The sequence below is a fragment of the Hyperolius riggenbachi genome, chromosome 3 (genome assembly GCF_040937935.1).
Source record: "Hyperolius riggenbachi isolate aHypRig1 chromosome 3, aHypRig1.pri, whole genome shotgun sequence".
NCBI classification, from domain to species: domain Eukaryota; kingdom Metazoa; phylum Chordata; class Amphibia; order Anura; family Hyperoliidae; genus Hyperolius; species Hyperolius riggenbachi.
This window is the reverse complement of record NC_090648.1, coordinates 89,164,989-89,286,884: the sequence shown is the minus strand read 5'-3', so window position 1 is coordinate 89,286,884 and position 121,896 is coordinate 89,164,989. Positions and strand designations below refer to the sequence as shown.

The following is a 121,896-nucleotide window of genomic DNA, read 5'->3' as shown; positions in this document are numbered from 1 at the left end:
GGTTACCAGTAAAATGGAGAATCAATTTCTGCCTGCGGACTTTCAAGGCTCTAAACCACATGGAACCCAAATACATAGCGGATCTATTGGAACTTTATGCCCTTCCACGCACCCTCCGCTCTGCCAACAAGATGAAGCTGATTATTCCCAGGATACACTTAACATTTGGTGCTCGGGCCTTTTCCTATGCAGCCCCTACTCTATGGAACTCACTTCCACAATCAGTACGAGAGGCTCCCTCTCTGGACAGCTTTAAAAAAAAGGCTAAAAACTCACCTCTTTTCCCCAGCCTTTGAGACTGCATAATGCAGGGTCACAGCGCTTTGAGTCCCCAGGGAGAAAAGCGCTATATAAATATTATTGTTATTGTGGTTATTATTTGTGCAATACTTGATGTAGAAGGTTGGAGGAACCTTCAGTAACATTAACAGCTTTTTAAGGTATACAACCACCATTTTTTTTCAATTTTACAGGAATAACTGTGTTAAATGAAAAAAGACAATATTTTACTGAAATGTTTATTTTTTATTCATAAATAGGTTTTAAAAAAAATGTACATCCAGACCAATAGGTCAGCCAGATGCTGATCGGTCCATAAAAACATAAGTCATAAGAATGCACCAACATTAAAATGTATGGATATTAAGCACTGTGTGGTTTCAGCATGGCTTCTGCATAGTGCCCAAGCTACTTCCAGTTATCTCGTATTTATAGTGATGTCATGACTAGGAGACCTCATGAAGGAGCATGTGATTTGTTTAATCAGCTGATAGAGCATTGCAAAGTTCTGATTTGCTGTGATCACATCCTGCTTTAGCACATGATCAAGATTAGCAAATCAGAGACTTGGCATATCTATCACCTGACCAAACTGATCACATGCTTCTGCACAAGTTCTCCTAGACAAGACCATTACTATGGACTTCTGTGCATACAATGGATGCTATTTGGTCTATTTTACTGCAGCTGCCTCATCAGATTCTTTGGTATTCAGATGCTGATCACCTATGTGACCACTTTATGTCGCTGGGAAGTTATGCTGGGAATACACAGATTTTTAGCAGATTTACAGTCCGATCGATTTTCCGATCGTTTTTCCAATCGCTTTCCATAAGAAATCGTTTAGAAAAACAATCAAAACTCAGATCAGACCTATGGGAAATTATCGAATAATCTGCCAAAAAAAAAAATCTCATGTGTATTCCCAGCATTAATACACTTTCAATTAATGCTAGGTACACACTATGCAATTTCAACCCATCGATCTGATGGGAAGCTAATTTATGACATGTCTGATCTGCTCCCGATTGATTACAAGATCGATTTTGTGCAGAAGTGATCTAAAAAAAAAATCTGGTTATCGATCGAGGACATTTTGGAAATTTCAACACCCCGCTCTGACAGGAAATTGCATAGTGTGTACTTAGCAGTAGGATAGCCAATCTCTGACCAATATTACCACCTCCATGTAGTATGAGGGATTTCCTACACAATCTGCTCATAGTATTCAATATCTGTCGACTCTCATACTACATGGAGACAGTACAATTGGTCAGTGATTTGTCAATCCCAATTTAAAATGTGTACCTTTCTTTATGCAATTTTGATCACCATTTAACAAAAGTATCTCAGTAGCCACATTAACATACACACAACTTTTAATGAAACCTCCGCAAAATCTAAACGATAGGAACTAAAGCATTTACAAAGTGGGTCTGCACACAAATGCAATTTTGATTGGCCAACTAGCACTCCCTTGTAGTATGAGATCTCACCTACACAATCTGTTCATACAAGTCATGGAAATGGTAAAATTGGCCAATCGTATTTGGAAGTGTGTATGCATACATAGGGTCAGAGCTCATCACATGTTGCTGTATGAGCCACCCGCCTACCTCCAGGACATTTTCTGCACTGTTGGAGGGACCATGTAACAGACAAGACGTGAAAATTATCTTCAGTGGGGACACAGACCATCTAGAAGGCTGATTCTTCAAGATTGGTTGCTCTAAGCAACTGACCCAATCAAAATCTAGGTTTTCTTTAAAAGCTTAAATCTGATTGGCTGCTCCAGGAAACCGCTCTCTTTTCTTCCTCCAGTTCTCAGAGACTAATTCATCAAGGCAGGTGCACATTCTTCCTTCATGACAAAGGTTTACTGCAATCTGAGCTACAGAGGGAGAATCTTTACAGTCAGGACCCAGGCAGCAATAAATCTTAAGTTGCCTACACATCCAATTTTGATTGCCCAGTTTTACCACTTCCATGTAGCATGAGGGCCAACAGATTTTGAATACTTTGAACAGATTGTGTAGGTACATTCTCACGCTACATGGAAATGGTACAATTGGCCAATCAAGATCGGATGCATGTACCGGGTGTTAACCACTTCACCACTGAGGGGTTTTACCCCCTGACCACCAGAGCAATTTTCACCTTTCAGCGCTCCTTCCATTCATTCGTCTATAACTTTATCATTACTTATCGCAATGAAATGAACTATATCTTGTTTTTTCCGCCACCAATTAGGCTTTCTTTAGGTGGGACATTATGCCAAGAATTATTTTTTTCTAAATGTGTTTTAATGGGAAAATAGGAAAAATGTGGGGAAAAAAAAATTATTTTTCAGTTTTCGGCCATTATAGTTTTTAAATAATGCATGCTACTGTAATTAAAACCCATGAAATTTATGTGCCCTTTTGTCCCGGTTATAAAACCGTTTAAATTATGTCCCTATCACAATGTTTGGCGCCAATATTTCATTTGGAAATAAAGGTGCATTTTTTTCAGTTTTGCGTCCATCCCTAATTACAAGCCCATAGTTTATAAAGTAACAGTGTTATACCCTCTTGACTTAAATATTTAAAAAGTTCAGTCCCTAAGGTAACTAATTATGTATTTTTTTTAATTGTAAATTTTTGAATTTTTTTTTTAATTACAAAAAAAAAAAAAATGGGGAGTGTGGGAGGTAATGAGTTAATTTTGTGTGTAAAAGTCATTTATTTGTATGTGAAAAATGTGTAGGGTGTAGTTTACTATTTGGCCACAAGATGGCCACAGTAACTTTTTGCTTTATTGCGACCTCCAAGCCTCCTTCCGGAAGCTTGGAGGAAGAATAAGGAGGCTGGACACGTGAGTTTCTTCTCACAATGATCGCGCTGCCCATAGGAGAGCAGCGGGTCATTGTGGGGCTTAGATCAACGAACGGGAATGGATTTTCCCGTTCATTGATCTCCGGGCGAGCGGGCGGCGGCGGTTTTACTAGCGGCGGGCGGCGTGTTTACGAGCGGGAGCGCGGACAGCGTCGGGAACGCGGAAAGTACGTGTTTCTCCGTCCCTGGTTTTTAAAGGATGGAAAAAGGGGCGGAGAAATACGTACGCGCGGGGGTAAAGTGGTTAAGCCTTGGTACACACTTACAATTATGATTGGCTAATCACTGACCAATTTTACCACCTCCACATAGTATGAAGGTCAATGGGTATTGAATACTATGGGCAGATTGTGTAAATAAATCCTCATACTACACGGAGATGGTAAAATTGGTCAGTGATTGGCCAATCATAATTGTGTGTACCAGGTTTTAGTCGCTCACCCTTCACTACTCCATTTTTAAACTGAATAGAAGGGTTGGGAAGCTTTAGACAGTATACCATAAAAATACATTTTCAGATGCTGCCTTTTGAGAATATTCCTAAAAGGTTAATAGCACCCGGGATTGATACAAGATCACTTAGGGCAATGGTGGAAATAAAGCTGAAGAACATCGCTTCGAGCTTCCCCACTGGACACTGAACGTGTCCAATGTATCTGAAGAACCAATAGGGAGACTAGAGAGGTGGAGCCAAGCCTGACTGGAAAGCAACTAGAAAATCTACATATTGGGCAGTCTACATTTCAGGGGCTATAAGGGAACTCATTTTTTTTCTAAGGATACATTTAGATTAAGCATTTATTATACACTCTGTATTTGCACCCCCTGTGGCCAGATCATTCTCTGCAGTAAGGCTTGCAAGTCACTCGACTGCAGTCTGAACAGAGAGCCAGATGGGCATTACCTCCACAAGAGGTCCAAAGTTGACGAGATCATGGAACGGAGTTGTTGGGGAGCTCAATGAAGTTTCCTCTCAAACCAATATGGGGAATAAAAAAGGTTCAGTAAATGGACTATTCATGTTAAAGTGTACCTGAGACTATTAAAGGTAAAAAAAAAAAAAAAAAATCTGTCCCTCGCCATCTTCCCATGACTCCCACAACGCCTAGATCCTCCACAAGGCGGGCCGGTAATTTCCCAAATCCGCACAGGGTCAGTCTGCCCAAGTGCTCCACCATCACGCTCCTGCAGCGGGGAGTGATCCGAGCCTGCGTAGTACCGGTAGTACCGCGCTGAACTCTCCCAGCGATGGGAGCATGGTGAGGTGCAGTATGCCTCCAGTTAGGAAATTACTGGGCTGGGAGGATCCAGGTGGCGAGGGACAGATCAGCCTGAAGGGGGCTGAAGGAAACCCCAGGAAGGTAGAATATCTTTTTTTCTTTTTACTGGTCTCATTTCCTGAAGCTTAGTGATTTAGTGAACTCCACCGAGGCAACCGAAAACAACTGCTTCTGAGAGCTAGCGTGTGTACAGTAGCCCCTGACTGCCCTTGGCAAGCAATCTTGACAAATGGACTTGGGCGAAAGCATAGTTCTTACCTCACTCTGATGATCCATTAGCCCTACGTCATCTGTAATCTTCTAGCTCAGGCTTCTCATACAGTTGACATGACTCATAACAACCAAAAAAAGCCTCACTGAGATGGAAGAACTAAAAGTAATTATGAACTAAAAAATAAAATAATATTAAAACCTGAGCTTATTTATTAGAAGGAAGAGTTCACAATATTTGCAAGGCGTGACTCTTTCAGAGATCCGCTGCAAATATTAAAGGCAAAAATATTAAAAAGGCAAACATGTGACTCCAGACTCCACTTACAAAGCATTCTTGAGTTCCTTTTCTACAAGGCGGTGGTCACCTTTAAAAAGCAACTTGTAGCCATTTTGCCGATCGTAGCCAGCACCGCGATTAACAGGTGCTAGTGGAAAAACACAACACCACAATTCACAATTTGTTTATTCCTATCGCTGGCCGGATTTTCAGTGCGATTGTGCTCATACCTGACGGTTTGTGGCGCAATTGCGGCAAAATCGTGGCAGTGGAAATAGAAGGTAACTCAATGGCAACGCATTGCGATTGTGTTACCTAGCGGGATCGGGCCCTCCGAGCTATTTATATCTCCACATTCTGAACAGCAAAGGCACAGTAGATGCTTGAAGTGGATCGGAGCTCAGAACTTCCTCTCCGCTCTAAGAGATTAGGCACAGTATGAAAACACTCAGGGGAAAAAAAAATGTCTGTTACAATGCACAGAAATCCCACAAAATACCCTGAAAATCTACTGGCTGAACTTTCAGGGAGCAAAGGAAGGGTTAAAGCATCTGTCTTCATGTACAGCCAGCACTGGCAGCCCAGAGGTGCTGTGAATTATGCCTACTGATTACACACTTATTACACTTAACTGTAGCTTAATAAATAATGCCCAATGCAGCGGATTTCTACAGCATTTCTATGCGGAATTAACACTTTTCAGTCTGTTCTTTGCAAGAGCTCAGGTCCACGTTAATACAAACCGTTGGGCAAAATAGGTTTCCCACTTTGCAACAAGCAAAGCCGGCAGTGGAACGAGCAGACCAGAGAGAAACGGGAAGGCACAGGAATCCAGAGCATTCCCTCCTGTTTTTACTTTTTTGTTTTACTAGGTTGCAGTTGTCTATTAAAGCAGCTACTGTTTCTGGTGTGTTCGGAGGGTACCGTACATTAAGATTGTGTAAATCATGGAGTTCAGTTTTTAAAATAGGGCAACTTTACTTCACACATTAAGGCTGTTAACATAAGGCAGCTTGTGTTTTACATCTAAGGAGGCTTTGCTACAGAGGTACAATTTTAAAGGAAGGCTTTGTTGAGGTATGACTATGCAGTAAAGCTAGAAGGAGATAAAGACTTCCTCTAAGGTGCTCTTTATCAGCAACAGCCTCTTCCTGGAACCTTGTTTTTCCAAAGATTATTTTTTCCCACAAGTCTCTTTACTAGCATCTAAAATTTGATCCCCTGTTCCTAACTAAGTTACAGTACTATAATATCCACAATGTGTCAAAGAAAAATCAGGGCTCTTCACTGAGCCTCTCCCTCACATCGAGAGGCAAAGTCTCCAGAAGTAAATTCTCCACCACAAACCCTGACTTCTTCAAAGCAACACATGAGCCAAGTTCAGCTGGCAAAACATCAATCTTGTTCCCCTTTATATCCAGCTTCACTAGATTAACAAGAGATCCAATTTTGGGGGACAGGCTGACGAGTTTATTGTTTGCCAACTTCAGAATTCTAAGCCTTTGGCAGAAGAAAAGCTCATTGGGGAGATCCTCTAAAAAGTTCTTTGACAAAGACAAGTATTGCAGCATCTGCAAAACTCCTACTTCAGGGGGCAACTCTCTGATCTCATTGCAAGAAAGATCAAGATGGCGGAGTTTGGTGCAGAGGAAGAGAGGTGGTGGCAGAATAAGGATCTTGTTGTTATTCAAGCATAGCTCTTCCAGGCCCTTCAATTTACGGATGTGGTCCGGGATATAGGCAATTTGATTGTGCCAGAGACGAAGAACAGTTAATTTACGACAGTGCTGCAAACTTATAATTTCCTCTATGGTGTGAAGGCAGTTATCCCTCAAGTCCAACATCTGTAAATTCGTGAGGCTAAAGACTGCATGAGGAATCCGCTCTAACTCGCAGCGAATAAGCTCAAGTTCTTTCAACAGAGAAAGCCTTTTTAAGGCATTAAGCGTGAGAAGCTTTGTCCCATCATTGTGGATACTAAGTTTCTGCAAATGACTAGCTACATCCGTGACTGACTGGGGCACTTTAGAAAGATTGCTCTTCAGTGAAAGGACCTTAAGACTTTTCAGCTCCCGCAAGCTTTCCACAGTAGCAGTTTTTGAGAGGTCTTGAGACAAGCAGCCTATCAAGTGGAGTTCCTCAAGGGCTCGAAGGCCAAAAACCCAAAGAGGAATCTCCCTAATGTCGTCAAACTTTATCTGAAGGACCCTAAGGTGATCTCTGAGGTAAGTCATAGAGTTGTAATGTACTTTGGCTGGACAATTGAACAAAGACAATTCTTCCAACCTGATTAATTTGGATACCAGTGGAGGGATGAGAGCGTCAGTTAGCATTTCCAGTTTAAGAGATTCAGTCTCGGTCACCTCAAATACAGTATCTGGCAGGCCTGGAAGCTTAAAGAGGTGCAGTTCTAGGCGGCCTTCTGGTGTCTGCTGAAGCTTCTGTCTAAGTTTATCAGCTGGCCACTCATGGTTAAGGTTGAGCTGTCTCAGTCGACTTTCACTGACCTCAGAAAGAAAGACAGCAAACCTCCTAGAGTAGAGAGAATCATACTGATCGACCAGATGGAGCATGAATGCAAAATCATTCTTAACGTCGGGAATATCACCAATCCCAGATTCCTCCCGCACAGTACGAAATGAGTATTCTTTCAGAGAGCGCCGGAAAAGCCAATATAGTGTATAAATGCAGGTCAAACCATAGACCCCCAAGAAGCACAAGTATGATATAGACAGTTTAGAGAATAGATGAGCTTTGGTATGGTTGCAGCAAAAGCTGTTGTATCCAGTCATGTCTTCAGTGTGCACACTACAAGGGACAATGAAGTTTATTTTTCCTACCAGTGCGGCATTATAGATTGTAATGAGGACAAATTGACAAAATTTTAGCATTGTCTGGCGCATATACATGGAATAGAGGAGATCTCCTTCTTCCACATGGTGCCGGAACTTCTTTACTTTCTCAAAAAGTGCTTTGGCTTGTTCTCCTTCCTTTTTGTCCAAAACCCCAGCAGAAGGAGTTTCTGCCACCAGCTTATCTGGGACTGGAAGGTCAGCTGTTACAGGGCTGGTCTCATCAAAGCTGGGTTTTACAACCTCCATATCTTTAGCCTTTCCTGGGCCATTATCTCCAGTCACCTCAAAAAGAGCTCGGGTGGTCCAAGGAGAGTCAAAACACTTGCCCAATATGGCAATGAAGTGCTCTATTTTGGAGCTTGTGCCTGGAAACTTGAACCAGAAGTTTCCACAGATAATAAACATGAGGGTATGAATGACCACGAGATATGGGAAGTATTTTGCGTACCAGTGCAAGGCTGTCTCATAGCACATTTGGTTAATAAAGCTGTATTGTTGAAGGTCCAGGTTATTGCGTAGGCCAGTCATCTCACGAGGTGGACCTGAGGTAGTGGCAGGTGGAGAAGTGGCACTCTCATTCCCAGCACGATCCGTAGCATTTGTGGCTTCTGATCCTTTTGTGGCTTCTGATCCTTGTGTGAATTCTTGACAATATATTTGGGATACGACATCAGCCGACGTATGGTTCGGAAGACAAATGATCTTGTCCTGAGTTATCTGTTAAAAACACAACACAAAAGGTTTCAGGAAGAAAAATAATGGAGAGCACAATATTTTATCTATGTAATTGCAAATTCGATGTCAAAACATATGAAATTCAGACCAAAGGCAGGCATGGATTACAATGAACAAATTCACTCTAGCAAAAAAAAGGGAACATTTTCATTGGTCCACCATAAACCAATGAGAATCCTCCCTGTTGCTGAGGATTCGCTTTGGCCTTTTTTCAATCCAATGGAGAACCCCATGCTTCTGCCTAGCACCGATCTGTGTCCTGGGACAGAGCGTGTCCCAATGACTGTAAAAGGCAGTGATTGTCCATGTAGACAAATCCTGGAAGATCAGTGTGAAAGACTATCGCTGCAACAAGAGATCCCTCCATTCAAAGTACTCAGGTGTGGCTAGTTACGCACTTCCAGGTCCTCATTTTAGCATTTCCGCCATCTGATCTGCAGTCAGTTGTGCTGCTGCTGAATTAAACATGTCATTCGTTCATCGTTAAAGAGAACCAGAGCTGAAAAACAAATAGAGTTATACATACCTGAGGCTTCCTCCAGCTCCATAAGCCTGGATCGCTCCCACGCCGCCGTCCTCCACTGCCTCTGTCCGCCGGTACCGGGTCCCGTAATATCTGCCAGTCGACGCAAGCGCAGTGTGCTCCCTCTGTACTACGCAGCCGCATAAATCCGGAGGGAGCCCCTGCGCATGCCTACAACTGGTCGCGTCCGGCGGAAGTGGCGGGACCCGGTACCGGCGGATAGAGGCAGCGGAGGACGACGGAGGCTTTCGGAGCTAGAGGAAGCCCCAGGTATGTATGACATCTTTTACCATTTTTAAGCTAACCCTCGTCTCTGGTTCCCTTTAACAGTCAGGAATCACTTATTTTATAACGACACCAGCTAAGCGCGTAAATGGAGGTTTAGTATTAAAGGCTGAATGAAGATCTGTTGATCCCATGATGTACCAGCTGAAGACCTGAAGGTCTTGCCACTATCTGCCAGATTCACAGGTACCACTTACAATCAGTGGTGACAATGGGCAAACGGCCTCCAATGGGCTCCCAGTCATGCCCTAAATTGAACAGTAGGTCTTTAACCACCCTGGCGTTCTATTTCCCCAGGATTTCTGTGCAAGAAGTGGTTCAATTAATTTCCAATAATTTTCAACCTTTTTTTTTTTTTTTTTTGCAATCTTTTTTTTAAATATTGAATTCAATACAGGTTATTGTATTGAATTCAACTAAAAAAAAAAAAAAAAAAAAAAAAAAAAAAAGTGTTTACTGCGAGATGTTGATGACGCTGTGTGACCCTGGTGTCATCAACGCTGATCGTCGGGACATGTCATCGCTGAGGGAGAAGCAAAATCCGCACAGGGACATGGAAGAAGGCACTGGGGAAGCTATCAGAGGTACGCGACGAGGGATCAGCACGCCAATGGTGACTATAATACCCAGATGTGTAGCCAGGTGTATAGGGAGCCACATGTAGCCAGATGTCAGGGTAGCCAGGTGTGTAGCCAGGTATAGGGTGCCAGGTGAAGTGTAGCCAGTTATGGGGTGCCCGGTGTAGTGTAGCCAGTAATGGGGTGCCAAGCTACCCCCCCCCAACACCTTCCCCCAGGCTGTGTGCGGCCGGTGGGGACCCCCAGGGGGTGGGGGGGGGAGTGTCCCTGTTTTCAGGCTGTTGGTGGGGACCCCCCTTCTGGGCAGGGAGGGGGGCCCCGTTCTTTGCGGGCTGTGGGGTGTCCCCGTTCTATGCTGGCTGGTAGTGGCCGGTGGGGACCTGCCTTCTGGGCAGGGGGGTGTCCCCGTCCTTTTCTGGCTGTGGGTGGCCGATGGGGACCCCCTTCTGGGCGGGGGGGGGGGGGGGTGTCCCCGTCCTTTGCGGGCTGTGGGTGGCCGGTGGGGATGTCACAGGCCGGGACTTCGGCGTTAGAGAAAGAAGGGATTCTGCTGGCGCCGCTGGAGACAGCCTGGGTGAGTAGAACAGGACTCACACCAAGGGAAGGGGTTCAGGGGGAAGCTTGCATGGGGGATGGGAGAGGGAAAGGCCACCCACAGCCCGCAAAGGATGGGGACACCCCCCCCCCCCTGCCCAGAAGGGGGGTCCCCACCGGCCACCCACAGCCTGCAAAGGATGGGGACATCCCCCCCCCCGCCCAGAAGGGGGGTCCCCGCCGGCCACTACCAGCCAGCATAGAACGGGGACACTCCCCCCCCCCCCCCCCCCCCCTGCTGCACAGAGGGGATCCCCGCCGGCCACTACCAGCCCGCATAGGGAATCCCCCTGCACAGAGCGGACACCCGTCCGCACACAAAGGGAGAATCCTTGCACGCAGCACATTCTCTGCCCCGCCAGCTGCACAGGGATTCCTCAGGGTGGCTGGATGCTTGTTCTGTATGCTGGGGGTAGCACAGATCGCTATCCACAACGTACAGCCAGGCATCCAGCCATCCTGGGGAATCCCTCTAATGAGGGAAAATTGCAGCGGGCGGTGCAGAGAAACAGGAAATCTCCCTGGCGGGATTGACTAGCTCAGCTCGTCCAAAACACTTTCAGCAAGTTTTTGCTGGACGAGCTGAGCTCGTCCAGAACGCTAGGGAGGTTAAGGAGTCTCGCACCATACAAGAAAATAGCTTAGGCTGGAAATCCCAGCCTGATGCGGCAGCAGTTTTGCACAAGAAAAAAATGAAAACCAAACAGAAATAGGATATTCTATCTTCAGAACTAATGGTGTATCTTGTTCTCATTTACTCAGGAGGAGGGTGACCCTCTTCATCATCATCATCCAGCTGTCCATAAAGAAAGCTGTGCTGATAATCTATAGTTTCCAAATGCAAGCTGGCTGATGAGCACCATATCTCCAGAGATACATGGCGCATAGGAATGATCATGGAGATGCAAACACTGTATATAAAATCGTTATAAAACTCTAATATAGTAAACATTTCAGTATAGTGAACTACCTCTCCAGGTCCTGGCCAATCTCCATTATAAGTCTATGGGAGCAATGCCTGTTATAGTGAATTTTGATAATAAATCTTCTGTTATAGTAAACCTTTTTTTGGCCTCGTCGTGACACTGCCTCTGGATATAGTAAACAGTGGGCGGGGCATTATGTCAGTGTGAAACCCATGGCCTGCTGCTCCCTTCAGGCTGGTTGTAGGCGAGTGGATACTATACCAGTGATTTGTCCAGCCTGGCTATGCATACTTAACCTTGTAGTCCACCAAATGTGCAAGTGCTGGTACTGTACCTCTACTGGGAGGACAGAGTTGCTCCTTTGCAGCAGAGAATGTACCAGGGCATGCTGGGCCATTTCTAGGACAAGTTCTGATATAGTAAACCACTTCTCCCGGTCCTTTGGAGTTTACTATAACGAGATTATACTGTATTTCAGAGTTTATACAGGATTATGTATATTTTTATGCAAATATATGCAGCTTGAAAATGGACCAATCAAGTCCAACCCGGGTTTAAAATGACTGGTCCATTTTCAAGCTGCATAGATTTGCAAACAAATTTACATAATTCTGCAAGAACTTGGAAATATTTGCATTTCATTGATCATCCCTAATAGTGAGAGGTAAGTACTGCAGTAATCACGTACATACTGTAACTCTGTACAGAAGAGATTGTAGGTCTGTGCAGCACGTAACAGACAATGGCCTCAATTTACTAAGATCATGCTGGAGATAATAAGGCAACACACAGTAAGAGAGTTATCTTATCTCTTCATTCCTTAAGTTACCTCCTCTGTAGTTAAGTTACCTCCTCTGTAGTTATTTTCACACGGAGTTAATTAACAGCCTGTCTAACTCTGGAGTTATTTTAAGGATTGGAGAGTTAACGTAAAGACAGAAGAGTTAACTTTAGGTTTGCCTGAGGTAAAAGGTTTCCTGAATACGACATGCCTCATCACCATGGTGACAACTCTAGAAACGTTATTAACCCCCCTGGCGGTATGACTCCCGAGGCTGCGGGAGGGTTTTTTTCCCCTTTTTTTTAAGCATGTAGCTACATGCTTCTCCCCTCCCTGCAGCATCCCCACGTAGCGTCCGATCGCCGCCGGCGCTGCTTGCCCATAAGGAAATCCCGTTCTGAACGGGATTTCCTCGAGGGCTTCCCCCGTCTCCATGGCAATGATCGGAGTGACGTCATCGACGTCGTGACGTCACAGGGAATCCCGATCCACCCCAGGATGCGCAAGGGGTATGCGGGGGGGGGCCTGTATCGGGGAGGGTAGCGGCGCATCGGCGGCGATGATCAGACCAAACACGCAGCTAGCAAAGTGCTAGCTGCGTGTTTGAAAAAAAAAATTATGTAAATCGGCCCAGCAGGGCCTGAGCGGCACCCTCCGGCGGCTTACCCAGTGTCACACACGGGGTTACCGCCAAGGAGGTTAAAGACAGGAGATAAGCTTAGTGAATTGAGGCCATTTTCTATAATGGGCTTCTTTTATAAGCACACCTGAAGTGAGAGGATATGGAGGCTGACATGTGTTTCCTTTTAAAGAGGAGCTGTTAGGTATAAGGTCTCAGAGAAAATAAACACATATATCAGTAGCTAAAGATTGGCTGTACTTACATATGCATTTCACTGTCCACGTTTGTACTTCACAGAATTTGTATATAGTATATGCAGAGATAGATGCTCCTGACAGCTATGGCAGGTTCCATGTTTGTCTGTCTCCTATGAAGCCAAATGTGTCGTCATGTCCTGCCTGCTTCCTGATCACAGAAAAGCTCGTACTGAATAACACTAGTGTGCAGTGAATATTAATTAGCCATGTGGCTAGGAACAATAGCGGACTTCTGCAGTGTACTCTGCCCGAGATTTATTAGTGCTGTGAGCTAGACTGAGTTGCAAGCTGCTGAAACTTGATCCTGTAACTTCTCCTTAGCAGCCGAGGGGAGGGCCCCAGAATGCTTTGCAGTATGGTATGCGGCTTGCGTCCTCTTGGGTCTAACAGCTTTGCTGATAAGCACACATCAAATGTAAGAGAGATTTTTATCTTCACTATTGCCTTTTTGGCTTCCGTCTAAACTGTTTAACACAGGAGAATAGAGGTTTAAATTAGCTTCTGCAGCCTGACAGTCTTTAAACGATGCATATTGCCAGGCGCTTCTTTTGATCCTCTGCCTCTAAAAGCCGGGTACACACGCCAAACACAAAAGTCACAGAAAACACACGACCGACGATGCGGTAATTACCACCGGCGTTATCAGTTTGGTGCGGTTCTTGGTGGTCTTTTCTTGTGTTTGCCGTTTGTTTTCCACCGTTCTGCACACTCTGTGCTATTAGCAAGACTTGATTATTTAATTTATGATGATTGACCCTTGTGGTCTTACCCCACGTGTTTGTTGATTTTTTAGTATGTTACAAAGTAATTCAGACAACATTGTACACAAGTGGCCAACTGCACAATATTTTCCCAACAGTCGGATCTGGCAAAATGCCTGATATCTGTCACTAGTCATGACGTTTGGCTACATTTTTGCACACAAATCTCAGGCACTTCAAAATGTGTCATTATTCAGACATCACAAACAACTTCAGCTGAGCGTGTGTATGAGGCTTAAAGGGGAACTGAAGTAAGAGGTATACGGAGGCTGCCATATTTATTTCCTTTTAATCAATACCAGTTGCCTGGCAGCCCTGCTGGTCTATTTCTCTGCAGTAGTATCTGAATAACACCAGAAACAAGCATGCAGCTAGTCTTGTCAGATCTGACTTTAAAGTCTGAAACACCTGATCTGCTGCATGCTTGTTCAGGGGCTATGGCTAATAGTATTAGAGGAAGAGGGTCAGCAGGGCTGCCAGGCAACTGGTATTGCTTAAAAGGAAATAAACATGGCAGCCTCCATATACCTCTCTCTTCAGCTCCCCTTTAAGGACTGGATCACTCTAGTCTAGGCTCTAAGACGGCCAGTGGAAGCAGCTGTGTAAACAGATCCTATGTTCAGCATAGGATCCAGTAACACTCGGCGCTTAAAAATGGAGCAGAATGCATATTCACGACCGGCAGGATTTTTCTTGAGACCACAGACGCTGCAAAGGCCCACCTAAGTGATGTAAGCCTGTGGGAACACACAGTGACCATTCTCATAGGCTGTTTACCCCATCCGTTCATGCTCTACTCACCTGTGTCTTCGTCATCTCGGGTCCTTCACTGCTACCACCAAGCACTGGTATAAAGATCTGAGCCCGGCAGAAGCATCAGGCTCTCAATGGACTGCAAAAGAACAATGGGAATCCTCCCTGGCACAAGGGAGGATCCTCACTGGTTCACAGAGTGGTGGTGCAGGGAGAATTATCATTGGTCTTTTGCAAGCCAATGGGAGCCAGATGCTTTCGCCAGAGCACCAATCCATATACCAGCCTTATTCCCATGCCATACATGGCAGAGGACTGGATTAATGGCAAGAGTGGACTCAAATGACGGCAGCAACAGACAAGAGGGAAACCAGTGAGTAGTGTGAATAGATGGACACAGACGGGGCACAGCATATCCGCTCCAGGTACACTGTCAAGTCACCGCTGTGCACAAGGCGTAGTCTGAACACAGCCTCATACTTCTAGCCATAGACCCCGAACAAGCATGCAGATCAGATGTTTCACTGAAGTCAGAATTACACACCTGAAACAAGCATGGGGCTTATCCAGCCAGACACTACTGAAGCCAGGAAGATCAGCAGCACTGTCAGCAGGTATTGTTCAAAAGGAAACAAATCTGGCAGCCTCCATAAGCATCTCACTCCTTGGCCCATAGGCAATTCACTTTTTCACCTGAGTTTTCTCCTAGGTGAAATTTTCTACCTTGTCAATAAAATGCCTTTTAAACCACATACAAACAATTTTTATAGTACTTTTTCAACTACTTTTTGGATTTTTTCCATTGCAAAATCCTAAAAAGTTGTTATAAATCAAAGATGAAAAGTTATCTCCTAGGAGAAAACTCAGGTGAAAAAGTGAATTGCATATGGCCCCTTGTGTCCTATAGGCAGTTCTATATGTAAAAGGGGCATAAAATAGTGTACAATAAAATGTAAGCATGATATCTGCTTATTTTGATCTTAAAAAGAACCAGAGGGGCAAAAAAACATATCTGGGGCTTCCTCAAGCCCCCTGCAGGCTGATCAGTTCCGTAACATCCTGCTCCACTTGGATCCTCCGCTAGACGGTCCGGTAACTTCGGGGTGTATTACGCATGTGCGACCCCGCCGTGCCCCCCTTCGTGCTCCCAGGCGCAGAAGTGCAATAGAGGGACACATGCGGCTCACCTGCACTGACTTGCGAAGTTACCAGGCTGCCTAGCGGATGATCCAGGTGGCAGAGGAGGACAGCGAGGGACTGATCAGCCTGCAGGTGGCTGGAGGAGGACGGCGAGGGACTGATCAGCCTGCAGGTGGTGGAGGAGGACAGCGAGGGACTGATCAGCCGCAAGGTGGCTGGAGGAGGACAGCGAGGGACTGATCAGCCTGCAGGTGGCTGAGGAGGACAGTGAGGGACTGATCAGCCTGCAGGTGGCTGGAGGAGGACAGCGAGGGACTGATCAGCCTGCAGGTGGCTGGAGGAGGACAGCGAGGGACTGATCAGCGTGCAGGTGGCTGGAGGAGGACAGCGAGGGACTGATCAGCGTGCAGGTGGCTGGAGGAGGACGGCGAGGGACTGATCAGCCTGCAGGTGGTGGAGGAGGACAGCGATGGACTGATCAGCCTGCAGGTGGCTGGAGGAGGACAGCGAGGGACTGATCAGCGTGCAGGTGGCTGGAGGAGGACGGCGAGGGACTGATCAGCCTGCAGGTGGTGGAGGAGGACAGCGATGGACTGATCAGCCTGCAGGTGGCTGGAGGAGGACAGCGAGGGACTGATCAGCGTGCAGGTGGCTGGAGGAGGACAGCGAGGGACTGATCAGCCTGCAGGTGGTGGAGGAGGACAGCAAGGGACTGATCAGCCTGCAGGTGGCGGAGGAGGACAGCAAGGGACTGATCAGCCTGCAGGTGGTGGAGGAGGACAGCGATGGACTGATCAGCCTGCAGGTGGCAGAGGAGGACAGCGATGGACTGATCAGCCTGCAGGTGGCTGGAGGAGGACAGCGAGGGACTGATCAGCCTGCAGGTGGCGGAGGAGGACAGAGATGGACTGATCAGCCTGCAGGTGGCGGAGGAGGACAGCGAGGGACTGATCAGCCTGCAGGTGGCGGAGGAGGACAGCAAGGGACTGATCAGCCTGCAGGTGGCTGGAGGAGGACAGCGAGGGACTGATCAGCCTGCAAGTGGTGGAGGAGGACAGCGATGGACTGATCAGCCTGCAGGTGGTGGAGGAGGACAGCGATGGACTGATCAGCCTGCAGGTGGCAGAGGAGGACAGCGAGGGACTGATCAGCCTGCAGGTGGCTGGAGGAAATCCCAGGTATGTATAAAAAAACAACAACTTTGTCTCGGGTACCTTTTAAGGAAATTAAATCACATTGAGTCTTTAACAGTACATATTTTTGGGATGTTAAATCTAAAATCTTTCTCTACAACCAGAAAAAGTTAAGAGGCTGTGTTGTCAACAGCAACTCTTCCTACATATTCCTCTGCGCAGAGCTAAACATCTCTCATAGAGGACCACACATGGAAATGGATGCTGACCGCTCTGACAGACGTGGGGACCACCTACCTGCAGCGTGCAGCCAAACACACCAATCATGAGCATGGCAACGGTGATGTACTCCGCCAGGACATCCCACCAGGGCTTGAGCACCTTGAAGGCCGGAGTCTGCTCGGTGAACTGCTTGAACTCAGCCACAGGAATCATGGTGGCACACTAATCTGAAGAGGAAAGCAGATTAAATTAAGTTCTGATGAGAGTCCATGCCAAACAGCCACCTTTACCGCCTACTCGCAACCATATTCAGACAGTACATGAGACACTGGTAGTCCTGTGTCTGATAGTCACAGACCGTTAGGGCTCTTTTCCACTATAAAATGCGATCGCGATTCCGATCGCAATCGCGTTTCAATTTCCACCATGCGGTTGCAATTGAGGTACTATACTCATAGTCCAGCTCAATCGCATACAAAACGCGGCAGGACGACGATTGCGCTTTGACCAAAATCGCATCGCAATCGGATCACACTAATGGAAATTGCTGCTGCAGTTTCCATTAGTTTAATGTACCTTGCGATTTGCGATCAGAAGCAAATCGCAAATCGCAGGCTAGTGGAAAAAGGCCCTTAGCCAGTTATCACTAGAGCAAGCTGCACATCTTATCTGTGGTGTACAGGATCCCCCCTCCCCTCACAGGCTCTGGTAAGCGAGAGGTTAACAGGAAGCCTCTGCAGGTCTGGCGGCTCGGTAACTGGTGCTGATCTGCAGGGTTAACACTGAGCTGTATAAGGTTTCCACATTTATATTGATTGCAACTTGATACGTATGAGAAACGGTTTGAAAAGTGAGGGATGACCTAGCTGAAGTATGTGGCTACTGCAGTCATGCATCATGGATAATCAGCACACTTATTGTTTATAGACACGTCTGACAGGCTTCTTACATCTCTGTGCCGGGAACTCCAATAGTTGTAAACCGGATCCCTGAACAGCCACACAGCCCAGTACAGGCAAAGCTACATAATGAGCTGCTGCTACATGGAATGGAATGTGAGAGCAGGGAAGCCGGCACTGAGAACACTGCTGCCATTCTCACCTGAGCCCTTCCAGCCACAGATACAGGCGCAAGAGCAATACTGCTCTCAGGGACAGATCTGGGTCATCCAAATGCAATACAACAAACAATCCCAGCCAGGTCGGCATCTGCAAGGAGTTTATAAGTTCTCCCCATGTCTGCATGGGTTTCCTCCAGGCATTCTGGTTTCCTCTCACGTCCCAAAAACAAACAGAAAAGTTTACTGGCTTCCCTAAAATTGGCCCTAGACTACAATGGAGATAGGACTATGGTAGGGATTAGATTGTGAGCTCCTCCGAGGGACAGTACTAAATAATAATAATAATAAACTCTGATGGGTATGTGCTGGAATAGCAAGGACCAGTTTCCACTGCAGCCGAAACGCAGCAGTTTCCTGCATGCGTATTCTGCATCGCAGCCCATGGAAATCCATAAGCTGCATCCGAATAGCGTGGGGGTAACAAAAAGATGCCGCCTGCTGCAGTTCTCCACACAACACATCCAACCCCCCATATTCACATCAGCAAGGATGCCATGTCAGTACCGGCAATAGACGTGGAATGCCAGTGGAAGCCCAGAGAGTTTGTACTTCTGAGATTTGTGTCTGTTCCTCCAGCACGCAAATTCAGTTATTTTGCAGACTTTTGAAATAAAGCTTGATCCTAATTGGCATGATGGGGACATGAGAAGAAAAACAAAACGAAAAGAAAACAAAAAAACCCACAACTTTAAACCTTTAAAGTGTACCAGAGCGGAGAGGAATTAAAAGTTTTCTACATACCTGGGGCTTCCTCCAGCCCCATGCGAACGGATCCCTCCCACGCCGCAGTCTTCAGTCTTCTCCCTCTTCGGTACCAGGTCCCATAACTTCAGCCAGTCGCGTCCAGTCTGCGCAAAAGAAGTGCACCCTCTACATAGCTCTCCAGCTGCCGGATAGCTATGTAGAGGGCGCACTTCTGCGCAGACTGGCTGAAGTGACGGGACCCGGAACTGGATCTGCAGGCTGCGGAGGACGGCAGTGCGGGAGCGATGCGTGCGCATGGGGCTGGAGGAAGCCCCAGGGATGGATATAAAAAAAACAAAAACAAAACAAAACTATTTCTTTGTATTGGTTTATTTTTTCTCCAATTTGCTACAGTTCTCCATAGCTCACAAGATGCATGACGTCACAAATGGAAACGCAGCCTAACATGTGTATTCACCTTCAGAATTGGCTGCATAGACATACAAGTCTGTCATGCAGAGACTATTTGCATATTTAGCGATGATGCATCATGGGAGATATTTCTTGCTCAGTTAAAGGACAACTGAAGTGAGAGGTATATGGAGGCTGCCATATTAATTTCCTATTAAGCAATACCAGTTACCTGGCTGCCCTGCCGATTCTCTGCCTCTAATACTTTTAGCCATAGACCCTGAAGAAGCATGCAGCAGATCAGGTGTTTGTGACATTACTGGATATGACAAGATTAGCTGCATTCTTATTTCTGGTGTGAATCAGACACTAATGCAGCCAAATAAATCAGCGGGGCAGACAGGCAACCAGTATGGTTTAAAAGGAAATAAATATGGCAGCCTCCTCATTCTTCTCACTTCAATTGTCATTTAATACAGAAGGCATTTGCAATAATTCAACTTAAAGGTGGCAAATTCGTACTTCGTTTAGGGGGGGGGGGGGGGGACAGGTTTTTGTGCCTGTGAGCCCCTTATATACTTTCCTAGTGGTTCGCGGTCACCATGAGCATTCTGGGTACTTTGTAAATTACAAGTCTAGCAATTTCACCATACGCATTTTTTACCTGGAGGAGTTCAGCTTTAAAATGACACTATGAGCCAATCTACTAAAGTACTGGAATATTTACGGTAAACTGTGTGCCATCAGGTGGCAAGACCATGAAACTCTCCTGGGCTCTATCAGATCATAGCTAGGACTGCAAATATTAGTGAAGCAGCATTCATGTTCCTGTACACACATCAATACAAAAACTGACCTACTACAACAACATGCCAGCTAATGATGGTTCATATCAGGCGTTTCTCCTCTCTTGTGGGAGGAGTAGAGTAGGTCGGAATGCCTCTCCAAGTCTCTACTGCCATTTGGGCAATTGGATTCACAAAGTACAATTTTAGCACCATCATACAATACTTCAATCTATCACATGAACCCCTGGTTTCTAGTTACACCCACAGGTAGGACTAGACACCTCACTGCTTTTTTTGTGTGTGGAAAACTAGTGTTTTGAAGAGGAACTATAAAGAAGAAGAGGTTGTGTTTGCCTATTGTAAAAATTAAAAAAATAAAATAAATTATATAATATCTTTCCGCACCCTGATTTGCATTCTGAAAGTTATCACAGGTGGCAGATCCCTGAAGCTACATACATACAGACGACCAATTTTCAATGAACGATCATTCTAAACGAGCAATCAAAGAGATAATGATCAAGTTACGAACTTGGAACGACCAGCCTGAATATACGCGCACACACACACACACACACACACACACACACACACACACACACACACACTATATATACACACACACACACACACACACACACACACACACTATATATACACACACACACACACACACACACACACACACACACACACACACACACACACACACACACACACGACTGGAAGTTGTAAAATGAACGATATTTTTAAGGGAAGGGAGGTAATGTACATCGGAAATGATGTATTGTATACCGACATGCGGATACAGATCAGAAGTCCGCAGCTGTTCTATATACACGCTAGAGTTCTTGTGTTAAACGATCGTTCTATATCATTCAATAATCTGTCCCACACTTAATTCGTTGATCACTGGTCGTTACAAAAAAAGACGGATCACGAACGATTAACGAGGTAGGTCGTTTGCACTCGTTGTTTCAAATCATTCGTTACATTTATATAAACGATCGGTCGTTCGTAGCAAAATCGATAGTTCTCGTTCATTTACAAGCGATTTTTATCTGATGTGTGTATGAACCTTTAGTCATGTCAGGTGAGAATTCCAAAGCCATTGAAAATACCTGGTATCCCAGAAAGCTCTGGGAGGAAAATTCCACACAGCTGATCAGCCTAGGCTAGAGCATCACTGGGAAGGTGGAGCTACATGCCAATATACAGCAAAATATAGATAAAGAAAATGTTTCTAACGCTGAAACCAGGAAAATTACCGTAAATGTGGGTATCCTGAATAATTAACTGCAGGGGTGCCCATTGGCTAGGTTGCAAAGGCCTTCATGGTAGATCCCGACTACACTACATTTTCCATTCTGTATATACAATTGTGCTCCTAAAATTGTACATGGGTAGATCATTTTGACTTGCTAATTTTTAAAGTAGCTCACAAGCTGAAAAAGTGTGGGCACCTCTGATTTACTGCATTCTACTATGTGTCACTACAGTGCCTCTTTAAGAGCTCCCAGCAATCACTTTGGCTAAGTACATTATGAGAATTATCACAGAACAAGATAAGAATGTAGTTTCCTTGTAATATAGTATACTGGTAGGACTGACTTATCAGGAGTCCAGTTCTCTAACAAGGAATCACCACACAGAAGTAGTCTGAAGGCAGTGAGTGCTTTTACATTCCCTGTAGAAGACTATTTACTTACTGTGAATTCCAGTCACACAATGCCCTTCCCTGTATGTGCAGATTACTACAGTGCAGTGTCAATGTCAGCACACAATGAGAAGAGCAAATAAAGTCATGTACAACTCCCAGTATAGCTTCTGACACTGCCCAGCTTTCTGCAACATATTGGGGGGGGGGGGGGGGGGGGGGGGCAGATGTACAGTACATCAGGATCAAATGTTATGCAATATAGAGCTCTGCAGAGTAAGTCGGCACTAAAAACACGCCAGAGCTCTGCAGAAAGCCAGTACAGTATACTCGGGTAAATGCTGATATAGTATACATTCGGTTATGGTAAACAATAGTCCAAGTCCCAGCAAAGCTGCATTATAGTAAACTCTTAGGCTGCATTTCCACTTGTGCGGTGCGAATCGCCGCGGTAAAAATTTGCTTGCGGATGCGAATTTCGCATTCGGGTCCATACGAATTTTCATGCGAATTCGCATGGATGACGATGTATGCAAATTTAACCATGGCAGTGCTGGTGTGATTTTCCATTGTTTCTATGTGAATTCGCATGAAAATTCGCATACCCAAACCGCATGCGAATTTCCTATTAAATACATTGTATGCGATTCGCATAGTGGTATGCGGTATGCAAATTCTGATGGCTCTGCCATGCGAATTTTTTCTGCACAGAAAAACGCAAAGGAATCCTGACAAGTGGAAACAGTCCCATTCACTAGTATTGCTATGCGAATTTGCATGCGAAAAACGCATGTGAAATCGCAATAGTGGGAATGGGCCCTTACTACAACAGAAGCTCTGTTATATCAATCTGTTTTTTTGGCCCCTAAAAGTAGCCATACACTGGTCGATTGCCATCAGATTCGACCAACAGATAGATCCCTCTCTGCTAGAATCTGATCAGAGAGGGATCGTATGGCTGCCTTTACTGCAAACAGATTGTGAATCGATTTCAGCCTGAAACCGGTTCACTATCTGCTGAGCTGCCGCCTGCCCGCCCCCCCCCCCCCCCCCCCCCCGCATACATTACCTGCAGCTGGCTCCCGGCATCTTCTCCGCATCACCTCCCGGCTCCAGGCTGGCATCTTCTCCGCATCATGACATGCGTGTATCACTTCCTGTGTCACTCCAGTGACAGCGGAAGTTCAAATAGAGCGCCCTCTATTTGTACTTCCGCTGTCGCTGCAGTGACACAGGAAGTTATACACGGATGTCGTGATGCGGAAGGTGATGCGGAGAAGATGCCAGCCGGGAGGTGATTCGGAGAAGATGCCGGGAGACAGCTTCAGGTAATGTGTACCTGCGTCGATCGTACGTCGCTAGCGACGCGCTCCCTACCCGCGGGCGATCGACTTATTTCCCGCACAGAGCGGTCACATCGTTCACGCTAAATTTCGATCTATTTCGTCCCGAAATAGATCGAAATTTAGCGTGAACGATGTGACAGCAGATTCGATCCCAGTGATCGAATCTGCTGTCGATCGGCGGGTAATCGGCCTAGTGTATGGCCAGCTTAAGTGTTCAGTATTCAGCTATAGTGGAAAGTGGGAAGGCACATCCATCATACGTCAGAGACCCATGAGCCATGGTCGGGCTGAAAAATTGTAGCCTGCTAGCTATCTGCACACTATTCTAGGCCTGCGTGGATTACCTCAAAAGCACCAGCCTGTGAGACTAAAAATACATACACAAGTCGGATTTTCGCAAACGACCCATCGCTTGGGCGTCAAATCGGGCGTGTGTACGGTCTGTCGTTCAGCTGATAAGACTGGACTTGAGCGATCCGCCAATGCGAAACCCCGACGTGTGTACGAGCCTCTACACTTCCTGTGAAAGCTGCTGCCTGATTACTGAGGGAATTGCTTATCATCTGTGACTGGTTTGTACATGGCTGCAACACTACAGTATACCCAGGCTGCACAGAAATGTGGACAGAGGAGCACACTATCAGTACTGTACCTGCATTTACTGGTGAGACCTGCACTGTAATGCTTCCTGTGCAAGCTGTTACATGATTATTGCATGCAAATCCCTGTATAGTTGGAACACTGCACTTTGATCTAGCTTAGACACTGTCTGTGCTCGCTTGCTGAAGCATTAAGAAAAAACAACTCTTAATTATTGACTGAATTGAGATACAGTACTTTAGTATACTTTAGGTACGTATTAAGTATTTCCGATATAGTAAACCACTTTTCCCAGTCCCTTGCAGTTTACTATAAAGGGATTCTACTGCACCACCATAAGTGGCCTACCATCATTCTGGCAGCTGGTACTGAGAACTGCAACCAGCCTACACATTCAGCTTCTGCAGTAATCACACAGAACAAGTGCAGGCCTGGCAGAAGACTGAAGCTCACAGGAAAGGCCTTGTACAGGATGAACACTACATACATCCCTGGGGTGTACTCAAGATCCTCATATACCTTCTTCCTAGGCTCCACTTTACACAAGAAGCATCAATAACAATTAGTGCTCATTATGGCCTCTAGCTGGTCCACACAAGGGGAGGACTTGGAAACTGAAGTCAGGCAGTCAGTATGTGCCCCAGTCACAGCCAGCCATTGCGCTTTCTGTACACACAAGGACCTTGTTAGAAATACATTTTATTTCAATTGTGTTGTGTGATGTAGCGCTCACAAACAACCAGCAGGGGGACATGCCAGGAACAGAGGCAGACAGCATCTAATGTGGAGTAGCTGGGAGGCCACTTAGGTTCACATAAATATAGTGTAAAGATACCCATATACTTGTCAATTTCTCCAGGGCTGAGGAGTCTGTACAAAAATCTGACTCCGTTTATGAAACCCACCAACTCAGAGTACCCAAAAATTGTTTTAACTCCTCAGCCCTGGATTTCTCCAGTCAATATGCAGCAGATTTGTTCGAATACGCTAGAAATCGATGCAACAGGTGGCCTGATTGATAGACCTATTGAGTTCCGTTTAAAATCGATTTAATAGCTCATTCAGCACAGACGGAAGATTTAGGTCGCTCGATGGCCCATAGCATCATACTGATCGAACAGTGCAATGCTGCAGTTAAACAGATTTAATTCTGCCATTCATTTTATCCAACAACAAAGCCTATAAAAAAAAAAAAAAAAAAAAAAAAAAAAAAAAAAACACAAGTTTGTTGGATGACATGACTTCGCCATCTCCAAATACAGCACTTTGGATCCACTATACAGTTTTTCCCTTTTCGATTAGTCGACCAACACGTTAAAGGACAACTGAAGTGAGAGCGATATAGAGGCTACCATATTTACTTCCTTTAAACAATACCAGTTGCCTGGCTGTTCTGCTGATCTATTTGGCTGCAGTAATGTCTGAATCACACCAGAAACAAGCATGCAGCTAATCCTGTCAGATCTGACAACGTCAGAATCACCTGATCTGCTGCATGCTTGTTCAGGGTCTATGGCTAAAGGGATTAGAGGCAGAGGATCAGCAGGATAGCCAGGCAACTGGTATTGCTCAACAACCCTGGCATTACAATTCTTGCAGCCATGGGTGGGTTTTTTTTTTTTAAAGGTTATTTTTTAGTGTAGCTAGCACTAGGCTAGCTACACTCTGCCCCCAAGTCACCCGGCACTGTGCAATCCACCGCGGCGGTAATGGACAGGCTGAGCTCGTCATTACTACCAAGGTGGTTAAAAGAAAAAAAAAATGTGTCTGCCTCTATATACTTCTCAGTACAGTTGTCCTTTAACCACTTCACCACTGAGGGGTTTTACCCCTTGAGCACCAGAGCAATTTTCACCTTTCAGCGCTCCTTCCATTCGTCTATAACTTTATCATTACTTATCACAATTAAATGAACTATATCTTGTTTTTTCCGCCACCAATTAGGCTTTCTTTAGGTGGGACATTATGCCAAGAATTATTTTATTCTAAATATGTTTTAATGGGAAAATAGGAAAATGTGGGAAAAAATTCATTATTTCAGTTTTCGGCCATTATAGTTTTTAAATAATGCATGCTACTGTAATTAAAACCCATGAAATGTATTTGCCCATTTGTCCCGGTTATAAAACCGTTTAAATTATGTCCCTATCACAATGTTTGGCGCCAATATTTTATTTGGAAATAACGGTGCATTTTTTTCAGTTTTGCGTCCATCCCTAATTACAAGCCCATAGTTTATAAAGTAACAGTGCTGTACCCTCCTGACATAAATATTTAAAAAGTTCAGTCCCTAAGGTAACTATTTATGTATTTTTTTTAATTGTAAAATGTTTGAATTTGTTTTTTAACTAAAAAAAAAAAAAAAAAAAAAAAAAAAAGGGGAGTGTGGGAGTAATGAGTTAATTTTTTTTTCCCCACAATGATCGCGCTGCTTAGCGGAGAAGCAGCGGATCATTGCGGGGCTTAGATCTACGAACGGGAATGGATTTTCCCGTTCATTGATCTCCGGGCGAGCGGCCGGTGGCGCAGAAAGTACGGATTTCTCCGTCCCTGGGGGTGAAAGGATGGAAAAAGGGACGGAGAAATTCGTACGGGCGGGGGTAAAGTGGTTAAAGGAATAGTCAGGCACACACAAAAAAAAAAAAAAAAAATTAAAATTAAAAAAAAAAAAAATGTATCACTTACCTGGGGCTTCTACCGGCCCAATGCAGCCATCCTGTGCCCTCGTAGTCACTCACTGCTGCTCCAGTCCCACTATGCCAGCTATTTTCGCATTTACGCATTGCACCACTAACGCGTAAAAATGTATGCGTTAATGTTCCTGCACCAGCGGGAATGCGTAAAAATGTACGAAATGCGGCCCGGAAACTAGCTGGCGGCAGGGGACTGGAGCAGCAGTGAGTGACTACGAGGGCACAGGATGGTTGCATGGGGCTGGTAGAAGCCCCAGGTAAGTGAAACTTTTTTTTTTTGCCTGACGATTCCTTTAAAGATACGGTCAGTGGGGCAAAATGACTATAATGGTGGCCATACATGGTACAATTTTTTCATACAAGCTTACCATTTCTATGTAGTATAAGGGTAAATTAAGTGAATATACTGAAAGGATAATTTAGGCAGTTCCCTTATATTACACAGAAGTGGTAAGATTGTATGAAAAAAATTGTACCATGTATGGCCACCATAAAGATAACATTGTGTGCCCCTCTGAGAGACAGTTAAAGTACCACTCCAGCAAAAAAGTAAGCAGTTAAAAGTGGACAGAACTGACAGGTTTTAGACTAGTCCCATCTCCACATGGGGGATTCTTCGTGTTTTCTTTGTTTTCAAAAGCATTTCCTGAAGAGCAGCCAGTTTAACTGCCAAAACAATAAGATACCAGTCAGTCTCCCTTATCACTGGCACACTATTTTGGCACTTAGAAACTGATGTGCAGAAAATGCTTTTGAAATAACACAACCTGAGAATCCCCCATGGGGAGATGGACTAGTCCAAAACCTGTCGGGTCTGTCAGATTTTAATTGCTTACTTTTTTTGCTGGCGTGGTCCTTTATGTGACAAGACAATATACTCTGTACATCGCTGTGGAAGATGTTGGCACTATATAAATACTAAATCATAATCTAAATTCAGGCACATTTTAACTATACGCCATCAAAACTTTAGGCCTGACCTCCGTTTGAGCAGTACTGCGCAAAAGGGTAATTGTCCGGCCTATAGAATGGATTCCCTCTGCTGGGAACAGGAAAAAGTCTCCGGAAATACTGCAAATATACATTTACTGTCTGATCTCCAGGGCCCTGTAATCATGCAACTGCACAGCTAAGCTTCATAGAATATGCTTCTAATGTTAAAAGCATGGATCCTGGATCCGATGTGTAGTCACAACAAACACCATTATATTCAGGAGGGCGGGAGGAACAGAAAACCATTTACTGGCAATCCTCACAACAGCCAAATATACAAAACATTCCACAAATCTCACACCTTTTACATCCTCCATCAAAGGTTTACTATACAGAAGAGACCTTTGTTCAGTCGGTCTAGACCAGGCATGGGCAAACTCGGCCCTCCAGCTGTTACGGAACTACAAGTCCCACGATGCATTTGCCTGTGGCTGTCAGACTCCTGCAATGCATTGTGGGACTTGTAGTTCCTTAACAGCTGGAGGGCCAAGTTTGCCCATGCTTTTCTAGACAGATGGAGAGAGATAGGGCTACTCATGTAACTTGTATAGAAAAATCAAATTACTCGAATGATTCAGCGAGCATTACAGCAGTGACCATGAAGTGCCGGGACATACCTTTCCCTGTACAATAATAAGGCTATAACCAGCTCAGTACAGGCCATCTGCAGAATCCATTCTGTAACGCACGGTTTGAATATGCACTAGACCTGCCTCTATCTGCCACATGACCAGGCTCAGCAAAGCAGATTGGTTACACAGCTTTACAAGACGAAAGAGGTGTGGCTCAGCTCTCAGCAAGAAGACATCACTATGGTAACATCTTTCCGACTGGTGGTGACATTACCTGCATCTAACACTAAGGCCCCTTTTACACTTAATCAGTTGGTATGCGTTAGGCCCCGTTCACATTACAAACACGAACGGGCACGCACAACGCAACGCGTACGAACGCACGCCATCCGCGTTTGTATGCGTTGCGTGGCTGATCCCATCACTGAAAAGTGAATGGGACAGCCATGCGTTTTGGCAAAAAATGCATGCAGCATGCGTTCCCGGACCGCACAGGTCCGGAACGCATGCAGTGTGAACATCAGACATTGCACTCTATGCAATGTCTGATGTCGTGCGTGTCGGCCACCTGCACGCGTTTCCAAAACGCGTCTGGAAACGCGTGCAGTATGGGGCCTTAGTGTGCGTTAGTACACGTTTTTTTCCATAGCAGTACATTGGGAAGAAGATTTCAGTTAAAACGCATTAAGTGTGAAAGGTGCCATAGGAAAACATGGGACTTTGAAAATCCGTTTTCTTTCCGTTTTAACTGAGAGCAACTGATTAAGTGTAAAAAGGACCCTAAGGGTCCCGTTTATAAAGCTGGCAATATGCCGATTGCCAGAAAAATGCAGTTTACAGATCTCCCCCCAATTTTTATTATTTTTTATGTAGATAGGCAAGTTTATAAGAGCAATGGTCATCAGAAATTATTTTTATTTATCTTAAGCCTGGTCCACACACACAATGCAATTTTTACATCAGATTGACTGTCAAATCAATTATTTTTGTCAGGTCCAATCTGATTTCCAATCACATCTATACAATAATCACTCGATCAGAACGTAGGTTAGACCTGTCGGAAATAATCGATTTGACCTGTCTAACGGGAGATTGCATGGTGTGTACCAGGCATTAGGGTGTCCATTAACAGTACAATTTTCCCTTCAGATTTGATCTTTCGAAGCGATATGAACGATCAAAACTAAAAAGGTAGACCACTAACAGAACAATTTAAGACTGTTTTACATTGCGATTCGATCATAAAATTCAACTTTCGAATTGATTTTTTTCCTTTTCCAATTTTTCAAAGACTTGATTCACAACGATTTGCGCCACGCGGTGCGGTTTTCTATACAATTCACTGAAAAATTGCATTAAAAGATGGAATCTGAAGGAAAAGAAAATTGTACCGTTAATGGCCACCTTTATAAGGATCAACCGGTCTCCAGTTTTGCAGACAATTATCGCTAAAAAGTGGCTACCGCCTTATCTAGAAAGCAGCAGTTAATTACAACAGGCTAGCAAAGCGCACGCGACTACCACAATTAATCAAATTGCTCCTTTATAAATACTGTACAGTAATCAGGATCTTAAAGAGACAATCTAACAAGGAAAACATCCCCTCGTGGTACTCACCTCGCGAGGGGGAAGCCTCCGGATCCTAATGAGGCTTCCCCCATCCTCGTCAGTCCCACGGGGGTCTCGCTGCAGCCCTCCGAACAGCGGCCCGACAGACTGTTCAATATTTACCTTTCCAGGCTCCAGCGGGGGCACTGTTGACGGAGATAGGCGAAAATAGCCTATCTCAGTCGGGTCTGCTCTACTCCGCAGGTGCAGGAGACTTGCGCCTGCGCAGTAGAAAGGCCCGACGGAGATCGGCTATTTCCGCCTATCTCCGTGGGAAGGAGTCGATACTGCGTCGGGAGGATTTTCGCCGCCACCGTGGGACAGAGGAGGACGGGGGAAGCCTCAATAGGATCCCTAGGATTCCCCCACCCAATGTGAGTACCCCCTAGGGGAGGTTTTTTTGTTACAGATTTTCTTTAAGGAACAACTGTAGTGAGAAGAATATTGCTATATTGATTTCCTTTTAAACAATACCAGTTGCCTGGCTGCCCTGCTGGTCTATTTGGCTGCAGAATTGTCTGAATCATGCCTGAAACCAGCATGCAGCTAATCTTGTCAGATGTGACAATGTCAGAAACATCTGATCTGCTGCATGCTTGTTCAGGGGTCTATGGCTAAGGGCCTGTTTCCACTAAGAAGTGATGCGAGTGCGGCTACCTAACTGCATTGTGTCACTTCCATAGTGTATTAACCTCCTTGCCGGTTATCCCGAGCTCAGCTCGGGGTAACCTGCCGCGGAGGATTCCTCAGGCCCTGCTGGGCCGATTTGCATAATTTTTTTTTGTTACACGCAGCTAGCACTTTGCTAGCTGCGTGTAACTTACGTTTGCCGCCGCTCCGCTGCATCAGAGGGTGCCCCCCCCCGAGACCCATGCGCTGCCTGGCCAATCAGTGCCAGGCAGCGTAGAGGGGTGGTTCGGGACTCCCTCTGACGTCACGCCGGCAATGACGTCGGCGACGCCATGGCGGCGGGGGAAGCCCTCATGGAAATCCCGGGATTTCCGGATGGGTATATGCGCCGGCAGCGATCGGCGCATTGGGGGGGGGGGAGACGCTGCAGGGAGGGGGGGGGGGGGGAAGCATGTAGCTAGCGCTAAGCTAGCTACATGCTAAAGAAAAAAAAAATGCAAAAAAACACCCACCCTGCCGTGCGCAGCAAATTTTTATAACGGCAGGGAGGTTAAGAAGCATTACGTGAGAGTTTTCGCATTGTGAAAAATGTGTAAAAAAAACTAAAAAAAAAAAAAACAAAAAACAAAAAAAAACCAAGCTGTCTGCATTACAGAACAGAAAGTGGGGGTGTGACAGAAAATGGTTATTTCCAGTAGCCCGGCGTGGACTGGAAACTCTTTAGACTCACGTTACGTATCGGATTTCAGCTGTCATTTTCCTTGAGATATCATTAGCCGACACTCTGGCTTGTGATCACTATATGTCCGTCTCTTCATGTGGCTAGTGCATGACAACACCTTTGTTTCAGTGTCTCTTCACTTTCCAAACGACAACCAATCAGATTTCAGCAATCTCTTGCTAAGGACAACTCCTCTTTATACTTCCTTTGTATACAGGTGTGCACAGACTGGCTAAAACCAACACATCGGGGCTGCCAATCACATGCTAGATCCTCAGCCGAGCCAGCCCCAGTTCATGTGTAGGAGGACTCTGAACACATGATCTGTGAAGTTTGATTTCCCCAACTGATTGCCATTGTGTTCCCTGCAGCTGTAGGTCACCAGACCCTCTCCACCCTTCCCCTTAGCATGTGTATTCATTCAATTAAATCACATCTAGATTGCTTTCTGCATGCATTTTACATCTGCATCTAGCTGTATCAAGGCTCTGGAAGGTACACCGTGGATTTGGGATTAGTATGTGCTGTTTCACGCTACAGCCACTGCTCGTTTAATAAACCACCTCAAATCTCAAAAAGATTAACATTCTTCTGACGTGCTCACCTGCTAATTCCGAGAAGGACAGAAGAACTGCCAGTTTTCATATAAAAGGGGATATGTGCCAGCAAAAACAAGAACTTCTGCTAGAGACAGGTGACAAGGGCAGGAGAGGGGACCACTGCTGCTAGTGACAAGGGCAGGAGAGGGGACCATCACTGCTGCTAGAGACAGGTGACAAGGGCAGGAGAGGGGACCGTCACTGCTGCTAGTGACAAGGGCAGGAGAGGGGACCATCACTGCTGCTAGAGACAGGTGACAAGGGCAGGAGAGGGGACCGTCACTGCTGCTAGTGACAAGGGCAGGAGAGGGGTCCGTCACTGCTGCTAGTGACAAGGGCAGGAGAGGGGACCGTCACTGCTGCTAGTGACAAGGGCAGGAGAGGGGACCGTCACTGCTGCTAGTGACAAGGGCAGGAGAGGGGACCGTCACTGCTGCTAGTGACAAGGGCAGGAGAGGGGACCGTCACTGCTGCTAGTGACAAGGGCAGGAGAGGGGACCGTCACTGCTGCTAGTGACAGTAGACTTTCAGCAGAGACAGATTCTCTCATTTTGTATTTACAGACTGGGGATGAGATTAGTCCTCTAGAGGTGGCCATACATTAACAGATGCCCACCACATTCGACCATCAGATTGATCTCTCTCAAATAAAGTCTGATCTGAGAGGGATCATATAGACTGTACAAAGATTTTAGCATAAACTCTACTGAGAATCTGTAGAGCCACACTGCCTGCTAGGCCCCTTAGGTCTCCCCATCTATGTGCTCCCTGTCAGGCCATGCAGAGAGTTGGCAGCAAAGCTTACGCTCACTTGTCTGCTGGTGAATTTGTCCTGTGCAGTGTCTTCTCTCCTGTGCGGCTGGGGCGCCTGTGTCCTGTGACAAACAACGCTAGGGGCTCGGCCTCTAGCATCAGTCACAGGACACAGGCACCCCAGTGATGATCGAGAAAACATGGGACACGTGAAAAAAATGTGCAAACGGAAAGGTCAATGTAAGCTCTGCTGCCAATAATCCACATCAGTTATCCTGAAACTGTAAACCATGACCATAAGCGTTGCGCTTGAGTCATGTTGAAGTTTAGGGAAAGGGAGGGAGGGGCACAGAATATAGCCACAGAAGCCCAAATGGGAAGAGTCGGAACTGTTCCCTGAACTTAATTCTGGAAGAGAATTTAGGAGTTTTCCAGGTCACAGAGCTGTCAAGTGAGTGTTCATCACCATCACCATAATTGGCCTTCTTAATTGATTTAATGAATTCCAGAGTTACTTCACCTCTGTCTGACTACACCCATTTCCCCGATCTTCACTCATCCGAAGCAGCAGTCACATGACTCCTGGGGGCAGGGCTCTGCAGTCCAGAAGCCCCAGTTACTGATTATGCAAAGAAGGCATTTGCGATTATTCAAGTTGGAGTGAGCATATGAGGTGTCCCACGATGCATCACTGGAATATGCAAATCATCTATTGTCCCCGTTAAGTAGCCACACCTCCAGAACCAATGAAATTATGTGTCCGCTTGGTAATTGTACAGCGCCACAATAATCCAACATGCATACAGGCTATTTCGGATTGGTTGATCCTCATGGATTAATATGGCTTTGGGGTATGGCTCTATGGGGTTTACATCTGCATTATGATTTTTCAACTTGGATCAGAACAGATCAAAAAATCCACTGGGCGGATAGACAGGCCAGCTATATAGACTATATGACCATTTTTAATCATCTATGTGAGCAACTGATTTTTTCTTTTAATTAAATTTGATCTGCTTATCAAAATATAAAATCATTCATAAGAATTGTACCATTAATAGGCACCTAAAGGGATTATGAAGATGGAGTGTGCACACAGATCGATTGCTCTTCTGTCCACTCAGAAGCTCTGTATGGTCTACACTCAGGAAAACAAAGTTTGCCTTCTTAAAACAGAAAGAATTTGTGACAAGATGTCTCCCACAATGCATCACTGCTGAATATATGCAAATTAAGCTTGGAAGAACAAAGAGAAATCGAGAGCCCAATATGGTGTAGTATTGTTAAGTTGGTTGTGGTTTAAAGCAAAATATTTAGATATACTCACAAACATGGGTTACCCATAGGCAACCACTTCAAGTGCAGGTGGGGAGTATTAGAACCTGACCCCACTCAGGTTTTTAAGATGTCGCTCTCTGTAGATAGGAAATGGGGTAGCACCCCTCCACCGAGGGTGGAATCAAGATTTCAGCAAGGCTTGGTGTACAGAGGCGCCAGAGTAGAATAAAAACGGTTAAAAACCGTCTAAAAGAGGGGGATGTTCAGGTGGACTTACCTCCCTCGAAAATATAAAACTCAATTCAGTCACAATATATCAATACAAATATTTTTTATTTAACTCCACTTAGTGTAGTGCAACGAGTTTCACAGGTGTGGTCCTGCCTCATCAGGCGAACAGGAGTATAACTCAATGGGTCTAAATGCAGAAGTGAGTGCCTCTGAGCGCAGAGGCACTCACTTATGCATTTAGACCCATTGAGTTATACTAATGTTCGCCTGATGAGGCAGGACCACACCTGTGAAACGCGTTGCACTACACTAAGTGGAGTTATATAAAAAATATTTGTATTGATATATTGTGACTGAATTGAGTTTTATATTTTCGAGGGAGGTAAGTCTACCTGAACATCCCCCTCTTTTAGACGGGTTTTAAACATTTTTATTCTACTCTGGCGCCTCTGTACACCAAGCCTTGCTGAAATATGCAAATTAACCATTGTTGCCCTTAGAAGCTAAACACGCTGGAATATGTCAGCTTGTTAATTTGTACAAAGCCATAATAATCAAACATGCATACAGACTGCCCCCCCCCCCCCCCCGCAGCATACATAAGGATCCCCCCCTCCCCCCAAATAGAAGCAGCAGGAGCCTTCTCCCCTACATGTCCTGAACTCCCCCCCCCCCCCCCCCCCCCTCCTCCCTTTCCCAGCAGTTTAATCCTCCCCCCTTCAAACATAGCAAGTAGCTTCAGAATCCTCCTGAAGCTATTTGCCCAGTGTTCTCACTTGCTTGGCAGCCTGGAGGGGAGAAGACACTGCGCACCCAGTCAGCCTGCAAGGGAGGAGACGCTGTGTGAGGCTAGGTTTCCACTTTTGCGTTGTGTCAGATTTTGCTCTCAGAAAATTTGCATCGACTTTGCAACTAATGGTGGTGAATGGGGCTGTTTACATTCAATGCGAATTTTCATTAGCGTTCGTACGCGTGAAAAAATCTGAGGTCCTGTATCATCTTTTCAGACATCGCGTACAATGCTTTGCATAGGCAATGCGAATTTTTGCGTAACGTGCCCGAAAATTCGCATTAGATCCATGGTTACAGGAAGTTGTCAGCAGTCATGACTAAGCTGTTACTAGGCAGATTGTGCATATTTAACTAATGCGAATTTTTGTGTACGAAAATTTGCATAAAACCGCGTACAAATTTACATGCAAATTTTCCCCAATCAGAAAAATCTTATACGATCTTTTGCAGGCGAAAATGTCACGCTACAGTGGAAACATAGCCTGAGTTACACAGCCTGGAGGGGAGGAGACCTGTCTCCTCATTTGCTCCTCTCCCCTTCAGCCACGCCTCTCCCCTCTTCTCACTGATGCTGCTAAGGCAGCAAAATCTGACAGCCGCGGCTGTGCGGCTTCAGATTTTGACAGGAGACCGCTAGGCAGCCACAATCTACTCAGCAGGAGGTCGCGATCTACCGGTAGATTGCGATCGACCTATTGGGCACCCAGGCTCTAGACTATTCCCTCAAGCTGAATGGATATCAGATATCCATGGAGTCCAATAAGTCAGCATGTCCCCCCCTTCAAAAAAAACTTTTGCCATATTGGCTATATCACAGTTAGTATGCTAGATAAGTCTGATTTATTCCACAATTATTTTTTCCATTTCGTTATTAGAATTTCATTAATATGGAGGGACAAAGTCTGGCAAACTGACCTTTACTACCATTACTCAACAACTCAGCGTTTTAGATAATTCTTGGCCTACCCATGCCAAGAACTTTGCTGCTGTGGTTGATATACATTCCAACCAGCTGGTCTCGCTGTACCATAATCAGGTCCAATCGGTTTCAGCATGAAGTCTTGTGAATTGGCCTAGTGATGCTGCCTCGTCGCCCCTAGCTGCAACCCCCCGGGTGCCGATGCATTAATACTGTACCTTAGGTGTCCACTGCTGTCTCTGCGCTCTTCTTCCTCATTTAATATTTCCCAGCATGTCTGATCGATACATGCGACCAATTTTGCCCCCGAAATTGGTCAAATTGGCATGTCCTAGTTAGCACGGATTTTCATTAGTCAATCGGCCACTGCCAAATTTACTGATGTATGGTCACCTTTAGTGTCAGCGTCTCAGCAGAGCTGATAGACTACCTCTAAGGATGTCCACAAAGCATGCATGGTTGGTAGGCTGAGGTAACTGTTCAGGAGTCTTACTGGGCTGATGTAGCGGTTCGTGACCGTTTTGGCAGATAATCTAGAGTGTACAGCTAAAAATCCATCCCTTGAAACAAACCAAAGCACCCAATTACAATCCTCACAATACATGATATAGCTGCATTCTTACACAGTTCAAGTTTCCTCAGGAGACCTGTCTTCCAAGAGACTAGGATACCCATTGGGACACTGGGAGGAGGGTTGACCCAAGTCAATAGGTTAGTCAATTCTTGTAGTTAAAAGGACACCTGAAGTGAGAGAGATATGGAGGCTGCCATATTTTTTTTCCCTTTTAAACAATGGCAGTTGCCTGGTGTCCTTCTGATCCATTTGGCTGTTTTAGTGTCTGAATCGCACACCTGAAACAAGCATGCAGTTTATCGTGTCAGGTCTGAATGTAAGAAACGCCTAATCTGCATATGCTTGTTCAGGGTCTATGGCTAAATGTATAAGGCAACTGGTATTGCTTAAAAGGAAATAAATATGGCAGCCTCCACATCACTCTCACTTCAGGTGTCCTTTAAAGTGGACTTGAACTCAAAACTCCTCTCTGCTCTAAAAGATACACAACAGCATAATAACCTTTAAAGCAGATCTGAGGTGAAAAACTAACTATAACAACAAGTAACTTGTCTATATAGCTTATCTAAAATGTAGATGGTTTACACAGCAAATCTAGCTGCAAACAGCTTCAACTGTATGGGCTGGTGCACACCGAGCGGCTTTTTGGGCGTTTTCAGATCCGCTTGCGGCTGCGGATCTGCTTGGTCAATGTATCTCAATGGGGTGGTGCACACCAGAGCGGCAGGCGTTTTGCAGAAACGAAAAATGCCTGGGTGAGGCATTTTTTGGATTGCGGATGCGTTTCTGCCTCAATGTTAAGTATAGGAAAAACGCAAACCGCTCTGAAAAACGGCACTTCAGAGCGGTTTTGCAGGCGTTTTTGTTACAGAAGCTGTTCAGTAACAGCTTTACTGTAACAATATATGAAATCTACTATACTGAAAACCGCAGCAGCAATCCGCAAAACGCTAGCAAACCGCCTCATAAAAATAAAAAAAAGCGTTTAAAAATCTGCTAGCGTTTTGCGGATCTGCTAGCGGGTTTTGGTGTGCACCAGCCCTATATGATTATTTCTTCCTGTGATACAATGAGAACAGCCATGTTCTGCTTGTCACATTACACAGGCAAGCTAATAGCATCTCTAGTCCTCAGTCCTCAATCCCCTCTCCTCCTCCCTGAAATCTATGGCTAGTAACACTTCCTCCTCCTGCCCAGACTGAGCTCCCATAAGCCCTTGCTACATTGCTCTAATGCTGGGTACACACGGTGCGTTCCCGCACTCGATGCCCCGCTCGATTATTTCCGAGCATTTCTGATCACGTTTCGATGATTGTTAGGTCGATTCTCATGTAAAAGTATGCCAAATCAATTCGCGTTTCAATGGATCGTTAGGTCGGACATGTCGGAAATAATCAAGCGGCCGGGAATCGACGGGAATGTGTACCCAGCATAAGAGTGGCAAGTCACAAAAGGAGCTGTGGGCGAGGCTTGTTTAGTTTATAGGGAATTAGAGTATTAAAACAAAAAAAAACATAAGTATTTGGCTTGAGGAATGCCCTATAAACAATAGGAAAGGAACAACTATGCAATGAGTAAAATTTTATCTCGGATCCACTTTAAACAAAAAAGATTTCTTTGCTACAGCTGATGCAAATCCTAAAATATGAAGCAAAATGAAAATCGCTTCACCACCAATAAATTGCCAAAGGGAGCAGAAAGTCCAAAAACTCAATCCAACAGTAGAAGAAAGAGAGGTTCCGCTGCACCAATAGCTGGGTGAAAAAAGGTCTCCTTTTATTGATTACATCAGTGAATACACAAAAGTATAAAAAAGCTGACGCGTATCGGAGCTCAAGGCTCCTTATTCATAGCTTACAACATTATACTAAAAGCAGGTTTAAATAGTCTAGTGACTGTCCCTGAAAAAGGGGGGTGTGGTCACTATTCTTAAAGTAACAGACACACGAATATAAAAAAAATTGGAAGAGCCAATATACAAAATTGTATCTATTAAAACCAAAGCATATGAACAAAGCCAAGCTGTATACATACACAAGGAGAGCATATATCTCGTCTACGAATACCTACAAGCAAAATATAGCATACTTTAATGAATTAAAGAAACAGACAGTCCTCAAAAATAGTCTATTTGCAGTGCAACTACAATGAGGACTATGTTCCAGTATTATACGTTAAACTGATGTCCAGTCTGGAGTTTAGGCCAGCAGGCATACGCGTGCCCAAACGCCATATCCAAAAGGCCTCCCTTCTCTGTAATAGTCTGTATATGTCACCTCTAATGGATTGGGTAACCCTTTCTACTCCCTGAAAATCCCCATGATGTACATTTAAAAAAATGTTTAGAAACACTTGAAACATGGGAAATATATGCTTCATTTCTAAGGCATTCATTTCTAAAATAACTCTGCACAGTTTCTACTTCCCGATTCATGGAAGCAGACATATTGTTTACAGCATGTGCTTTCAAATGGGCTTATCTGCCATAGGCAGTCATGTGACACAGCTGGAGATCAGATTACAACTAGTGATTACACACAAGCGAGGGGGAATTAGGGCTGGTTCAGACGGACGTTTGCAGAGCGTTTACAGCCAGCGTTCAGGGCTTGGTGTTAAACGCTCCCATTCAAGTGAATGGGAGCGTTTGTACCAAGCTTTCAAGCGCGTTTACACAAACGCGGCGTTTGGGTCCCGATTTTCTCTGGCGTTCAAGGAGCCCCTGGAAGCTACATGTAGCTTCCAGGGGAGGTTAACCGCGACGGCTAATGTCCCCCTAGGGGAAGAAAAAACGCGACCGCATCCAAACGCACACGAACGCTGCTGAACGCGACGCCAGCAAACGCAACGCCTCCAAACGTCCGTCTGAACCAGCCCTTACACAGGCTAAGCTCTACAGGGTGCATTTCTGTTATGTTTTCCTTGTGTCCTGTGCAAGAGTTCAGGCCCACTTTAAAGGGGCACTATGGCGAAAAATTGTAAAATTTTAAATATGTGCAAACATAGACAAATAAAAAGTACTTTTTTTCCAGAGTAAAATGAGCCAAAAATTACTTTTCTCCTATGTTGCTGTCACTTACAGTAAGTAGTAGAAATCTGACAGAAGTGACAGGTTTTGGACTAGTCCATCTCTCCATAGGGGTTCTCAGCAAGGCTTTTATTCTTTATAAAAATATTCCCTAAAAAGGATTTAAACAATGATGCTGGCCAGCTTCCCTGCTCGCTACACCGTTTTTTGGCAGTTGGACAGAGCAACTGCCATTCACTAAGTGCTTTTGAAAATAAATCAATCCCTGAGAATCCCTTATGAAGAGATGGACTAGTCCAAAACCTGTGGCTTCTGTCAGATTTCTACTACCTACCGTAAGTGACAGCAACATAGGAGAAAAGTAATTTATGGCTCATTTTACTGTGGAAGAAACGTACTTCTTATTTGTTTGTTTGCATATATTTTAAATTTTACAGTTTTTCGCCATAGTGCCCCTTTAAGGGCTTGTTCACACTATGAGCACAGAGCTTTTTAAAAGCGCTGGCGATTGTAAAAAGCGCTTCAAAAGTGCCTGAGCAATGATTTTACATGTGAGTGTTGTCACATGAGCAATTAGCTTTCTTTCCAATCATAAACACGGCTCCTGCAACATTTCCTGAGCGTTTGTGCTTCAATGCAAGGTATAAGAAAATGGTTAAGCGCTTGAAAAAAAATATTTTGTGAGCACTTTATGCAGTTCCAGGTCAAAAAAGTTCACTTCCTGATTGACTGCAGAAAAAAAAAAACAAAAAAAAAAAACCTGCTACTCGCCACACAAAAGCACTTGCCGTAACTAAAATCGCTCTAAAAAGCTCTTTAAACAGTGCTCACAAAGCGCTCAGCGCTGGCGATTTATAATGTACCGTAAACTAGGCTTCACACCTTCTGTCCTGTTAAAATTATCAGAGGAGTAATAAATGACAACTTCAATCTTCACACAAATAGAAACACTGACACAAAACAATACAATTCTTTTAGGGCTTGTTTCCACTATCGCGAATCCGCATGCGTCCAACGCATGCGGATTCGCACATGTAATGCAAGTAGATGGGCCTGTTTCCACTGTAGCGTTGTTGAGGTGCGTTTTTTTCAGCGGTAAAAAAAACGCACAAAAGAGCCAACGAATTCGCCTGCGAGTGGAATGCATGCGAATCGCCGCTAATGTATTTAATAGGAAATTCGCATGCGGCTATAGTATGCGAATTTTCATGCGAATTCGCAAGCGAATTCGCATAGGTACCAATGCAACTTCAAACAGGCAGTGACATGGTTAAATTCGTATATACCCTCACCTATGCGAATTCGCATGCGAATTCGCTGGCAAAAAACGCACAAAAATTCGCGTCCGCATGCTATTTCATGCAATTTCAACAGCGGTGGAATCCAGTCGATTCTGCACCGCAATAGTGGAAACGAGCCCTAAAAGGTCAAGGACAGGCCTGTGTGTGATAAATGTGGCCATTTACTGCTACTGCAATAATGGTTCTTCATTCAATAAGCTAAATCTAATAAGGTAGAGAGGCCATAAGTGTGTCCACCTTCTGACGGCATTTGCCTGTTAGACTTCCTGTTAACCTGCTCATTGCTTAAGATTCACATACGGCAGCATGCTGCCACTTAAACCGGTAGATGCAGCAAAATCCCAGACAAAACATTTACTTTAGAGAAGATAGGACAAGCAAACTATTTTGGGCACCACTGCAGCAATGCCTGAGATCCTGCGAGTGCCATGTCCCAAACTTGAGGAGCCTGTGGGAAAAGTTACATAATTCAAGTGTGCCTAGTAAGGCCCTTTTCCACTAGGAAACACAATTCTTGCAGTGATTCAATTTAAACGGTCAACTGTGGGACCTTATAGACAGAAAGGTGTGTGCCTTTCCAAACTATGTCCAATCAACCGAATTTACCACAGGTGGACTCAAATTAAGCTGCAGAAACATATCAAGGATGATCAGGGGGAAACAGGATGAACCTGAACTCAATTTTGAGCTTCATGGCAAAGGCTGCAACTACTAGTGTACATGCGATTTCAGTTTTCGTTTTTTTAATAAATTTGCCAAAACCTCAAGTAAACGTTTTTCACATTGCCATGGGTTGTTGTGTGTAGAATTCTGAGAGAAAAAAATAATTTAAAACGTCTAACAAAAATGAGGAAAAAGTGATGTGCTGTGAATACTTTCCGTATGCACTTACCTAGGGAGGGAGAAGCCCCGGAATTCTAATAAGACCTCACCTGCCCTCCTCGGCCTGCTTGGTCCATCGATGGGACCACCGAACTGACATAAGCAACCATAGTCAGGCACACTAGCGGCTTTCTGCTTGTCCCAGTTATCCAGAACGCAGGCAACCAGAAGCCTTAACTAAAAACAGCTTGCCTGAGTGATAACGGGGACTTTGTTCTGGGCTGGTTTAGAGGCTTTCGAAATACTTAGAGCCTCCAGCGACGTCTAGCAGCCTTCTTACAGCACCTATAAAGTGTAGAGAAACCAAGAGCCCAATATAGTGTAGTATGTTAAGCATAAATGAAATAAAGGTTATCGTGAGAAAATTATACTCACAAACATGGGTTACCACAAAGGCAACCACTGTATAGGCAGGTGAGGAGATTAGACCTGTCCTCACTCAGGGATAAGAAGTCGCTCTCTGTAGATGCGAAAGGGGGTAGATCACCCCTCCACCAGGGGTGGACACGGTATAGCAGTAGGAAAACAGAGGCGCCAGCCTCACTGAGGCGCTACACCTGCTAATGCCGAAATTCTGTTTTGTCCCCACGTTTATTGCCTGATGAAGCGGGCTGGGCCTGCGAAACGCGTTGCACTTTTTTGGGGTACTATTTAATAAATGTGATTGCTACTATTCAGACAGTCTTTCGTGTCTGCTTTATGGAGGTAAGTCCACCACTTCCTCCCAGCAAATTTTAAAGTTTTTATCCGCTTTTATCCTGCTGGCGCCTCTGTTTTCCTACTTCTTACAGCACCTAGCGGCTTCTGTGCATGGAAGTCGGTGGGTCAGGTGACACCGGCTTCTGTGCACTGAGGAAGCTGGAAAGCCGATAGGAGCCTGCTAGATGTCGCTGGAGGCTCGGTAAGTAATTGGGGGAAAATGTGTGCTTTTTTTTTTCCGTCCGGCTGCTCAAGCAACCACGTGTATCCGGCATCAGGCGATGCTCGCCGGTGCTGAATACCGGGGTCTCTGTCGTACTATGAAAAAAGACTGAAGGCGAGCTCTCATACCACAGTTAAGTGGTAAAACCGGCCAATCCAAATTGGATGTGTATGCCTGGCTTAAACTTTTTTTCCCCATAATAGTCAGGGTTGTTGAGAGGCATGTGAATTAGTGACTGTGTGACTGCAGCATCATGCAGAACCCACAGCACGAATATTTTGTGTAAAAAGTACTCCCTGCAGGTGCCTACATGAGATCCCAACGACAACCAGGGCTGTGGAGTCGGTACAAAAATCCACCGACTCCGACTCCTCAGTTTAGGATTCCACCGACTCCTCTAATTTGCATATTACAATCTTGTTGATTGAAAGTATGCAACATGAAATTCGTCTCTTAACTGCCAACGCTTAGGAATTTTAAAAGACAACTGAAGTAAGGATATGGAGACTGCCATATTTATTCCCTTTAGTCATAGACTAAAACTAGTCATTGGTAAGAGTACTTGTAAAAAGGTACAGACCGGAACAAAGAACTTCTATTAGGCCCTAGGCAATGTAAGTGTGGGTACATGTAAGAATGATGTGCAGGTACTCTGAAGGGGAATAAGGAGATTCTTCCTCTATTACACATTCTTCATGCACAATCTGAACCAGGTTTATGGGTGATAGACAACACCTCTGTGTTCAATGTGCACAACATTCTCAGTGGATTCCCTGCAGCTCTGTGGAAAGTGCATATGTAGAGTATAGTACTATAGTACAAAGTAAACCTGAGACAGATGAAATTAGATTAAAGTTTTATACATACATGGGGCTTCCTCCAGCCCCCTACAGGCTAATCAGTCCTTCACTGTCCTCCTCCACCACCTGGATCTTCTGCTATGAGTCCAGATACTTGAGCCAGTCTGCACACTCCGCCGCCGGGAGCGTACTACACCTGCGCAGCACTATTGCGCAGGTGCAGAACGCTCCTGGCTGTGGAATCGGCATGCGGCCAGACTGCGCTGACTGGCTGAATTACCAGGACTCATAGAACTTTTCTTTTCATCCTTCTCAGGTACCATTTAATTCGTAGTCACCAAACCAAATTTTAACAACATATCAAATTATTTGATTTTATGAGCAAAGAGTGCATACATTTGCATAAATCAGAATCAACGCAGAATTATTTCCATCTCATTGACCACCTCTATTAGTGACACGGCTACACATCAGGCTTTATACTTACAGCATAGATGTTATTTAGTGTGTGTGTATAGTATGTATGTATGTATGTATGTATGTATGTATGTATGTATGTATGTATGTATGTATGTATGTATGTATGTATGTATGTATGTATGTATATAGATATTTATATATTTATTATCTGAGAAATAGAATATTTTATCATATTTTCTATTTTAATTGCAGTTTAAATTCATTAGGAGTCGGAGCATTTTTCCCCGACTCCAACTCCAGGCACCCAAAATTGCCCCGACTCCACAGCCCTGACGACAACTGCTTACTAACCCTTTTAGCAACCCACACTACATTTGCGTTCAGGCAAGGGATGCAGTTTACAACAAAGGTCTCAGGAGATCGGTTAGCTGGCACTGCATGGCATTCAGAAGGCATGATTAACTTAGTATCCAGGGCTTAAAGGATACCACAACTGACATGTGGCATAATGAGATAGACATGTGTATGTACAGTGCCTAGCACACAAATAACTATGCTGTGTTCCTTTTTTTCTTTCTCTGCCTGAAAGAGGTAAATATCAGGTATGTAAGTGGCTGACTCAGTCCTGACTCAGACAGGAAGTGACTACAGTGTGACCCTCACTGATAAGAATTTCCCCCTTTTTTATCTCTTTCTTGCTCTCAGAAGCCATTTTCTACAGTGTGACCCTCACTGATAAGAATTTCCCCCTTTTTTATCTCTTTCTTGCTCTCAGAAGCCATTTTCTTCTAGGAAAGTGTTTTATAGTTGGAATTTCTTATCAGTGAAGGTCACACTGTAGTCACTTCCTGTCTGAGTCAGGACTGAGTCAGCCACTTGCATACCTGATATTTACCTCTTTCAGGCAGAGAAAGAAAAAAAGGAACACAGCATAGTTATTTGTGTGCTAGGCACTGTACATACCCATGTCTATCTCATTATGCCACATGTCAGTTGTGGTATCCTTTAAAGAGGAACTCCAGTGAAAATAATGTAATAAAAAAGTGCTTCATTTTTACAATACAGTAATTATGTATAAATTATTTAGTCAGCGTTTTCCCATTGTAAATTAAATTCTTTCCTTTCCCTGATTTACATTCTGACATTTATCACATGGTGACATTTTTACTGCTGGCAAATGATGTCACTAAAAGTAGCTGCTGCTTGCTTCTTTGGCAGGTGGAAATAGCTGTTATTTCCCACAATGCAACAAGGCTCCCACAGTGCGATGTCAGTACCTCAGTGCTGTGAGGCGCTGACATTTGTGGGAGGGGTTTCACTACAAGATTAGCCATACAGACCCCTTCTGATGATCCGTTTGAGAAAAGGAATAGATTTCTCATGGGAAAGGGGGTATCAGCTACTGATTGGGATGAAGTTCAATCCTTGGTCACGGTTTATCTTTAAACTAGTGCACAAGATGTCAAATTCCAGTCCTTAAGGGCCAGATCCGAAACGGTGTTGGCAAGGCCCAGCAAGCCTTGCCAAGGGAACCAGCAGCACGGTAGATGCGTTTCCTATTAGAGGGCATCATTCCAGAACCCCATATCTCTGACACAGCCAGGCAGTGCTGAAGACAGATCATCCCATTCCACACGTAGCACGGCAGCCATTCCACAGGAGAATACAGCTGTCCCCCTGACTGACAGCCTGCTATATCCTCAGCACTGTAATGCCACCTGTTATCCCTGCTGTTCACTGCATAACATTCCTGCTATGGCTGTAGTGCTAAGCTCACACCACAGAATGCCTGCTATGAGCGGAAGCATGCTACAAGTTAAAGGGGAACTCCAACTCATTACATCGCACACTGATTCGAAAGAAACATTTTCTAAAAGTTTCATCCCAGACAATCAGGAGAGCAAGAGCACGTTTTAATAACCAGGACAAATGGGAAAATAAAAACGTGCATGTTTTAATTCTAGCAGCATGTATCATTTTAGAACTATAATGGCCGAAAACTGAGAAAATTACATTTTTTACATTTTAATTATTTTTCCTATTAAAATGCATTTAGAATAATAACCTTCTAAGCAAATTGGACCACTCAAAGAAAGCCTAATTGGTGGTAAAAAAAAACAAGATACAGATCATTTTGTTGTGAGAAGCAGTAATAAAGTTATTGGCGAATGAATGGGAGGAGCGCTTAACCGATTCCGGCCCGACGCAGTACAAATCTACGGTGGGCAGGGGGCGCTGCGGTCCTGACCGGACGTATCTTCTACGTCCCATTGACCGCACGCCCCCGCCATTCCCATCGCGTTCAACCCGCCGAAATTCGCATGCTCTGCCGCCTCTATGACGGCAGAGCACTGTGAGCCGGGCAAGAGCCGCTCTCATTGGCTCCTGGCCCTGTCTTTCATGTAAGCAGCTCCCATTGGCTTACATGGGAAAACAGGGTCAGGAGCCAATGAGAGCGGCTCCTGACCTGCTCACATAACTCTTTCGTCATAGAGCTGGAAGAGTCTGTATCCTGGGGGTCCCGGCGAGCGGCGATGACGGCGGTAAGGTGCGGCGATTCGTCGGGAATCCATCGGGATTGGACCAGCAGTCTCTGGTCCTTAGGTGCCCGGAGACCGCTGGTCCGAAAGTGGTTAAAGGTGAAAATTGCTCTGGTACAGAAGGGGAAAAAACGCTTAGCGGGGAAAGTGGTTAAATGCCTGGTTTATAAGCAAGGGGAAAAAAAACAAAACAAAACCATACTGGAGAACTGCAATAACCGATCTAAAAAGAGCAATACTTCCACACATGCTGCAGTTTCCATGAAAGTAGTTTCCGCAACCTTTAGTAAGCAAGTTCTCAGCCTGGACACCAGAGACTGTTCTACAGAGGTGCACTGGCTGCAGAGAAATCACTTCAGTCTCCACATGCTGCATCATGGAGGTGGGGCTGTCAGGACTAGGTCGGCGTGTAACCTGAGCCCATGACTAGGTCTGGCAACATTTATAAAGACACAATGCGAGCATTTAAAGCGTTTAGACTGAAGACTGGATTTAACAACATTCTACAAGTCAGACCATGTTGGGGGGAGGTTTAAATGGATTAAGTGGCGTGTACTGGCAGGCTCCACCTTCTTTATTATTCTATGTACAGAAAGGCTTTTTCACAGTCCTGAAAATTTACCACCATCCTTTGCTTCTGATGAGATGTTAAGAGATGCACAACCTCAGATGGTTTTCTGGATTTTATGGCCTCTAAAGCACTTACCGCAATACGCAGCATGCTGACATTAGCAGGACGCGGAGGTTAACAATTATTAGATTCAGAAGACCTACTACAGGGAAAATGCTCAAATATGGAATGAGAGAATAGGATACATCTCTGCAGGCAGGATAGCGTATACATCCCAGCAATATACCTATAATGTATGAAGCGAGAAATATGTGGCAGGCTGATGTTGTCCAGATCAGATAAAATACTAACCAGGCTGTTTTATTCAGTTTTCTATACAGTGACAAGGTTGGAGAATGAAATAAGCTATAGGAGAAAGTATCCATGGCAAAAATATAATCCAAAACAATATAACTTATTGCCCAAGCAAATAAAATTCATTAGGGACTTATCCTAAGAATCATTATCCGCCGACTACCCACGCTTCAGAAAGGAGAGTGGGTAATCGGCGGATCATTCATGCACTTTGAGTGGGTAAGGAACCTATACTACTTCTTACTTTCTGCTTTCCACCACGGCAGCTGTCTCCGTGCCTCTACTACTTGCTATTAGGATCAGAACTATTGTGTACTTGGGGGAATATATGGAGTCATGGTCTGACTTTTTGTTGATACTCATTTTCACTCAGTGCTTTAAAGAGACACTGAAGCGGAAAAAAAAAATGATGATATGATTTGTATGTGTAGCACAGCTAAGAAATAAAACATTAAGATCAGATACATCAGTGTAATGGTTTCCAGTACAGGAAGAGTTAAGAAACTCCAGTTATCTCTATGCAAAAAAGCCATTAATCTCTACGACTTTCAAAGTGGTGGAGAGGGCTGTCTTCTGACTTATTATCTCAACTGTAAGTGAACAGTTTTCTTTTTATCTGCTAGAGGAGATGTCATTAGTTCACAGATTGCTCTGAAAGAATCATTTTGAATGCAGAGTGTTGTGTAATCTGCACATATTAGAGAATGATGCAATGTTAGAAAACACTATATACCTGAAAATAAAAATGAGAATATTTTCTTTGCTGCTAATCTTCTAGTAATTATTCATAGTACACAACCAATTCATTAGATCATATTTTTTTTTCGCTTCAGTGTCTCTTTAATACTATAATATTGATGTAAGATACATTATTGATTTTTGGTGATCTGTGTGGTACCGCTTGCTTTTTAATTGTTTTTAATGCTTCTTGGGGTAAGTCCCTAATAAATGTGTTATTTGCTTGGACAATAAGTTATATTGTTTTGGGTTATATTTTTTGCCATGGATACTTTCTCCTATAGCTTGTGATTACATTAGATATTTCCATGGCTATACAATTATTGCTGTTTATTATTTGGCCCAATTTGTCTGGTTTTAAGGTTGGAGAAGGAGACAAAGCAAATCTGAAGATATAACTTTAGGTGCTTCAAGGTAGTAAGGCCCCGTTCACACTGCACGCGTTTCCAGCCGCGTTCGCATGTGTTGCGTTCCGCATGCGTGGCCGTCCGCGTTTTGTAATGTGAACCGGCCCTAAGAGCAAAGGCAAATCACTCGGAGCACAGTGGACAGCTAGTTAGCAACCTGCCTGTAAAGCTTTACGATCCCATTCTCAATGCCTTCTAGAACATCTGCATGGAGTTTGTATGTTTGCCTTAAGTTTGCAACATGATGCAATATTTCTACGGAGCTATCACAGATTGCGGTGTGGTGCGTTCGGGTTAACGTACAGCATGGAGTGCTCTTACAGGGGAACATGCACTTTTAGGCCTAGAACCCACTACAAAACACTATCACTAATCGCAATCGCTAGCGTGTTAAATGAGCAGTTTGTACGCGATTTCCTGAGCGTTTACAGGAGCGATTTTAAAAAGTATCAATTTGTGTATCGATTAGCGTTTTAAAGTCTGATTGGTCCTTTCCATTAATTTTAATTTTGTTACAGTGTGCAGTAACTTCAAAACGCTAGCAAAATCACTCCATGCAGGTTTTGATGAGAGATTACGCCAGCGATTATATACTTTGCATTGAAGCGCAAAAAACGCTAACAAAATGCTGCATGTCCTGCGTTTGCGATTTTGCTAATCGCAAATGCTTCAGAGGAATTTGCACCATCCATTTAAATTGGCAGAGCAATTAGGGAAATCACTAGCGATTTATCACGCTCCCTAAACGCAACCCCCCCCCCCCCCCACACACACACACTCCAATGTGCCTCAGCAAAAGATCTGCCTGGAGACCTACTTGGCCAAGTGCATTGCTCTCTCCACTCAAATCTGACAGCCTTCCTCCAGAAACACCCCCCTCCCCAGAAACAAAAACAAAAAAAAGGTGCTCTAGTATGGTGACAGACTTTTGGGTTGTTTCTCCTGCCGTGCAAAAGTTTCATGGCCTATAATTTGAGTTATGCAACAGTCTGGCCTCAAGGTGGACAGCAGAGAAAGTCAATTAAAGCCCTGAATTCTCAACCCTAAAGGCTCATACACACATCAGACCATAGTCTTTGGAAAATGAAAGATCACAGTCCAATTTTACCCCCTTCCATGTAGTATGAGAGCCATACCTACACAGTCTATTCTATGGAGCTGAACTCCACATCAGACAGAAATCTTTGCAAGATGCTGCACACAAAAATGCTGTACACATGCAACAGATCAGTATCTGCAAAAGATCCGTTCCTGGAAAATGCATTCATAGTTTATGGGATCTGCAGATCATCATACACACCTTGTTTAAAGTGAACATCCGGACTAAAAATCGACTCAGCAGCACTGAAAAGGCTTTGTGTTTCTTTAACAGTTTCACAGCATCAGAACTTTGTTTCTCTTATACAAACCTCATTTTTAGCTGCACAGAAGAAAACTGCCCGGGCTTTTTTCCCCTGATGCTGTGCAAAGCATGATGGGATTTCTGATTTTGTTGTTCTCTTTCTGCTGTTTTGGTGCAATTAGGACACAGGACAGTTGGAACTGTGTCTCCTGCTCCTTGTCACCTCCTTTCAACCAAAAAGATGGCTGCCCCCATGACAAAGATGGCAGCCCCCATGAATCACAAACATTTGCTTGTTCTTTTAAAACAGGATGGGTAAGAGATTATATTACCTATCTATTCTAATTAACATAACTAATGTAACTTGATGACAGTATGTTTGTTTAGGCCGAAGTTCCCCTTTAACAGACATTCATCTGCAGATCAGATCCACCAGGATGGATTTTCAGATCTGCAGATGATTGTCTGATCTGCAGATGAATGTCAGTAAAACAAAGTGTGTATGAGGATCTGCAGATCTCAGACTATGAATGCAATTTGCAGGAACGGATCTTTGGCAGGAACAGATCTTTTGCAGATACTGATCTTTTGACTGTCTACAGCATCTTTGTGTGTGCAGCATCTTGCAAAGATTTCTAACTGATGGGGAGTTCAGCTCCATAGAAAAGACTGTAGGTATGGCTCTCATACTACATGGAAGGGGGTAAAATTGGTCTGTGATCTTTCATTTTCCAAAGACTATGGTCTGATGTGTGTATGTGGCCTTACAGTATGATTTGGAGTAGAAGGTGTCCAGTTCTAGGAAGGATTGGGACTGTACATACCCTCTTTCCCTGACATTAAGACATCCTCTAAAAGTAAGCCCTTGCAGGAATTTTGAGCATGCTCATAATATAAGCCCTACCCAGAAAGTAAGCCCTAGCTGCAATAAGGGGAAAACTTATGGCAACTTGTGTTTCTACTTGAGCGGAGGATTAGGGGGACATCGCAGGACACAGGGAAAATCGCAACATGGAGCTAGGGATAAGAGGAGGATGCAGGAGGACATATGATTGCATGGGAGGGCGACAGGAGTTTAAGGGATAATGGAGGACACAGGTACAGAGGGGGACACTAAAGGTTCAAGGGGGACACAGGGGCACACGAGATGGATCCAGCAGAGAGAGGTGGTACAGTGGGGAAGGCAGGAGGACATACAGCACAGGAACTTGTGTGTCCATAGAAATAAGACATCCTTTGAAAATAAGCCCTAGCACAGAGGTGCCCACACTTTTTTGGCTTGTAGCTACTTTAAAAAATTAGCAAGTCAAAATTATCTACCTATGTACAATTTAAAGAGACACTGAAGCGAAAAAAAAACATATGATATAATGAATTGGTTGTGTACTATGAATAATTACTAGAAGATTAGCAGCAAAGAAAATATTCTCATATTTTTATTTTCAGGTATATAGTGTTTTTCTAACATTGCATTATTCTATAATATGTGCAGATTACACAACACTCAGCATTCAAAATGAGTCTTTCAGAGCAGTCTGAGAAGTAATGGCCTCTCCTCTAGCAGAGAAAAAGTAAACAGTTCAATTACAGTTGAGATAATAAAAGTCAGATAACAGCCCTCTCCACGACTAAGTTAGTCGGAGAGCTTATAGCTTTTTTGCATAGAGATAACAACTGGAGTTTCTCAACTCTTCCTGTACTGGAAACAATTAGACTGGTGTATCTGATCTTAATGTTTTTTTTCTTAGCTGTACTACACATACAAATCATAATATCATCATTTTTTTTTTTCGCTTCAGTGTCTCTTTAAGGAGCACATTTGTATATACAGAATGGAAATTGTAGTGGGGTTGGGATCTATCATGAAGTACTTTGTGATCTACCGGTAGATCGCAATCTACCTAAAATGGGCACCGCTAGCACAACATTAGGGGCACAAATTAATACAAGTATTATTTTCGAGGAAACACGGTACATATTTATGTCATGTCACATCAGGTACCCTTTTAGCATAAACTTAAATGACCAAAAATACTAACCTTCCTCAAAGCCTAACCCAAACCTTAGTTTTTGATGCTGCAGTGATGCAGGCTGTGCAAACTATCCTGTCACTCTGTTAACACTCACCCAGATGTCCTGCTTCGGTTTTATAGCAAATATTGTAGCCACCAAAATGGGCAAATAAGTTACATGCAAGGTGGATAAGGGGTCTGCCAGTTTTCTTTGCAAAAAAAGTGCTTCCCCATTGCAGAATGTGGACTAAAAACACAGGAGAGGCATACCCTGGCCAGGCTGCCTCATTACCACTGTCATCACTGGGCATGCCATTCTAATAATTTGTAAATCACCCAATAGCAGCCCTTGCTGCTTGCTGGCGTATTGGCAAAGCGGTAGGACAGCACAACTTTGAGGGTGATTCATTCCTCTATACTAGAGAGCTTGAGATTTGTATTAAAATCACAAACCCTGTATGTAGTAGTGCATTCCTTCTAAATGGCTATGAAACATTGCTTATGAAATGAACAAATGGCAAAATAGCAGTGGGTCCCAGCCCTTATTTAAATACCTTGCATCATGGAAGGGCCCTACCTTCCTTACCACCCTCCTCCCCAAATACACGCAGGGCTTTTGAGACAGTTAAATTATGGAAAGTTTTAACTTGCTGTTCTGCTTCAAGTGTGCCAAAGACATTTAGCAAATATCAGTGTTTTTACATTACTTGACTGCCAAACCATTTTCTTTACAAGGCAGTGATGTGCCCGCAGCCAACCCCTGGGGGAACAATGGCTTATTCTACGACAAGCCTGCTTAACCTGGTACCCGTATGTCTGCCAACACGGAGGTAGCTTCACCTCCTCCTCAATGCTCCATTATTGTAAGCAGACCGCATCTCCTGTGGTTTATGGTTCATGCAAAACCCCCACATTACCTCAACACATCCCAACTGCTGCTATACTGCATGCTTGTATATATAGGACAGAGTTACAGATTACCCAGCAAGCACATGGGGAACCAGAACTCCTAGGAGTGTGTAAGGGCTACACAAAAAGCCCTCTTACAAAAATTACACGAAACAAAAGTTTGCCTACTTAAAACAGAAGGTATTTGCTATAATTCAGGTTAAAGTGAACCTCCAGACTAAAAATCTACTCAGCAGCACTGACAACGCTTGGTGTTTAACAGTTTCACAGCATCTGAACTTTGTTTTTATTACACAATCCTCACTTTTGGATGCACAGAAGCTAAGCTCCATCCCAAAGAAAACTGTCTGGGCATTTTTCCCCTGATGCTGTGCAAAGCATGATGGGATTTCTGATGATGTTCTTGTTGCCTAGCAACTGGGAGGGGTGATCAGGACACAGGACATTTGGAACTGTGTCTCATGCTCCCTGTCACCTCCTTTCAACCAAAAAGATGGCTGCCCCTACTACATTACAAACATTTGCCTGTTCTTTCAAAAAACAGGATGGGTAAGAGATTATATTACCCATCTTAATTAACATAACTAATGTAACTTAATGACAGTATATTTGTTTTGACTGAAGTTCCTCTAAGTGTGAGCAAATGATGTCTCCCACAATGCATCACTGCTGAATATGCAAATCAACCTTTGCTGTCCCTGTAAGCTAGCCACACCTCCAGAACCACTGGAATGCAATGATGTGTGAGCTTGTTAAATGTACAGTCCTGGCCAAAAGTTTTGAGACTATCAAAAACATTCGTTTTCACAAAGTTTGCTTCTAAACGGCTTTTAGATCTTTGTTTCAGTTGTTTATGTGATGTACTGAAATATAATTATAAACACTTCATACGTTTCAAAGGCCTTTATTGACAATTACAGGAGATTTGTCCAAAGAGTCAGTATTTGCTGTGTTGGCCCTTCTTTTTCAGGACCTCTGCAATTCGACTGGGCATGCTCTCAATCAACTTCTGGGCCAAATCCTGACTGTTAGCAACCCATTCTTTCATAATCACTTTTTTGAGTTTCTCAAAATTAGTTGGTTTTGGTTTGTCCACCCGCCTCTTGAGGAATGACCACAAGTTCTCAATGGGATTAAGATCTGGGGAGTTTCCAGGCCATGGACCCAAAATTTCAACGTTTTGGTCCCCGAGGCACTGTTATCACTTTTGCCTTATGACATGGTGCTCCATCATGCTGGAAAATGCAATGTTCTTCCAACAGTTTGGTGAAGAAGTTGCTGTTGGAGGGTGTTTTGGTACCATTCTGTATTCATGGCTGTGTTTTTTGGCAAAATTGTGAGTGAGCTCACACCCTTGGATGAGAAGCAACCCCACACATGAATGGTCTCAGGATGCTTTACTGTTGGCATGACACAGGACTGATGGTAGCGCTCCCCTTTTCTTCACCTGACAAGCCTTTTTCCAGATGCCCCAAACAATCGGAAAGGGGCTTCATCGGAGAATATGACTTTGCCCCAGTCCTCAGCAGTCCATTCACCATATTTTCTTCAGAAGATCAATCTGTCCGTGGTGTTTTTTGGGAGAGAATGGCTTCTTTGCTGCCCTTCTTGACACAAGGCCATCTTCCAAAAGTCTTCGCCTCACTGTGCGTGCAGATGCGCTCACACCTGCCACCATTCATGTGTGGGGTTGCTTCTCATTCAAGGGAGTGGGCTCACTCACAATTTTGCCAAAAAACACAGCCATGAATAAAGAATGGTACCAAAACACCCTCCAACAGCAACTTCCTCCAACAATCTAACAACAGTTGGTGAAGAACAATGCATCTTCCAGCACGATGCAGCACCATGTCATAAGGCAAAAGTGATAACCAAGTTGCTCGGGGACCAAAACATTGACATTTTGGGTCCATGGCCTGGAAACTCCCCAGATCTTAATCCCATTGAGTACTTGTAGTCATTCCTCAAGAGGCGGGTGGACAAACCAAATCCAACTTATTCTGAGAAACTCAAAAGTAGCGATTATGAAAGAATGGGTTGCTATCAGTCAGGATTTGGCCCAGAAGTTGATTGAGAGCATGCCCAGTCGAATTGCAGAGGTCCTGAAAAAGAAGGGTCAACACAGCAAATACTGACTCTGGATAAATCTCATGCAATTGTCAATAAAAGCCTTTGAAACGTATGAAGTGCTTATAATTATATTTCAGTACATCACATAAACAACTGAAACAAAGACCTAAAAGCAGTTTACCAGCAAACTTTGTGAAAACTAATATTTTTGACAGTCTCAAAACTTTTGGCCAGGACTGTACTAGCTTACAGGGATAACAAAAGAGGATGTTCATATTCAGCGGTGATGCATTGTGGGATACATCATTTGCTCACTGCAATCTGAATTGCAATCACGAATACCTTTTGTTTTAAGAAGTTAAACTTAGATAGAACAGACTAATTGTTTTATACTTTAGACATTAGCCTCACAGTGTTCATAAGGACACAGTTACCAAACCACACAGCATACCTGTGTGAGTCACAGATGTCGATAAAACACTGCTCTGTATGGGGACCATTGTCTCACTAGTGCCAGTGGGTGTCTCCATATATTATTCATGGGTTTAAATATAAACTTTCATATACAGGTACAATGGGCGTTTCCACTCCACTTACAATTATTGTCTTTAGCTTTTTGCCAAGATAAAACCGCTTATCCACATTATTACTCTTCACGTTAACTCAAAGCACACCTGAACTGAAAAGTAAAAAACCGGATCCTATTGAGGCTGCCCCAGTCCTCATTGGTCCCACGGCGGCGAAAAAGTTCCAGGAACGGCGGGGATGTAAATATTTACCTTCCTGGCTCCAGCACAGGCGCATGATTGGCTCTCCGTCTCGGAGATAGGCGGAAATAGCCGATCGCTGTCAGGCCGCTCTACTGCGCAGGCGCAAGTCTCCTATGCCTGCGCAGTTGAGCGGACCCGACGGAGATTGCCTATTTTTGTCTATCTCCGTGCAGAGAGCCGCAACAGCGCCACCCACTGGAGCCAGGAAAGTTAAATCAGCGCTTATCAGGCTTGTCGAGGGAGGATTCCAGGACACTTCGGGGGAGCCAGTGCTGGACAGGGACCCAATGAGGCTTCCCCCTCCCGAGGTGATTACCCCCCGGGGGAACTTTTTTTTTTATTACAGGTTCTCTGTAACCATTGTCATCCTTAGAAGCTAAACACACCTCCAGGTTCGCATGAATGCAATGATGTGTCAGATTGTAATTAGTACAGAGCCATAATAATCCAACATGCATACAGACTGTTTCGGATTGGCTGATCCTCATCAGTGCATGGCATGGATTAATTTGCATATATTCAGCAGTGATGTACTGGGAGACATTTTGGAGATCACTCCAACCTGAACTTATTGCAAATACTTTCTGTTCTAAGAAAGCAAACTTTTTTTTCATGCATTTTAGTAAGGGGGCATTTTGGACCATTGTAGCCCCTTACACATTCCAATGAGTTCTGGTTTGCCATGAGCTTGCTAGTTAGTCTGTACCAAATTGGTGGGAAACTGATGAGTGTCCGGTCAGCAGAACAAGTCACAGCGCCTAAATGTCAATAAGCTGCTAGATGTTGCAATACCGTGAAGTTTACTCACAGCTAGGAACTGCCACAAACCCATGTGACATAGCCCTATGTAGGTAGGACCATGTCACATGGGAACTGCCCCCTACAGTATATAGGCTTTGCATGGCCAGTCAAGTCTACAGAAGGCAGACCTGGATATTAAACCCTGGAGAGGCAGGAACATCTTTACCATAGTTTTAAGTCAGGTGAAAGGCTTAAAAAGAAAAAGCAAGCTGAACCGAGGAAAAACAAAACATTAAACCTATTTAATCCAGGATTTGTCCTGAACAAAGAATGATGAAAGTACAGGTGTCACGTATGATGTAAGCTAAGATTTGGGAAACAAGAGACCTGTGTTTAGTTTGGATGCTCTTCAAGAGCCAAAGCATTCTGTTTAGATAGAGGGATGTGCTAAGCAGAGACTGGTACTTTCGACTGTCAGTCTACTATCTTCAGACCAGACATCGGTGCTGCCTCCAATAAGTCCTCTTAGGCCCCGTTCACACAGACTATTACAAAACGCTAGTGTTTTGCGCAGCGCTTCTCATGATAAACGTGAAAAAAGTCACTTTTTGCGATTTTATTTATTTATGCATGTAGCGCGTTTGCTGTGAATCCGCGGTGATCGCGGCAGTGAGTTCACGGCAATAGTTTTCATTGAATTAGCGCTTTTGCGAACGCAGGCGAAACGGTTGCTAATCACCCCAGTGTGAATGGGCACTTAAAGGGAACCCAAAGTGAGGGATACGGAGGCTGCCATATTACTTTCCTTTTAGACAATACTAGTTTCCTGGTGTCCTGCTGATCTTACTGGCTTCAGTAGCATGTGGATCACACCTGAAACAAGCATGCAGCTAAACTACAGTCAGAAACCTCAGATCTGCATGCTTGTTCAGAGTCTATGACTTAGAAGTATTAGAGGCAGAGGATCAGTAGGACAGCCAAGTAATAAGTATGGTCTATGTTTAAATCAACTATGCCAGACTAAATATTCCTCTCACTTCAGACATCCTTTAAAAGGACAACTGTAATGAGAGGGGGATGGAGGCTGCCATTGGTTTGCCATGGGACATGAAGTGAAGAGGACAGGGAGGACGCCGGAAGTGAGAGCACGGACTCAGGAACTCACGCCAGCAGACAGGCAATAGTATTGCTGCTGGCCTGGGGAGCCTGAATTGGGGGGGGCGAGGCAAGTGGCGGCAGCTCCAGAGGGATTTATCAGTTAGTCGATATGGTGGCTATTGACTAGTGTTTATTCTGTATCTGGCTATAGTGGAAGGTGGGCGGATACATGCATCATGCGTCAGTCTGAGTCCCATGAACCGCGATCGCTGGCAGGCTGGCAGCCTCTTGTAGCTGGCTCGCTAATCTGCACACTACTCTGGGCCAGCATGGATTATCTCAAAAGCACCAGAAGGTGAAACCTGTGCTTCCTGTGCAACTTGCTACCTGATTATTGAGGGAATTGCCAGTCCTTTGTGACTTGTTTGTGCATGGCTGCAACACCGAGTATGACAATTTCCGATATAGTAAACCACTTTTCCCGGTCCCTTGGAGGTTACTATAAAGTAATTCTACAGTAATATAAAGATCCCTGCTGCAATAAGCTATAGTTTGGTTAGAGTGGAGTAAGCTGCTGTCACATGAGACGCGGATGGACGGTTACACAGAACTGCTGGAGCGCAGCTATGCTATGGATCGCTGACGGCTGGCGGTCTGTCAGGCTGAGTCACAGCAGCTGTAAGTTGGAGAGAGTAAAGCAGCTTTGACAAGTGAGGTCGGCCATATTAGTGGCAGGCTTTCCAGGTATCCGGTTACATGCAGCGTGTGTACATACAGGTAGACACGTGAAGGCTGGGGGCTGTGATGCAGGTGTTACCAGTACCGGCATGTTGTGCTCTGTGAGGAATGATGTAAGATGCTATCAGGAAGACTAACAGGCAAGTCTCACGACCTGACATCTGTGCCGTCACTCTCACCTCAATCACTTCTCAGGGCACCTAATTACAGGGCTGTGGAGTCGAGAAGTCAGGGCTGGAACCCACTACATACCACTGCAGTGCTGTAAAAGCGCTGCAGCACTATCTGCAGCGAATGCTAGTGGGATTGCGCTCAGTTACCCGATGCTTAGAGGTGCTGTACAGTAAACTGTACAGCACTTCCGATTAGCGTGTTCTCTTAGCAGGTGTCTGACTTCTGGACATAGCGCCACCCCCTAAAGGAAGAGACCATAGGTGCTTCTATGTGTCCAATCAGAAGCATATGTGACTTCTTCCTTTAGGGGGCAGGGATACAGATGGAAGCAGGAAATCAAGACACTGGGTGAGTATAAAGGTTTATTTCAATCGTAATCGCTTGCCCCCCCCCCAAAGCACTGAAGAAAAAAAAAAAAAAAAAAACAAACACGCTTTGCAGCACTTATATGCATCGAGCACTCAAAATGCTACATGTCCTGCAATTGCGGTTACCCCTAATCGCAATCGTGGGTTATCCCCCACACACTCATTGGCAAAGCCTTTTTTGCAGAGCTGTGGAGTCAGAAGAATTTTTGGTAACTGGAGTGATTACATTAACTGAGGAGTCAAGTTGGATGATTTTTGTACCAAATCTACAGCCCTGGTAAGTATTAGACAGAGGAGTCGGAGCCATTTTGGGCACTTGGAGTTGGAGTCGGTGGTTTCATAAACTTAAACTGAGTCGTCGGATGATTTTTGTACCGACTCCACAGTGCCACTTTTGGGGGGAATCCCTTGCCACTGTCCGCAATCCCAAAATGCTGCAAAAAGATGGTTCCAGCCCTCAGAGCAGTTTTTCAGTACCTGGAGTCAGTAAAAAAAAAATGCACCAACTGCTGAATAAATTTAAACTGTAGTTAAAAGAAATTGTTTTCCATTTCTCAGATAATAGTCATCAGAAATAACTCCTATGTACAGTAACTGCAGTGCTTAGTCCACAAACCTGAATAAGAACAAACAAGTTGCTTGTGCTACTGCAATAAAGCAGTCACATGATTTGAAAGAATCCATTTCCGATCGATTCTATAGAATCGATCGATGGCTGAAATCGACCAGTGTAAGGGCCCCTTTAGGCTAGAGGCCAATCATCTTTATGTGGCCATACACTGCTAGAAGGCCACCAGATTCACCCATCAGATAAATTCCTGTCAGATTCAATCTGATGAATGCCACACACTAGGAACAGACTTCCAACAGATTTAAGAATTAAATTATTAAAGGACCACCATCACGAAAAATCATAACATTTTAAGTACATGTAAACACATACAAATAAGTAGTACATTTTTCCCAGAGTAAAAAAGAGCCATAAATTACTTTTCTCCTATGTTGCCGTCAGAAATGACAGAACCGACAGCTTTTAGACCAGCCCATCTCATGGGGGAAATCTCCACGTTTTCTTTATTTTCAAAAGCACTTAGTAAACAGCAGTTGCTCCATCTAACTGCCAAAAACTGTGCAGCGAGCAGGCAGGCTGGCCAGCATATTTGTCTAAATCCTTTCAAGGAGTGTCAATATAAAGAATAAAGGCTAAGCTGAGAATCCCCCATGAGGAAATGAGCTGATCCAAAACCTGTCGGTAATATTAGATTTCTACTACCTACTGTAAGTGACAGCAACATAGGAGCAAATTAATGTATGGCTCATTTTACTCAGGAAGAAACATACTTATTTGTATACATTTGCATGTATTTTAAATTTTACCCTTTTTTGCGATAGTGGTCCTTTAAACATCAAACCACAGCACTGCAGTTGGATCCAGTGCAATGCTGTCGATCTGCCACCACTCTCGACCATAGACCTAGCTTTTCTGTCTGGACCGATCTATTTGACTGATTGACACTATCGGGTCTTCTGCTGCATATATTTATAAAAGATTTCATCACAGGGATTGAATCAGCTGGATATTGCCAAGAGAATTTGAAGTATATGGCCTTTTCTACTTACGGCAGAGCTGATGAAGTGGTTTTGGCCACGCAAAATGTGGTGTAGCGCCTAAAACATTTTTTGTCATAAAGTCAGTGCAGTCCCATGGTCCCAACTTAGCACTTATCAAAGCCCTCTATAGCTCACCCCAAATAGTCATTAGGATCCATTGGGGCAAACTCCTCTCCAGTTACTATGCATAAAGAAAGGCTTGCCCCCCTTGGTTTTCTCCCTCATGCTGGAACCCTTCACATGGTCTATCAAAATGAACCCCAATATCAAGGAATATGAGAAAGGCTCCCAAACTGAAATATGCTGATGCCCTCATGTTTAATATCCAGCCCCTTCCCTCCATGCCCAACCTGCTAAACACACTTGCCTCCTTTGCTGGCATCCATGTTAACAACCAAATCAAAAGCAATGCCAATTAAACTTTCCTTCACAGGTATATAAAGTCCACCAAGCCAACTTAGTGGTCTCTGGTCTACATCCCATAGGTTATTGGACAGGTTTTGGACCAGTCCCATCCTTTCGTGAGGGATTGTCTGAATTTCCAAAAAACCCAAAAACCCTTATAAGAGCACTTCCTTTCATTGAAAAGGGCTATACAAAGATGTCAGCTGGCCTCCCAACTCAATTGCACACAATTTTGGCAGTTGGACTGCGTAACTGCCGTCCAGTAAGGCTGGGTTCACACAAAATGTGTACAGCTCTGCTCCAGTCCATTTGCATCAGTTTTAACTGACAGGAACAGAACTGTACACATTGTATGTGTGAACCCAGCCAAAGAAAACTAATACAAACTTGGCAAGTTAGAGGAACGATCAGCAAAGCGCTGCTACTAATGTATCCCTATGGATACATTCACGCAAACGCGCTGCACGCAGTGTCTATGGGGCAATTGCGTTGCGATTCTCTATTGATTTACAAGTGCAAATCGCAAGATTTTGCCGCCGAACCAAGATCGTGGAACAAATGCGATCGCGGACCGTGTGTGTGTGTGTGTGTGTGTGTGTGTGTGTGTGTGTGTGTGTGTGTGTGTGTGTGTGTGTGTGTGTGTGTGTGTGTGTGTGTGTGTGTGTGTGTGTGTGTGTGTGTGTGTTTTCCAAGGGAGTGGGCTCACTCACAATTTTTGTATAGACGCACCACGCGCTTATATAACAGATGTTGGCGCTGAGAGTATTCAGCAATCCACCAGCATTACAGATCAAATTATATACACTATATTCAGTTCACAACACCATGCAAATGTCCAGATCTCCTAATATACACCACATGTATCTGTATACAGTCCACATATAATCCTGCAGCTTGATCCAAAGTACTTTCACTACTAGATTTCACTCTCCATAGGTGTTCATACAAAGGCCATAGTTGCTTCCTAGCTGATGTGATGCCACATCAGGATAAACAGTATTAAGCCGCATCTACACGAGTAGATGAGGCCGCGATGCTCATTATCAATCGAGCCGCTGATGCGGCTCGATTGATAAGATCCGACAGGACGGATCTCCGCACCACCGATTCCCTGCTCGCACCCCGCGAGGGGACAATGGCAGGGAATCGAGCGGAAGATAAGCGGCGCCGGCGGGGACGAGCGGGCACGAGCGGGGAATCGAATGCGGGCACGCGGAAGAGGCGATCCGGCGGCTAATCGAGCCGCCGGATCGCAGCCCTATCTACTCGTGTAGATGAGGCTTAAAGGGAAGGTTCAGGGAGGGGATTCAAAAAATAAAAATAAATTTCCACTTACCTGGGGCTTCCTCCAGCCCGTGGCAGGCAGGAGGTGCCCTCGCCACCGCTCCGCAGGCTCCCGGTGGTCTCCGGTGCCCGACCCGAAGTGGAAATTTATTTTATTTTTTGAATCCCCTCCCTGAACCTTCCCTTTAAGATAGTAAAGCTGTCACCACACCCCAGTGAGATGCACTCGCCATGTGTTAAGACTCACTGGCAGGTCAGAAGGCACTTTGGGACCGTTATCAGGTCGTACCCCACCACTCTGGCAGTGTCCGGATTGCTGAATACTGTGAGCGCCAACCTCTGTTATATCAGCGTTCACTCACAATTTTGCCAAAAAACACAGCCATAAATAAAGAACGGTACAAAAATACCCTCCAACAGCAACTTCTTCCAACAATCCAACAGTTTGGTGAAGAACAATGGATTTTCCAGCACGATGGAGCACTGTGTCATAAGGCAAAAGTGATAACTAAGTGGCTCGGGGACCAAAACGTTGAAATTTTGGGTCCATGGCCTGGAAACTCCCCAGATCTTAATCCCATTGAGAACTTGTTGTCATTCCTCAAGAGGCGGGTGGACAAACAAAAAACGACTAATTCTGAGAAACTCAAAGAAGTGATTATGAAATAATGGGTTGCTAACAGTCAGGATTTGGCCCAGAAGTTGATTGAGACTCAGAGCATGCCCAGTCGAATTGCAGAGATCCTGAAAAAGAAGGGCCAACACTGCAAATACTGACTCTTTGCATAAATCTCATGTAATTGTCAATAAAAGTTTTTGAAACGTATGAAGTGCTTATAATTATATTTCAGTACATCACAAACAATTGAAACAGATCTAAAAGCAGTTTAGCAGCAAACTTTGTGAAAACTAATATTTTTGAAAATCTCAAAAAACTTTTGGCCAGGACTGTAGAAATGTCAAGAAATTGCAATTCACAAAGATTAAAGCATTTGGTAAATCAAATAAGAGTGTTTGGTATTTCCAGCTCAGACCAACCGGTAACTCAATCTCCAAGTCGTAAAAGTGGACAGATGTAGCAGACAGCCAATAGGGAGAGCCACACAGCCCTGCTTCTCACCCAATTTGATCTGATATTCCGGTTGGTAGAACTTCAGAACAGCAGAGCAGAAGACGGAGACATTTAAAAAACGTTTAGTGAAGTTTTTCCTTTTTTAAACGACAGATACAACAAGTACAATACATTGTACAATTACAGTCATAACACCCTGACTTTTCTGTATTTAATGGAAATCTTAGTTAATTACGGGGGGGGGGGGGGGGGCACAGCAGTGGTTGGGATCATATGCTGTTGGGGCTGTCTGTGGGTCTGGGCAGCTACCATAGGAGGTGAGATCGGTTCCTACTGGTAGTGGAACACAGTCGTGGTGTTAAAGGGGAACTGAAGTAAGAGGTATACGGAGGCTGCCATATTTGTTTCCTTTTAATCAATACCAGTTGACTGGCAGCCCTGCTGGTCTATTTCTCTGCAGTAGTATCTGAATAACACCAGAAATAAGCATGCAGCTAGTCTTGTCAGATCTGACTTTAAAGTCTGAAACACCTGATCTGCTGAATGCTTGTTCAGGGGCTATGGCTAATAGTATTAGAGGCAGAGGATCAGCAGGGCTGCCAGGCGACTGGTATTGCTTAAAAGGAAATCAACATGGCAGCCTCCATATACCTCTCTCCAGTTCCCCTTTAACTGCAGATAGTCCACACTGGGAATCTGTATATGGTGTGGTGCTTCTGGATATTGTAATGATGTTGGTCTATGCGATGAAGTTTCTTTGCTTTTTATGAGGTGGACTGAGCTGGAAGATACATCTGCAATTTTCCATCCACTGTGACAGTGTGGACATTGTATTTATTTACACGTAGTGGACTGTAAGGCAGCACATGGTTTCTCAAACTATTTTATATTTAAATTGTATTCCCTCTGCCCCCCAAATGCTGCAAAATACTTGGCATTGAGCGCTAACATGCTCAAAATGCCATATGTCCGCAATCGCACTAGTGGGTTCCCCACATACTTTTGTTGGCAAAGCATTTGAGAATCGCCAGCAATTGTTGCCGATCCCAAAACCCTGGCAAAAGTGCCCTACTGCTTTCCAGCCCTGTTTTATGCCAACTACATGCAGCACTTTTGAGATCAATACACAGTCGCAAACACTGCAGTGTGAATGATCCCGTAGGGAGACATTGCACTAACGATTGCTGGGGAATTTTTGCACTGCACAGTCCTAATACTTTCAGTAATAAGCCCTGAACAAGCATGCAGATAAGGTAATAGGATAACAGAGGTGCCAATAGGATAAAAAAAACACTAAAAGAACTTAAAAACCCATCTTGGGTTTTTAAGTTAAAACAAAACAATCAGTCAAAACAATTTTATTGGATACTCCAAATAAAGTGCAACGCGTTTCACAGGATACAAACCCGCTTCATCAGGCAATAACAGATAGGAGTAAACAGCATCTGCCAGTATCATCAACACTGAGCGCCTCACAGATGATACTGGCAGATGCTGTTTACTCCTATCTGTTATTGCCTGATGAAGCGGGTTTGTATCCCGTGAAACGCGTTGCACTTTATTTGGAGTATCCAATAAAATTGTTTTGACTGAAAATCCACAGTCGTGTGTTCTGCTTGGAGGAGGTAAGTCCACCACTGCCTCCTCTATTACCAAGATGGGTTTTTAAGTTCTTTTAGTGTTTTTTATCCTATTGGCGCCTCTGTTATCCTATTATCTACATCAAGTCCACCCTTGGTGGAGGGTTGTACCCTTCCTCCAACTACAGAGAGCGACTTTTTAATCCTGAGTGGGGTCAGGACAATCTCCCCACCTGCTTTGACAGTGGTTGCCTACTTGGTAACCCTGGTTTGTGAGTATTAAATTAATATTATTACTCTATCAATTATACCTTACCAGTACATACTACACTATATTGGGCTCTTGGTGTTCTCTCTTTTTCTCATCCTAAGCATGCAGATAAGGTGCTCTGCCCCAAGTCTGGCCTGATTAGCTGCATGCTTGTTCCAGGTGTGTGATTCAAACACTACAGCATCCACAGATTTCAGCAGGACAGCCAGGCAACTGGTATTGTGTAAAAGGAAATAACTATGTCAGCCTCCATATCCCTCTCACTGCCAGAAAACGGGTTGCAGCGTCACAGGACAATCAGGAGCCATTTCCCACTACATATGCTGCAGCTCAAATTGCTCTGAACCAGAGGTGGATTCTGGTGAGACCTTGCTTTGGAATGACCCCTTCTGACTACATTACTGCAGTTCTAAACCTCAGGGAGTGAATGCTGACTTGGTGTTACATCAGATTATGCCACACAAATCCCGTGCCTGCTATAAGGAAGCAAGTATCCAGGACAGGAGATTCAGCTGCAGAGAGGCTCAGCAGAGCCAGCCCTGTATGTCCTGCTGGGAGTCTCAGCCTATGGAGAGCTTTGTGAGTGTTCTCCCATGTATCCATTACTATAAACACTGATTAAATATTCACAACATAACTATTACTGCAGCGCAGAAGCACACGGCAAGATCACTTCTCCCTCCCCAGTACTAACAACTTCCAGGGACATATGGCTAATGAAGCAGAGTACTAGCAGGCTAACCATTCACTCAGGACTGGGACATGCCAGAGTCCCATCACTGCTCAGTTACATTTTGACATTCTTCTCAGAAGCGGTTATCTGTGTGAGAAGGCTCTGGTGGAAGCAGCCAGTTGCCAAGTCATGTGACACACACCAATAACGCTACTTGTGGAACACTGAAGGATGGAGAACAAGCCAGAGGGTAATTCCATCAGAGCCTAACTACACAGCTGCTTATATTGCTGATGAGAGCCCATGGGCCATATGCAACTTTTTCTCCTGACTCTCTGAGGTGAGATTTTTACAACTTGCTAATAAAATGCATTTTTTTGCACTTTTTGACCTACCTTTTAGTACTTTTTCCAATTACAAACTGCTGAAAAGTTATTTTAAAGAGAAGAAGATGAAAAAATTATCTACAGTACTAGGAGAAAAAAAAAAGCAAATTGCATTTTGGGCCCATGGCCCTTGTCTAATTCATGTTTTCACCTAGGAGATACTGGTCATTTTTCATCTTCTATTTAAAATAAATTTTCAGTGCTCTTCAATAGAAAAAGTACAAAAAAATAATATAAGAAGTTTTATACATACCTGGGGCTTCCCCAAGCCCCCTTTACGCTGATCCACCCCATGCCAGCCTCCACAATCTGGCCGCACTTCCCCATCAGACTCCCGTGTAGTACTGCACAGGCGCAGAACTCTCCCAGCGATGGGAGCGCAGAGGGGCATAGTAAGCCCCAACTCCTAAAATTACAAGGCAGCAGAGGAGAATATTGAGGGATGGATCAGCATGTAGGGGGGGCTAAAGGAAGCCCCAGGTGTGTGCAAAACATCTTTTATCCTTCATCCCAGATGCACTTTAACCTTCCTGGCGGTAAGCCCGAACTGAGTTCGGGCTATGCCGCCGGAAGGCACCGCTCAGGCCCCGCTGGGCCGATTTGCATAATTTTTTTTTTGCTGCACGCAGCTAGCACTTTGCTAGCTGCGTGCAGTGCCCGATCGCCGCCGCTACCCGCCGATCCGCCGCAATTCCTCTCGCCGCGGCCGCCCCCCCCCCCCCCCAGACCCCGTGCGCTACCTGGCCAATCAGTGCCAGGCAGCGCTATGGGGCAGATCGGAGTCCCCTCTGACGTCACGACGTCGATGACGTCGGTGACGTCATCCCGCCCGTCGCCGTGGCGACGGGGGAAGCCCTCCAGGAGATCCCGTTCTTTGAACGGGATCTCCGATCGCCGGCGGCGATCGGAGGGGCTGGCGGGATGCCGCTGAGCAGCGGCTATCATGTAGCGAGACTTTGTCTCGCTACATGAAAAAAAAAAAAAAAAAATGTAAAAAAAAAAGATTTGCTGCCCCCTGGCGATTTTTTTGCAAACCGCCAGGAGGGTTAAAGGGAAGGTTCAAGCAAAATAAAAAAATGAGTTTCACTTACCGGGGGCTTCTACCAGCCCCATGCAGCCATCCTGTGCCCTCGTAGTCACTCACTGCTGCTCCAGTCCCCTGCTGGCAGCTTGCCGACCTCGGAGGTCGGCGGGATGCATTGCGTACATTTTTACGCATTCCCGATAGTGCAGGAACATTAACGCATACATTTTTACGCGTTACTGGTTCAATGCGTAAATTTTTACGCATTGAACCAGTAATGCGTAAAAATGTATGTGATAATGTTCCTGCATTAGCGGGAATGCGTAAAAATGTACGCAATGCGTCCCGCCGACCTCCGATGTCGGCAAGCTGCCAGCAGGGGACTGGAGCAGCAGTGAGTGACTACAAGGGCACAGGATGGCTGCATGGGGCTGGTAGAAGCCCCAGGTAAGCGAAACTCATTTTTTTATTTTGCTTGAACCTTCCCTTTAAGGACATTTTGATAATTTGAGAAAATATCACCTAAAGAGAAAACTTATGGAGATAAAGTGAATTAAATAAGGGCCTATACATGTAGCCCAACAGGGACTAGGAGTTTAGTAGAAAGTAACGATATAAGAATTTCCTTGTCCAGCATTGCCCTAAACCCCCCCCCCCCCCTAAAAAAAAAAACCATTCACAAATAAGTTATTTATGTATATGAATTAGGCCATTATATTAAAGTCTTAAATGCTAATAAAACATACTATATAATTATGTAAGGTACTTTAGAATACGTCAGCACTACATGATCATCATATAATTATATAGCACTGAAATCTTCCACAACTACACATACATCCGCTCCAGCATAAACGACTGGAAACATTCATACAGAATGATGGAGTCTTCCTATCAATATCCCCGCTGGTACCCGAGATGAGGGTCCCCCATGAGGATACTACCTTTCTTAAAGGGACAGGCGCTACACCAGCATTGTCAATCACTGCTATACAGTAGAGTCACGCTGGCACTTTAAACATCTCATCAGGCTACGTATTGAACTTTAAAAACACAGCGTGACTAACACACTTTACTGCAGTAAAAGTTATAAAGCCGCGTTCCATTGTGCTGGAATGCCGGGACACAGGCAGCCTATATGATGATGAATGTACAGAGGAGGGGAGGAGAGCGGCACAAGTGAGGATCACATGTTCCGGTGACCCCCAGCGCAGGTAGCGGCCCCGGGACCCTCCAGGGGGCGGACTCACCTGTGATCTCAGGCCGGCAGGTACAGCTGTGGACTCTCCCGCAGATCAAGTGTCACACCTCGGCTGGACCATGCTGGGAGCTCCGGGATCCCGCTGAGATGTGAGCGGAGAAGGAGGAGGGACGCTCCGGAGCAGTGGGAGGGAGGAGAGGTGCGGGGAGGAGCTGCGCTAAAACTCCAGACCTACAAACTCCTGTGTGCGCTGATTACACAGGCGGGGTGGCAGCTGCACGCTACATCTGCTATGAATGGCTCTACTCTCCAGCTTCCAGCCTATTTTCCTTCTGCACTCTGCACTGACTCTGCTGGTGGACTGAGCCACAAGCGTATGATTCTCGTCCCCCTAGAGGACTAGCTGATTACTTTCTGCAGGGTGCAGTACCTCTTGGCCCCTTTCAAGACTACAAACAAAATGCCAAATAATCACATTATTAAACATGCAGGTTATAAATATATAATAATATAAAAAATTGCATGCGTTTTTTAATCGCAAGGTATTTTGAAAAATCATGAAAATGTGAAGACCTGTACACACTGGTGCGATGCAATTTTTCTATTTTCATGAAGGCTTTGCGTTTAAAAATAGAATGTGATTTTAAAAATGCAGCAAAAGCGCACCAGTGTTGCCAACCGCCAGTACATTTACTGAAGTCAGTAAAAAGTCAACAAATCTGGGCTGTCAGTAAAGTCCATAAAAAAATGTGTGGTGTCAGTAAAAAAAACAACTCTGTCTTTCTTAGATCACAGCACTTACCACTTATCAGTTCACGTATCACTCTGGAATGTACACTGCTGTAGCTAAATGTGGCCATACATCTGTAGACTTGGCGGCAGATCAACCATCAGATAAGACAATTATTATTGATATGACAAAAATCCCTGCCATCAAGAGCATGCCTAGTTGACAATCAAACCAATTTTGGGCCGAAATTGGTTGAATGTATCGATCGAATGTAACAATCGGACATGCTGGAAAATCTCAGGTTGGCATGCTCGATAAGATGTGCAGCAGTAAGGGCTGCGATAATCGAGAACAAATGTGAAGGAAACCCCAAGGTCGCATCCTCCAAATGTAAATGTATCAAAGTCCCCCCCCCCCCCCCAGATGCCGTGCATTAATACTTCACCTGTCCGGTGTCCGTCACTGCACTCTTCTTCCTCATTCACGCCCCACATCGTTGCCGGTGTATTGCACGTAAGGGCGCATGTGTGATATCTTTCATTTAATTTCAATAATATTAGATGTCAGTAAAAAAAAGTGTTCTGTCAGTAAATTTTTTGTGCTTTGTCAGTAAAAACATATTTCCGAGGTTTGCAACACTGGCCCGTTCTCACCTGAGCGGGAATCGCGCGATTCCCACTAGCGGTTTAGCAAAAGCCGATACACAATGTAGCGAGTGGCAGTGTTCTCACTGCCGCGGTTGCGGTTAGCGATAACTACAACTGTGCTGCATGCAGTAGTCTGGCGGCGACGAGCGTTCTCCGATTAGCGATCGTGATTAGCGTGCTAAGCACGCTAATCGCGATCGCTCCAAAACTGCCGCAGGGTCCAGTGATTTTTCCGTGCTAATCGTGGGAAAATCACTCCCGCAAAACGCCGACGGTAATCGCCGGCGTTCTATGTGTGAACGGGCCCTAAGGTTAGAGGCAACTTTTTTGCAACTTTGATTTCGCGCTCCTGGGTATGTTCTCGCGATTACGTGATCGTTTTGATGCCATGTGGCGATCATGACCACTATGATTGATTGCATCACGGACCATCGCTCATTCCCTATAGACTGCCGCGCAAAGTACCGCGATCATGTTGCACCAGTCGTGTGTTCCCGCTGCAGAAGGTGGATCAGGGGAACGATTGCTCATCGGGTTGCAGTCGTCATAGATTCCCTGATCCATTTTCTGATGGTCTTGTGGTGGGTGCTCAGCTAAAAGGACTTCCGAGGCAAAATATTAAATCTAATTGTATGCCTGGACGTCATTTTGGTCCTTCACCAAAGCTCTGGTTCTCTCCAGTGTCCAGCTGGTAGCCTGTAACGATAGCCGACTCCTGATGAATCGGTGTCTTCTGCGCATGGGCATCTTCGTGAGTATACTTCGCGACATGGGCACGTACTCGCGCGAGGCGGGTGCATGCCCAGGGACACCGGAGGACAACGATGCTTAGAGGCAGCCAGTGGGACACCAGAGAGGACCCGGAGCTGCGACGAGGGACCCAAATGACATCTAGGGGCTGGAGGAAGCCCCAGGTAAGTAAAACTAGATTTTAATATGTTGCCTTGGAAGTCCTTTAAAAGAAGTGCCGAAGACTTCACAGACACATTGTTAATGGCTGATTCTGTGGAAATTCTGCCTTCCGGCAATGCAGATTTCCGTTACCGCTGTATTCCGATTTCCGCGAAAAATTCCATCTACTGCTTACTGCGCAATACAAATCCTCATTCTCTGATTGGCTGATTCATCCCGAGTCTTCTGATTGGCTTAAAATTACCGATTATCGGTATAGCGGAAATTTCCGACAAATTCCGTGTTCCGTACTCTAATTTCCGCGTTCCGCATTCCGATGTAGTAATGTGATTTCCGATCGGAAATGGGGAATGAGCATCCCTAGACAGCACTGCAACAGGCGGAAGCGGATCCAGAGGTTTCCTTCTGTTGAGGCGAGTACCCCTTCGGGGCATATTTTTCCTTGCATTTGATTAGCACTTGCTGAGTGCTTGTTAAAAAAAATCGCTCCCATTCACTTTCATTAAAATCGCGGTAATAATCGCAGCGATCGCGTATGCAAAAAACGTATGTGATTGCAGCGATTTTTATGCAATTTTTACCGTGATTTTAATTAAAGTGAATGGGAGCAATTTTTTTAACAAGCGCTCAGGAAGCGCTAATCAAACACAAGCGCTCACAAAAGTGCTTATAGTGTGTACCCGGCCTAACACTCTCATGGAAGCGAGACAATACACAAATGAGAATCTCACCTCTCCCCCACATGTATACCTGGATGGACTGTGTGATTACAAATGTATAAACATTAAGTGTAATCATGTAAATAAAAAAAATTGAAACCAACCTGGAGATGGGACACTGAAACAATTACAGTTCAACCCGTGTAACTGGATGGATTACAAATATACAAAACGCTAAGCAGATCAATGTCCTTTTTCAAGAATAAATCCACCCTAACTTGGAACTAAATGACACACCTCTAGTATAACTGGATGGACTGTAGGATTACAGGGCACCTTCAAATGCATTTCAAGTAAATAGATTAACATAATTTCAATATTAAATAGAGATCTGGCTGAGAAGACTGACTGATCTGCTTATCTGTACTAATTGTTTATGCCTGACCTATCCCTAATTATTGGGTGATGGCCGGGGCTTGGAGAGACACTGGTTGCTTGCCTTGGTGGGCTGGTAGTTTCTTGCTTTGGTGGGCTAGTGGCTGCTTGCTAGCCTTGGTGGGCTGATCACTTGCTTTGGTGGGCTGTTGCCTTGGTGAGCTGCTGGTTGCTTGCCTTGGTTAGCTGCTGGTTGCTTGCCTTGGTTAGCTGCTGGTTGCTTGCCTTGGTTAGCTGCTGGATGCTTGCCTTGGTTAGCTGCTGGGTGCTTGCCTTGGTTAGCTGCTGGGTGCATGCCTTGGTTAGCTGCTGGGTGCTTGCCTTGGTTAGCTGCTGGGTGCTTGCCTTGGTGGGCTGCCTGTTGCTTGACTTGGTGGTCTGCTCATTGCTTGCCTTGGTATGTTGTTGGTTGCTGGAATTGGTGAGCTGCTGGTTTCTTGCCTTAATAGGCTTCTGGCTGCTTGACTGCTGGTGTGTTGGTGGTCGCTTTCCATGATAGGTTTCTGGCACCTTGACTTGGTGGGCTGCTGGTTGCTTGCCTTGCTGTGCTAATGGTTGCTTGTCTTGTTTTGCTTGGCTGTTAGGTCTGACCTCAGTATTAACTGCTATGACAAAGTATAGCACATGCATGCCAATATGCCTAGCGTTTCTCATGAGGAATACAGAACAGGGAAGAAGCTGATAATGTGTGACCTCTCTGTTACATAAGATTGTATCATCACAGGGAAGGGTTGGAAACCAATGCAGTAGAGGATGACTTGAAGCCGTCGCACTACCTATACATTGATAGCTGCTTGTGTAACCATCATAAGCTTCCAAACATACCTGCAAACACTAGAAGATCATTGCCCAACCCAACCATAATGGTTTGCTTGGGAAACCTTTGATCTCTGCTGCCCATTCATAGTCTGGACCATACATCACTCAGCTCCGAACTATCGCTCGCCTGAGGGATCAAGTCCTGTTCCATGCTGGTGAATTGCGCGTGTGTACACACCTTTAAGCTACGTTCACACATGCGACAACGATCGTTCGTTGTGAACGACGAACGAACTTTTAATTGACGAAAGAACGACCTAAGTAAACGTAGTTTTTAAAAGTGTGTAACGATCTAATCGTTAGAACGAACGTTACATCATGTAAAGCAACTATTGCGCTTGCGCATAAAAATGAAAAGTTCCATGGAGAAATAGCGAAATGCGCATGTCAAGCCAGGTACGAACGACTGTTTCCAACGATGTACTACTTTTGCAAACGATCGTCGTTGGAAAAAATCCGCCAAGCTAGATTGTTCGTTTTTTAACGATCTAGCTCGTCCGCCGTTAGACTTAATGGTCGTTGGCTGCTTTTTTTTTAACGATCGTCGTTTGAAACGATCGGGTAACGATCGTTTCAAACGACTATAGTCACATGTGTGTACGCACCTTAACACAGACCAGCAAAACCAGAGAGCTAGAGTAAACAGTAGTCTGCTGTAATATTATCTCAGCACCCTCCCTTACAGTATCAAAACTGCATGACGTGTGAAGGAAGGCGAGGTTGTGATTTAAATATGAGACAAATGAGAGTCTCCTCACAAAAAGGTCATAAAATCAGCTTTGCCTTTGCTGACACACATTTCCTCACAGCACACTTTCACAGGGACTCATTAGACACAGCTCATTCCAGACAGGTTATAGATTTACACGTGTGACTCACTTATTCTTCACTTGCACTTTGCTAGCCTTTGATCCACAAGGAGTTGAAGCAATACAAAGGAAAGCAGTTGAAGCAATACACAGAACAGAATTGTGCTGTGAAGAAAATTTGCTGACTGCAGTAGCTCTGAGGTGTGAGAAGAGTCACATGATCAGCAGAAGAGCCACTGGAAACACTGAGCGGAAAGGGAAAAAATGCCTTTACCTAACATTATGTACAAACAGCATTTTTATCATCTGAAGCAATGTTCAAAAACCAGAGCAATTTTCACACATCCCACTTCTCCCATTCATTTGCCAATAACTTTATCCCTACTTATTACACCAAAATAATATATATTTTTGTTTTGCCACAAATAAGGCTTTCTTTAGGTGGTACTTTTTGCTAAAAATAATTTTATTTTATATGTATTTCAAAGGGAATAAAAAGAAAAAAAAATATTTATAAGATGACTCCACACTATCCTGTGTACTGAACAGTACACAGGAAGTGGTGTAAAAATGAGTTTTTACTTTAAAGCGGAACCGAAGAATGACTATAAACAAAGTGTTTCACTTACCAGGGGCTTCCACAAGCCCCTTGCAGCCGTCCTGTGCCCACACCGATCCTCAACGATCCTCCGTTCTCCCGCCGCGGTGCAGTTCCGTTAGCGTTGACTTACAAGCCCGCCCTTTGCTCTCCTGGTACGGCCTAGGCCATAGCCTTTGCGGCCTAACCTGGAATCCGGCCATGCAGGCCTGTCATCTGAGAGCCCCCACTGACTCCCCCAGTTACCCAATTTTGCATCCAATACCTGGACTGATGTACGTGTCTGGTGGTCACAGGTAGGGATGCTCTACCGAATTCCACAGAAGTCCATTCAGAGATCAGTTTTCTGTGGCCAAAATTCAGAGGAATACCACATTACCAATTTTGGGCCAATCACAAGACTCAGAAGTATCAGGCCAATCAAAGAATGCAGAAGTCAACCATGGTAGCCAATCGGAAATGCGGATTACGCATGATAGCATACATCTGCAAAAGAAAAAAGAAACGGATTCCGCAAATTTAAATTTAACTAACTTTATTTACAAGAATAACAAAACAAAAAAAGTAAAATTTGTGTAAAATTTATTTTGAAAAAAACAAATAAAAAAGGTTTTTGAAAAAAAAGTATCAAAAGACAACATTCTGGAAAATCGGAAATTCTGAGTTTGGGGGGAAAACAAAAAACACTTGTCAGAAAACGGAATTCCACCAGGGATTGGTAACAAGTTGCTGAGACTGCCCCTGCTGCTCCTTGGCCTCTGGAATGGAGGGCGGCTGCAGTATATGGGGGACTTCACACACCATGGGGGCTTACTGCTGAACATGAGGGTGCTGCACAGAAAGGGATTAAGATGAAATGAGGATAGCAGTTTTCCCCCTGTTGATGATCATCTGGCTTTTTTTTTTAAAGGCATCACCAGGCCCCTAGACTCTCTCCGGGCCCTAGGCAACTGCCTAGGTTTGCCTTATGGATGATCCGGCTGGTGCTGCATATGGAAACAGCCGGTGGAAAAAGAAAGTTTGCCAAGAGGAGGAAAGCATACTTATCTGGTCCTGCTAATGTATATGACATCTAGTGGCTGGCCCAGAATGCACATGGAAAATTCCGCCCATTGAAGTGTGAGGAGAGGAGGAGGAGGAGGAGGATGTGTGTGGTGTGTGTGTGTGTGTTAGGTGTGTCAGAAGAGGTTGGGAGAGGAGATAATAGCACAGAGTGGTGCCTGTTCTTGTGGTTAGGATGCTCAAGTCTATAATGGCCACAAGAAGTTACCTTTCCTCCTCCCCCTCCCTTGTTCCAAGTTCTTTCTCTGTCTCCTCTGAATGCACTGCGGTGTCTATTCTTTCCGGCTCCAATAAGCCGCAGGTCTGCCAAATGGAACATTTTTTCCACCGTTTGAGTTTAGTGAAAACTGAACTGAAGCATAGCATGAAAGGGTGACTCCCTGGTCCTGCCAGATGTGCCTGCTTGTGCTACAGGGATTTCAGCTAATGTTAGTTATATGCCTTCATTCTAACTTCATCCATTCAGCTAGTAGCTACTGTATCTATTATTATTATTATTGCTTAGTATTTATATAGCGCCAACATCTACCATTTCAGTATATGTACTTAATTTACCCTTATACTACATAGAAATGGTAAGGTTGAATGAAAAAAATTGTACCATGTATGGGCACCAATAGTCATATGTCTGTGCATGTATCCTGTAGTGTATGTATCACAATCTAGGGCCAATTCAGGGGGTAGCCAAGTAACTTATCTGTATGTTTATGGGATGAGGGAGGAAAACTGAGTGCCTGGAGGAAACTAACACAGACACAGAGAGAAAGATCTATTGTGTTAGATGAGGTTTCTCCGGTGAAAACCCGTTTTGAAAACATTGGTTTTGCGACCTGAAGCAGCTGCGCTGAAAGAGTTAATATCAGCCTCTGACAGCAGATCTGTAGCTGCTGCCATCGTGCTGGGCACAGATAGGGCTTTTTAGGACGGCGTTGTGGCAGTTGTGTGGTGCAGGTCCCTGGCGGTTGACAGATGAGTTACTGCCATTTAATGCATTATTATTATTGTTGTGTTTAGCACTGACATCTTCCGCAGTGTATTTACTCAGTATATATAGTCATGTCACAAACTGTGCCTCAGAGGAGCTCACAATCCAATCCCTTCCATGTGCTATCTACTACACCACCATGCAGGTGAATTGGACGCCAGCTTCGGTAGCCACTCAATAGACCACAGTGTTAATTTGTGGTCAAACGGCACTGAGGTGGTGAATTGGCCGTCCAATACTAGCCTATCTAGTTTGCTAGTACTTTAACTACCGTTTTGAGGTAATACTAGCTGATCGGCTACCACTAGCCTAATTGCTAGTAGTGATGGTCAATGAGATGCAAATAATTTTGAGCTGATGCAGAATAATGCAAACTTTGCAACTTAGTGCTAGCAAGTTTATAAATATATGAAAAAAAGTGACAGTATGTATGTAATGAGGGTATATTACTGTTATTTAGCAAAAAACAGGCTTGTGATTATTGATAGGGTAGAAACAGAAAAAAAATCCACATTTCTTTCCAAAAAATATATTTTCGCCATACATTGTACTAGAAACATCATTTAAAGAGAACCAGAAAAGACATGAAGGAAAGGTTTTATACATACCTGGGGCTTCCTCCAGCCCCATACGCACGGATCGCTCCCACGCCGCCGTCCTCCGCTGCCTGTATGCGCCGGTACCGGGTGCCGTAGTTTCGGCCAGTCGGCGTCATCACGCGGCCAATTGTCCGCTTCACAGGGGCTCCCTCCATACCCTTACGTGTGCGGCTCCATACTGCGCAGCCGCATGCGTAAGTGTATGGAGGGAGCCCCTGTTCATGCGGACAATTGGCCGCGTCCGCCGGAAGTGACGGGACCCAGTACCGATACAGGAAGCGGAGGATGGCGGCGTGGGAGCGATCCAGGCTTATGGGGCTGGAAGAAGCCCCAGGTATGTATGAAACCTTTTCCTATTTTAGGTTTTGATTCCTCTCTGGTTCCTTTTAAATGTTGTGATAGCCGGAACAACCGAGCAAATAAAATGTGTGGGTTATATCTATAGTAGGTAGAGAAAAGGGGCTTTGCACATCCCTTGTAAAACTTCACTTTTATTGTAGAGAAATAAAAGCGGCATACATTACATCCAGTACAATGTTGAGAGAGGTACTAGGCTGGTGGGGAGGTCGACAGCTGTTTCGCGCCTCTATACACTGTGGCGCATCGTCAGGACCAGGTCGACCTCCCCACCAGCCTAGTACCTCTCTCAACATTGTACTGGATGTAATGTATGCCGTTTTTATTTTTCTACAATAAAAGTGAAGTTTTACAAGGGATGTGCAAAGCCCCTTTTCTCTACCTACTGGATCTGCTACCTGTATTTTGGCAATTTGCACTCCTGCAGTGATCTTTTTCAGCCTATCCTGTGCATGTTTTTCTTTGTTTTCTTATATTACCACTTATATCTATAGTAGCATTGTTTACTTTAAAACTATAGGGGAAGGAATTGGAGAAATTGTGTATTTTTTTTATTTTCCTATAAATGCATATAAAATAGAGTAATTACTGAAAGCAATGCCACCCCCAAAAACCTAATTTGTGGCAAAAACAATCAAACCAAGCTATAGATCATTTAGGTATGTTAAGTAGTAATAAATGTAATGAATGGGAGGAGCACTGAGAGGAGGAAATTGTAGGCTGAAGTGGTTAACAAAGATATCTGACGCCCATAACTGGACAGACAATACTTCCATGCACAGACAGCACACAGCAGTATTATTTTGGTATGCAAGTACCACGAGTTATGTGTCAACATTAGATAAAGTTTATAGCAAAGAAGCCATATTTACGTGACATTGACGATACTACTGTGATAAATTCTTGAAGCTGAACTATACTTCAATGAGACTGTCTCAAACAATAATTGCTGCAAACAATTTTTTTGATATGTTGATCAACATATTTTTCTGTTGTTCAATGATTTTTTATTATTATTTATATAGCACCGAAATCTTCCGCAGCGCTGTACAGAGTATGTTGTCTTGTCACTAACTGTCCCTTAGAGGGGCTCACAATCTAATCCTTACCATAGTCATATGTCTATGTATGTATCATGCAGTGTATGTATCGTAGTCTAGTGCCAATTTAGGGGGAAGCTAATTAACTTATCTGTATGTTTTTGAGACGTGGGAGGAAACCAAAGTGCCTGGGGGAAACCCATGTAGACATGGGGAGAACATACAAACTCTTTGCAGATGTTGACCTGGCTGGGATTTGAACAAGGAACCAGCGCTGCAAGGCGAGAGCATTAGGGCTCGTTTCCACTATAGCGAATCCGCATGCAGGCACCGCATGCAGATTCGCATAGGCAATACAAGTGGATGGGATTGTTTCCACTTGTGCGTCGTGCAGGTGCGTTTTGGTTTGCAAGGGAAATCTGCACGGCAGAGCCGTCAGATTTCGCGTGCGGCTGGAATGCGGGCGATTAATAGGGAAATCGCATGCGGCTTTGTCATGCGGTTTTCCCCGCGATTTCGCATGTAATGTTGTAATGTTGTTATTGAAATTTACACAGGCAGTGACATGGTTAAATTCGCCTGCTTCTTAGCCATGCGAAATCGCATGCGGAATCGCGGGAAAAACAGCATGCGGAAACACATCCGCATGCGATTTCGTCCGCGGTGGAATCCAGGCCATTCCGCACCACAACAGTGGAAACGAGCCCTGACCCCTCTGCCACCGTGCTGCCCAAGCACTATAAGCACTTTTTATTTTACTTATATGCCATTGCAAATATGATGACTTAGTATAAAATATATGTTATTAGGATATATCCTCTACATCCTAGGTTCTCAACGTGTGGTACGCGTACCCCAGGGGGTACTTCTGATGGTTTCAGGGGGTACTCTGGCTTCATATACTTAACCAAGAATAACAAATTTAGAGTTTTAGAAAATGATAAATCTTATTTAAACCACACCAAATTAGTGTTTTAGCTAATTAAAAGCAATAGGAAATGCTTGGAAACAGTTTATAACCAATTATAATGTGCAACGATTAAATATATATTTGTCAAGGGGTACGTGTGATAATGTTTACTATGCTAGGGGGTACTTGGTGAGTACAGGGTTTTAAAAGGGGTACATACCAATAAAATGTTGAGAAACACTGCTCTACATGCACCCGAATCAAATGAAAGCGGACCTTACCTCAGAACTTCCTCTCTGCTCTAAGAGATACCCAACGGCATAATAACCTTTACAGAAAAACATTTATTTGTTACAGCTGATACAAATCCTGCAATAAATCGGCAGTATGTACTTCCTGCTTTCATGGAAGCAGACATAGGGATAACATCCTGTGTTTACAAATTAGCCACTCTGCCGAGGCAGCCAGCTGACACAGCTGAGAGATCACATTACAGATGTGATTAGTCACAGATGAGGGGAAATTAGTTTAAACTCTATACATACATACATACATACATACATACATACATACATACAGTGTGCATTTCTCTATATTACATTCTGCCGCCAGGAGAAAAGCGCAATACAAATGTTCTGTGTTCTCTGCAAGATTTCAAGAGAACCTGAACTGAAAATAAAAAGTCAAAATAACCATACACAGGTTATACTTACCTCCTGTGTAGTCTACTTCTCAATCTCTCTCTCCTCTCCTGCGTTCCATTTGTCCGCTGTGATCAATGGAATTCCCCGTCCTCCATTTTGAAAATGGCCATTACCCCATAACAGCTTCCTGGTCAGCGCACTGTTAAACTGTAACATCGCCCACTTGAGCCATAGGGAAACATGGACATTACCTTGCACATTCAGTTGTAACTGACAGCAGCTGATACATAACTGACAGTAACTGGTATATTTCAGTTCTGACAAAATACTGCCAGAACTGGAAGGGATCACTGTAAGAAGAAAATGGCGAGCTTCTGAGAGGAACTGACGGTGGGGTAAGTATGTAATATTCATTTTCAGCTACATCATGTGTTTATTTTAAATAATTTTACTCGCTTCATGTTTTCTTTATCCTCTAGCCGACTGCGTCACGCCGATGAGCCTTCAGTCTCCGAGCGGCAAATGCCGCTCGGGAGACTGTTAGGCGGTGAAACCGCCATCTTAATTACCCGTACAGAGCTGCGATCTGCAGCAGCGTTGTACTGGGGACAGCTGTGTGACACGGCTGTCCCATCCAGGGGATCAGAGGTGATCGACTGTCATAGGCTGAAGCTGATCACGGGGATTGGCTGGCGGGGGGAGGTTGGGGGGGAATATGGCAACACAAAAAAAAAACACAGCAAATTTTAATAAAAAACAAAGAACAATAAATAAACAAACAAACATTCGGGAGGCAATCTGACCCCACCAACAGAGACTTGTGTGCTGTGTTGTGCGGCCCTGCAGCTTGGCCTATTTTACAAAAAAAGGCCTGGTCTTTAGGAGGGTTTAACACTGTGGTCCGCAAGTGGTTAAGTTCCACTTTAAAGTGCTTCAGTTAATACTTACTTGAGACTTCCTCCAGCCCCTTGCTGACTGTATGATCATTGGCCATCCTCCTGGGTTACTCATGTCCTGTGTTGGCCGGATCGTTCTCTTCCTTTAGTAGTCCCAGTTGTGCTATCTTGTTCATGCTTTGCAGAGCAAACCTGTAGAAGGGAGAGCACTGGGGCAACACGCGCCAACGGGACTCGTATACACAGTACAGCATGAAAGGCACTAGTGAACAGGGCTGCTCAAATCCGATCCGGGAGACATCCGGATAGTTGCTATCCGGATATCTCCCACTAAACCTGTGCGGGGTCAATCTTACCTGTCTGACGTCTTCTTCGGCCCGTCCCTCGGCGCCTCCCACGATGCGGTCCAGGCGGCGGTCACGTGATTACAAACACTTCCTCCTTCCGGGTTGAAGGAGGAAGTGTTTGTAATCACATGACGCACGTGGACAGCATCGTCGGAGGCGCCGAGGGACGGACCGAAGAAGAAGTCAGACAGGTAAGATTGACCCCGCACAGGTTTACTGGGAGATATCTGGATAGCAACTATCCGGATGTCTCCCGGATCGGATTTGAGCAGTTCTACTAGTGAGGGCTGGTGCACACCGGGCGGCTTTTTGGGCGTTTTCAGATCCGCTTGCGGCTGCGGATCTGCTTGGTCAATGTATCTCAATGGGGTGGTGCACACCAGAGCGGGGGGCGTTTTGCAGAAACGAAAAATGCCTGGGTGAGGCATTTTTTGGATTGCGGGTGCGTTTCTGCCTCAATGTTAAGTATAGGAAAAACGCAAACCGCTCTGAAAAACGGCACTTCAGAGCGGTTTTGCAGGCGTTTTTGTTACAGAAGCTGTTCAGTAACAGCTTTACTGTAACAATATATGAAATCTACTATACTGAAAACCGCAGCAGCAATCCGCAAAACGCTAGCAAAACGCCTCATAAAAATAAAAAAAAGCGTTTAAAAATCTGCTAGCATTTTGCGGATCTGCTAGCGGGTTTTGGTGTGCACCAGCCCTGAATAAAGATATGAGATTAAGAAAAGGTGGGGGGAAAGGCTGTGCATCCCTAAACACATGCTGCAATTGAATGGTTAATCGCACAGGCATACACCGCCTCTGCTAGACTGAAAAATGCATGCCCTGCAAAAATGCATGCCTCAACCAAATGTAAGTTACACATTTTTTTTGCTTAGCTGCTCCCAAGGTTTTAAATTTAGGTTAGGTCACTTGCCCGGAGCTTTGCCTCGCCGTGGCGCAAGTGTCTAGTATAATATACTTTGCATGCAAACCATATTGAAAGCTAAAGTTCCTCCTAGTTTAATAAATGTTAGCACTTGTCTTGGATGCAGGGCATGCATTTTTCAGTCTAGCAGAGGCGGTGTATGCCTGTGCGATTAACCATTCAATTGCAGCATGTGTTTAGGGACACGCAGCCTTTCCCCCACCTTTTCTTAACTTTGTAACTATGTAACTGTCAGGTTAGCTGCTCCCAGCCCCTCCTCCTGAGTTTCCTGTTTGCATAATAAGTATTAGCAGATTTGCATACAATTTGCATCTCAATTGAATGCAAAGTGTGCAGAAAATCTATTTAGGTGCTGCACACTGAGCTGGTGGTCATTTCAGATGCAGCCTTAGTGGTATGTGCTGGCGTTCTCCTCGCTGTTCAAAGAAAGATATGAGGCCAACCAACACGAGGGGCGTGAACCAGGAGCATGGCAAAAGACTCCATGGTCTGCAGGCCAGGGGCTGTAGGAAGCCCAAGGTAAGTATAACTGAAGCACTTTAATTTGTCTCAGGTACCAGATTACAAGATACGTTATTACACTGCTGTTAAAGGGAACCTTAAAGGACTACTGAAGCGAGAGGGATATGTAGGCTGCCATATGTATTTTCTTTTAAACTATACCAGCTTCCTGGCAGCCCTGCTGATCTATTTACACCAGAAATAAGCATGCAGCTAATCTTGTCAGATCTGACAATAATGTCAGAAACACCTGGGGCTTGAGTCACAAAACGGTGCTAACTGTTAGCACGGGTTTTTGCGCATTTTACCACGATTTCGTCTGAAAAAAAAGTTTTCCGTGCAAAAATAATATTTTCGTGCGCATTAACGCGAATTTTTCACTTGTTAACTTTCGCGTTCGCCTGATAACGTGGATTTATTGCACGCACGTGACCGTTTATCGCGCAAAAAATTTCCGGTAACACGCGAATGTGAATTTTTGCACGCGAAAAACATCACACGAAATTTAGCGCAAAGCACTTTTCACAGCGTGCTAACAGTTAGCACCCTTCTGTGAATCAAGCCCCTGATCTGCTGCATGCTTGTTCTGGGTCTCTGGCTGAAAGGATTAGAGGCAGAGGCTCAGCAGGATAGCCAGGCAACTATTATTGCTTAAAGGGAAATAAATATGGCAGCCTCCATATCTCTCTCACTTCAGTTGTCCGTTAACTGAGAGGGATATGGCTGTTTCCTTTTATACAATACCAGTTATCTAGCTATCCTGCTGATCTCTTTGGCTGCAGTAGTGGCTGAAACAAACATGCAGCTAATCCAGTCTGACTTCAATCAGAGCACCTGATCTGCATGCTTGTTGAGGGGCTGTGGCTAAAAGTATTAGAGATACAGGATCAGCAGGAGAGTCAGGCAACTGGTATTCTTTTAAAAGGAAAAATCCATATCCTCCTCAGTTTAGGTTCCCTTTGAATAAACATGTTAAACTTTATTTATCTTGTATTTTTTTATTCTAATAATACAAAAGTTATTGTCACCAGGGCTGGATTTCTGGAAAGGCAATCAAGGCCCGGGCCATGGGCAGCAGCAAACCAAGGGGCGGCTGGACATGGAAGAGGGATTGTTGCATATGGAAGAAGAGGCTGTACATGGAATACAAAAGGTTGCAAATGAGGAGCACCACATGGAAATAGGCAGCTGCTGCCCAAGGGACCTGTATAGAACTGAAGGAGGCTGCTGTACATGAATGTTAGACATGAAAAAAGAGACTGCACAAGGAATAGGAGGGGAGGTGCTGCATATAGAAGAGAAGCTGCAGGAAAGTTGCCCTAGGGGCGGAAAAAGTATAAATCCAGCCTTGATTGTTACTAATAATTATTCTGTATGTTCCTATTAGATCCATACACTATTGTGTTTTATACTTTCATCAAATTATCCTATTGTCACAGTGTAAAAAAATACACTGAACATCCCCCAAAAATTATGATATGCTGACGTATGTTATTTTGTGATGATACAAAGGCATTGTAGTATATGGAACAAAGAAGACCTTCACTACCTGGTAATTATTTGCAAATGTTCAATCAATTACAAAATATGTTGCATTTAGTAAATGTGTAATGAAATTTTCAAAAAAATCATGAACAATTTATCAAATTGGCATGTTCTACTGAAGCATTTCTTCTTTGCTCTAAAAGATTATTTACAGCATAAAACATACTAGCTCAAATGAAAAAAATGTTAGCAGAACAGCATTCAAACAGTTAAACACAGCACTTTCTTCTTCAGTGGGAAGCTCCACTGGAGATCCTGCCACATCCGAAGAGGTGCTAACATTATCTTTTGTTTACGTTCCTTTGTCAGCTACAATTAGTATACAATCAGCAGCATGCTGAAACTGAGATCCACATATTGTAGAAGCAGTGAGACCTGAGAAGTGATCATTGGATACATTATAATATAGAAATACAGCAGCTATGCATTAAAGAGAATCTGTAACGTCAAAACGTCCCCTGGGCGGTATTCACCTCGGGTGGGGGAAGCCTCAGGATCCTAATGAGGCTTCCCACGCCATCCTCCGTCCCTCAGGGGTCTCGCTGCAGCCCTCCGTACAGCGGTGACGTCAATATTTACCTTTCCGGCTCCTGCACAGGCGCTCTGACGGCTGTCGGCTCCGAAGTAGGCGGAAATACCCGATCGCTATCGGGTCTGCTCTACTGCGCAGGCGCAAGTCTCCGGCGCCTGCGCAGTAGAGCGGACCCGACTGAGATCGGGTATTTCCGTCTACTTCGGAGCCGAAAGCAGCCACAGCGCCCCCGCTGGAGCCAGCAAAGGTAAATATTGAATTGACAGTCGGGTCTGTCGCTGGCTGTTCGGAGGGCTGCAGTGAGACCCCCGTGGGACAGAGGACGGCGTGGGAAGCCTCATTAGGATCCCGAGGCTTCCCCCACCCGAGGTGAGTACCCCCCAGGGGATATTTTTGATGTTACAGTGTCTCTTTAAAATGCAATGGAAGCTTTCAGAGCAGATAAACTGTACTTTGGGAACTTGTAATTTGTAAACAGAAGACCATACTTTTGCGCAAAAGCAAATTTGATAACTGTATGAGTAATAAAAAATAGGAAAACATGTTTTTATTGAATATTATGTAAGAGTTTGATCCCCCTTTAAGGAGAAAATATTAACAACTGATTGAATATTGACCAACAAATATATAACAAACATATAAATTATGTAAACAACAGTAAACAAACCATTTTATTACTGAACAGTCATTAACCCTCTGCACTCGTGACACTCACATCAAGCTGGAACACTAGCAGCATTAAAGTGAATAAGAACCCATAATTAAATTAAAAAAAGTCAGATACTCACCTAAGTAGAGGGAGGCTCTGGGTCCCATAGAGCATCCTCTCTCCTCTCCCGGTCCCCGCTGTTGCGCTGGCTCCCTCGTAGCGGTATTCAACAGTTTCGGTCAAATACTGCTGTTTCTCCGCCGAAGGGAGGCTTCGGAAATGCTTCAAAAGCCCGAGTGCTCATGAAAGGCGGGCTGCTCTACACTGCGCACGCCCTCTATGACGCACTCGCACATGTGCAGTATGGAGCCACCTGTCTTTGGCAGGACTTGGCTCCCGAAGACTTCAGAAGTCCCCGCGGCGGGGGATTTGGATGGGGGAGCCAGCGCAGCACCGGGGACACCGGGAGAGGAGAGGGAAAGCTCATTAGGACCTGAGCCTTCCCTCTCCTTAGGTGAGTATCTGACTTTTTTTTTATTTAATTACCGATACCCATAGCTTTAAAGACAACTAGGTTGCAAAATTATGCGATTGAAGAAAGGAGACGTTAGCTTCCAAAATGGATTGCATGCAATAGCATTGTGTACTACACCCTTATACCAGCGATGGGCTCTCCCTGATAATGGTAAGGGTCCCTACTCTACCAGTCAGCATGCAAGCACACAATTTATGCTCATAACCTGGGATTCCTGCTGAGGCCTGTCAGGTTCAACCACTCTGGGGAACACACAGTTGCATGTAAATCAGTCTAATGCTACGTACACACATGCGACAACGATCGTTCGTTGAGAACGACGAACGAACTTTTAATTGATGAAAGAACGACCTAAGTAAAGTTAGTTTTTAAATGTGTGTAACGATCTGATCGTTAGAACGAACGTTACATCACATAAAGCAACTATTGCGCTTGCGCATAAAAATGAGAAGTTTCATGGAGAAATAGCGAAATGCGCATGTCAAGCCTAGTACGAACGACCGTTTCCAACGATGTACTACTTTTGCAAACGATCGTCGTTGGTAAAAATCCGCCAAGCTAGATCGTTCGTTTTTAACGATCTAGCTCGTCCGTCGTTAGACTTAATGATCGTTGGTTGCTTTTTTTTAAGCAATCGTCGTTTGAAACGATCGGGGAACGATCGTTTCAAACGACTATAGTCGCATGTGTGTACGCACCTTAAGGCTCAACACACACCATACAATCTTGGTTGTTCAATCTTACCACTTTCATGTAGTATAAGAGCTTATCCAATCAATCACTCAAGGTATTTTCAATCTGTTGGCCCTTATAATACATAGATTTGGTAAATCTGTACAACCAAGATTGTATGGTGTGTGTTGAGCATAAGATTGCCCGGGAGTAACAAACTGCACTACTCACACCATTTGATAATTGGGCTGTACTGGCACAGGGAACAGGAGAGCCTTCAGGCGGACCACAATAGCTGGTAAAACTTACAAACAAGAAATAAGGGGCTATGCTCATTGTGCTAAGGGACAATGATTTTAAATGGAACGGCAGGTGCTGAGGCCATTAAAGTGGATGCCTCATCGCTGGTGTAAGGGTCTAGTACCCAATGCTATTGCATGCAATCCATTTTGTAAGCTAACGTCCCCTTTCTTAATTCGCATTATTTTGCAACCTAGTTGTTTTTAATGAGGCTAGTGTTCCAGCTGGATGTGATTGTCATGAGTGCCGAGGGTTAATGATTGTTTATATGTAAATCTGACCACTCCCCTCAGTACCTGCTATTCCAGTTGAAATCAAGGACCCTAAGCAGGATGACCATAGCCTCTCCTTTCTTATTACTGAACAGTACACAGTTGACAATGTATTGGCAAAACTGTGAGGAACAAAACTAAAGCAGTTTAATGCAATGACGTGCCAATCTTTCCATTAATTAGATCCCGGTGACATAGGGTAATCTGACAGTTGGTCTTGCATTTAAATGGCATCATTTTTTGGTCCAGGCCATCACTATTGAGCAGAAAGGTGTTCAGGTGTATCAGAGTCCTTAAGGTCGACACCTTCCTTCTCTCTGACATAATTGTGTAATACACAAGCTGCTTTTATTACACATACCGCATCCTCTGGGGTTATTTGAAGTGATGATTGAAAGATACGCCACTTAGCTGCCAAGATCCCAAACGCGCATTCCACCATACTCCTGGCTTTAGTGAGGCGACGATTAAAATGTCGTTGCTTCGAATTTAATGATCCATGATCATACGGTTGCATTATATGAGTGGATAACTCAAAGGCTCCATCGCCAATAAAAACAAAAGGGTGAGGCTGAGTTGTTCCAGGCCAAGGTTTCGGCTCCGGCAAATTCAAACGTCCACTTTCCAGTAATCGTTCAAATTTATAGTTACTGTAGCTGGTACAATCACAGCTACCGCCATTGGGCTCAATATCTACATACAGGAATTTGTAATCTGCATCCACAATTGTAAGTAAGACCATAGAAAATAATTGGTTGTCGTTAAAAAAGTTGCTTCCACTGAAAGTGGGACACACTATTCCCACATGTTTCCGATCGATCGCCCCTAAACAGTTCGGAAAATGACATCTTCTCCAAAACAAATCTGCCACTTGCATCCATTTTGTTTGGTCTGGAATCTCCATGAATTTTGGTTGCAGCTTACTCCATAATAAAGTACAAGTTGAAAGCACAACGACCTTTACAGTACTCTTCCTCAGACGATATTCTAAATGCAACGAGCTGTAAGAATGCCAGGACGCCAGAAATCTGAGAAAAAAAAGGTACGTATGGGTGAGTATGGGTGAAGGGAGACAGGATGAGGGGAGGCACAGTGAGGATGGATGAGGAGATGCAGGATGAGGTGAGACAAGGCAGGGTGAGGGGAGGCAGGAACACAGGGTGAGGGGAAGCAGGGTGAGGCAAGGAAGGGTGAGGCAAGGCAGGATGAGGTTGATTCTGAATAAGATAAGGCAAGGCAGGTTAAGCCGAGGAAGTATGAGGTGAGGCGAGGAAGGGTGAGGTGAGGCAGGATGAGGTGAGATAAGCAGGGTGAGGGGAGACAGGGCGAGGTGAGGCAGGGTAGGTGAGGCAGGATGAGGTGAGACAAGCAGGGTGAGGTGAGACAGGATGAGGTGAGACAAGCAGGGCGAGCGGAGGCCGGGTAGGTGAGGCAGGATAAGGTGAGGCAGGATGAGGTGAGACAAGCAGGGTGAGGGGAGGCAGGGCGAGGTGAGGCAGGATGACGTGAGACAAGCAGGATGAGGGGAGGCAGGGCGAGGTGAGGCAGGATGAGGTGAGACAAGCAGGGCGAGCGGAGGCAGGGTAGGTGAGGCAGGGCGAGGTGAAGCAAGCAGGGTGAGGGGAGGCAGGGCGAGGTGAGGCAAGCAGGGTGAGAGGAGGCAGGGCGAGGTGAGGCAAGGTAGGTGAGGCAGGGTGAGGGCAGGCAGAGTGAGGTGAGACAAGCAGGGTGAGGTGAGAAAAGCAGGGTGGGGGGAGGCAGGATTAGGTGAGACAGGCAGGGTGAGGGGAGGCAGGATGAGGCGAGACAAGCAGGGCGAGGTGAGGCAGGATGAGGTGAGACAAGCAGGGTGAGGTGAGGCAGGATGAGGTGAGACAAGCAGGGTGAGGTGAGGCAAGCAGGGTGAGGGGAGGCAGGGTGAGGTAAGGCAGGATTAGGTGAGACAAGCAGGGTGAAGGGAGACAGGGCAAGTTGAGGCAGGATTGAGGTGAGACAAAAAGGGTGAGGGGAGGCAGGATGAGGTGAGACAAGCAGGGTGAGGGGAGGCAGGGCAAGATGAGACAAGCAGGGTGAGGGGAGGCAAAGCGAGGTGAGACAAGCAGGGTGAGGGGAGGCAGGGCGAGGTGAGACAAGCAGGGTGAGGGGAGGCAGGGCGAGGTGAGACAAGCAGGGTAAGATGTGCCAGGGTGAGGTGAGGCAGGATAATGCAAGGTGATGTGAGGGAGGCTGAGATGAGGCAGGGTGAGGCAAGGCAGGAGGAAGGGAGGCAGGGTGAGGCAAGTCAGGATGAAGGGAGGCAGGGTGAGACAAGGCAGGATGAAGAGAGGCAGGATGAGGGGAGGCAGGGTGAGGCAAGGCAGGGTGAGGCAAGGCAGGATGAGGTGAGCCAAGGCAGGATGAAGTGAGGAAAGGAAGGATGAGGGGAGGCAGAGTGAGGCAAGGCAGGATGAGGGAAGGGAAGGTGATGTGAGGGAGGGTGAGATGAGGCAAGGCAGGGAAAGGGGACACAGCAGGATGAGAAGAGGTAAGGTGAGGTGTGGCAGGATGAGGGGAGGCAGGGTGAGGTGTGGCAGGGAAAGGAGACACAGCAGGATGAGAGGAGGTAGGGTGAGGTGTGGCAGGATCAGGGGAGGCAGGGTGTGGTGTGGCATGGAAAGGGGACACAGCAGGATGAGAGGAGGTAGGGAGAGGTGAGGGTGGGCAGAGCGGTGTAGGCTTCATTGAAAGTGGTGGACAGTGTACTGTAGGTGCTAAATAGTGCTATTTTTTTTTTTTTTAAACATACCGTAGTGTGAGTAACAGTCTTTCACAAGGAGTAACAGCCTGCCGAAAAATGTCATCTTCGCATTTCAAATCATTGTAAAACTCTTCCAGAAGTTCATCAAAACTAAAAAAAAAATTAAATAAATAAAATGTACACAATTAGTGATAGCAGAACCGTTCGCCTGAAGAACGTTTCCCGGGGAACATCGGCCGTTCACCAGCTTACCTAAGCGGGAAACAGTACGCACCATTCACGCCCGCCCTATTCTTTACCATAGGGTCATTTTTTGACCCTTCACCCTGTAGTCAGGTGGGACAGGATGGCCAATCCAACCCGATCCCTATCCAAACCACTCCCCCCATATAAAATGCCAGCTCCCTTTGTCCATTTTACAGTTTGCCTTATGTCGAGCATACACGGCTCGTTTTATGCGCCGGATCTCGCCAGCGGCTCGATGGCGGCGCATCCCCGCTCGTCCGCGCGGATCGATTGCCGCTCGTCCCCGACGGCGCTTCCTTATCACCCGCTCGATTCCCTGCCATTGTCCGCCGGCGGGAATAGAGCGTGCTCGGGTCGAGCGGCATGATCGGGCCAGCTGAATATTATCAGCTGGCCGGATCAACTGGTCGATACACGGTACAGAAACGTACCGTGTATCCCCAGCATAAGGGAGAGTGTTAAAGTGCCTATATTGCAAATATGGGGCTTGATTCAGTAAGGGCCCGTTTCCACTATCGCGGTTTCCGCCGCGATTCCGCAGAGTTTCCCTGCACATGAATCACACGGGGAAACTCTGCCATAGGGGATGACGGCGCCGCGGCGGAATCGCTTGCGGGACCGATTCGGCCGGAACCCCCCACAGAATTTGCGGCGGAGGCTGCGAATCCCATAGCCGTGCATGGCACGGCTCATGGGATTCACCTGCGATCCCGCCCGCCTGCTCAGTGTCGGCGTGCGTCTGCGAGACGCCCGCCGCACTAGTGGAAACGAGCCCTAAGACAAATAGCATGTCTTATCAGAGTTAACATACATTATCAGAATAGCATTGCGAGCGCTACTAACTTATGCCTGCTAATTGGCAATGACGAGAGCTCCACTCGTCTTGCCCTGAGCCCCTGCTGGTCCAATCACTTTAAAGGACATTATCCCCACACTTTGATTGGCCCAATAGGCTGCCTGTCAAGTTTCCTGTCAAGTGACATGCAGCCTATTGGGCTAATCAAAGTGCGGGGATAATGTCCTTTAAAGTGATTGGACCCGCAGGGGCTCAGGGCAGGACGAGTGGAGCTCTCGTCATTGCCAATTAGCAGGCATAAGTTAGTAGCGCTCGCTATGCTACTCTGATAAGGCATGTTAACCCCGATAAGGCGTGTTAACTCTGATAAGCTAGATATGCTATTTGTCTTAGCGAATCAAGCCCCTGGTGCTGTGTAGCTCAGCTACTTCTGGTGCGCCAGCTAGGGACCTCCAAATGTCCTTTACAGGACTCTTGTAATGATAATAATCCAAACATGTGTATAGCTTTTTTCTCCTGTTTGACTCAAAGCGCTCAAGAGCTGCAGCCACTAAGGGGCTTAAGAGGCCACCCTGCAGTGTTAGAGAGTCTTGCCTGGAATTCCTTACTGAATAGGTACTGACCATAGCCAGGATTTAAACCCTGGTCTCCCATGTCAAAGAAATTCCCCTATTTATCTCTTTCTTGCTCTCAGAAGCCTGACTGTTTCAGAAGCGCGACCTGCCTTTAAAGTTAATGGGACTCACCGTGAACAATCGGTTTGTAATCGTTTGAGGTAACGCTCATGGACGTGTTCGCAAATGCGCAATCGGGATGTTCGGCCATCACTATACACAATGGCCTCAATTCTGGTAGCTATGTGAGGTAAATATTTTTTTGTAGGTAAAATACCTCATGAGGTATTTTCCTCTTCTTTTAGCAATTCTAAAATATTTTTCTCCATTTCCAAACGTGAGGTAAAATATGAGGCAAAACATGAGGTAAATGCATAAAGTGAGGTGAAACATGAGGTATTTCAGCGGTAAGCATGCAGTAAATAAATAATAGTACTCTTTGGCTATCATTCATAAAGCATTTTTGCATGCGGAAATGCATTAAAAAACTGACTTTACCGAACACTCTGCAAAGTCAGCATTCATAAAGGCTCTTTCCGCATGAAAAAATGACACTACCGAGCAGAGTGATAAATCACTGCCTTGTGCGGTGATTATCGGAACAAATGTAGCAAAATGTTAATTCATAAAGATCACCGCAAGCAGTGTGAGGTCGGGAAGTACCGCTCCCTCTGATGTGGCGATACCAATGTAAGTGAATGGAGACACACAGACCTCCCAGGCAGCTGCAGCAAAGCGGAACACGGAGAAATGTATCAACTCGGCAGCTTCCATGTCTCCGCCTGCCTACCGCCAGCCTAGTTCGGGGAATCTCCGCACTGCTACCGCACATGGATACTTTTTTATGAATGCCCACCCAGAAGTCTAAAACACCGCCAGCGGTGTTTTCCCGCATTGATTCCCCTTACCGACAGTTCCTTTATGAATGATAGCTTTTGTCTTCCATAAGTTAGGATAGTCTTTTTTGAGGGGGGAAGGTATATTTGATTATGTAGCAACCTATGAGTATGAAAAGTATATTTATAAGCATCCTTTATAAAAAAGATAATCCAGTAAATAATTTGAGTTTTATTTCTACTATTCTTTTCTATTACACAGCCTGAATAGGAACTCCACTAAAAACTGCAAAATGCGTACAAAGGCTTCAATTCTGGTAGGGTTATCAAATTACCTCATGTGAGGTCAGGGTTGGACTGGGACACTAGGGGCCAACCAGGAAAGTTTAAGAGATAGATTTAAGGCCCGTACTCACGGGCTGCAAAACTCGCCTGTCGCCAGCACACGTGAGCGTGTGGGCGACAGGCCGGCGACAGCTTCTCGCCAGGTCCCTCCGCGTACACATGCGGAAGAGGGACCAGCGGCAAGGCGGAAGCTGTCGCTGACGTTCCTCCTCCCCCCGCCGGAAGGTCTGTGAACCTCAATGGAGGTTGCTGTCGCTAGTCCGCGTACTCACGCGGACTAGCGACAGTTGCGGCGGGGGGGCAGCGGCGACTGTCGCCATGCGATTGAAGTTTCAATCGCATGGCGACATAGCGACGGGCGACAGTTCGGGGGCGCGCGGGCGTGCGACGGCCCATACTCACGGGCGACCTGTCGCCGCAACACGCGCGCGCCGCGTGTTGAGGCGACAAAAGTCCCTCGTGAGTATGGGCCATAAGAGCACTTCTGAGGACCGTCCATAACAGGGAGATGGACACATGCGGCGCGCAGCATACACAAGATAAGTAGCGGTGCTATTGACAGAGAGTGGGACTGACCAGATAAACTTTAGATAAAATAATCAAGTAGTTACATGCCTCATGATAATTCATGAAGTAGTCAAATGCCGCTAAATAAAAATATTAAGTAGTCACACAGAAATAATTAAGTAGCCAGTTGCTTTAAAGTGGCCACACACGATACAATAAAATAATCCGATTTTACAGCAATTCGATAAAAACGATCTCCCAAAAAAATCGAAAGCTTTTTTTTTTTCATTCGACTGAAAAATCCGATCGGATTTCACGTTTTTTTAGATTTTTATCTATCCGGAATACCAGATATTTCTCTTCAATTCCTCTAACGATTGTATGGTGTGTGTTAGATTGTCAATTTATTAATATACACAACCTAGCAATTTTCTCAGAGTTTCCAATCATTTTTATCATAATTGGGGAAACATTTAGGCTAGATTCACAGTGGGACGTTGCGTTTTGATGCCACGTTAAAGTCGCACCGCAAACTTACAACGCAACGCGCCCAAAAAGTGGCAACGCAGCGTTACCGTCACATACAGCAGATACAGTAAAAAAATACAGGCAATGATAAGTATGCTTCCAAGTCATTACTGAGCATGTGCAAACAGTCTAACGCAGCTAATAACGTGTATAACGCACTGCATGCAGTACTTTTACTTAACGTGCAGAATTAGACACTAACGCAACGTGTGCACTGTGAACAGGGCATTGATTTTTCATTGCAGTGAGTTATTCTGCGTTAAATGCTGTTTTAACGCGCGACTTTAACGTCCCACTGTGAACTTAGCCTGAGCATAGGTGTGTGGTACATTGGTCATATTTTTGAAATGTTACAATCCGTCAGAAAAATTTATTGCAATTCTTAAATTGAACAGATATTTACAATGAACAAAATAAATAGGCAGGTGCATCAAAAAAAAAAAATTCAGTAGCCAAATGGGCCTGTATACATACATTAAAGAAATCTCGCTTCAGAGCTCATAGTTAGCAGGGGCACGTGTGCCCCTGCTAAACCGCCGCATACGCGCCGCTAAACGGGGGTCCCTTCACCCCCAAACCCCCCACTGCGACACTTGGTCGCAGGCTTGGTCGCTCCTGGAGGCAGGGCTAACGGCTGCAGCCCTGCCTCCATTCGCGTCTATCAGCCGCGCATCGCCGCCTCTCCCCCGCCCCTCTCAGTGAAGGAAGACTGAGAGGGGCGGGGGAGAGGCGGAGATACGCGCTGACAGACGCGCGTGGGGCAGGGCTGCGGCGGTTAGCCCTGCCCCAACCAGGAAGCGCTCCCCCGCATTACGGAGGGGATTTGGGGGGACAGGGACCCTCGTTAAGCCGCGGGATAGCGGCGGTTTAGCAGGGGCACACGTGCCCTTGCTATATATGAGGTCTGAAGCGAGATTTATTCTCGCTTCAGACTCTCTTTAAGTAGCATGCCATCAGATAATTCATCAAGTAGTCACATGCCTTCAGATAATTAATCAAGTAGTCTTATGCCATCAGATAATTCATCAAGTAGTCACATGCTGCCCAATAAAAATAAAGTTGTAACAGTCAACCAGATAAAACAGTGCAGGGTCAGGATACTGGGGCAGGGTGCAGCAGCAGGGTCAGGGTGCAGCGGCAGGGTTAGGATACTGGGGCAGGGTCAGGGTGCAGCAGCAAGGTCAGGGTGCTGAGGCAGGGTGCTGGGTCAGGATGCAGCAGCAGAGTCAGGGTGCTGGGGCAGGGTGCAGCAGCAGGGGCAGGGTGCTGGGGCAGGGTGCAGCAGCAGGGGCAGGGTGCTGGGGCAGGCTGCTGGGTCAGGGTGGTTGGGCAGGGTCAGGGTGCTGGGGCAGGGTGCTAGGGCAGAGTAAAGCAGCAGGGTCAGGGTGCTGGGGCAGGGTCAGGGTGCAGCAGCAAGGTCAGGGTGCTGGGGCAGGGTGCAGCAGCAAGGTCAGGGTGCTGGGGCAGGGTGCAGCAGCAGGGGCAGGGTTCAGCAGCAGGGGCAGGGAGCTGGGGCAAAATGCAGGGGCAGGGAGTTGGGGCTGGGTGCAGCAGCAGGGTCGTGAAGGCATGGTGCAGTGCAGTGCAGTGCAGGGTGCAGTACAGACCTCAGATCTCACGGCAACCGGTCTCCGCTGCCTGTCTCCGCATCTCTTCCTATAATGACAGACCTCAGATCGCAGTGACAGCAGAGTCACAGGCCGCACACGCTATCCGCGCTCAATATACTTCAAATGCGGAAGTGACCTCAATAAGTCAATGACATCACTTCCGCATTTGGAATATGTTCAGTGCGGATAGTGTACGCCGCCTGTCACTTTGCTTTCGCTGCAAACTGAGGTCTGTTATAAGAAGGGATTCGGGCAGGGCAGGCTGCATGGAAGGGGGGGCCCCCAGGTGAGGGAGGTTGGGGGAGACTGCCCCCCTCCCCGCTGCTCCTCCTTCCTGTGCTGTGGCCCCTAACCCCTCCTACAGTGCTCGGGGGCCCCCAGGGCCCTGTAAGTAAGGGGCCTACCGGGCATAATCCCAAGCTCCCGCCGGCTCAGTCCGAGCCTGTGTGAGGTAATTTACCTCATGACGTAATGACATTTAGCAATTCTGGTAGGTTTTAGCCATGTTTTATCTCATGAGGTAAATTATGAGGTAATTCATGAGGTAAATTACCAAAAATAGCTATTCTCATGGAAATTAGGGGGCATGTTAGCACATAATTTACTGATCAGTTTAAGACCTGCCTGTACCCGGAGGTAAAGTCAATTTGTACGCATTTTGCAGTTTTTAGTGGAGTTCCTATTGCGGTTTAGTGTCGTTCCTATTCAGGCTGTGTAATAGAAAAGAATAGTAAAAATAAAACTCCAAATATTTACTGGATTTTTTTTATAAAGGATGCCTATAAATATACTTTTCATAGGTTGCTACATAATCAAATACACCTCCCCACCTCAAAAAAAAAATCTTCCAAAGACTATCCGAACTTATGGAATTAAAGACTACTATTATTATTTACTGCATGCTTACCGCTGAAATACCTCATGTTTTACCTCATTGTATGCATTTACCTCATGTTTTACATCATGTTTGGAAATGGAGAAAAATCTGAATTGCTAAAAAAAAAAAAGAGGAAAATACCTCATGAGGTATTTTATCTACAAAAAAAAATATTTACCTCACATACCTACCAGAATTGAGGCCATAGTGACTTTACCTCCAGGTACAGGAAGGTCTTAAACTGATAGGTAAATTATGTGCTAACATGCCCCCTAATTTCCATGAGAATCACTATATTCGGTAAATTACCTCATAAATTACCTTATAATTTACTACATGAGGTAAAACATGACTAAAACCTACCAGAATTGCTAAATGTTATTACCTCACTAGTAGACTCAGCGGTACTTATCCGTTAGCCGGGCGCATCCGGCAGGTGGCGACAAAACTCCACCAGAGTTACATCTTTCCCTACTATCCATGTCGGCCTGGAGGGGGAATAGTAATTAGCGTCACCTGCCGGATGCGCCCGGCTAACGGATAAGTACCGACTCAGCCAGTTTAAAAACGGGCTCTAGGTCTACGGCCGCCAGTGCGCGTGCCCCCACCCGCCTCGCTCACCCGCACCCGCTAGTGTTGTCCGGATCATGAACGATTCGGATCTTTGATCCGAATCTATTTTGTGAGTCGAATCATCCGAATCATCAAAATGAGTGATTCGGATCGAAAAAGGGGCGGGGCAAGGAGCGAAACGCCCCCCTCTCAGCGGGCAGCGGGGTCCTGGAAGCAGAGCAGAGATGGATCGCTCTGTTGGATGAGAGCCAGCCTTGCAGCCAAAGGTAGATGAGAGAGAGAGGGGACATGGGTGCCACTGCCAGATATGTGTAGAGCACACATACTGGCTGCAATGTGCTGCCCATTATAGGCTGGCTGTTCCGTGGTGCTGCACAGTGATCACATTGGAAACTTTTGGCTCAGCTCAGCACAGCTCAGTAACTTTGCAGGCACTGTGATTGAAAGGCAATATGATCCTCCTGCACTGGGCACTAAACAGCTGCACTTCACTTTGGGGAATGTTTTCTTTCACTGCGACGTTTGCTTTCAAAGTATACAGATAAACATATAGGTGAAATATATGTAAAGCATGATTGCAGCATTTGGGTATTGTGTGCAAACATTTCTGCTCTCTGCTCGTCCCTCCTCCCTTCTCTGTCCACTCCTTGCCCTCTGTCCATCTTCTCCCCTTCGCTGTGTGTCCACCCCCCTCCCCTTCTCCTGTCTACAGCAGGAAAGACCTGTCCTGCTATTAATTTCACCACCGAATGCTTCGGTAGTAAAATGATCCGAGATTCGGATCAAAGATCCGGGTCTCTTCAATGATCCGATTCGAATCATCCGGATCATTGAAAAGATCCGAACTTCCCATCTCTAGCACCCGCCCTGCTCCCAGCTGTCAGTTACTGCGCACATGCGCAGTAACAAAAATCCTGGGACACAGGGACAAAACTGCTGGACGCAGCAACAGTTAGCTTTTATTAGGTAGGATGAGGTAAATTACCTCACATGAGGTAATTTGTTTGATAACCCTACCAGAATTGAGGCCATTGTGTTATGTTGTCTTGGAGTGCAGGTTAGAGAAAGATTGGTAAAATAAATTATAACATTTTTTTACCTATCAATAGACATCCCTGTGTAGCTGAAGAACTTTTCTGGATGCTTGCGAAGATCGTCATAGAGCGCCCAAAACAGACCCTTTTCCTTTCCATCCTTTAATAAAGAATGCACCCAATACCTGCCAGGCCTTGCTGTTCTTCTAATCACAACTGCTAATATAAAAATAACAGCCAGAGCTGCAAGAGCAGACATGATGGAATAAGAGCAAAACATTATTATTCCTTTTCCTTTCTCCTTGAATCTCCTCCAAACCTACACAGAAAGGATGTGACATCACAACAAAAGAAAAAAAAACACATACAAAAAAATCTTTATTGATACCATTTTGCTAATCAACAAAAGGCATGCTAAAAGAAAACCCCACACAGTAACTGAAATGCATTAAAAAACGTGTAGCAAAGCATGTGTTTTTCTCCATGCTGTTTGGTGCGGTTTTCCCCCCAACAAAGAAGAGGCTATTGAGTCATTAATAATTACACATACGAATCCATGCATACATTAATGAAGCAACAATAATACATTTTAAAGATGAACAATACAGGAATTACTATAACTGTACAGCATGTATATAGCTTCAACAGAAGAAAACAGCAGTCATTAACCACTTCACCACCGCAGGTTATTTCCCCTTAAAAACCAGAGTAATGGCTCACACACACGGGTAACAACTGTCGCCGCAACCATATGGCACGCGCGTGTTGTGGCGACAGGTCCCCCGTGTGTATAACGCACGCGCCGCGAACCGTCGCTAGTCAGAGCTGTCGCCAGGCGATTGGCAACTTCGGCGCAACTGTCGCTAGTCCGCCACGCGTACTGTGTGTGTATGCGGACTAGCGACAGCAACCCACACACCATGGACGAAGCTTCCGGCGGGGGAGCTTCCGCCGCATCTATGTCCCTCTGTGCGCCGTGTGTACGGCTGCTGCACAAAGGGACCTGGCGCCGAGCTGTCGCGCACACGTCCCCGGTGTGCTAGCGACAAGCTACAGCGGTACCCCGTGTGTACCCAGCTTAAATGTTCACATTTCAAGTTCCTTCCATTCATTCGCTAATAACTTTAACCCCTTCTTATGACATCAAAATGATCTATACATCATTTTTTTCGCCACAAATTAGGCTTTCTTTGGGTGGTACTTTTCCTGAGCATTGTTTATTTTTATTTTAACTGCATTTTAAAGGGAGTAATAAGAAAAAAATAAAAAAAAACATTATTTCTCAGTTTTTAGCCATTATAGTTTTAAAATAAAATGTGCTGCGAGAGATAAAATGGACGCATTTTATTTGCCCTTTTGTCCCGGTTATTACAATGTTTAAATGTTTCCCTAATGCAATGTATGGCGACAATATTTTATTTGGAAATAAAGGTGTATTTTTTCCATTTGCGTTTCTTTATACTAGATCAATAATTACAAGCCCTAATATGCAAAAGTAGTAGTGACATACCTTAATGACATACATATTAAAAAAAAAGTTAAGTCTTTAAGGTAACTTTTAATGATTTTTTTTTTTTTTTTTTTTACGCTGTCACTTTTTTAAACAATAACAGTAATCATAGTTATATAGAAAGGAGAGGGAAATAAAGGGTTAAAATTGTGTATTCTTTTATTTATTAACATTATTAGGTGTATTTTTCTTTTTGGCCAATGGCCACTAGATGTCCCCCTACTATCCTGTGTACTGAACAGCACACAGTAGGTAGTGAAGAGCTGCGAATGGCGATGGCATCTCATTGATGCCAGATCATCATTCACTACTGGGATCACTCGAGCTGCGGTGGGATTGCGGTAGCCGATGCAGGGGGGAGGGGGGGAGGGCACATCGATGTAAACAAGTATCTAGGCCCCTGGTGCTGAAAGGACTTCCAAGGCAAGGGAGGATGAAAGTCCTTTTACTCACCTAGGGCTTCTTCCAGCCCCTAGCAACTGTCTCAGTCCCTCATCACAGCCCTGGTCCTCCTTGGTGTCCCCGCTGGCTGCCAGTAATGATCACGACCCGCCGGCAAGGAAGGCTCTTCTGCACCTGTACAAGCACTCGTGCCCGTGCGTCCATTCAGTAGTTGTGGGCAGGCACAGTACATGCCAGATGATGTGGACGTGCAGGCACAAGTGCCCGCACAGGCACAGAAGAGCTGACTCGTAGGCGAGTCGCAATCATTAGGGGCGGCCAGCGGGACACTGAGGGGGAGCTGTGACAAGGGACTGAGATGGCTGGCTAGGGACTGGAAGAAGCCCCAAGTGAGTAAAAAGATTTTCACCCTCCCTCGCCTCAGAAGTACTTAAAGTGAAGTCCACAGGGGTGTAGATACCAATTCAGTTGTTGGGAAGTGGTTAATCAAGGGCAAACTGATTAACCCCCCTGGCGGTATTCCCGAGCTGAGCTCGGGCTGGGTTTCACTTACCCAGAACGGTATTCCCAAGCTTAGCTCGGGCTGGCCCAAATTCGCTATGTGCATCACTTTCCTGGGTCCCGTGCGCAATCGGCGCTGCCAGCGGGACCCAGGCTTCTCCCTCGGCCGCCGGGATCCCCTTCTGTTTCGCTCTTCTCCCGATCAGGATGGTCGAGCGGCAGTGATGCTTTTTTTTTTTTTTTTTTTTTTACAGTGATGGCATATGTACATATATATATATATATATATATATATATATGGATGTACATACATACGTATATATATATACATACATGGTGGGCCATTTATATGGATACACCTTAATATGGCCATTTATATGGATACACCATTTTATGTGAATGGTGAAGTTAACAAACAAAACCACCGCTATTGGTCTGACACTAACCCACATTGGATAGATCCCTCCAAGACTGTTGGAACCAAAAAAATTGATGGTATAGTGTGGTATATGAAATGTATCCATAGAGAAGGTGTATCCATATAAATGGCCCACCCTATATATATATCAACCGACATCTGCCTGGATTTTGATTAGCCTCTGCCTGCCACCTGCACCAACGTTTGCCTGTATTTTGACTGCTCTCTTTCTGCCGCCTGCACCAACGTTTGCCTGTATTTTGACTGCTCTCTTTCTGCCGCCTGCACCAACGTCTGCCTGGATTTTGACTTCTCTCTGCCTGGATTTTGACTATTGTCTGACTCTGCCTGCCGCCTGCACCGACCTCTGCCTGGATTTTGACTATTGTCTGCCTGCCGCCTGCACCGACCTCTGCCTGGATTTTCACTACTCTCTGCCTGCCTTGTTTGTACAGTTTCACAAGTTTTTAAGTTTATTCATTAATGTAATTAATTCAAAAAATGTGTGTTCTAGTCTTTTATTTATGTGCAGAATGTCTACCAGGCTTTTATTCTGACATATTTCGGTGAGTTTATGACTTAAGAATTGGAGACCTAAAATTCTTGAAAAAAATGTACCGCTTTTGACTCATAATTCCAGACAGAAATGCACCGCCAGGGAGTTTAAAACACAAAGCAGTGCAGAATGATGCCACCTAGCCGTGCACAATGAAAATAAAAGATGATACACATGCACTCTAGGGGTTGGTTTGGTGCGTTTTTATGCGTTTAAAAAATGCAGCCTGTGTGAATGAGGCCTTAGGCATTAGGAAGGCAGGTTAGTGTTAGGCATTAGGAGGTGGTTAGTGTTCGGTATCAGGAGGAGGGGGGGGGGGTTAGGCATTAGGAGGGAAAGGTTAGTGTTAGGCATTCAGAGGGAGGATTAGAGTTAGGCATTAGGAGTAAGTATTAGTGTTAAGCATTAGGAGGGGAGGTTAGTGTCAGGTATTAGGAGGGAGAGGTTAGTGTTAGGCATTAGGAGGGGAAGTTTAGTGTTAAAGGACTTACAATGCGAACAGAAAAAAAAAAGTAATGTACCTCATTGCCAATGCATTCCTCATAGCAGACCATCAGCGCCTTCCTTTCTACTGTCTGGCGCTCTATTATCTTAAGCCACTCTCTATTGCAGGCCCTGACCCTCCCCAGGGTCGCCTTATCTGATGGCGATGGTAATCGGCGCTTTAAAAGTCCAGCGCCTGCACAGCTCGCCAGCCACTAGTGTGGCTGTGCAGGTTTACAGTCCTGTCTGTGGCCCGTCCTCGCTCATGTGGGCGGGCACACATGACTGAATGATGTGCCAGTCAGTCGCACCCCATCAGCAGAGACGAACAGCGCTGAGTGAAGGGAGACTGGCACATCATTCAGTCATGTGGGCGGTCGTGTGGGCCCGCCCTCATAACGTAGAGCAGAGCACTCAGAGCGAGGACGGGCCGCGGACAGGACTGTAAGCCCGCGCAGTCGCACTAGTGGCTGGCGAACTGTGCAGGCGCTGGATTTTTAAAGCATCAGATAAGGCGACCCTGGAGAGGGTCGGGGCCTGCAATAGAGAGTGGATTACGATAACAGAGCTCCAGACAGTGAAAAGGAAGGAGCTGATGGTCTGCTATGAGGAATGCATTGGCAATGAGGTACATAACTTTTCTGTTTGCATCGTAAGTCCTTTAAGCATTAGGATGGAGGGTTAGTGTTAGGCATTAGGAGGGAGGGTTGCCATCAAGCATCAGGAGGTTGGATGTGACTGGACCTGTGGTAGTTTTATGACTGGAAGTATAGTTGAGTGTGACCGGACCGGTGGCAGTTTTATGACTAGATGTATAGTTGGGTATGACTGGACCTGTGGTAGTTGCATGACAAGAGGGGCAGTTGGGTGTGAGTGGAGGTGTAGTTGGGTGTGTCTGAAGGTGTGGTTAGGTGTGACTGGAGGAATAGTTAGGTGTAACTGGAGGTGTAGTTGGGTATGGCTGGAGACTGGAGGTGTAGTTGGAGGTGTGACTGTGACTGGAGGTATAGTTGGGTGCGACTGGAGGTATAGTTGGGTGTGACTGGAGGTATAGTTGAGTGTGACTGGAGGTGTATTGGGAGAGTAATGTGAGCGGTCTCAGAAATATACAGTATATTTTGCTCCAATATTTTTCATGCACCAATTACAGTCAATAGAGAGGTAAGTTTACATAATGCCACAAACACATTTAGTGGCATATCATTTTGTCACCCATGCACTGTAGTTCACCCAGCACCACAATCCAAGTGCCATTATTTGGTAAGAACCCCGTCTTGGTGGGACTAATTGTTCCATTACTGAAGCCACCCTGCATGTTTCCATGATTATTATGCACTGGCAGTACATACATCCACTGATCCCATGGAGCCACATCACTGTGACATTTACAACCTCTTCCCATCTGCTTCCACCTCTCAGCTTTCACTTTCCTTCCAGATTTATCCCGGGCTCTTCACAGACATGTGTTTATTGATGGACGCTTGGTGGGTCTGCTCATTGATTTACAACTGTGTGAGATCACAGTGCAATTACCAAGAGTGTGTTTGGGTAACAGTGCCTGGAAACCATACAAAGTATAAAATCCTCAGGAGGATGAGATATGAGGAAGTGACTGGTAAAGACTGAAAAATAAGAATATGGGGGTAATGCTTATAGCATCCAGTAAGAATATATACCTATTATTGCCCATGTAGGAAACTAGGAAAAGATCAGGAAAGGACCTGACTGGAGGTTGTGGATAACTCAGATATTTAACTTGAGTTTAAATGAGGCCCAGGGTAGTTCATAGGGCAAATATGGCACCCCAGGCACTGTGCATGTTCTCTACTGGGCATGGGAGCCAAGTGTTCTACCGTGTTTTCCAATGACAGAAAGAGGATAATGTAGATTTAATGATCTACTCAGTCAGCTACTTAAAACAAATGGGAAACCAAAAAAACAAAAAAAAAAAAACAAGACAAACAGATACTTACCTAAGGAGAGGGAAAGCTCTTGGTCCTATTGTGCCTTCCCGCTCCTCTCCCAGTTCCTGCGTTCCAGCTCTGGCTTCCCAGATAGCAGTATTCGACCGACAAGTGGCTTTGTGCGGCGCATGCGTGAGTGTGAGAGAAACCGTGCTAGCGCAGCTGCAGTATGTAGCTGTCCATCTTCGGGTGCACTTGGGCTGCGGAAGACTTGTGAAGCCTCCTGCGGTAGCAGAGAGCAGTATTCGACCGACCGGTCGAATACTGCTGCCGGGGAAGCCTATTCTCTTCTTAGGTAAAAACAAGGAACACCAAGAGCCCCAATAGTGTCTTCTTAGGTAAGTATCTGTTTGTTTATTTGTTTGTTTGTTGTTTGGCTTCCCATTAGCTTTAAAGCACACCTGAACTGGATGAAAAAAAGACATGGGGCTCAGTTAGCGCACGACTTGGCCGGGTGTTGTGCGCAACTTAATTCATTCTTTTATGAACCCCGCATGTGCAGAACGCTCAAGGAGAAATGCTCACGAGAAACACAGGCACGCAGATGGGCTGTGCATGCGCAGCTGCGCACAATTCCCAGCCAAGTTACGTGTTATCAGATCCACCAGCGGTAGAATGGAGGGAGCCCCAGAGGACACCGAGGGGCCTAACGGACTACGGAGGACTGGAGGTAGCCCAGAGTAAGTTCAGTTGGGCATATTTTTCTTCTCTTCAGGGTCCTTTTAAATGGAACCTGAAGTGAGAGGTATATGGAGGCTACCATAACAATACCATATTGCATGGTATCCTTCTGAACTTCATGGCATCAGTAGTGTGTGAATCACACACCTAAAACAAGCATGTAGCGAATCAAGTCAGATTTCAATAAAAAATTATGAGGTTGATTACCTAAGCGGTCAAGTGAAAGTCAGGCTAATGGGCCAATCAAATTGCAGGAATATCGTACTTTGAAGTTATTGGACCTGCTGGGCTCCGGGCGGGTTCAATGGAGTATAACGAAGCGCTCTTTAAACGATTTGAGCCAAGCATAATTGAACTACACACGCTATGGCTGCATAGCGAGCGCAGGGAATTAGAACGCTCTCTGCTGTCATTAGTGAATCAACCTCCTTATATGCATGCTTGTTCAGGGTCTATGGCTGAAAGTATTAGGGCCTTTTCACACTGGGGCGGTGTGATGGGGTAAATTTACCGCACCCCGCCGCAGCCTAATGAAAATCTATGGGGGGGGGGGGGGTCATACTCCCCATATTGCGGTACGCTGCGCTGGAAGTCCCCTATCTGACGTGAGTTACCGTGTGGCTCCTGTGGCAACCTGCGGTGATCTGCCGGACTGGAAGTCATATAAATCTTTGGCGATTCAGTGTTTTAAACAAAGGTTGGCGGCGGCGATGTGGAAGCGTATTTGTTACAATACACTTCTGTGCACCTCTGTCTACCCTAAATAGGAAGTGACAGAAAACGAGCGTCACTTCCTGTTTGGCTGGATGCCAGAAGGGGAATACCACATAGTAACGCGGTTTTCCCTGAAGGCCTGTTGTTGAGAGTGCCGCACTGCTAACTCCAATATGTAGTGTGAGACCGGCCTCAGAAGCAGATGATTAGCAGGGCTGCCAGGCATATGGTGGTGTAAAAAATAAAAAATAAATATGGCAGCTTCCATCTCCCTCTCACTTCAGTTGCCCTTTAAGGGAAACCTGAACGGAGTCAAAATATTTAAAATAAACATATTATGTGCCTGTAAATGAATATTACATATTTCCTCACCATCAGCATAAGGCACAACAGTCCCGATTTGGGCGGGACTATCCCGGGCCCTGCCCCCTCATCCCGGATCCCGCCCCCTTCTCCTTAAGTCCCGTTTTTCTATGGGCACACTGTCAAAGTCTTTAGATCCTGCAGTGAAGGGACAGAAAGATCAGCCTCACACTCCTTCCTGTCCTCTGTGTACTTCCTGCAAGCTGGTGCCTCCCTCTAACCAATAGAAACTGAGAGACAGCAGTGTGCGCCCCGTCCCCACATCCTCCTCCAGGCTAGGAGAAGCAACAGCCTGCAGCCAGGAAGAAGAGGTCACCATTGCTCTCCATAGAGAAGACATGAGGTAGGCAGAGGGGCAGAGGAGATGACACACAGCTCAGATCACTGCAGCCTGTCGTGCACTGCACACTGATCACAGGAGGTAGGCAGAGGAGATAAGGCAGCTCAGTCACACCACAAATCACTGCAGCATGTCCCATACTGCAGAGGCTGCATGTGAGTGTGACCCCAGAGGGGCAGACAGACCTGGTCATTTAACTCTTTCAGGTCAAACAGGGTCAGGAGCCTGGTAACAATTAGATGACAGCAGCACACTGAGAACAGTTTTAAGGAAAAAATAAATACTTAGGGCTACTATTGTACTTTCCTCTTTTTTTTAATCTTATTTCCCAGCAACATTACTATGTTTTCTATGTTCACCACATAGCTTAGACTACTTGTGGTATTATAGCCATAGCTACCAAGGGACAGTCCCTCTTTGGGACCCCTGTCCCTCTTCCTTCCTCATTTGTCTTCTTTCTCATCCTCTTTCAGGACTCCTGTACATATCTGTGTAAATATAAGAATTTTTTAAATAAAATTTTCCATTTTCCTATAAAATCTTTATGGTATGCGTGACTAGGGGTGTGGTTAGGGGCGTGGTTAGGGTTGTGGCATGGGCATGGCCTAAGTGTCCCTCTTTCTTATCGTAAAATGTTGGGAGGTATGCCATCAGTTCCTCTCAGAAGCTCACCATTTTCATCTTACAATGATCCCTTCCAGTTCTGACAAAATGCTGTCAGAACTGAAATTTATCAGTTGCTGTCAGTTACAGCTGAGAGGACAACTGATGATCAAGGTAATGCCCATGTTTCCCTATGGCTCAAGTGGGCAATATTACAGTTTAACAGTGTGCTGACCAGGAAGCTGTTATGGGGTAATGGTCATTTTCAAAATGGAGGACGGAGAATTCCATTGATCACAATGGACAAAAAGGATGCAGGAGCGGAGAATGAGATTGATGAGTAGACTACAAGGGAGGTAAGTGTGATGGGAGTATGTTTGTTTTGACTTTTAATTTTCAGTTCAGGTTTTCTTTAAACTGTAGCACCTCCTCAGTTTTCATCAACATTGTATTTGCTGTGTGTGGATTAGGTTTTTACATATGTAATTGGAATATTCTCCAAACTTCATTTTCCGTTAGAGGTATGTTCCACTCCCCCCCCCGTGACAGAGTGGTTTGATTAGGGGTGTGCCCACTCTGCCAGCCTGTGTATAGGTCAGTGCTATGAAAGCAGTCTGGATGTCAGTTTGTTTACAGCACACATGCCATTTCCGGTGCTGACAGTAGCTGTTGTGTCTGGTTTTGTACTGAGCTCTGCTGAGTGATTTCATGTCCACTGAGCCAGCCCAGCCCGACCTTCACGTCTGCAATGAGATCAATGGAGCTGCCTGACTCCATACATTCACTAGAAAAGGCCCTGACGTATATAAATAACATTTTATAGATGTCAGCCTGCTATATATACACGAGAGGGGAATGTGTAGCTTTGCCTGCAGTATGTGTAGTTTGGCAGACACCATGTAAGAAAACTGTATTGCTGACACCAGGGTCATAACGAGGAGAGAGCAGTCCCTGCGACTGCAGGCGGTCCCAATAGCAGTAAGGGAGCCCCCAACTACTACTCCCGATAAAGACATACCTCCCAACATTTTCAGATGAGAAAGAGGGACACTTAGGCCACACCCCTGATCACACCCCCGACACAACCCTAGTCACACATACCATAAAGATTTCATAAGAAAAATATGTTGTTCTATAATTCAAACCACACTGGTCCTTTCTATCCTGGTTCATTTTCATTCATATTAACATTTTAAAATTAGTAATATAGAAATTTAAAGAATGGGAATAAAGTTTAGAGTGAAACACATTTTGAACACAGATAAATATATATATTTACATAGAAAGAGGGACAAAGTCCTGAAAGAGGGACAAATGAGGAGGAAAGAGGGACAGGGACAATTGACTGTCCCTCCAAAAGAGGGACAGTTGAGAGCTACTGTATGTGTGATCCAGCAGGAACCAGCAGACGGATATCCCTGCTGTAGCACACAGGTATATCAGATCCTTTGTGAACATCATGCAGAGATTCACACAAGAGCAGTGTGCTCTCCTAGCAGAGGTCTGCTGTCTCTCCAGGGACAGGCTGTTGTCACCCATGAGGGTAATCAGTGAAACAGATTAATGTAAACAAAACCAGTTAACCCAGAATGAACCTGGGTCATAGCTTCTTCCTCTCACTGACTGTTCTTTAGTGACAAACCGGTCCCTTGTGAATGAAGCAGCATCTGTCTGTCTGAGTACTGTTGGGGATATGGGTGGGAGGGGAAGGAAAGGGGGGAGGGGGTTTGGGGGTAGCTCAAGGTAGATATACTTCCAGCCATAGGCCAGTCACACAGCAGAGCGACTCCTAGCTGAAGGTCAGTGACGGCACACACTCATTTGAAGATTCGGAGAACCCTCAGCGACCTGACAAACGAGCATTTCCCGATCCATGTTCCTTCACACAGGAACGAGAGTTCAAATGATCACAACACTTTGTGTGGGAGTTGTCGGGGATCTTAAAGATATGATTTGCTGTGATGGTTGTAATCAAATTTAGCACATACCCCAAAACGTTGTTTGCGAAATCACACACGTGCCCTCGTTGCAAAATTGCAGAAAAAAAAATGCGGGAAAAATCACGACATGAAGGCCCGTTCACTCTGGGGCGGTGTGGAATGTTATTTTTTTGCACCCCACTGTCAGGCAATGAAAGTCTATGGAGACTTTCATACTGCCATAGTATGGCCCGATGCTATGGAAGTGACGTTTTCAACGCATCCCTGATGCTGGTCCGTTCGGCTTTTGCGGCAACCTGCGTTGATCTGCGTTGCTGACGTCGCTGCGCACATGTGCGGAAGCGTATTTTTTCAATACGCTTCCGTGCACTTCTGCATATCCTGAAGCAGGAAGTGACAAGAAGCACGTGTCACTTCCTGCTTGGTCGAATGCCAGATGGGGAATACCTCGTAGTAAGGCGGTATTCTCTGAAGGCCTGTTTTTGGCAGTGCGGTGCGGTATGGCTGCCGCACCACCAGTTTGCAGTGTGAAACCAGCCTAACACCACATGGCCCCCAGGAATTTTTTAAATTCCGTCAGACCATCACGGGTGGATGGGGGGATGGTGGTTAAGGGGACCTGGTCCTGTGCTGGGTGCAGATCAGCGGCTCCCGTCTCTGGATGTCATCTAAGGGACTCAGCAGGTACAGATTGATGTGGTAAGCCTCATTGCTACTATACGCGCTGCCACGCGCATTTCATCAGTGCGTATCGTGTGCGACCTGCAAGAACAGTAGAAGTGCATAGACAGCCCTTCTGCCGTTCCCATCATATGCACTGCGCATCAGTGCAATGCACTGCTGCATTCATTTTTGGGGAATTGCAGTGCTGACCCCTCCACTATAGTGAATGGGATCAGCAGCGCAGATGGTGTGCGATTGTACGCGTTGCGTTCGGATCACATGGCCATCTGCGCTAATTGATGTGAGCAAGGCCCTCATAAAGCTTGCTGCAAGCAGGCGGGGGGACTATTATTAGATCCTTGTGAAACCAACAAAATAGCTTGTTTCCATAATGAAAGATTTACGTAAAAGCTAAGGCTGTCATCCTCCTATTTCCCCAAACCAGCCTAGGTACCGGTCTGTAATGCTAATCCTTTGCCTATAATACTTTCTGAATCAGACACCTAAAGCATCCATGCAGATCACAGTCGCGGTAGCGTTTTGCGCGCGCTATAAAGCGCGTAACAGTTTCCATGCGCAAACGTGAATTTGCGCACAAAATCGTGGACGTATTCGCGTGCAAATTAGCGGTTTCACACGAAAACAGTCGCGATTTCGCGCACAAAAGTTACGCGTGCTATAACCCTAGCGCGACGGTGATAAGGGTTCGGTTTTGTGAATCAAGCCCCAGGTGTTCTATCAGCCTGAGTACTTTCCCCATGTCCCCACCTGTCCCCCTGTGCGGTCCCCGCATGTCTCCTCTGCTCTACCTATGTAAAAACAATTAGCGGCAGTGTCTCACCTCATCCAGCGATTCCAGTGGCGATCAGAAGCCCCTTCATCTCCGGCACTGCTCCTCTAGTGAGGGCTTTTGCTGGTGACGCTATCAGCAGAAGCCGTCACTAGGGGGAGCTGTGCAGGAGATGAGTGGCGCTCACCGCTGGAATTGCTGGATTAGGTGAGCAGCGCTACTGCTGATTGTTTTTACATAGTGGAAGCGGAGGAGATGTGTGGGGGGACCGGACGACCACACAGGAGAATGATACAGGGAGTCCCCGACACAGCAGAGGGTTGGTCGGCGGTTTTGTATCGGAGGGCGATCGTAAGTCGGGGACTCCCTGTTGAAATATTAGATGCAGGGACTTTTTCTCCCCATTTTTGTGGGAGAAAAAGTGTGTCTTATTTTTTGAAAAATACGGTATACAGGAGAAGCGCTCCACCAGTTTAAAACACCTTGTATGTTATTTGTCAGTGTAGTGATTTTAAGTTGATTTGACACCTGCTACTGCATCGATGCCATCCATCCTGCTCAGTGTAGCTGCCGCGTTCACATACGGGAGTGCGGCCCCAAACTTCGAGAGGGTCCAAGCAAGAAACGGTGGTCTGCACTGCAGGAGGATGTGGGAGGCCTCTGGAGGCAAGTATATAATGCCTGGTACAAGCCATACAATTTTCCATCAGATAGATGTTTCGAATCGATCATTTCCGACAGGTCCGATTCGGTTTCCCATTGTTTTTCTGGTTGATTTTCCAATCACTTCTATACAAAATCAATCAGAGAAACCGATGAGAAGTCATATTGGATCTGTTGTAAATTATCAATTCGGCTCTCGTGCATGGTTATGGCTGAGTAAGAGCATTGCACCGCAGAGAGCTCTGTAACATTAGAGAACTAAAACATGGTCTGGCAGCTTACCAACAACTATGGTATATATAGCTCTGAATCCAAGCTGACAGGTCATCTACTGCAGGCTGCTCTTCATTGGCTTTACAGTAAAACAGAACTTAACTTTTTTTTTAAACAAACTGGAAGTCCAAATGGACACCTCACCCTGCAGTGTGGAAACACAAATATTTAGCTTTTAGTTTAACCACTTAACAACCTCTGCCACGCTTATCTACGCCCCTTTAAAATTCACCTGAGTCACAGGGGCGTAAATAGGCAACTCCTGTTTATTTTCCTGCTGTGCGCGATCGCGTTCGCGATCGCGTCCGCGTTCGCGTGCACGCGGACGGGCATACGCGTCGGGCACCCGCTGGTCTGTGATTGGCTGATGTGAACATGTGTTCACAAAGCCAATGACAGTGCTTATTCATGCAGAATGTGTGTAAACATTGTATCAGTCACTATGCTGTTACAGTTACTGAGATCACTCGTGAGAGGATCTCAGATAACTAACACAGCATTAGTGACTGATCAGCATCAGTGAGGTTTTTTTTAAATAAATTATACCCCCATTAAGCCCATTAACCCTTGCCTCCCTTAAATGTGAAAATTGCTGTGGTTTTTAGGTAAAAAACCCCGTGGTAGAGAAGTGGTTAAACATAATACAGGGTGGCACACAAAATACTCCTGTCTGCAGGGGCGTATGGGAGTTTTTTGTGTTCCCACCCCCCCCCCCCCAAAAAAAAAAAACTGTTGCAGGTAACGAGAGGTGCCCCCCAGTATTAGGTAGCCCCCAGTGTTAGGTAGTTTCAGGTACCCCCATTATAGGTAGTCAGAGGGGCCAATATTAAGTAGCTTCCCCCAGTATATGTAACCAGAGGTGAACCCCAGTATAGGTAGCCAGAGAGGTACTGCCCAGAATCAGTAGCAAAAAGGGCCCATGTATTAGGTACCCCCAGTAGTAGGTTGCCAGAAGGGTCCCCAGTATAGGGTGCCAGAAATAGCCCCTCCTCACCCACCGAGTATAGGTAGCCCCTCAGTATAGGTAGCCATTGGGGCTTCCAGTATAAGGTGGCATTCCACAGTACAGGTAGCCTGAGAGTATAGGAAGCACCAAATTAAATAGGCATCCCCCGATTTAGGTGGCCAGGCATGACCCCCAGCATAGGCAGCCACGTAGGCCCCTCAGTATGGGTAGACAGAGGTGGCCCCCAGACCAGGCTCTTCCATTGCTCCACTGGTCCAGCTTTGACGCTCAGACGTCGATTGGAGGCCCAGCAGGGGACAGGAGGTAGCATGGAGTACTCTGACTCAGGGATGCCATCAACATTTTTGGGTCCACACTAGGTAAACTTCTTGCCTCCCTTCCAAAGAAAAAAGTAAGTCCATAACTATCATATAAACAGCTATATAACATGTAACAGACAAGATAGTGAAGGCAATGAGGGCCGGCTTTCGGCGCGTAGCCCCGCGCCCTAGCACAAGAAGTCATCAGCGCTTCTCAATTTGGAGATAGAAAAGAGCCTAGGACCCCTTGTCTTAGGAGGCGGGGTTACACACTGGAAGCCATTGAGAATTAACCTCGAGAGACCCTGTAAGTATCTAAACTTTATTGACACTACCATTACTCTGGAAAATAAACCACAAATCAGAAGTGCTGTACAATCGCCAGCAGTAGATTGGCAAAAATTGCAGCGGAAAACGTGCCAGGGCACAGGATCCATCCTCAGTGGGCACCATCTTGACTGTGATGAAACATCCCCATCAAGTTCATAAGGTGCCCAGTTGAAGAGTTCCCTTATTTTCCCTTTGGATATAGTGATGTTATTCTCTCAGGGGCGTAATTACAAATGAGTTTCCCAGCCCTTTCCTTTGCGACCCCCCCCTCCCAGTTGACCCTCACAACCTGGAGACCCATCTTACATGGGCCATTAAACAAGTGTGGCCATCGGGATGTTCACACCCACATGTGCAGGGCCGGATCTATCTACAATGGGGCCCCGGGGCAAAAGTAACTTGGGGGGCCCTAGCAGGGCACCAACACCCCCCCCCCCTTTCCCCTGCACGCAGCTGCTGAGCTGACTGCCAGGACCCGTCCCACCACACTCCCAGCTGCACAAAATCATTAGGTGTCCATCCTAAGTCCCCAAAAGCATTGTTGGGGACCCCATTATTTCCCTTCTCCTTTCCCTTACAAATTCAGAGTGTACACACATTGGGGTCTTGCCTTATCCAGGCAGGAAACAGGAAGCAGCACCCTGCTCTATGCTCCGAATTTCTCCCCACGATGCCTCTCTTCCTCGGTCCCTACTGGCATGTATGCGGTCATCATAGCTGGAGGGGAGGGGACATGCCTTGGGGGCCCTACAGGCTCTGGGGCAATTGCCCCCTTTGCCTCTGTGGGGCCCTAAACATGTGTAGTCACAAAAACACCTGATCTGGAGTATCAGAGAAAGGGACGGTTCACACCTCTGTGCCCCCCTGAAGTGATAGGGGCTGCTTCCCCCCCCCCCCCCCCTCAAGTTACGCTCCTGTACTGTATCCTCTGTTGACATTGGTCTCATCATACGCTCAGTACCACTGTCGGCGCAGTGACAGGTTAGCTTTGGATTGCCTGCAGTATTCTCAGACTGGCCATAAATTCCCGGGTAGCTGGCAGCGCTGGCAGGCCTGGCATTCTCGGGTAGAGTAATACGAGACACAGTTCTGTGCTGTGGGAGATGCAGGAGGTGATCAACAAAACCCCACAGATACGTATAAATAATTCATGCAGCTAATTGTTTAAAGAGGATTCATTGATCTGCGTCCCATAAAGATGTACTCATCTGCCATGTCACTGTGTTCTGCAGATCGTTAATTCATTTACTAGTAAGTAATATACTTAAAGGACGAGTGCAGCAGCATAGTACAGGAGAGTACAATAAGGAGTAATACACACACTACACTACAACTCCAAATCAAGAACTTCAGCTTCAGCGTGGGAACCAAGCATATGGCGCCCCCTGCTGAGAGACTGCAGTAAAGTACTTCAACAACAGGAGGACAATGTACAGATTTTACTGTATCATTATTATTTAGTATTTACTGTATATACCACTGACATTTTCTGCAGCACTTTATATTGTCACCAACTGTTCCTCAGAGGGGCTTACAATCTATCCCCTACCATAGTCATATGTCCATCGTAGTCTAGGGACAATTTAGGAGGAAGCCAATTCGTTTACAGGGAACACGAGGTGAGAGGGATATGGAAGATGCCATATTCACCTCCTTGTAAACAATGCTAGTTACCTTATATGTACGCAACTGCACCAATGTCCTCAAAACAATGCTTGGAAGAACAAAGAGAAATCGAGAGCCCAATATGGTGTAGTATTGTTAAGTTGGTTGTGGTTTAAAGCAAAATATTTAGATATATTCACAAACATGGGTTACCCATAGGCAATCACTTCAAGTGCAGGTGGGGAGTATTAGAACCTGACCCCACTCAGGTTTTTAAGATGTCGCTCTCTGAAGATAGGAAACGGGGTAGCACCCCTCCACCGAGGGTGGAATCGAGATTTCAGCAAGGCTTGGTGTACAGAGGCGCCAGAGTAGAATAAAAACGTTTAAAAACCGTCTAAAAGAGAGGGATGTTCACGTGGACTTACCTCCCTCGAAAAATATAAAACTCAATTGAGTCACAATATATCAATATAAAAATTTTATTCAACTCCACTTAGTGCAACGCGTTTCGCAGGTGTGGTCCTGCTTCATCAGGCAAACAGGAGTATAGCTCAATGGGTCTAAATGCAGAAGTGAGTGCCTCTGTGACAGAAGGCGCTCACTTCTGCATTTAGACCCCTTGAGTTATACTCCTGTAAAGTAAAATAGAACCGGTTTCCTCCGTCTCGGATACACTTAAAAACAAAAATAGACATAGAAAATGCATACAGTAAATACATATAATTGCAATTATGACACACAGAGGTGGGATAACAATACATATACTGGAAACACGGTTGACCATACTAAGTAGCTAGGCTTACATAGTTTCTCGGAATCAAATTGTAAATGAGATTGGGCTGCCCACAGCCGAGGCCAGGGTTAACTTACCTAAGACGATGCGCTCCATTTGCGTCCCACGTCACTCCCGCGTCACACTTAAACTTGGAAGAAGGGAGCATGAGAGTCATGTGGAACGCGCCGTGGGACGCAAATGGAGTGCATCGTCTAAGGTAGACACATTGGGTGAGTTAACACCCCGTCCCCTTGGCTGGATTGAGTTGCATAGAGCTAACGAGTGCAATGATGGCCAATGTGATGCAAAAAATTCCAACTTACATGGAACTTACAAACCGGGACTGATCTGTATTTCATAAGCCATCTTTATTCACATGATACAACAGGGCACATCCTAAGGGAAACAGGAATATTGGGCGCCACCATAGGTACCAATATAAAGAGTGGCTATGGGGGGAAATTTGGGCCCCTGCTTAATAGCAGGCTCTGGGGCCACCTGCCATGCAAAATATGGCTACAAATAGCGGGCGCAAGAGCCAGCTATGTATAGGATGCCCAAATTTCCCCCCATAGCCACTATTTATATGGGCACCCATGGCAGTGCCCTGAAATGTACCAATATTCTACTACTGGCCATGTCTAGGTCCCCAAATTTCCGGGCACCCTCATTTCATGCACGCCATCCTAAGGCAGACAGATGTCTCGCCTGTTGTTGTCTGCGCTATGTGACATCTTCCCCATTGTGACATTTCAGCTATTTGGGTGCTCAGGAGGCTAGAGCGCCCATGAAATGCCACTCTGTCAGTATGCCAGCACAAGGAGCAGTGACACTGAGCAGCAACTGCTATCCATCTATAGTACATCATAAAATATATGCCCTGCCCTTGTTTATAACAGAGAGCTCCTGCTCTGAGATTAGCTAATGGGAACTGCAATGTAGCCTATATTTAGATCTGTGGGCTCAGGCCAAAGCGATTCACAGCATTCGCACTTGTACAGTCGCATACTATGGAACTACATTCAATTGGCCCGGTACAGTTTATTATTAGGGAAGGGGTGAAGCTGGGAGCAGGACTTAAAGGACCACCAAAGTAAAGAATTGTAAAATACATAAATATAAAATGTACCTTACTCCCAGAATAAAATGCACTTTAAATTACTTTTTCCCTATATTGCTGTCACTTAGAGTGGGTATTAAAAATCTGACAGATCTGACAGATTTTTGACTAGTCCATCTCCTCATGGGATAATCTCAGCATTACCTTTATTCTATTCAAAATCACTCCCTGATAAGAATATATACAAAGATGTCAGCCGGCTTTCCAATTCATTTGTATACTATTTTGGCAATCGGACTGAACAACTACAGTTCAGTAACTGGATCAGTACATAAAGAAGTAACTAAAAATCCCCCGTGTGGAAATGCATGAGTCCAAAACCTGAGAGACCTGTTAGATTTTTACTACCTATTGTAAGGGACAGTGACATAGGAAAAAAGTAATTTATAGTGCATTTTACTCTAGGTGAAATGTGTGTATATATATATATATATATATATATATATATATATATATATATATATATATATATGTGTGTGTGTGTGTATTTTAAATGTAACACTTTTTCATGATAGTTGTCCTTAAAAATAACATGGAATTATTTGATATAAAATGACACAACATGCCAGACATGTTTAGCGATCGTCGATGCGCTGCTATACCCATGCTGGTCTGACCGCCTTGCTTTCGGTCTTGTGGCTAGTTATCTGCCACGCCCAATTTAAGACATATGAGGTAGTCAGGGAGGATCTGGAAGTGAAGGGGGTAATTTGGGTGGAACTTTGATAAAATGGGTGCACATGAACCAATAAATGTCACAATTAGGATGTGAAAATATATGGGGGGGATGTTTTAGCGACTAAGGCCCCGCTGAGATTGGTGGAGATTGCAGCAGGGGGTAGGTTAGCATTAGGCATCAGTAGAGTGAAGGTTACTGTGAGTATAGGGCAGTATTAGGCAATATATATCGTCAGATATTGCGGCGTGGGGTCGGTTAGGGTTAAGCATTGCTAGAAGAAGGGTACAAGTGAGAATAGGATTACGTAAGTTTGGCGATAGTAAAGATTCATAGTAAAAATCATAGCTATTCTACTATCGGAATAAGCCCCTGCTCAATAGTAGAATATCGATATAACCGACTCCTAAATTATAGCGGCACCTTTTTTTTTACATGTTCGCTTGGGGGGGGGGGGGGCAGTCTTTCCCTGCATGCACAGAGCTAACCCTGGCCAATTCCTGTGTTATGCTTAAAAAAAAAGTTACTCTTTGTGCCCAGTACTGCAGTTATAGTTTAACAGACTTATATAACAGAGTCTCTGTTCAGTGTGTAACTTTACCCACACCCTACCCAGTGGCTTCTAAAATGGCTAATTAATGTAGCAGTGAGAAAGTATTTCTTGTTGCAGGCATGGCAAGGTGGAGAGTGAGAGACTTAGCTTTTATAAACTGTGGGAAGGGTTAAATGTTTTTTATCCACACACTAAGTAGGAAGGAAATGTGAAGGAAGATGAAGAGACTGCTGAGCTGCAGTGCTGGTCACAGAGTTAATCTGACTCAGCGGTGGGATGAGGTGAGTGGAGTCATGTGATCTGCTCTGTGCTGGGTGAGCAACTCCCACTCTCTGGCAGCAGGAAACGACAAGATCCAGCCAGCCAGGTACTTTCCATTTATTTACTGTAAGACATACAGAAAACATTGTGCATTGCTATTTGATTGAAAACTGATTGTTATATGCATAAAAATGGGAAGTTGAACTATGGCTTTATTATATGGGTTATTTGTAATCTCAGTTAATGAAATATACATGTAAGAGTAAAGAAAGACTTGCTTTAAATAATCTATACCGCGCATAAGATATATAGTCATCTGACCAGATTCCCCCCCAGCAGTGTAGAAATGAACACTGCCTATATCTGCACCTGCTTATTGCTGTAATCACTGGGTAACTTTCACTGACTCTGTATACTTACACAGCCTGTGAGATATAGGACGGAGTATAATTACTTTTACAGTCTACAATTAGTAGTAATTATAATTATTAACTAGTAGGTGTGTTTAGTTAAGAGGACTAATGATGGTGTATCACTGGGGTTTTGTAATGGATCAACATAAACACAAACACTTTCCTCCTCTTAAGTGCATTGTTTTTAATCTTTCATCTCCATCAAAAGGGTTTCCTTCTGGTGAGGAGAGTCCATAATAGCCTGTAATCAGTGGCACAGGAAGTGGTTAGCATTTCCTGTGGCATTATGGGAAAGACAGAGCAACACAAGAGTGGTCAGATCTGCTATGAGATAAACCCTCTAAGTGTTGGATGGTTTGGGGTCTCCTGGGTCTACTCAGATGTCTGCAGAAAAGTAATCAAATACAGCGACGTGCAAAGAAAAATAAAAGGCCTCTTATTGAAAATCAAAATAGGTCCCTATGGAGAAACCGATGACAAACAATTGTATTTATAGCCACCTTCTGGGAACTGAGAATTCCATAGCCATGTTTTGTATGTAAAGGTACAAAAAAAAAAAAAGAACAAAAAAACACCACAAAAAAAAAATCACTTAAGGTAGAGTGACCATATTTTTGTGGGTCCAACCTGGGACGGGGGGGAGGGGGGGGGGGGAGGGGGGGGGGGGGGGCGGCGCGCCCAGCGCGCCGCGGCGAAAAGTGGGAAGGAGTGAGGAGCACGCAGCGGCGAAGACTGGGGGAGGGGGGCTGCGGCGCGCGCAGCGCGCCGCGCCGAAAAAATGGGCGTGGCCATGACATTGTATGGGCGGAGCTAACGTAATGATGTAACAGCGAGGCATAAGAAAGCAGTGTTTACGCCATGATGTGGACAAACGAGACTTTGTATCATGGGTGTGCAGAAACTGTGTGATGCTAATAGTATACCGTAACCACAAAGCAGCAAACATAGCCATCTATGACCATTAAATAATAAATGCAGTAACAGTTACCCCGGACACCAGAAAATAAACGCAATAGGCAACATGTCAGTATAAAATAAATGCAATGCGGGCAAACATGTCAGTACAAAATAAACGCAATGCGGGCAACATGTCAGTACAAAATAAACGCACTGCGGGCAAACATTTCACCAGAAAAGAAACGCACTGCGGCCAAACATTTCACCAGAAAAGAAACGCACTGCGGGCAAACATTTCACCAGAAAAGAAACGCACTGCGGCCAAACATTTCACCAGAAAAGAAACGCAATGCGGGCAAACATTTCGCCAGAAAAGAAACGCACTGCGGGCAAACATTTCGCCAGAAAAGAAACGCAATGCGGGCAAACATTTCGCCAGAAAAGAAACGCACTGCGGGCAAACATTTCACCAGAAAAGAAACGCACTGCGGCCAAACATTTCACCAGAAAAGAAACGCAATGCGGCAAACATTTCGCCAGAAAAGAAACGCACTGCGGGCAAACATTTCGCCAGAAAAGAAACGCACTGCAGGCAAACATTTCGCCAGAAAAGAAACAATGCGGGCAAACAATAACATTTCACTAGAAAAGAAACAATGCGGGCAAACATTTCACCAGAAAAGAAACAATGCGGGCAAACATTTCACCAGAAAAGAAACAATGCGGGCAAACATTTCACCTGGAAAAGAAACAATGCGGGCAAACATTTCACCTGGAAAAGAAACAATGCGGGCAAACATTTCACCTGGAAAAGAAACAATGCGGGCAAACATTTCACCTGGAAAAGAAACAATGCGGGCAAACATTTCACCTGGAAAAGAAACAATGCGGGCAAACATTTCACCTGGAAAAGAAACAATGCGGGCAAACATTTCACCTGGAAAAGAAACAATGCGGGCAAACATTTCACCTGGAAAAGAAACAATGCGGGCAAACATTTCACCTGGAAAAGAAAGCATTTACTCACCTGGCAGAAGTGTCCGGCCTCTGGCGCGCTGCTCCGTCCCGGGACCGTCTTCCTCCTCCTGCTCTTCTCTCCCGCGCTGACAGGGCTACGGCAAGATGGCGCCCGAAGCCCTGTACTAGTGACACAAATAGGTCTCCAGTACAGGGCTTCGGCAGCCATCTTGCCGTAGCCCTGCTCGCCTGCCGGTGTCGGAAACAGACACCGGAAGAGGAGGCTGGAGCGGGGCTGCGGGCAATGAACTGGCACGGCGTCTATAGACGCCGCTGCCAGTTCATTGAGGAGAGAGTGGCCAGAGTCCCGAGGCCGGGACGTCCCGCTGCTGAAAGCGGGACGTTTCCCGGGACCTCATTAAGCCTGGGACAGCGGACCCCGAATCCGGGACGTGTCCCGGGCAATCCGGGACGTCTGGTCACTCTACTTAAGGCCGGTTTTACACTTTTTGAGTTGTGGAGAGATGCTCCTGTCGCATCCCACCCCAACGCAAAAAAAAAAAGACAGTCATTTGACCATGTGGCAAGTGTGCCGAAACAGTCATATGTATAGTGCTGCATCCTGTTCAGTGCTGTACGCCCTGCTGGACAGGAACTACATCACTGGGATTTCCATCGGTCTGCGCATGCACGCCACATTGCACCACACTTCGGCATTTACACTTATTGAGTTCCCCATAGACTTCTATTACCCCAAGGACCGTGCATTACGCACAGTGCTTGGGTAATGCGCTGCAGCCCTTTTGTCGGATCAGATACTTCCGGCACACCACAATGGAGCGCAATAGGTGTGAAAGTCTTCATAGACTTTTATTGCTTTTGCGGTCCCTAGTGGTAAAATAGGGTAATGCAACACAGGTCTAGCTTGCTACTAGGGTAAAAGGGGCCTTAAATTAACCTGAGATGAAAGGATTTCTATTTACCTGAAGCTTTCTCCTGCCCCCTGTAGTCTGTCTACTCCCTCGCTACCCCCCCCACCATTGCACCGCCTTGAAGTCCGCAACACAGCTGGGTTGCTGGCCGCTACCCATGCACTGTTCCAGACCTCAAAATGTCAAGACATGATTTCTAGCTACAATCGAACAATGTATATTCTCCCTACCTCTCAAGCCCGCTGTCTGGGTGTCACCCTGGACTCCGCGCTCTCCTTCACTCCCCACATCCAACGCCTCACAAAGTCTTGCAACTTCCACCTCCGTAACATCTGCAATATCTACCCTTTCCTGACCTCTGCCACCACCAAACTCCTCATCCATGCCCTTATAATTTCCCACCTTGACTACTGCAATGCCCTGCTGTCTGGTCTCCCTATGACCCGAATTGCCCCGCTGCAGTCAATCCTGAATGCGGCAGCCAGAATTATCCACTCCTCCCATCGCTCCACCACAGCGGCTCCCCTCTGTGAATCCCTCCACTGGCTTCCTATCTAGTTCAGAATCAGATTCAAGATACTGTGTCTGACCTACAAATCTGTCCACAAAACCTGTCCAAAATACATTTCCGATCTTACTCAGAGGTACACACCTAGCCGCTCACTCCGCTCTTCCAATGAACTTCGCCTGACCGTCCCCCGCATCACCCAGTCCCATGCACGCCTCCAGGACTTCTCAAGAGCTGCTCCAACACTATGGGACTTCCTACCTCCACCCATTAGGGCACCCTCCTCCTTAAACATCTTCAAGAAGGCCCTCAAAACTCACCTTTTCACTCTGGCCTACCACCCCTTACTAGTGCTATAAACCCTCAGCTGAACTCTGGTCCCCTACCTTTTGTGTCCCTACCTCTCCCTCTAGATTGTAAGCCTTTGGGCAGGGTCCACCTCCTTTTGTGTCCTACCTGATCATGCACCTCCATTACTGCGAACCCATGCTAGGCATTCGAGTGAACTCAATTTGCCTAATCTCCATGCTCCATCCAGTGACTGACTAAGCATTACCTTGTGCTCATACTGTGCTGTGTGATCTGGTTTGTGTGTATTCCTGTATTGTCTTTTTGTTATATGTCACCCCTAAATATTGTCTGTAACTTAAACTAAAGTCACGCACTGCATAATATGTTGGCGCTTTATAAATACAATAAATAAATAATATATCAGCACTAAGTCCAGTTACAGGGTCTAAATAAGACACATGTGGACCACCAGCTTGCTGTCCCTCTGCTGATCACCCCCTCCAGCAAAGCGCATTCAAAACGGAATGGTTCCAGACAGCCAATCCAGGGATATCATATCACTATATAAAACACAAAGTAAAAATCGCCTCTAAATGTGTCTCTTTAAGACGATTTATTGCTAAAACAGATATATAAAATGTATAAAATACACTAACATATGGGCCCTTATTACAAGGACACAAAAAATGCACAGCATTAAATATGGTTGCAGGACGCCGTCCAATTGCAAGTCCGCCACACCTAACCGGTTTCACTTATGATTAGCTTCCTCAGGGGACACCGTAGATCCTGAGGATCCTTATCATAAATGAAACCGGTTGGGCGTGGCAGACTTGCGGTGTCCTGCAACCATATTAACGCTGTGCATGTTTTAAGTCCTTGTAATAAGGGTGTATTTTATACATTTTATATATCTGTTTTAGTAATAAATCAGATTATTATACAAGAGATACACATAGAGGCGATTGTTTTACTTTTGTTTCATATAATGATAGGATATCCCTGGATTGGATGATTTCTAGTTGCAGAAACCTGACATCACACAAAAAGATAATATTTTAGCCCTCTGATTATTGAGCTAGAAGATTTTTAGATCTGCACCTGGAGACTGTAAAAAGAAGGTAATCGCAAGTCTTTGCTTCAGACATGTGTCCTAAAAGCAGGATAATGCTGAGATGCAGGGCAGTGGGCGGAGCTCCACACACAGTCTGCCTTTGTGGACCAGAGAGTTCACTATATGTAAAGTACTCCGCAAACCATCTATGGAAGAGAAACACTATAATGCTTTCAGAGATGCTGGCTCACTGGTTTTGGTTCCATACGTTTAAATCAGTGAAAGCTGAAACTAGTGGCAGATGAAGTCCATAAACCTCTGCAAGAAGCAGATGAGAGATATGTTAAAGAGGAACTCCAGTGAAAATAATGTAATTAAAAAGTGCTTCATTTTTACAATAATTATGTATAAATGATTTAGGCAGTGATTGCCCATTGTAAAATCTTTCCTCTCCCTGATTTACATTCTGACATTTATCACATGGTGACATTTTTACTGCATCCAGGTGATGTCACTGGAAGGAGAGGCTGCTTGCTTTTTTGGCAGTTGGAAACA

The 121,896-nt window shown here is 45.3% G+C and overlaps 2 protein-coding genes across 5 annotated transcripts; both read right to left on the bottom strand.

Annotated features, from left to right (window-relative positions):
• Positions 1 to 504: 504 nt before the first annotated feature.
• LOC137562818 (volume-regulated anion channel subunit LRRC8E-like) lies at positions 505 to 67,893 on the bottom strand. Of its 4 annotated transcripts, XM_068274538.1 has the most exons (4): positions 59,229 to 59,313; positions 41,275 to 41,549; positions 17,163 to 17,314; positions 505 to 8,494 (listed from the first exon to the last, which is right to left on the bottom strand). In XM_068274538.1, the coding sequence occupies exons 3-4, from the start codon at positions 17,298 to 17,300 to the stop codon at positions 6,197 to 6,199; spliced, it is 2,436 nt and encodes an 811-aa protein (XP_068130639.1). In that variant the 5' UTR covers positions 17,301 to 17,314; positions 41,275 to 41,549; positions 59,229 to 59,313; the 3' UTR covers positions 505 to 6,196. The 4 variants fall into 4 exon arrangements, with proteins under 4 accessions (XP_068130639.1, XP_068130638.1, XP_068130640.1 ...); XM_068274537.1 differs by lacking the exons at positions 41,275 to 41,549; positions 59,229 to 59,313 and adding an exon at positions 67,795 to 67,893; XM_068274539.1 differs by lacking the exon at positions 41,275 to 41,549 and having other exon boundaries at positions 59,229 to 59,314.
• Positions 67,894 to 85,565: 17,672 nt separating this feature from the next.
• Positions 85,566 to 97,145, bottom strand: LOC137562816 (uncharacterized). The gene is made up of 3 exons (XM_068274535.1): positions 96,902 to 97,145; positions 88,919 to 89,020; positions 85,566 to 87,161 (listed from the first exon to the last, which is right to left on the bottom strand). The coding sequence occupies exons 1-3, from the start codon at positions 97,114 to 97,116 to the stop codon at positions 86,390 to 86,392; spliced, it is 1,089 nt and encodes a 362-aa protein (XP_068130636.1). The 5' UTR covers positions 97,117 to 97,145; the 3' UTR covers positions 85,566 to 86,389.
• Positions 97,146 to 121,896: the final 24,751 nt, after the last annotated feature.

Bases quoted from the DNA above. Each gene is read 5' to 3' on its own strand.
- LOC137562816 (XM_068274535.1), bottom strand. From the start codon at position 97,116: ATGTTTTGCTCTTATTCCATCATGTCTGCTCTTGCAGCTCTGGCTGTT. The intron at 89,021-96,901 runs GTAAAAAAATGT...TTTTTTTTTTAG, and splicing joins ACAGGGATGTCTATTGATAG to TTTTGATGAACTTCTGGAAG. The intron at 87,162-88,918 runs GTATGTTTAAAA...TTTTTTTCTCAG, and splicing joins AGACTGTTACTCACACTACG to ATTTCTGGCGTCCTGGCATT.
- LOC137562818 (XM_068274537.1), bottom strand. From the start codon at position 17,300: ATGATTCCTGTGGCTGAGTTCAAGCAGTTCACCGAGCAGACTCCGGCC. The intron at 8,495-17,162 runs GTAGGTGGTCCC...TGTTTTTAACAG, and splicing joins TGTTTGGCTGCACGCTGCAG to ATAACTCAGGACAAGATCAT.